Here is a 121,896-nt window from a genome sequence, read left to right as displayed (position 1 = left end):
CCCTGGTTATAAATCCTGCCCTCATATCAGCTTTCACTCGATGCTCCCTCATCTGCCCTCCACCCTTTCTTTCTTTCTGAGTCTCTTCCCATTACTGGAACATTCATCAATATAAAAAATTCCACTGGCTCCACTGTGACCCCACCCTGAGCCAGAGGCTGCCTGCTTACAGCACCAGCAACATTTTAAAAATCCACAGCAGCGTTCTGGGTTTTTTTTTTTTATTTTTTTTTAATTACAGCTCGGCTGCTGGCAGGCTCGGGGGTAGGATTTGCATCTGTTACCTGCTGGGAACACCATGTGCAGAGCTCTGCAAAGGATGCAAAGCTGCCTGTGGCCTCCGCTTCCAGAGGGGCAGGACAGGGGGGGCTCTGCCAGCGCCTCTGACTGACAGCCCAGCTCGGAGGAGCTCCCGGCTCTCGAACCTGACTTAAAGCTCAGGGGTTTTGTTACGTTGTCAGGATCGTGCACTTAAGCTTTCTTCAGCCATTACTAAAGCACCATCTCATCCGCCACACGCTAAAAATCACACCAGGGATTTTAGGACACCAGGACGCTGAAAAAAAAATGTGTTAAAAGGCTTTGGGACGTAATTCAGTCACCAGCCCTTCCCCGGCAGTTTGTTTTCTGTCTTTAGCGTCCACCTGAATCCCATTTGGGGGCTCTTCGCGGGGAACCCGGGCACTGGGAACGCATTCACCACAGCAACCACCGCAAACCCTTGGGTGAGCACCGGGCTCCCGTAGAGAGCCTTTACAAACACGCATCTGGCCTCGCCGAGGCAGCTGTGACCTCCTTTCCCCTCACACCCACGGCTCTCCACGCCGAACCCGTCCCCATCCTCCTTCCCTCCCTCCGGGCCGCTGCCCCTCAGCCCTTCCCGCCCCAAGAACGAGGGCGGAGGAAGCGAGGGAAGAGCCGCCCCCCTCCCTTCCCCTCACTGCGCATGCGCAGCCCGCCGGGCCCTTGCCGAGAGCCCCTCCGGCGCTAGGGGGCGCTGCCGCCTCCCCGCGCGGGGCCGTCCCTGGCGGGCGTGGGGGTGGGGGGGGCGGTTCCCGGATGATGATGGCGGCGGCGGCGGCAGTGGCCGCGGTGGCCGCGGGAGGTGGGGAGCGGAGCAGCACCCGGGACCGGCTCCTGGCGGCGCTGGAGGATCTGGAGCTCTTGGCCAGGTACCGCGTTCCGCCCGCTCCGCACCCCCGCACCCCGGGGAACGGGATGGCAGAGCCTGTGACGGGGTGCGGCGGCAGGAGCGGGTGCCCCCGGGATCGGGGTGAGGGAGGAGCGGCCTGACCGCGTCTCCCGTGCGGCTGCGGGGCGGGAGGAGGGCCCGGACCGAGTGTGGGATTTTTCCTCCTCTGGGGCCGTCCCCATGCCGGCTCCTGTGGGAGAGGGGCCGGAGCTGCGCCCCGGGGCTCGGCCCGGCCCTGCTCGGCAGCTCTCAGCGGGTGGGAGAGCATCGGGGGCACTTGAGCTCCTGTTCCAGAGCAGAAGGAGAGCTTCCTCGTACTCCCACTTGGCGTTTCTTTCTTGGTTGACATCTGCGCTTCTTGTGAAACCTTTTTTTTGGCTTTTTATTATTCGTTAAAAGTCATGCCCAAGTCAGAAAATTTGTCAGTGGTTTCGCATGATTGAAGCTGTTTGGACCATTGCCGGTGTTGGTGTTAAACTCACTCAAAGCCGAATGCAGAGCTTGTCTTGGGAGTGCTCACTCACTCGTGCTCACTTAGTCCATGCTCTTGAGATTGGACCGCAACGGTGGTTCAAGGGTTGGACTCGATGGTCCCTTCCAACCTAGCCAGTTCTATGATTCTATGACTGCTAACCCTCGTCCCTGTTGCCCACCGTGTTCTGGAGGCACAGCTGGCAGTGCAGCTGAACTGGTTCCTAAATATTTTCCTCCTCTAGAGGAGAGCAGGAGCTTAGGAAGACTTTTTCAAAGGAAATAAATAACCCATACTGGTAAGGTGGCTGGCTTGCTCTGTATGATTACTACTGGTAGAACAGGGATAATATGTTGGTCAGTTGCTTTTGTTGTTTCTGGCTAGGTTTTATTCCCATTTTTAGATTTTGTTGGGACATATGGATTGCTGGAGAACATGTGTTTTTGAAAAACAAACAAACAAAAAGAAAACAAAAAGAAAGAAAAGCACTTTTGCTCTTTATCTGAACTAGTATTCTGGCATAATGAATCCAGAGCAACTTTGTTTAGTGAATCTTCCTGTTGATCATCAAAGTGCTGTAGCACTGTGGAATGAGGCCTTTCACAGTCATGGTATAGCTTTGGTGGTAGGGGAAAAACTAAGCAACATGTTTAATCTGTGGCCTTTGTTTGGTCTTCATCTCTGCATTATTCAGCAAACAGAGGACAGAATGACAGACCTCCATGACATCAGTCTTGGTGGTGATAGTTGCCCTACCTAAAGCAACTGCTTTATTTGCAACTGCTCAGTATTGGTCAGGTAGAATGAAGCTTTGATGATAATGACAAGTTTCTTTATTCTCTAATTATTTTAAATTATTCTAGTGTTCAGGAGACATTAAGAGATATAGGTAGAAGTGCTATTTAGAGCTTTGCTGGTGAGAGGCTTTTTCACACATTTTGGAAAGTGCCTGTTCTCATTTTAAGGTTCTGGCTCAGCTGTACCTCCTCCTACTTGAGCTGCTTGCACTGGACTAAGCAGAGGATCAGTACTCTTTTAAGTACAGTCCCTTCAGATAGACAGTTACTCACACATAGTGTTGCACTGCCATCCTTAGCCCTAGAAGCCAAATAAGTTTGCTAAATTTACAGAAAATGCTTCTTTGTATTGTGGTCTTGTTTAGTGAGTCACTGCTGAGGTTTTAGGTGGCTTTTCAGAATGGTGGCAAGGTAGATGAGTACCTAGAAGCATTGATCAATATGTTTATTTGAGAAGGACTTATAACCTAGCACCAGAATATGGGCTTTTTATTATTTTTGTGTGTTATGCAACTAATATACGACTGTGGAAATACATGTTGTTACAGAAATACTGTCGCAAAAAACTCTTCAAGAAAGCATAGATTTAATTGTCCTAAACTCAACGTGAAATGTGCTCTGTTGGAAAAAATGGAGAAGTAGAATAGTGAATGCAACTTTCATGCCTTCTTGCAACAAAGGCAGTAGAAATAGGATGTGAATGCATTTCGTTATGCTGGTTCTTTTTTCAGTTTCTGCTTAGATTTGTGTAGTTCAGTTTGGCAGAAACTTAGCACATTTCATGAGTACAAATACAGATGAGCACTTCATGAGCTCAAAAAAGGAAATGTGCTCCAATTATGAGATTACTCACAGAATTACTCTTCAGGGGAGAAAGCTCTGACAACACTCTACTATAAAATACATGAATACTTCCTTAATAATAACAGTACTCTCACAACTTTGAGATTACTTGGTATGATTTACAAACAATGCCTTAGAAAATTGCACAGAGTTTTTCTTTCAGGGAACTAATTGAAATTTTGGCAATTTCAAGAAACCAGAAGCTTCCACAACCAGGAGAGGAGAGTCAGGTAAGCTGAATTTCTAAACTGTATTTCTTTGGTCAAGCACAATGCTTTACTTCTACTCTTTTCTTTTTTACTTTCCATCTCCCTTTATCCTTGCCTATACTCAGACTTTGGCTCTGCTACAAAGGCATTCTTGGTTTTCATTTTGTTTGTTTGTTCATTTATTGTATGCTGCTTAGGCCGTTTCTACAAACAGAGGAAGAAATAGTTTCATTTTCCATGCAAAATATTCCAGTGGATCTGAGAGGTGTTCTTTGCAGCAGGGTTGAGGGAACATTATTGGGGCTAGTTAAATTAAAAGTCTAACAAAACTCTTGTTCAATAGATCCTGGAACTGCTGATTCAGAGAGATGGAGAGTTTCAAGAGCTAATGAAGCTGGCAGTTGATCAGGGGAAAATCCATCATGAAATGCAGCTTTTAGAAAAGGTAGTAGAAAAGAGGGATAATGATATTCAGCAGCTGCAGAAACAACTAAAAGAAGCAGAGCACATACTGGTAAGTTCATAATGATGTATTTGAGCATTTACTTGTGAAAAAGGTGGTTCTGGATAAACAGATATTTTGTTAGTTTGAGAAGATTTTAATATTTAAAACCTCATAAAACCTCAGTGTGGTTTTGTTTTGTTTTTCTTTTTTTTCTTTTTGGAGTCAAATCCTAGTTACAGTTATTAGTTACAGTATTTAGTTTTGGTTTATAATGCTCATTTTCTTCCAAACCTACTTTATTTCTTTTCATTTCAAAAATGTTCAGTGAAAAGTTTTCTCTCTTAAAATGCAACTAAATGCAGGGTTTTATTCACAGAGATGACTTTATGTCAACATATACAAATTAAAGGTGCGTTGAAGGTTTGGTTTAGCTTATTTGTCATTTTTTTACAACTAGGCAACAGCTGTTTATCAAGCAAAGGAAAAACTGAAATCAATTGAAAAGGCAAGAAAAGGTGAGTATCATCACGATTGTACATACTACATAAACACAGCTCAAGTTAGGATTATTATTTGGTTTTTTTTTAAAGTTCTACCATCACATATTTTGGATGCTTTGGGTGTAAACAAGTATGCATTTCATTATGAACTTACCTATAGCCATTTCTTCAGAATAAAGTTAGGAATTCATTATTTTTTTGTGGCAAGCATAATATTAAATTTAAATTCAAGTATTCAGCACTCTTCTTGAACTGGTATTAGTAGATCTGATTACAAGTGTCAACAAATTGCCTCCTTAGATCTATTGAGGAAAGGGAGAGAATGTCTGTGTGCAAGTGCCTTGTATTTGAATGACTGACTGGTGGTGATACCAGTTTGTATTTGTAGCAATTCATGCTTTTACTCTGTGGCACTTATGAAACTAAACTGAATTATTTTTTTTAAGCATTTTCTTAGTGTTTGTTTTAGTGTCTTTTGTCATTTTGTTGCACTTCCTTAATCAAAATTGAGGAATCTCACTTTCTGTTGGCAGGCACATATTTAGAAGGGCTGCAACGTGTGTGCTCTACAATAAGTAAACAAAAAAATTCTTTACTACAGAAAGTTACATAGTAAAGCAGGTGCTGAGGTTTTCATACAGTTTATGCTGGTCAAGTACACTGCTTAAAAGATTGGTTGTTTTTGTTTCAAGTTGCAGTTCAGTTGAAGAACTGTTGCTGTTGAAAGTGTACCAAGCTCATTCACTTGGAAGCTTGTCCTTGCATCATCTAGGAGTCCTCAAAGCAGTCACTGCATTTAATATTTGACAAAAAGACATTACCAGTCTTTGTAATATTGATGCCCAGTATTCTGAAGTAATTGAGGACTTTCCTCCTTTTCTTTCAGGTGCCATTTCCTCTGAAGAAATAATTAAATATGCCCATAGGATCAGTGCTAGCAATGCTGTTTGTGCCCCTCTGACATGGGTACCAGGTAACTACCATGCTCACATCAATAAACATTTATTTTTTTTAATAGTAAAGCATCATCAGTATCTTATCTTATAATCCTCTTATATAGTGAAAAATGATGTGGTTTATTAGAGTAACATTCTTTTAAGCATCTGTATCTCCTGTTTTCAACAAAAATGGATATCCAGAGTCCTGTTGACTTCAGGTACATCTTCAAAAGGCTATGAAACTGCTTCCATTACTGACTGGCCTCCTTTGCTCTTCTTTGTTTTTCCCCTAAATGTTGGTCCCAGCAATAGGTAAAAACCAAGTATATTTAAGACTTTTCCATGTGCTCAGTCGGATTGCTGTCTGCCCTTTACAATATTCTTTACAGGGGGTGTTAGTAATCAGTGGAGTCAAGCAGGGCTTTCAGCATGTCAGGTTTCAATTATGGAAACTATTCTTCTTGTATAAAATAAGAATTGGGTGTTTTGAAATTCCTGTCCATGCTGATTTGTTGTGAAATAGCAGGGAGAGAAAAAAATACCATCTTCTAAAGATAGTAGGTTTTGTGGTGATGTTTTTTAACATGTTTTTTCTGCCAAGTTTGAATAAACAAAGAAAGCCTAAACAAAAAATACCCTTGAGTTTTAACAAAACAATTGTGATGCTCATTGCTGACCCAAGCAATCACTGTATGGTGGGTTGCTTTTTTTTTTCAAGAAACTGGGCACTGAAAAAAAAGTATTTGCCAGTCAATTGTTTATTTATAAACATTTATGTGTTGTGTTTTTGTTTTTAAAGGGGACCCACGTAGGCCTTATCCTACAGATCTGGAAATGAGGAGTGGTCTCTTGGGTCAGATGAACAACCCCTCCACCAATGGAGTTAATGGACACTTGCCAGGGGATGCACTTGCAGCGGGCAGACTGCCAGGTAAGAGAAACTTGGGTGGTTTTTTTTGCTTTTCTGTATTCCTTTTCATAGCAGTTACACATTTCCCTTAGCAAAGGCAAATCAGAGTTAAATAATGAATATTATGGCTAACATTTGTTGCCTAGTAATGAAGTTCTAGTAAATAAATTTAAAACTAGAAATTGTATAGTAAATCATACTGCAGACACTACAACTGAGCCCATATAAGTAACACTTATTTTGTTACCCTTCACTTGCTGTAAATTGCTGTAAATTAGTGCTGCTGAATCATATTACAAAGAAGCATTTTCAAAGCAAACGTTTTTTAGTGAAGATGACAAATGTATGTAATTGTGAAAGCTGTATTTGGAATAAGTTTGTCAATCCCTACCTTCCTTGGACCCTACACTCTATAGCCAGGCTGTTTGCTTTGAAGTTCTGGATGGATAAGACATTGCAAAGCTGGTAGGGTAGTACCTTGAGTGTAGGAGTTGAGCTTTAATCTCTTAATTGCCTAGTGAAATGGACACTTCCCTTAACTTTAGTGGGATTCATTCATTAATGCTAAATAGAATTTAGCAGTAAATTATCAGAACTCAAATCAAGAATTCAGTGGAGCATTACTCTACTATGATAAGACTAAATTATGTATCCTGAATCTGTTACTGCATGGAGGCATGTCCTGAGAATGCCAATTATGGGATGTAGTCCTTTTAGAGAGTTCTAATTTGGAGAAAACCTTTAACTTGGAATGTTTGTGGTCTACCTTAAGTATTTCTTTATCTAATATTTTCATCTATTTTTTTCATACTGACCAGGGGATGACCATTTTAATTTCTAACAGTAGTTGTGAATGTTAAGTCAGCTCAAACTGTGCTTTGAAGGGAAAAGCTCTGTAGGCATATACAGGGTTTTGAAGTGGAGTGATGAGAGATTACAAGCTACCTACATAAATGTGCCTTTCAGGCAGAGCAGGCTTTTGCAGTGACAGAATGGCTCCATCATGAGATGTTTTCCAGCTGTTACTGGAGGATTTAATCCATCCAAAATTTAGGAAGGATTTTTAAGATCTGTCGTGGTTCAAGGGTTGGACTTGATGATCTCTGAGGTCCCTTCCAACCCAGCCAATTCTATGATTCTATGATCTGTCTTCTTGATTTTATCAATATACAAAGCCAACAGTTGACTGATTATGCCCCTTTTCTCCAGATGTGCTCGCTCCTCAGTATCCTTGGCAGTCCAGTGATATGTCAATGAACATGCTACCTCCTAACCATAGTAATGACTTCCTGTTGGAGCCTCCAGGACACAATAAAGAGAACGAAGATGATGTAGAAGTTATGTCCACAGACTCTTCAAGCAGCAGCAGTGACTCAGACTAGGCTCGAGAGGGAGGGGCAGTATCCTTAGCAAACCTTTCCTGTGGTGAAGGTAGGGTCGATGCTGTTTGCCACAGACTACAATTTTTTGCTCTTCTGGTGGCCTCTGTACAGGTAGGATAACAGCTGGCTTAGAAATAGGGTGACTGATATAAACCCATGGCCTTTAGATATTTTTTTCCATTGTTCAAATAAAGTGACTGGGAGCTTTCTGCTGGAGAAATGTCAAATTTCCAGTGATTATGTATATGTGTGAATGTGTATGTTTGCAAGAGACGTGTGTGTATATATTTACTATACATTAGATGACAAAAGTTCCTGGGAAAAAAGGTGTAAGGGGAATCCCCTTGTTATGTATGTTACTAAACTTACTCTTTTGAGGATAACCTTTTTTTATGGCACAGAAATGAGACATGAAATTTGTAATTTTAATATCTTTTTTGTTACTGCCTAAATCTTATGTTCTTTATCATCTGTGTGCTGAGACAAAAATACAGCAATAAGATGTAAAAAATTGTTTGTAATTATTGTAATATATCGTGAATTATTTGTCATAAATAAACTCAGCTTTGATGTAACTTTGTTTCATTTAGCAAACTTAAGCTACCTGAGTTACTGTGTAATTTTAGTATTCAGTACATTTTATCTTGGTATGGGGTTGAATTCTAATTTAAATTCAGTGAAGTTTGCACTCCAAGTTTCCCTTTGCAGAATTCTAAGTCAGTATTAGAAGTAGCTGAGCAGTCAGGAACTGGGAGTCTGTCCTTCTCAGCTGAGCTTTATCAGGTACATACATAACTAGGCAGACCCTGAGGCAGAAACATGGACTGCCTGTTCACAAGACTTCACCAGTACTTTGGTTAAACTTCACCAGTACTTTGGTTAAGCATCCTGGAATCCTGAAGATGACATGCTTTGGGGTATGCTCCAGGTTCAGCTCCTTTCTGTTCAAAGTGCTCACAGATTCTTTATTCTTGTCATCAGTATTCTTTTCAGTTCTTTGAACCTGGTGATTTGTTCACTTCAGCTGTTGCATTTCCTGCCTCAGATAAAATGTTCTTTCATCTTTCCAAAGGTCTTTTCCTTTTCCTTTTCCTTTTCCTTTTCCTTTTCCTTTTCCTTTTCCTTTTCCTTTCCTTTTCCTTTTCCTTTTCCTTTTCCTTTTCCTTTTCCTTTTCCTTTTCCTTTTCCTTTCCTTTCCCTTTCCCCCTCCCTTTCCCCCTCCCTTTCCCCCCTCCCTTTCCCCCTCCCTTTCCCCCTCCCTTTCCCCCTCCCTTTCCCCCTCCCTTTCCCCCTTCCCTCCTTCCCCTCCCTTTCCCCCTCCCTTTCCCCCTCCCTTTCCCCCTCCCTTTCCCCCTCCCTTTCCCCCTCCCTTTCCCCCTCCCTTTCCCCCTCCCTTTCCCCCTCCCTTTCCCCCTCCCTTTCCCCCTCCCTTTCCCCCTCCCTTTCCCCCTCCCTTTCCCCTCCCTTTCCCCCTCCCTTTCCCCCTCCCTTTCCCCCTCCCTTTCCCCCTCCCTTTCCCCCTCCCTTTCCCCCTCCCTTTCCCCCTCCCTTTCCCCCTCCCTTTCCCCCTCCCTTTCCCCCTCCCTTTCCCCTCCCTTTCCCCTCCCTTTCCCCTCCCTTTCCCCCTCCCTTTCCCCCTCCCTTCCCCTCCCTTTCCCCCTCCCTTTCCCCCTCCCTTTCCCCCCCTTCCCCTCCTTTCCCCCTCCCTTTCCCCCTCCCTTTCCCCCTCCCTTTCCCCTCCCTTTCCCCCTCCCTTTCCCCCTCCCTTTCCTTTCGTTTTTTTTTTTCTTAAGGATTAATTTTATGATAGCTACTCTTCCCTTAAGTTGCCCTCTGATCAAACTAGAAAACTAATGTGATCTGTTGATCACGGCAGTTACAGGTTTCTGCTCTGCAAAGAGGCTTCCTGAAGAACAGATGATTGTTCTCTCCACTTTTCTATTCCGTAGTTTCCTCATAGGAAGTGTCTGATAAATCAGATCCTTCTTCATTTGCTCAATCTTTCAAATAATATTGCTGGCAGTAGCACTGCCACATGTGACCAACATAGACAGAAGTCCCCTAAAGATGTAGAAATGAAAAGGACACATAACACAGGGAAGTGTTTTTTTAAAAGAAATGGGGAATTTGGTTTTGTCTCAGGCGTTTCTTTTGGAAGTATGTTCAGTGTTATTAAAATTTCACCTCTATTTTTCAGTTTCAAGTTACTCATATCCTTACATATTTTAACCATTTTTTTGGTATAATCTTATTTTTCAGTGTTTACCCCAAATCTCTTTATAGACAATTATATTTCCTGTACAACTCAATCCCAATACACCTGCCCAGTCATCCTTGCCTACTCCTGTTCTAGTTCACATTGTTTTTTCTTAAACATATGTGATCAGACTGACACACAGTATCACAAAATGCAGTTTCTTAATGCCTTCTACCATGGGATTAGTATTTTCTTCCCTACATGTGTTTCCCTTAACACGTTATGACACAGCTCACTGGTCTCTTTTGTCTTCTCATTTGTAAGGACATGCTTTTCATAGAATCATAGAATTGGCTGGTTTGGAAGGGACCTCAGAGATCATCAAGTCCAAGCCTTGATCCACTACCGCTGCAGTTACCAGCCCATGGCACTGAGTGCCACATCCAGTCTCTTTTTAAATATCTCCAGGGATGGAGAATCCACTACTTCCCTGGGCAGCCCATTCCAATGTCTGATCACCCTCTCCGTAAAGAAATTCTTTCTAATATCCAACCTAAACCTCCCCTGGCACAGCTTGACACTGTGCCCTCTTGTCTTGCTGAGAGTTGCCTGGGAAAAGAGACCAACCCCCCCCCCGCTACCCCCTCCTTTCAGGGAGTTGTAGAGAGTGATGAGGTCTCCCCTGAGCCTCCTCTTCTCCAGGCTGAACACCCCCAGCTCCCTCAGCCTCACCTCCAGGACTTGTGCTGGATCCCTTCACAGCCTCCTTGCTCTTCTTTGGACCTGCTCCAGCACCTCAATCTCCTTCCTGAACTGAGGGGCCCAGAACTGGACACAGTACTCGAGGTGTGGCCTCACCAGGGCTGAGTACATGGGCAGAATCCCTTCCCTGGACCTGCTGGCCACGCTGTTCCGGATACAGGCCAGGATGCCATTGGCCTTCTTGGCCACCTGGGCACACTGCTGGCTCATGTTCAGCTTCCTGTCAATCCAGACTCCCAGGTCCCTTTCTGCCTGGCTGCTCTCAGCCACTCTGTGCCCAGCCTGTAGCGCTGCTTGGGGTTGTTGTGGCCAAAGTGCAGGACCGAGTACTTTTCTTGGAAGGAAATACAAATGGAAATAATTAAGTGATGGAAAGTGAGATGTACAATCTACCCAAAATTCTTACATAGTTGTATCAGTATTATTAACCAAAATATTATGAAGGTGGGTGATTGTTTCCAGACACATATTGTTCAGAAGCAATGACTGCTTTTTCTGGATTGTTTGGTAGGCTGCTAAAGGGTTAAAGGGGACCAATGTGTTGCATCTAAGAAACAGGTAAGAAGACAGCTCTGCCCACTGTTCAGACTCTGGATATAAGATGCGCCCTAATCAGTGCTCCAAACAATACACTGTTCCTCAGTATCTTTCTGAGTGCTGGAGAACTGTAATGTCCTTTTAGGTGAATTCTGTCTCATACATGCAATTTTGCAACCCACAAAGTTTTAACTGTGTGTTCTGTTATTCAGGGCTTATATGTGTACATAATATTCCTGTTTAGTAAAAGTACTGAAAATCAAAACAAATAACATTTAGTTGAAAGGACTCAGTCTTAGCAGCCAAAAAATAGTGAGAATCAGACTTTTGGGTGGAGAGAGGGAGAAGTACAAATGTGTGACACTTTCAAAACAAGTTAAGTTAGGGATTGCTGACAGCAGATTGCAGTAAATGCACTGTAGTCATTTAATCAATGCACTTAGAAAGGATACTGAAACCCTGACATATGGAGATACTGTTCATGTCCTCATTTCAGTAATGACCTGTCTATTTACAAAAGACAGAATGAATATTACCATTAACAGTAACAAAATATTTATTGCATGACAGATCATTTTACAGGGATGCCCATTTTCCATCAGGAGCTAGATGCCTTTTAAAAGTTAAAATTGTACCAAACTGTTTTAATTTTAAAAAAAATTAATAAAAAAAATTAATTATTGTATGGGGCAGATGGAGAGGACATCTGTCAACTCTTTCTACAGCCTTTTTATTGACAGCTGAACGGAATAATTTTCAGTGTACATAAAGCTGCACTCAGGAAGAAAATCTCCACTTTTGAATAGAAAAAATAAGCTCTCTACAAAGATCTAGTAGTAAAGGAATTTTCAGTGATATTTCCATTGCAAAACTGCTTTACAACATTCTCTTCTTCACTTCAAAGAATATCTGTCCTAAGGAAAGTTGCACAGATAGTACTTCAGATTCTAAGCAGAAGGCTTCTGATGGTCAGTATCACTCTCCTCTGCAAAATACCATTTTCATTTAAGAAAATGTATGTGCAAAGAACTTTAAACCCTTCAAACTATTATAAGAACTGACAAGTCGATTAATAATTTCAGACAATTTTAATCTTTCAATATTGTTTCTGCTTTATTTAAAAGAAATTAAAGGTATTTCAGAACATTTTGAACAATGGGTATGCCCTAACAGGTAAAAGAACCCTGAAGAGAAAAAATGAGCCAATTTGTGATTTTTAAAAAAAGTCTTATCCTAAAATTAATTGCTGGTATCTTAATGACTACAGATGGAACAGAATTAAATTTGGTTAGATTCTAGAAAAATTAAAAGTATAAACTCATTGGTTTTTTATATATCCTTGTATACTGTGATTTCATTTTCTACCAATTCAGTCATCTGATCATATCAAACTGAAAATTTATTATGCTGTCATATCCCAGTAGCCATACAGAATTACACCCATCTTTGCTGTAAACCATTAAGAGTTCAGTAACATGATCAGGAATTGGCATCAGCTGCAGACACCTGAACTGCTTCTGCAGATAAATTCTAATGTAACCGAGGCTGCAAACAGAACTGAAATGAAGGGGGAAGCAAGCAGGAATTTTCATTCCCTACAGGCCCCTGTGACTCTTTCATGTTTATAATCCCCCAATTTTCAAGTATATATTACTGTCTGCAGGAGAACAAGGCCTAATCTGGAAAATGTGACTTTTGTTCATGATAATATCTTTACTGAAGCTAAGAGACAAGGCTAAAAATTGGTCCAAGAGTTACAATGAAAGGAAAGCAGCATGATGTACAAGGTAGTTTTAGATTGGAAGCAGGAAGGGGGCCTAAATAAATCAGTTTCTCTTGGGCCTAATGCAGCAACTGTTTCCAAATGAGTCAGCTTGTAAACTAAACTTCAAAAGGGCTATTTATCCATAAAAAGATTAACCAGACAAAACACTAGGTTTTCTGTAAAAGAAGACATTGTTAACCACTAAAGCCAGAAATAGGTCTGGAAGGAGAGACAACTGTTACATGAGATACAGTGGAAGCACTGAAACATTTGGCATCTTTTTGGCTGTGGGAAGCGTAGCATTTCCACACGGGCAGAATGAGCCTTATGTATCTTGTTCTCTTTTACACCTAAAAGGCATCTCTGTCCTTTGGTGTGTTCCATAATGTACAATTAGTTTTTACCCCAGTTGGTGGCTTCCTGTGTAACCCTTGAGATGATCGAGCTCTTCTGTAAAGGGATTGTAACCCTGCTCTCTTAAACAGCGTAAGGCCCAGAACAGTTGGTCTGCTGGAGGAAATTCATCCCACTTCACCCATTCCCAACCTGCAGGGAGAAAAAAAATGGCAGAGTGTAAAAATAATGATGCCACAATTGTCCCTCTGCAATCCTGGGTGAATTGAGCATAAATTGCCAATGCAGATTCAAAGTATCTTTTGCAGTCATTTGAAATGTATTATTTAATACGTTAAACATTTGAATTTAATGTAAGTATTTAAAATTAATATTCTTATTATTAAGTTTATTATAGTTAAATGTATTATTTGCTTGGATCTCTGAGGTCCCTTCCACCCTTCCAACCGATGCCATTCTATGATTCTCCTCCCCTCAAGTCTTGGCTCTGCTCGAAATTAGCGTTTTAAAATACAATCGGAGAATCTGCCGAGTTGGAAGGGACCTATCAGGACCATCAAGTCCAACTCCTGTCCCTGCGTAGGGCACCCCAAGAACCACCCCATGTGCCTGAGAGCATCATCCAAGCGCGGTGCCGTAACTGCTTCCCTGAGGAGCCCGTTCCACTGCCTTTTCCTCACAACTCTAGAAAAAATGTACCCGTGGCCGCTCCCCGGCCTCATCATGTCAATAAGCGTGAGGCAAGAAAGAGAAATGGGAAATAAATGAAGCTGAAACGCGCTCAGACGCGTATGTTGACGCAGCCGGGGACGAGAACCGCCGTAGCGCAGCTCTCCGTCCCGAGGAACCCGGACCACGGCTCCACTCCCCGTTCCACCCATCCTCGAGTGCCACCCCTCTGGGCAGGGGGTGGCCCTCCTCCTCCCCCCCACCTCCTCCCTCCGCGGACCCTCCTCACCCTCGTTCTTCTCGGGTTCGCAGTTGCGCGGTTCCGCCCCTGGCTCGGCCTCGCCCTTCATGAGGACAGTGACGTAGTGGTACCGCGCCGCGGTGCACACTGAGTTGACGGCGGAGGCGAAGCGCAAGTTGCGCAGCGGCAGCGCCGCCTCCTCCAGCGTCTCCCGCGCGGCGCAGTCCGCCAGGCTCTCCCTGCGGGCGGGGAAAGGGGGGGGCACGGCGCGGCCGCCTCAGCGGAGCAGAGCAGAGCAGCGGGAGGACAGGACCCGGACCGGGCTCCGGTTCCGTGGGTGACGGGAAGGGGGTGGGGGTTTTAGGGATGTTGCTCGGGGCTCCTACCCGAACTCCAGGTGTCCTCCGGGCAGCTGGTAGGTGCCGGCCCCCAGCGCGCCTTTCCTCTTGCCCAGGAGGACGCAGTTGGGGTGCGCGGAGCTGGTGACCACCACCCCCACGCCGATCCCGGGCCGCGGGGGCTTCGCCGCCTCGGCCATGAGAGCTGCCCGGGGAGGTCCCGTTGTGTCAGGAACACAGCGGGCGGAGGCGGCTCCTCCGATAAGACCGAGAGTTGGGTTATGGGGACCGGTACCCGGAGTGGGGACGGGATTTGGGAGGGCGGGAGATGCGCATGCGCGCTGCGGTGGCGGTGGTGATGTCCCGTCGGGGACAGGTGCCTGTCAGGGAATGAGGGGACTTCTCTCGGCTTTTCCCGCCTGTCCCTCCCCGCGGAGCAGCTTAGGGGGAGCCATGGCTCCTCTCCTCACCCGGGTGTGTGCCCACAGGCGGGCCGGGGAGGGAGGCAGGGCTCGGGGTTTGACGGCTCCGGGTGTCACTTGTGAGGGAAGCAGCTTTCCAGGAAGGCTCCCAAGAGGCAGACATCCCGCTTGCAAGGAGAAAGGGCTTTTTCTGCTTCTGTTTGCCTCAATGCAAAGGGCTGCTGAGGACACGGAGAACTGAAAAAGCATTTGTGCAAGTGGAGGGGGCTTGAAAGCACTCGGTTTCTTGGAGGGCAGGGTGCTGGTTGGCCTCTGGCTGTAGATCTGTTCAGAACTTGAAAAGTGGCCCTTCTTTGGGTTAACCTACAGGTCCTGCTGGAGGAAGAGTCTTGACTGAAGTGCCACTCAGAAATCATTAAACTCGTTCTCATTAAAAAATAATTTAAAAATAAACCTTAGCTAAGCATAGATCAAGAGGCAGAATAACAGTCTGGCTGGTGGAGAAGAAATCAGGATTTTTGCTTTGTCACAACAAAGACATGAAGTATTGTTCCTTTATAAAACTTAAAATGAGCTTTCCTAGTAATGTTTTGAAGTTTAATATATTTAATTGTCTCAATTTCTTCACTTTATGTTTGTGGTTATTAAAGACTAATCTGTGAAACTAAAACAGTTTTGTTGACTGAATTATTCTAATCTGTTTCTCTTCAGGATTTATTTTGGCTCTGGGCATGTGCTCAGAGGTTTTGTATAGATCATGAAGTAAATACATGTGGGGTTTTTTTTAATGTGATGGTGACTCCACTGAGAAAAGAGATTACAACAAGCAAAAAGTGACAAACTACAAGTCCGTATTCTACTATGGTTGTATGTTGAAAAGCTTGCAGGTTTATATCCTTGTAAACGTGTTTATTTACATTTCATTTGTCAAAGTTCTGTGAGAGAAACAGCTCAAACAGGACATTTAAACCAACATATGTCTAGGCTGCTATTGGAAGAGAGGCACCTGCTTTTCAGACCCAACCACTTGTTCCTCATGCTTGCCCTGTTACTGGAGTGGCTGTGCAGTGAACTGGATCAGTGAACTGATCTGGCTCAGAAGAAAAATGAAAAATGCCAATGAATTTGTTCTCTAGCATGCTGTGGGCAGTGCAGGGAGGGGATGAGGCAGAGCTAGAGCAGATTAAACACAGCATGAAGCTAAACCTGACTAAGCAAATGGGGAATTATATTTTTTTTTTCAATAGGATGTATTCACTGATGGAATTAACAGCTCAGGTACATGACTGATAAGAGTTGGTACAAGGGAGAAGGGAACAAGAGTGATGGGACTAAACCATGCCAATGACAGGCCAGATTTATGTCAGATTAAAACTACTGCAGACATTCCTCAACAACACACATAGAGAAATGGGGACAGAAAAGCACTGTGTGCAAATGCTGCTTGAAATGCAGCTACACAACCGGAACACATCAGTTTCTCTGAGAACACGGTTCCCTCACTCTGGAATTTACTCCATATTCACATTTGCTTGGCAGAATTATGAACTGGAAGAGGTAAGGATTATGTTTAAGTATTTTACATTGCAAACCTGGCATTCAGAAGCTGGGTGGAACGTGACAGCAGTGCCTGGTACCAAAGCCTTGCCAGCAGGCTGAATGAAGCAGGAGCTTGCAGCTTGTATGGATTTCCCCTCCCTTGAATCCAAGCAGGTGGTTGTTATCCTGAACTCTAATACTGAAATTGTTTACTGTTTCCTCATTTGTGTTTTAGTATAAAGATTTCCATGACACCCTCTGCTTCCACTAAATTGCCATGTCTCATAGCATAAATGATCCCTTGCTGTAATGTTACAGCTGATAGAAATAAGTACATATGTTGTTTTTATGTTCACATGTAAATAAGATCTGATCACAGACATAATAAAATCCTGCAATGCTTTATTTTTTTTATGTAAATCAGTAATGTCCTGCTGCGATTTTAGTTGGCTAGAAAGTGCATTTCTGCCCTTATCTATTACTGTGCAAAGAGCTGAGCCTCACCTAAGAAAGCAGTGCCAGGACTCCCTTGATTTGGGAGCTGCAGTGAATCTCCTGGAGATTGACTTTTACCTGCTTGTGCAGAGCACTGGAGGAGGTTGCTTGGAGAGGCTGTGGAACCCAAATCCCTGGAGAGGCAGGGACTGGACAGAGCTGGAAGTGACCTGCTGGCAGCTGGCCCAGCTTTGAGCAAGGGCTGGCATGAGGAGAGGAGGAGAGGTTGGAGCAGATGGCCCTCAGAAACCCCTTCCAGCCTCAACTATTCTACGATTCTGCTCTGGCAGCAGGTAAGATCTCTTCTGACAAAATTAAGTACTCAGTATTTGCAAAAATACAGAAAATAATCAAAAGGTCTGCATTTTTTGATTTAAATAATGATTTTACTTTTCAATTTCATGGAAGCAAATATCTCCTAGCTCTGATACAAGCAGCTACACTAATTTGAAGTCCATTTATCTCCTTAAAGACAAGAAAGGATGACAGTTTTTAAACCACAGAGGCCTGGATCTGTTGATCCTGGGATGTACAGTGCTACAGAAATAAAAATGTGGAGATGATTTTTTCTTGTGGAGACACCAGATACAGTTGAAGTTGCTTAGTAGTTTCTAATTCCTTGGGTTTAGTAAGTTTACTAACTAAGCCATAAGTATTATCCCATAAATTTATCTTTAAAAAATAGCCAAAACACTTAGGAAGTAATAATTTTCATTTTTATAACTTGTGCAGGTCCTCTGTGATAACATCTTGCACTGATTTTTACCTGCCATTAGACAGTGTACTTAAGCCTGAATAATAAGCTTTTGGACATTTACCCTGAGCTATGTAGCTCTGATCTGATTTCCAAAGCTCGGTTAGGATTCAAACCTAAAGATGCAGTCAGTGCACTGTGATGATAAAGAACAGCTTCATGGTTCAGTGCTGCAGTGTTTATCCAAATTTCACTGAAGGAAAAGAAATGAACTTGATCTGCCTCCCAGAACTCAAAAAGTGGAGGAAAAGAAAGACTTGATGATGTGACAGGGTCACTGGTTAGCTCCCTGGTGGCCTGACTTCCTTTCCAGGCTTTGCATCTAAACTTGGTCTCTTCTCTCTCCACAGCTGTCAGGCAGAGACTAGAGTTTCACTGCTAGAGAAACTTCTTATCAGGAAATCTGTGCCATAAAAATCAGGCAAGGGCTCATTTTATAATCTGTGTGCCACCGGCCCACCTGTCAGGGTAATTACTGATTTGATGGAGTGACCAACAGTAGAGCTATGGAGCAAAGAAAAGAATGAAAGACTGCTCACCTCCAGCTGAAATACTGGAATTTTCACAGAAGAGTGTTCAGCTTAAGAGTTTCCATATAACAGAAGGGAAATTTTGAAGAACTTGGTCTACTTTGCCTGTGCCTGGACATTGGTTTTTATGATAAATTTGTGATCTACATAATTTTCCATAATCCTGGCTTCACATTAAACTCCAAACAATGATTTTTCATTACTTTTTAATATCAGAATTGATGAGACCTAAAAGATTTTCTACATTAAGTAGTTCCTTATCACAGAACAGAAAATCCTTGCTTTTGGTATCACACTTAAGAAAGAGCCTAGATGAAAAAAAAAAAAAGTTTGATTCCTATAACCTTCACTGACTATCATGAACTCCTGTACTTTTTTAAAGCAGCATTTTTTATATATCAGTGATGGAATTTTTATTCATAGCTGGTTCCATTAAGAGTACCTTTTGTCATCAATAGGTACTGTCAGCCTGGAAGTGGTCACTGAGTTCATAATAATTCATAGAGATTCATGGTATGCATATACAAGAGCAAAAGGACAAATGAGAACTGTACTGCCACAAGAGAGTCTTACTGCCTTCATTGCATGTTAATTATTTCTTTGCTCTGCTCTCTAAAGATGAGATTGAGTCATCAGAATGAATGTAGGTGGTGAGACAATTCTGTTTTATTTGTAGCTCTGCCATTAACAATTTAAGTGACCTTGGGCAACCCATATGCTGGCAAAGAGAGACTGTGCTTCATCTTCTAAGAAACTTCTGGTCATATTCAATCCCAGGACAGCCTAAGACAGAAAAATGTAAAGGTGTCCATTAGCTGAGGACAAAAATCCATAAGGACACTACCTGGTGGTCCAGAGTGGGTGCCTGGAGTGTAATAGGCAAGAAATCATGACAGGCCTTTTGACAGCTCTTGAACAGCTATCTGTGGCTCAGTGACTTCTCAAGGCAAAGGTGCCTTCTGTGTATTTCCTAACTCTCTTCTCATTTCTCTTTAAACTTACCAAGACTCCTCTTAAGCCTATGTAAACTTCCACCATTTGCAGCATCTATGGCAAGGTGCTCCACAGCTTAACTACAAACTACATAAAGAATCACTTTTCCAAGCAAAATTCTTGTGCTTACACTGAAGCTTTCACCTACCAGCCTTCTATGATGTTCTCCAGTTCTTGTACTGGGAAAAATGCTGGTGCTACTACTGTACCCTGAAGGAAATAGGGCACCCATCCAGGCCTGAAACTGCATATAAAACCCTGTTGCAAGGACAAGTGAAGATGTCAGAACCCTTGCAGGGACTAACACTGGAGCACCTTCAGGGAATACTCTGGATTGCCTTTTCTGTATGCTGGTCATTGGAAGAAGAGCTGATTATAACCTGATTATTATTGCAGATGGGTGCAGTGGATAATTTCATGTGATTAGATGCCCCTGAAGTTCCACTTAGCAACCTGCAGTTTGTCCAGACTCAATCATGGCAGGAATCCTGCAGACAAGCAAATGCAGAGAATTCACTGCCTGCAGGATATGCTATGTAAAACAATGTAGACACCACTGAAGGATTATTCTCACTTTGCTTCAAGTCAGGGTTTTTTTGGCTCTGATCTTGGCTGGCCTGTCAGCTAAAGCATTTTACTCACTTACCATACTGAAAAAGGGGATTCCTTGCCCCTCTCTTCCACTAAAACTGTTCTGGAAAGCTCAGTGAAATTTTCTAGATTGCTTCTGGGTTGCTTTCTAAGCCCCTGCTAAATATATACATATATATATATATGGCTTTTTATCTTGGGACATTTCTACCCTCTACCTCTAAAGCCTTGGCAGAGGCTTTGGCTTTCACACTCATATGTTTTTGTTGGCAGGACCCTCTGTCCTAATGTTTTTCAACTTACATAGCATTCAGTGGAGCTTACACGGTTTGGGAAGTAAGTCAGATTTTATCATTGTCTGTGGTAAATCCATAATAAAACAAATTCATATCTATTTCATAATGCCCAAGCCTTCTGGGATGCTTTATTTGGCTTCAAACAGCTGCCAGTCTGTTAAAACATCTTTGCTCCTTCTACCTCATTTGCAATGTACCTTTTTTCTCCTTCATAACTTTAAATACAGATTCAGAGGAGGCCTTGATCCTGTGTTAAAAAGTTTATTGTGACATAAACAGGAAATCTCACAACTTCAAATTTCAAGAAGGAAGGAATTTATATAAGTTTCTGGAGATTTAGCAGAAGACCTAAATATCTATAAGAATTCTACAGTGCAATTTCCTTTCCATATATGTCTGGTATTGAATAGGCTGAGCCTACACAAACCTGAGTTACTTTACCCAGGCTCTGCAGGAATTTGCTTCATGGTAGCCAAGATCATTATCTTCTCCTCTTTATCTAAGAAAGCATATAAAATGGAATGTGTAATTTCCAAGAACTGGTGTTTTTAAGGCCTGAGTTTTGTTAACTTTCAACCAGCTTGTTCTGACAGTCTGAGCTGGATGGTGGCTCTGGTGTCAGATAAATTCACATGTTTTTACAATAAAATCTGTTAGAACAGTTCTTACAGCTGAGAAGGAAATCAGACGATGCAACATCAAAATAATTAAATCTCTTCATATAGGTGCTTATCAGACTATTGATGGCAGCAGCAGCTGCCACAGTATTTCTAGAAGTCCTTCAATTTTTCAAGACCATATAACATTTCTTGTTTTGACTTGTACAAGACAAATCTTCTTCATCTTAAAACTGGAAGAAGTCACCCACAGTGTGAAGATGATCCAATAGTATTTGTACTTTGACTATCTTACAGCTCTTGGCAAAGGCAAGAATGATACCTAAACCCAGAGAGATTGGTGTAGTGAAATGAGGCAGCCAGGTGCCACTAATTGCCAGGGAGTGAGCATGAGCTTGTGTCAAGCCCACCTGTGCCTAATTAGGGTGGGCCCCCACTGCGCATGAGCAGGACCAGGGGGCCAATAAAGGCAATTAGTGGCACCTGGTTGCCTCATTTCACTACAGATTGGTCCAACTATCTTGAAGTAGCAATCAACTGAATGAGGATGTAAGCCTGGTTTTCTGACCTGCAGCTTGTACTGGTCTCTGAACAGTAGCTTTGGGCTTTTAAACCTAAGAATTTAAATTTTGCCACGGATTTGTATGTGGAAATGACATACAAGTACTGTCCTGTGATGGACCCACAGGTGGGTCTAGTGACAAGTAAAGCACCACTGTGTGTACAGTGAAGAGGTAACCTGGTAAAGAAAGAGCAAGAAGTTTAAATGTGCTTTTTTTCTTCTCCTTTTTCTTTCCCCTTGTGGCACAGGAAGTCTTTTATCAGCTGTGGTGGAAAATTTGGATGGTCTATCAAAATGTTACAGGTTCAGTGACATGTACTCCTACCTTGCATGTCTGAGTACCATAGGTGCAGGTCTACACATTCTGTTGAGCTTGCTGCATTGTTAACAGGTGACAATAACACTAGGACAGAAAAGAACCAGAAGTAAAATTGTTGAACCATGGCTCCTCTGTCTTCTGCAATACTTGCCCAAGGAGAAGCAATGATAGTGTACTTTCAATTTCAGAGCAAAAAAAATGCACCTTTTCCAGTTATTGGGTAATTCCAGTTATAAAGCTCAAGAATCATAGCTCCAGCATGGCTTTTCTTCAGATCAGATCTAGCTTTGACATCTGGGATGTATGGAAGTAACTGCATATTTTCTTATTATTGGTAGAGGACAATTTGCTTCGTTTTCCCATCCTAATACTCTTTTCCTAATTACAGTTTCCATAGAATCAAAGAATGGTTTGGGTTGGAAGGAATCTTAAAGATGATCTAGTTCCAACCTTCATGTGTGGGCTGGGAAACCCCCCCTCCCCCCCATCTTGTTTAAAGCCCCATCCAACCTGGCCTTGAACACTTCCAGGGAGGGGGCAGCCACAACTTCTCTGGACAACCTGTGCCAGCGTCTCACCACCCTCACTCTAAAGAATTTCTTCCTTATATGTAACCAAAATCTACTATATTTCATCTTGAGACCATTCCCCCCTTGTCCTATCACTACATATCCTTGTGAAGTGTCCCTCCCCAGCCTTCCTGTAGGGTAGTCACCTTCATTAACTGCAAAGCTGCTATAAGGTCTCCCTTGAGCCTGCTCTTCTCCAGGCTGAACAACTTTCTCAGCTTGTCTTCAAAGGAGAGGTGCTCCAGCCCTCTCATCCTCTCCCTGGCCCTCTGGCCTCAGTCCAACAGCTCCATGTCCTTATGTTGAGGGCTTCAGAACTGGCCCCTGTCTTTGAAAGGTGAAGACTTTGCCTCCTTGTGGCTCACAAGGTCTGCCCCCTGTTTTCTGCAGAGACCTCTGTTCCCTTACTGAGGTTTTTTCAGTGATGTGGTTCAAGGTGACCTCAGTGAATGCACAGGCACTGAGGTGTGGAGGTGGAGACACAGCTGCCAGGGGCTGAACCACGGCCTCCATGGTGGGGGAACCCAGAGAGGGGGACTGGAGGTGGGCAGCAAACTGAGTACCTAAAAATAGTGACTCTTCAGTTCACAGAACCATCCAGGTTGGAAAGAACCTCTGAGATAATCAAGCCCAACCCTTGATCCACTACCACTGTGCTTCCCAGACCATGGCACTGAGTGCCACATCCAGTCTCTTTTTAAAAACCTCCAGGGATGGAGAATCCACTACTTTCCTGGGCAGCCCATTCCAATGCCTGATCAACCTCTCGGTCAAGAATTTTTTCCTAATATCCAACCTAAGCCTCCTCTGGCAGAGCTTAAGTCCATGCCCTCTTGTCTCACTGGCAGCTGCCTGGGAGAAGAGACCAACCCCCCCCTGGCTACAGCCTCCTTTCAGGTAGTTGTAGAGAGTGATGAGGTCTCCCCTGAGCCTCCTCTTCTCCAGGCTGAACACCCCCAGCTCCCTCAGCCTCTCCTCATAGGATCTGTGCTCGAGTCCCTTCACCAGCCTGGTTGCCCTCCTTTGGACCTGCTCCAGGACCTCGATATCCTTCCTGAACTGAGGGGCCCAGAACTGGACACAGTACTCGAGGTGTGGCTTCACCAGGGCTGAGTACAGGGGCAGAATCACTTCCTTGGACCTGCTGGCCACACTGTTCCTGAATCAGGCCAGGATGCCATTGGCCTTCTTGGCCACCTGGGCACACTGCTGGCTCATGTTCAGCTTCCTGCCAATCCCGTTCAGTTTGATACTCAGCATGCCTGAGTTATTGCACCAAGGCATTCCTGAAATACAAAAACAAAAAATTCCTCAGACTAAAAATACCAGGAAATTTTCCACTTTGGAGCAGAACCAGGGCAGGGATGGCAGAGCAAAGCTGCGGCTCTCTCCTCCCGAGACGTGTGAGGGATGGTTGTGTGGGTCGGAAAAACAACATTTTATTAAACCAAAGTCGCTGAAAACTCGAGAGCCCGGGGAGGCGGCGACCTCCGCGTCCCCCCCCGCCTCAGTCCTCCCCAGCAGGGGGCAGCACGGCAGATAGGGGGACGGGCAGGGCCCTCGGACACCATAGAGTCGCCCCCGCGGGCCGTTGTCATTGAGGGAGCAGAGTTGCCCGATCGCTTCCGGCTCCGCCCCGTTCCCTCCGCTCCCCCCTCGCCCTGTCTCGGTGGTAGCGCGTGCGCGCTGTGAGGGGGCAGCTGAGGGCGAAGGGGCTCAGCCATGGCCGCCTCCATCATCTGCAGCCGGGTCTCGGCCGGGATGAGGGGCAGCGGTCTCCGTGCCACGCTGGGCACCGCCACGGCGAAGGTAGCGGCCTCTGGGGAGCGCAGACGGGACGGGACGGAGCTGGCATGGGTGGGGCAGGGCAGGGCATGGCTGGGCCGGGGTCTCTCCTTGCGAAGTGCCGGCGGGAGGAGAGCGGCCGTCCCGTCCTGCTCCCGCCGGGCCCTGCTCTGCCCGGTGGCGGCGGCGGCGCTGGCAGTTCTGTGCCCACCTCTGGCGTACGTTCTGCCGCGGTTGCTGTTCCTGGTTGCGGCAGGTCTTCCCGGCCTGCTTCCCTTTTCCTTCCTTTCCAAACTCCCCTTCCCCTAATTTGCTTTCCCTTGCTTTCCTTCCCCCTTTTCCGTCTTCCCTTTTGCATCCTACTCGCAGGAGGGTTTGGGCTGTGCCAGTCAGCTCTACCTCCGGCTCGCATCTCCCAGGTCTTTTGCCCTTGTTACCCGTGTTTTTGGGGTGTAGCCTTGTTCATGGCTGCAGAACCCCTGGGAAGCAGTGCAGGCAAGCCAGCTCTGGCGTCAGAAGTGTGGAACTCTTCCCTGCGACTTTCTTCTCCTTCCACATACGGAGGGAAGGTCGCGTTGAGTTCCCCTCTCGTGTTACACGCAGCCTCCCAGGGCCTGCCCGGCGCCAGAAACAGCAGCAGGCAGCATCTCTCACTTGGGTTTCATGCCAAGGGAAAAGGCCTCCTGTTTGCAGAAGGAATCCTTTGGAGTTTAAATAGATGTTGGCAGTTCTCTAGCATGAAATGCCGTAGTAGTGCTCCTGTGTTGTTCATCTTAAATGAAGCAAAACCCATAAAAATCCCGTCTATTAGAAGCTTCCTGATACAAACTGATTTTTGTGGCACTTATGCCAGTTGTATGTGCTAAAAAAGCAGAAACAAATGCAAAATTTTTGATTGTTTCTAAGTTTGGTTTTGTAATCTCTTGAATTTTTCAGTGCTATTCTCTGTTCATGGTAGGTTTGCTGTTTTGTGTGTGGATATAATTAAGGTCCTGTTTATAGTGAAATATGAAAAGTACAGCAAACATTTTTTACTTGTTAATACATTTTGTTATGAAGTAGTTACTTTACAAGATACCCTTTCAAAATCTATAGTGTCATCAAGTTCATGAGTAGCTGGTTTTTGTTTTTTTTTAAAGGCATTGCTCATGTAGTACCACTTCTATTGTTTTATAATCAAGCCAGGTTTGTCCCTGCATTACTCTATACAAAGTATCTTTTGGAAGCTCTTGGAGTTGTGTACATCACATTTGCTGATTAGATTAAGACTTACTCTACACTGGAACTATTTGGATTGAGCATCAGGCATTTTAGATTTTACTCAGTATTTGAAATATTAAAGTTATTTTGCACTTTTGACAACCCTTTGATTCAGTGTAGGTGTTTGAAATGGGTCATAGCTTTTTTTTTCTGTTTCAGGATAGTCATATGGAGGCTGAGTAGTCTGTTCAGTAGCAAATGAAATTGACCCTGTACAACCACTGAAGATAATGTAACTTTGTTTTTGCTGCTCCTCTACCCAGGGCTTCATTCTTTGTGTGGCAGAGAGAGACAGTCTGCTTATTCTGAATGCTTTGCTCTTTTATGCTTCTAGTATTCCTCAAGGTTATTTTCACTGCAGATCTGTTCCTTAAAAAAAAAAAGTTAGCTAAATACTCAAGAGCGTTTTAACCCTGCTGACCCTTGTCACTGCTAGCAACCTCCCCAGCTTTTTCCTCCTGCTCCAGTAAAACCCCCCAAAACCTGACATGAATGACTGATGTGGAAGGGTGATGTGCAACTACATAGGATTAAGTGTCCAGGTGTTTGCACTGGTGCACTAAACTGAACATGTTTAACATAGAGATTTCTTTTAAAGTCTAAATAAAGAGGCCAGAATTTCAAAACAGTCACATTCTTTGTTCTTTTTTATTCCTTTTTTTTCTGTTTTTTCAGGTACTTGGTGGAAGTTCAGGAATACTCAATAATCATGGATTTCAGGTGCAACAGCAGCAACAGAGGAGGCTGTCACTACATGAATACCTGAGCATGGGACTGTTGAAGGAAGCTGGCATTTCTGTTCCACATGGACTAGTTGCCAAGACACCTGATGAAGCTTACAAAATAGCAAAAGAAATAGGTATAATATTAAAGAGAACCTATACAATATGGGCATGGGATTGATACGAGTTGTAACTACTTCTTCTGTCTTTCCTGGGAAGATATTTATTGGAGTTCTGATTATACCCTCTCTTTAGGGGACAGCATTTCCTGTGAAGCAACTTTCTTGCAGATTTGAGTCTCTACCTTGCAGCTGACATTCTCTTAATTTGAAGTCTTCTAATGCTCAAGATTGCTCAGTGCACAAACATGCAGTGAGATCAGTTAGGTGACCTAGTTTTTTAAAGACACTCTCGGTTGTGTGTTGAAACTTGTTTAAGCTAAACTGTGTCCCTGAAATTCCAGTGGTGAAGGACTTGATCCTGCTTCTGTTGAAGGCTGTGAACATAGTATTTCAGGCATTGTCAGTTCCCTATCCCAAAGTCTGCAGATACTTTTCCTGTAACCTGTGAGTCTTATTTAGAAGGAAGGGGACAGGCATAAATTGTATTAGCCTAGACTAATATAGCCACCTAAACTTCTTTGAGATGAGTAATACACTCTACTTTGTCCAAATCCTGGATTTGTTTTTGCTCTTGAGCAAGGTTAGAGGAAATCTGTTGTGAAGATCTTTAGTGATGGTAGGAGGTAAAGGCTTCTGTTGTCTGAGATCTCATCTCAGAACAGAAGATGCAAAGGGTACTTACTTTTAGGCTGCACAGGAAGAGTGAAATCCAGTCTTCTATGAACATGCTGCTCTGCCAGGATGCAGCTACTTCATGCAGTATGGGGGGACTTTGGTGACTTGTAGTTATATGCTGAGTTCCTGAGTTGTTGGTGAAAAAACATCCAGTATTCTTTGTCTGGTGCTTAAATACTTGTGTTTAGAGTTGAGTTTTGGACAGGACTACGTGTTAATTTGCCAGTTTACCACTTTGTGTCATACTAATTTTTTTTTTTTTGTTTTCGTTTGGATATAATTCAGCTTCTACTGTTTGAGGTGTTACACTAGTTTATTTTTTAATTTTTAAAGCTTTCCCCCTCCCTGGAAAAAATTAACAAGCTAGTCACACCGTTTTGATTAATTGTGTTGCATTCTACTCTCATGCAAATATTTAAATCTCTTTTCACTTCCCAGTAGATGTATTTGTAGTGATTCCTGGGGCTATAGGTTTTGTTAGATTCTTTTCAGTTTCAAGTGTACATTTAATGCAAAATATGAGATTTGAAAAAGAAGAGAATTTTTTTCTGCTTTGTAATGTAGAAAGGAATGAAAAAGTTGCTTTTCCTTCACATCTGATTTGACAGAAATTCAGATATTCTTTGCCTGCCTTCTTTGTCTTGCTCTCCTTAGAGAGTGAAATACACAAAAGTAGAACTTCAGTAAAATCAAAGGTGTTTCAGTACTTCTTGAGAATGGTTTAAAATTCAGACTCTCACCTTCTGCTAAGGGTGAGCATGTAATGTGAATTAAATATCACAGATTGGGCTGTACCCCTTTGCTTATGCTAATAGTTCCGCAGACCTCATGCTACTGGTCAGCGAGAGAATCTTTGCCTGTGGCTTTTTAATAGACAGCAGGAGATCTTGCAGGTCAGGTTTCTTTTGTTTTGTTCCTCTTTTTGAGAGGAGTCCTTTGGCAAAACAGGTGATGTTTGGCAGCTGGTTTGTAGCTTTGTCTCATTCATGTGAACATCATAGGTGTGTCTCGTAGCTGGAATATGTGGCCCTGTGCCATTTATTGGAGGTCAGAAAAATGAAGCTGTGGGTTGTACAAGTTAGCATCCTTTTAGGAAGCTAGAATAAAAGAATTCAGAGCTTCTCACATTCAGCTGTACACTTGGTTTAAATTGGTGCCTGGTGGATATAAGACTTCTCAAAAGGAAAACACTCTTGAGGAGCTTGAGATTTTGAGGCTTTGCCAGACATTGTCCAGAACTTGTTCAGAATGGTGACAGATAATCCTTTTGTATTTCCTTGTTATTGTTGCCATTTCCACCCTAGTTTTCATTTAGTATCTCTAAAAAAACCCCCAAACCCCTCCCCCCAAACAACCCCAAACCAAACACCAAATCTCTAGTAGAGTGAAAAAAAAAATCTCACTGTTTCTGTCCACCTGCTCCTGGTTTATTTTTTGTTGTGTAAGGGCTATTGCCTGTAGATAAGGCATTATCTTCTCGGTTTTAAATGTGTTAAACTGGTTTTACAAACGTTTGTCTAAGCTGTTACAAAGATAGTCAGTAACTCTGCTTGCTTTCTCCTTAGTGTTGGTCCCTATGCTCCTGATAACCTTTAGTCAGAAACTTGCTCTCTCTAGACTTGAGTTTGGCATTGGATTTCTTTCCTTTAGCAGATAACTCACTCAGGTCAGATATGGGTAACTTTTTATCCTAGTGCATAACAGAACCTTCTCATTAAGAGAGGTGATCGTAGTTTAGCTGTGGTTGTAGCCAAATCAGGGTAACCCTGTTGTATGAACAAAGACAAAGTTTACCCATACCAGGGATTATCACTGCAAGATAACTAGTAGAACTATTATTAGTAACTGGTAACTGGTAATCCCTACTAACTAGAAGGGATTATCACTGCAAGATAAATGGTAAAATCAAGCTGGGGAATATGAATGTTGCAGTGTGTCTTAAAGCAGAATTAAAGATTGCAGTAAATATTCCTTAACAAAAATATTTAAATTTGTTAGAATTTCATTCTAAGGTATGCTTATTATGAGTTCTGAAGTTAGATTAAGTAGTCTGGAATCTGGAACGTTTGCTTTCTCTCCAGTCTCCCAGTATTTCTTCTACTAGGTATTTTTTCTGCTTAAGACCAAAGTATCCTAAAGAAAGCAAAGTTTTTACTTGTATGTAATTTTGAAATGCATGTGTATTGAAGTATAATACTTGAGTTAGCATTGTTTTTTTCCTGTAACATTTTTCTAGTATTTTTAAAACAAATTGAGATGAAGTTAGATGCTGTGAGCAACTTTTTAGCAGTGGTGACAGATCACTTATGGTTCAAGTCTCAGGGGAAAAAAACCAAACCAAAACCTGAATTTTTTCTATTTTAAAATACTTTGATTTCTGCTGCAGCTATCAGATTTCTTCTAAGTGCAGTTTTCAACTCAGATTTCTGTTCCAGCTAGATTCTGCAAATGATTATGGATTTGCTTCTATTTAAAAAATATTTTCTGTTGTGTCATGGGAAAGTTTGCCATTGTAATTAATACAGTATTGTTTGGCATACACTTTTTTTTTCCATATTTATCTGGCTGTTGGGAGTCATCATTGGAGTTTGTTACTTATCACAAGAAGATTTTCCCTGTAATGAGCCTTCCATCTCATTTCAAGGCAATTGTTACCACATACTGGTTCATGAAACTATTACTATTTTAAAATAACTCCTACTGAGTAATTCAGTCCCATAGGTTTGGACCTCCTGTAAATGTCACTGCTCACTTAATTTTCCTCCAGTCCTTCACTGTCCCCAATCAGGACCTCCAGATCTTATCTGAAAGAATGTAGCCTGCTCAGAACTGAGAGGACTTTTATCTAATGATGTCTTTAAAGAGTTTACTGATTTAAAAGAAAAATAGAAAGTCATTCCTGGGTTTTGCAATGTCTTTTCATATTAAGGGTTGGACTTGGTGATTTCTGAGGTCCCTTCCAACCCAGCCAATTCTATGATTCTATGATATGTTACATGAAAAACTGGGGCTTTGAAAAAGTGAGCTGAATAAATTCTGTTGCAATGTTAGTAAGAGGTTAGAGTACATTTTGATGATTGCCTCTAAGTTCATGGTTTACTCAGCCTGTGTGCATTCCAGCTAGCACTGTGACCAGTGCTGGTGTAAAAGCTGATATGCACTTGTTACCAAGACCATGACTGATGAGCCTGATGGCTGTTGAAGAACAGGTGCCTTATCAATGTGATAGCAGGCAGCTCAGTAGAGCAGTCTTTGAAATGTAGAGTATTGCTGTTTTATGTTAAGTCAGCACCTATGAGAGTATGTGTATTGCTGTAACCAAAGTTTTGATGCTTCCTGACACCTTCCTCTATTAGCAGTTGGGTGGAAGGGAGTGACATACTATATGCCTGTAGAGAAGTCTGGGGTTTTTTTTATGTAAAGCTTATATTTATTCATGATTATTTGAGAGGGAAGACTTCTGCAGTGATGAAAAATTAGAAGCAGCTTTTGTGTTCTGGTAGTTTTGTGGGTTTTTAAGATTGTGAATTCCACATCTTTATACTCATGGCAGGCTGAAAAGGAAGCTGTACTGAATAGGAGGTGTTGAGAAACTGAGTGCATAATATTTCAACTTTCTACACCAGAGATCTTGAAAGAACACTGAAAGCAATGGAGTCAGCTGCTACGTTTGCCCTTGCAGCTTAAGAGGTGTGGTTGTCTTATCAGGAATGGTCTTTTTTGGTATGCCTTCTCCAGAATGGCTGATGTGATTGGCTTGGCTGTATTCCTGCAGACAGTTCTGTGATAGAGAGTTTATTTTCAGATCTTTGAAGTAGTTATTTTTCTGTCTATTGGTTAAACATACAACCTGTATCTGTTTTTTAAAAAAAGTAATGTATACACTTATTTATTATTTTATTATAAAGAATTTTGTAGATCTGGAGCTTTATTTAGATCAGAAACCAAAGTTTAATACAATGTATGCAACGATTTTCTTAGGTGAAGCACTGGTTTTTTCTTTATTAGCTCTTCAGGAGAATAGGTATGCCAGACACAGTGGCACAAAAGCTGGAGTGATTTTCTCTGTATATGCCAGGCCTTCCTTGGTAGTCTGTGTTAGGTTTTCTAAATTGTTCTATTTTACACTGAAAGCTCACATCTATTTTTTTGTACATAAGGCTTTTTGGTTGTTTTGCTATCATCCGTTTTCACAGTTTGTGAATTAATCTGCTTGACTATTTTAACTGATGTCTTTTAGGTTGTCTGTGAAGTCTGAAGCTGCAGATTGTTTATTCAGATTCTGTAGGATGTGGATGATGAACTGTGATAGCAAATTTGTGCAGAAATCCCCCAGGTGTTAAAAAACTCCATGCTGTAGTGGTCAGTGCTAGGTACTGTTTTTTCCAATTGTGTTCTTTCCTTACCTGGTAAAAATCTCTAGATAACAAGCACTGGTAGTCTAGAAACCCAATATTTACTTGAATTCTGGCAAACACTACATTGTTGGTACTCAAAGCTTATATTTTGCTTCAGCCTTTGCTTTCTGCTTTAGCACCTAATGTCTTTCAAGTTCTAATGTCAAAGTATGTTGTTGATAATTCACTAACTCAAATAACTTGTCTAACTGGCAGATTCAGATTTTGATGGCTGTATTTTAATTGCTTAAGTTAAGCTATTGCCAAAACCAAACCTGTCTCGTGAGCTGATGTAAAACTTGATGCAGTTGGTTAGTGTCAGGAAGTACTTGTGTGAAAAATAGTATTTTGTGATAGGTGTGAAACACTTTGTTCACTCTTCTGGCTGGAACAGTCCTTTTGGTGAAATTATTATTTTGGTGAAATTCCTGGCATGTAATTATTTTGGTAATCATACTTTTGATTTGCATGCAGTGATTCTTGTAACACTCAAAAGTTTAAAATGCTAAAAAGAATGCAAGTTCAAAGTTAAATTCTAAATAACTATAGTTACTAACGAAATACAGGTAATATACTGAGATTTCCCTGCCTGTGTTGTCAGGGTTAGGGTGGGCATAGTCTTTGAGAGTTCTATCAATAATACATTGTTAGTTACAGGACCATTTTTTTCCCTCCATAATTCCAGTATATATAACAATGTGTTTAAAATTAAGAGTTACAGCAAGAAAAAAAGGTAGTTTGCATTACAAATGGAGAAACAGTCTTCTGAAACAAAAAGCTTTTGAGTAACTGAGGCAAGTTATGGGTCTCTGTCTCTCCTGAGGTAGGTTTGCTGTTAAATTATAGTCGAAAACTTCATTGGTGCTTGTGTTATTAACCTGTTACTGCCTTTTCCTGTTGCCTGTTATGTCAGAATGCATGAGACTTGCATAGTTATAAGGAAGGTGTTTGTAATAGGAGTAAAGCAGTATTGCTGCCACAGTCAATACTGGGCATAGAAGTGGTAATTACAGCAATTTGACTAAAGTTAGAATGGAAACTTGTAAAGCACAACATTTTAATAAAGATTGATTACCCTAATTATCAGACTTTCTTCTTACACAGAAAACTTCAGCTACACACTGGAACAAAAAGTCATCCTAACCTCTTAAGAAGCATATCAAGAGATTGTATTTTACATAGATCGATGGATGCATGTAAGGGAAGGAGACCTTTCTCCTGGTTTGAAAGCATAGGTTATGGAATCAGAAATTATTCCTTCCAATCAATAGATACCACTACTGCTAGAAGTGACAATCTCTTTCCTGGCTGTATTACTCTTTCACTGTCTAGTTAATAAACTGTTGTTGAAGCTGAAACCTGTAGTGTCAGTACTGTATAGATCTTTGTTGAAGAGATAGATGCTAAGTCAGCGTTCTGATGATTTCAGGCACCTGTTCTCATTCTACTCCTAACTTTCTAAACATTTCCTGATTCTTTTCAGCCTGTTATACGTACATATGCTTTTAGCTGTAACTGCCACTAATTTGGAAATGCAGTTCTTAACAAGTGCTTGTTCTGAGTTCCGTGTGTTGGTGTGTAGGTTGCTTACCTGAGACAGTAACTGTACTAAAGGTTTGGTTTGTTCTAGTGCCCTGTGTTTATTTACTGCTGCTGAAATCAGGTGCCCTGCTCTCTGACCCCTTAGCTTCAGTGTCCATGTGCATGTCCTTGTTACAAGGTGGACAGGCTTGCAAAAGTACTGCCTGCTGGACTAGATTTTGCCTTCAGAGGAGTTGCTTTTCTGATATGCTTCAAGGCATGATCATCTCACAAATGCACAATAAAAGACATGAGTGAAAAGCTGTGGACAGGAGGCAGGGTAGGTCTGCTGCTGTGGTGTAGTGTTGGCTGGCATAAACTACCCTAAGTTTGTATATGGATACCTGCTCTAGGGCAGAAACTGCTATTTTTTTTCATGGAAACAAAGGTCTAGCTGTACTTGAACACAACGTAAACCAAATAGAAGGGCCAAAGTCTTGATACTGAGTCAGACTGTTGGCTGCTGGTTTCCAAATTTTTTCTTTTCTTGGCTCACAGTGTATCAGCAGTTCTCTGCTGTGTCACATTGTCTGAGAGTACTGCAGATGAGGTGTGCGACCAAACATTTCTCCTTTAGTTTTAGGGTCACTTCAATTAGGAGCTGTAGGGAAAAAATTTATTGAACAAAAAACTTTCTGCATGGGTTAAGGTTTTCCTGAGACATGTTATCTTACATTTTGTTTCAGGTACATCTGTGCAACTTAATTGCTTCTAAACATAGATGGTCAAATAACCCTTGAAGTGTTATGTGTTTCTATGAACAAGCAGCTAGTTTGCTTGCAGTGCTGTAGGAAGACAAAAATCATTAATATCCTGCTCATGTAATGCTCAGTTGTTGCAAAAGGGATAGTCCAGTGACAACTTTCCTGTGGCCAAAACTGATTGCAAAAAGTTGAAAGTTGTTACACATTTTTTTTCTGTCTTGATGTGTTGCCAAAGTGTAATCATGCAAAATCGTTAAATTCTTAAGAAATAACTTATGGGACCAGCAGTGGTGTCTCTGTTCCAGTACTCTGCTTCTCATGGTGGTAGAAGAGCATGCCACTTAGGGAGATTGTTAGCCTTGCTATTTTTTGCAGTCCATACCCCATGTATCCTTCCAACAATCTTAATTGAATTTTGTCTTAAGAACATCAGAGGGAACATCTCTGCCTAGTTTCTTCTAAATCTCCTGTTTTTCCCTCATGCCTCCTGGTTGGCTTTCCTATCTTCTATGTAAATAAGTGCTTTTTTTTCTTGTACCTTTTTAGACCTTCCTTTCCTTTAGTGGCTTGGTTTTGGCTGGTGCAGACAGTATGAATTGCAGTTGTGTCTTGCTCTGTCCTTCCCCAGATATGGCTAAAGACTATAGGTGTGGTCCTGCTTTGTTCTCCTTTGATAGATTTAAAGAAGTACCAACCTCTTTTAGTCATTTAGTCATTTGTAGTGGTCATTCTAGTGACCATTTTTGCATTAGTAATTACTTTTATGATCATCCCTAGAGCTAAACTTAATGTTCCAGATGAGAGATTCTGACTTGCTCAGGCTCTGGTCTTTATTGCTAGGAGGAGTAATTGCTTCTCCTGAAGGTGCCCGTGGGTGAACTTTTTGACTTCTGTGTAGATGCAATTTTTACCTTCTGGACTTAGTGTAGGAAATGAAAAGTAGGGTGGAGAAATAGGATTCTTCTGTCTGAACGTCCTAGGGAATTGTAAGTTAAATTTCTTAGTCTTGGTTACTAAGTATATCTATCTGGTTTAAATCTTTGTCAGATAAAGCTTCTGTAGAAAGCTCAAAACAATAAATTAAATAACACTGAATATTAAAATCTTTAATATTCGAGTCAGTTCAAATCCTTGTAAAGGAGCCCAGGTGGATCCTCTGTGATCAAGGGAGTGAGTGAGTGCGAGTGTGTTGTGGATTATTTTTTTAAGCTCTTCACAGAGAAGAAAGTATTTTCCTCTCTTTTGTAGTGCTAGGAAGTAATCAAGCTACTCCAAATTTTGTATTTGTGTGCATGCGCAAGGTAAAATATGTTCAAATGGATGGAGCTTTATTTTTAAGTTTGCGTGTTGGAGTATATGGTTCATTTATTCATGAAGCAGCTATTTCTAATCTTACTCATACATGAGGCTTAGTGTTTCCTAAAGCAAATTTATACTTAACATAATTGCATAAAGGTTGGTCTCATGAATACAAAAAGTCCAAGTCTTGTTTTGTGTGGCTTCTATAAAGCATGTTAATTTACTTGATTGCTAGTAGCTATAAAAAAAGTTATCTTCAAGAAAATAAGTCTAATATAATATACTATATTAGATCAACATATCCCTGCAAATTTATAATCTTTATGGTTCTTGTGCCAAGGTACTTCATAGTGGTTGTGAATTCAGAGATCTGTTGTTAGCTAGACAGTCAAGAAATTAAATCTATAAGGATTAGCTAGGAATAGTAACTTGAGCATTCTGTTAGCTTATGCCACCCTAGCTTGTGATATTATGCATGTTTAATTTTATCTGTCCAAGCAGCATGCAGATCAAAATAGAAGTCAGCACAATATTTTTGCATGATGTGTTATTTTTCAGTATGCACAGTGACTTGTTTTGCTCAAGTACTGTAATTTTTCATAGGCTTTTCTGTGGCTACCTTTTCACATTGAAGAGAAGTCCTTTCCTTGCTTGGAAAGACCGGAGTGGCTCAGCTAAGTGTGGCATGAGAAAAGGCACCATGTGCTGCACCAGTGTGAATGGGGCAGCACTCACATACTGCTTTCTGCAGTGTGCTCAGTTCTTCCCTAATTGCCTTAAATGACTTGATGGACTTTTTGCTTTGCTTTTTGCCTTTTGATGACTGTTCAGAATATCCCACTTGATTTTGATTATATTCTCATACTTGACACTTTAAACCCAAACACACAGTCTCCCCTATATAGAGAAATATTTTTGAAAGGAATTTTAAGGCAGTTAAAGGCAGCTAAAGGGCTTGGCCTGCCTATTGTGGGGAAAAACGTGGATTTGCTGAGGCCTCTGACTTCTGCAAAGCACTCAGGCTTATGCATCAGTGCTCTGCTGAATGGAAGCCACAGTGGATCTGCAGGTTGACTTGGGTAAGTCATATCATTGCTGAGAAGATAGCTGCTACAGGTAGAGGATATTTGCACTTGATTGGGGAAAATCTTGGCTTATGTTGTGTCAGGTACTCAGTTTTGTGTTGTTAATAGTATGTGAGATGCTAACCTTACATTGATTTGTGATTCAAACATGTTAAAGATGTATCAACACTTCCAGATACTAGCACACCAAAGTTTGTTCACAGAACAGCCTGAAGGTGCTATTTGTGGATGATTTGTGACTTTTGGAATGACCTTTGTGTGTTACAATTGCAGACTGGGATTCACATATTTGTGTTTTGAATGGGGGGTGGTGGTGAAGAATGGGGTGATAAATAGTAACAGCCTTTGTTGTTTTATTTGGGACAATTCATTTTAGTTGTCTTAGATGACAAACTTTGGGTTTTCTTTCATTCTAGGTTCAAAGGACCTTGTGGTAAAAGCACAGGTTTTAGCTGGTGGTAGAGGAAAAGGAACATTTGAAGGTGGCCTCAAAGGAGGAGTGAAAATAGTTTTTTCGTAAGTTCTTTCTAAATTATCCAACCAGGTGGAAAAACTTCAAAGTTTCACATTATGAATTGAACCTCTTGCTTAGTTTAAAATCAATATTTTAATTATTAACCTTAAAATAACAAAAATTAGATGAGATTATTTTTCATGCTACTTCTGTTTTTTCCAGCAGTTTCTTTGTCACATTCTGAGCTTCTTTTATTCTAGTCCAGAAGAAGCAAAAGATATCTCCTCCAAAATGATTGGAAAGAAGTTGTTTACCAAGCAGACAGGAGAAAAGGGCAGAATATGCAATCAAGTATTTATCTGTGAGCGCAGATATCCCAGGAGGGAATACTATTTTGCAATAACAATGGAAAGGTCGTTTCAAGTGAGTAATATTAGAACTAAAAGCAAACTAATTGTTGTAGCTGAGTTTTAAAAAAACCTCAAAACTGTTTACTGTACTGGTTTACTTTGAAACTCAGGAATATACATAAGCTAAATTTTGTTTCCCATGATGCCTGCTATATGATTGCCTTAGTGTTTAAATGCTTTAAAGAATGTAATGCCACAAGTTAAATTTGAGGAATAAGAAATAAACACCAGTAGCCCCACCTGAAATTCAGAGGCATATGGCTGAAAGGGACATGTGTACAATGAGGGGTTTATTTTAATTTTGGTTTTAGTTTGCACTTCTCTACCAGGCAGTCATGCCAGAGTTTAGTTTAAAAATACAGCTCTGTGTGTGCATGTACATGACACACTATTTAAGAATGCTGGGAACTATACAAGTGAAAATACTTTGGAAGAGCCAATGTGGATAAACCAAACATCCTTTTTCTGCAGTCAGTGTGTGAAGGTTTCTAGAGGTGCACAGGTGTGTTCCTCAGTGCTGAGAGTGCAATACTCCTTCAGGAACCAGTAAGAAGATTTGGGCTTAGAGGTGTCTTCAGAGCTTTCAGGAACTTAAAGCATAGTCTCTACTGCTCGTGTTTTCAGTACATGTGGATAAGTAGTTTTTTATTCTAGAATTCAAACCCAGTTACTGAAATGTGTCAGTGTATTTTCTGGCATTACAGAGCACAATTTTCTAAATAACTTTAGCAAAACCAGGGTAAAGCAGATCTTGGACCATTTATTTTCTGAAGTTTAACAAAAGCTGAGTTTGGTCTATCTGGATATTTAGAAGTTTGCAGAGATGTGACTCTTGGTAATTAGAGGAGCATCTTTGGCATGAGTATGAAAGAATTTTCTCTGAAGGAATGAGGAAACCAGTCTTTTTTTTTTTTTTTTTTAATAGCAAGGTTAGGAGTTAAATATTATGTTTTTTCCTTCTTCTCCTGTAGTGTTCTTTCTGTATCATTTGTATTGGATTTTACTACAGTTTTGTGGTCTGGGTACCTGCGTTCTGTTGTACTCTATAATAATGCTGTGAAGATCCAAATGTTATAGTAGACACCCCAGATTTACCACAAGGTGGCATTAAAATACTGTAAATGATTGGATTTTATCATCCTAAAATTTTGTACTATTCAGGCAAGCATCCTTATGAAGCTAAAACTGTAACAGATTTAAGAAGATTAGATAAAGCAAACATTTTTCTAATTTGTTCTTACTCTTGTATAAAAATAAATTTTATTAGTGTATAGCTGTGTGGATTGTTGTCTTCATAGGGATATGCCTTGCTTCTTCTGCTGACTTTAAGTCATGTTTTTAGGTGTGCTTGTAATTTCTGTAATTTTTCTATGATGCTTATGATGAGAAAATGCCTTTCAAAAGAAGGAAGTGTGAATGTTGGAGAGCACACAGAGTGTGTATTCCTGATGTTATTGCAAACCTCTTCCTTTAAGGAGGAAAAAAAAGTTTGTAAAATAGTTAGAAGTGGAACTTGATTCCTTGGATGTTATTCATAGAGAAGGGCAAGAGTTTGTTTTAAGCAAAACTGTTCACTTTGGTCAGTGATGTGTTATTTTTATAATGTGTTTGTAGCTTCTTGACTGTTCAAGATACGAATATCCAGAAACATTAATTGTGTTGAAGCTCCCTATTAGGTGTAGAATAATTTGCCATCTCTTCGTTTTCATTTGGAAGGATAGTGGTGGGAGGGGAGCAGTGTGATTATTGTTCTCTGAACCAGTGTCACACTTTAATTGCTAACAATTATAAGACTTTTTAGTGGTTTAATACTTGTTCTGATATGTACCTGTCATGGTACACCAGCTGTCATCATTCATGCAGGGGTGTTGTGGTAAGGGAAGGTAGCTTGAGGTGGTACAAGGATGTTTTTACTGTAAGCTGGAGGACTGTTGCCATGTGGAGGGGTTTTGAGGTTCCCTGGTAGTGAGTCCTTGATGCTTTTGTTGAAATGTAGTTTGTTTTTTTTTTTAAAAAAATCTCAGCTGCAAATTTTATCAATTCCTACTTCTTAGGTTCTTTTATTATTGAATATTTGAGAGATGTTCTGTCAGAATTCTATGACTTACTTTCAGGGATGTCTATAGTTGTTGAGTTTAGAGATTTTACTGAACAGGAGTAGTTTGTAGTCATTTGTCACTAGGTTCTGCAGACCTAGATTTGGCCTTGGAGCTGGAGCATAGCAGAGGGGCTGTGTATTTGATGTGTGTTTGTGTTGGGGTGAGAGGAGAAAGGGGGAGAAGAGGCAGCTGTTCTTTTTCTGGAACCAACCTAGAACATAAAATGCATACAATTACAAAGTTGAATGTTTATCAAAATTTAAAACTAGCCTGTCTTTGTTAATTGCTGTGTTGCTACATTGCATACAAAGTATATTCCTTGTTAAAAGAACTTTGACCCAACATACACCTTAACATTTGGACAGTATTATTAAAAGGCTTCATATAGTTGAATAGATAGTAACAGTCTCCCCAGAAAAAGCATACAAGTAAAATACCCCCCTCAAAAAAGAAATTTCCAACTAACTAAAGTTTCATTGCTGTAAGGTATCTTATGGAAAGAATTAAGTTTCAATTGTGTGGTCTAAAATTACTTATGCTTTTCTTTTTTTCCTTTTTGTTCCAGGGTCCTGTGTTGATAGGCAGTTCTCAGGGTGGTGTTAATATTGAAGATGTTGCTGCAGAGAATCCTGATGCAATAATTAAGGAGCCCATTGATATAATGGAAGGCATAAAAAAGGAGCAAGCTGTTAGGGTAATTGTTAATGCAGAAAAGTACACATTAGTGCTTCTAAATTTTGTAAAGTGTGTGTGCATTCAACCTTTTGACATTTTGAAACAGATATTAACTAGATATCCAGTTATTTTTAGGTGATAGTCAATGTAAATCAACCTCTGCATAGAAGTGCTTTATCTTTTATGTAGTTTCATAAAGGCATATGATGGTGGCTTTTTACTAGTTCCTTGTTAGAGTAAGTGCAGTGTTTTGTAATAAAAGCAATCTTTTCAAACCCAAGACTTAATTTTTCTCCAGGAAGATGGGAGAGGTTCTAAAACAATTACAATTGACATTGTGAAATAATAGCTAAACTTTTCCCACTTTCCCATTCCCAGATTGATTCAGGTGTTTTTTCATTGTGTGAAAAACATTCCCAAATTGTAACTGAATCAAGCATCAGCTAACTGGTAACCAATTTTTTACTTCCAGCTTGCCCAAAAAATGGGATTTCCTTCTAATCTGGTGGATGAAGCAGCTGACAATATGATGAAACTATATAATCTCTTCATGAAGTATGATGCTACCATGATAGAAATAAATCCTATGGTGGAAGATGCATCAGGAGCTGGTAATGTTTTTTTCATACTCTTCATGTGGCAGGTTTCCATTTCTGTAAATCTGAGTTAGTTGCTTTGCCTTGCTAAAACTTTGGCTGGGTAGAGCAAGAGGACTTAGAATTAACATGGTATATTGAAAAAGGAATTTAATGAAGCATCTGAATTTGAGAATGTAAGCATAACAGATATCTGCTCTTAATTACTGAATAAGATTCTAGGTTTTAAACAGCTTCCTTTTTTTTTAGCTATTTAAAAAGAACACATTTTCCACTCTTGATTGTTTGGCTGCCTGGAGTAAGGCATTTCTGGCAGCTGTCTTTTCAAAATTAGTGAATGGAAACTTGAGCCATCTTTTGTATTCAAAGTTGGTAGTGAAAAGGTTGCCAGAATAGTAGCATCTTTTAGAAGTCTCCTACCTCTAGTGCTTGGGCATCAGAATGACTGATTTGAGTTTGATGTATTGAGAGTATAGGTGTTTAAGTGGTAGCTTGATGTTTGTCAGTGTTTTAGCATATCCAGTGGTAGAATAGCTAATAATCAATCACAGCCAATTCCACTCTCCCCCAAAATTGAATCTCATCTGTAGTGAGGGGTAGAAATGAACTCTTACATTTGTACAGACAGAAACTTAGTTCTAATGTAAAGAATACTCTGTGAAGTTTTCCACATCACCTGATACATCTAAGTGAAATTTATTTTTGTGTGTATTCTTCTGACACCTTTTCTCCCAAGTCAGGTGTTTTTTTATTGTGTTTCTGTGTGCTTATGTGCATGCAGACAGCAGAAAACAGGGATTTAAAAAATCCAAACCAGAGAGCTGTTGGTATTAATTTTGTGCCATTTCCTGAAGTGTAATTTGCCCAGATTTATCAAACAGTTTGGAAGAAAGTGTCTTCAGTTTTAGGGTGTCTCAAAAAATACGGTTGTCCTTGCTTTTTGTGCAGTTAAAGGGACTCAGCTGATTGTGTGGTAAACTGTAGAGAATCTTCCATTTATATGCAGTGCTAAGTGTGTGTTATCAACAAAACTTTTAAGTTTGGACTGCATGAGCTAGCAGCCAAGTTTGACTTAATGTAAATTAACATACATCTCTAGCAGTTTAAGTATTATTCTGGTATTAAATGATTTTTTTTTTCCTTTCAGTGTTGTGTATGGATGCAAAGATAAACTTTGACAGTAATTCAGCCTATCGTCAGAAGAAGATCTTTGATATGCAGGATTGGACACAGGAGGATCAAAGAGACAGGGATGCTGCAAAATCAGATCTCAACTATATAGGATTGGATGGAAACATAGGCTGCTTAGGTGTGTTGTATTTAATGGATTTTTAAATGACCTAATGAATTTATGAATTGAATTCCTAAATGTTATCTTTATTCTCATATAGTCAATGGTGCTGGTTTAGCTATGGCCACAATGGATATAATTAAACTTCATGGTGGAACTCCAGCAAACTTCCTTGATGTTGGTGGTGGTGCTACAGCACAGCAAGTGACAGAAGCCTTCAAGCTTATTACCTCTGATAAGAAGGTGAGGGAGGTGTTGGCATATCAAGGTATTACACAGTGGTAAAACAGGATATAATTTGAAAGACAGTGCTTAGTGCATGTAAAAACATGCTTTTATAAACATAAAATTAAAAAGGGAAGAAAATGGTGGTGTTAGCTTGAGCTTGGTGCAACTGAAGGAGGCCTTAAAATCTGTTGAATTTATTCTCCTTTTTAGAAATAGGCTCTTTGGCTGTATACTCAGTAGGCAGTTTTGTGTCCTCTGGTTGAAGTTAAGCTGCATTTGAATCTTTCCAGCAGCCTTTGAATCAGCAGCTCTCTATGACTGCTGTTTAAACAGAAACCAGTATTCAGATGGGTTTCCATTTTTTTGGGGCCTGGTTTGCAAGCTGAGTCTGTTTTGTGCATAGAGTTGTGGAGATGAATATTAACAGTGCCTTACACAGACAAGTTTCCAAGGTACTAGTTTTATGTAATGTAGGATAAAATAACTTGGCAGTGGGCTTGGAAGGGCATTAATGTTTTATCCTATCTCAAGTTTGTCAGAAGTGCATGAATATTATTAAAATAATATATTGATTGAAACTAGAGGAAGAGATCTATGAGCCCAGAGGGATGAGTTTAGTTCAGGGACTGTTTGGAACAGCCCTCTGAGGTGCTAGTGTAAGCAGCTTCTGCCGTATAGCAGAGACAAGTTTCTTCTCTCCTCCAATGATGTCTTCTACCCATTTCTACTCCTACTTTTTTCCATCTTTTACCATTAACCATGATCTTTTTACCCTTCTGTTCCATCTCTTGTGTAGGACAAGACTTCCCTTTAAGACTTCCCTTCCCTTTAAGGAGGCTTATTCCTCCTGAATAAAATGTATATAAATCATATACTGTATAAAAAGTGCCTTGTTTCAGTTTTGTAAACTTTGGAGTTTTTAGCATGGCTTCCTCAGTACGTTGAGATATTAGTGTGGAGGTACCTCTGCTGTTAGAAATGGAAAACAGCTGACAAATTGGGTTGTAAACTGACTAGTGGAGTTTCATCTGTTTGACCTGCTTGAAGAAAATCAAACAGCTCTTTCTAATCATGCTTGGAGTAATTGAAGTAATGTACAGATTTGGCTTTGTACAGAAGATGAGCGTATGCCTTTAGAAGCAGCTGCACAGAATACACACTGTGAGTAAGAGAAATGACTATTGCTTGCAATTTATGCTGGATTTAGGGACGATGTGGAAGCTTCCTGGGGCAGGCAGCTTTGCAGTAGGGTCTTGGAGTAACTGTTCTGCTATATGCAACTTCAGAGAACTGTACTTCTGTTGCTGATGCTCTCTAGAACAGAAATGGTGCCAAGTCTCTTATTACACAAAAGGAGACTGAATTTTTCTAAGGCTTAAGGGTGAGTGGTGTGCTTACCTAATGTGCCTCTGGCCGTTTTAATGTGACTATTGTGATGTGTTCTGTAGGTACTGGCTATTCTGGTAAATATTTTTGGTGGCATTATGAGATGTGATGTGATAGCACAAGGCATCGTCGCGGCAGTAAAGGATTTGGACCTAAAAATACCTATTGTGGTACGGTTGCAAGGTGAGTGTGCTTAATGTATTTCTGTCCATATTGACAAATGTTCTTGAGCTTATCTGTTGCTTAGCAAGTAGCCTGTAAGCTGAAGACTATGGAAAAATAAGGCAAACCTTGAATTTAGGATTGACATGTTAATAAAAAGAGATTTCCTGTTTTTAAAACTACTGAAGTGTTTATCTTCTGGATTTATTCACTAATTTTCTTTTGGAATAAGCTTCCTAGAACATATGAGAATACTTTGGCTGTAGTAGTCTCCTGTTCACTAAAAAGTGGCATTTTATCTGTTTCTTAAGGTACACGAGTTGATGATGCCAAAGCTTTAATAACATCAAGTGGCCTCAAAATCCTGGCATGTGATGACTTAGATGAAGCTGCAAAAATGGTAAGATATCTGGTTATGAATATCCTTTTCAGAACAAAGCACCTGTTGCAGAATATTAAAAAGCTGAAACTCCACTTAGTCAGCTGGTAGCTTAGGTTAAAGCACAGTACTAGGTACTATCAAGGTCTGAAGCAAATATTTTATGAATGAATAATTACATATTTAGTAAGGAGAAAAACTACTCAGTCAGAAGCTGTTATACCCCAGAAATTTCTGTTTGAAATTTACTTATTTTAACTGGGAAAGAGATTAAGGAATAGGTTTAAAAAAAATAAACCAAACAGGTAAATAACCAGATCAATCACTGGCCTTGGAAGAAAATACTGAGGTATTGAGGTAGCTGAAAAATGCAGTGTAACACTTTTTTTGATTCACCACTATATTTCAGTGGGTGTGATTAAAACCAAGAGTAGTTGAGGATCCTATTACCTCACAAGGTAATAAGAGAATAAGACAGGTTGGTTGTTAATAGCCTCAATTATGCCAATGGAGGTTTAGATTAGATAGATACCAGAAGAAACTTCTTCACAGAAAGGGTAATTAAACACTGGAATAGGCTGCCCAGGGAGGTGGTGGAGTCACTGTCCCTGGAGGTCTTTAAAAGATGCATAGGTGGGGTGCTTGGGAACATGGTTTAGGCTTGGTAAAGTTAGGTTAATGGTTGGTAGAACTAGGTTATGGTTGGACTTAATGATCTTAAAGGTCTTTTCCAACCAGACTGTGTGATTCTGTGAGGTTTTTTTGTGTGTGTTTTGTTTTCTGGGGTTGAAGTTCTAGAAGCAGCTGTGGATTACTTGGAGAATTAACTTGCTTAGCTTGACATGCAAGCCCTCTGTTTTAAGGAATAACATTAAGTCCTGCTAGGCTGGCCAAACTTTGGGTAGGTCAGTGGAAATCTTCCCTAAGAGTATGTATGGGTCTTGAGGCTATTTTGCATCTGATAATGCATTTTCTAGAGTTGCTCCTGAATCTGAAGTTCTCAGCTGAATCATGTAGCCATGCAAATATAATTAAAATTAGTTTTGTAGTCTTAAATTACTTTTATCTGTAGAAGCTCTCTTTGAAAGGGTTATAGTTGGTTTTGTATGCTGCTCATAGGTACTTTCTAAACATGTTTATGTAAGAAGGTACATTATGTAGGATAATCAAATGGATGAGGATAGGTCAGAGTTATTAAGCAGTGAATATCACCAGTGATGTTGAAAGTATTTATTTTCTGCCTAAATAGTTAACAGATGCCTGTAAACTATTCTAGCTTATTAGTATTTTGGGTGCTTTTGAAGTTTGGTATAGAGGGTAGGAAAAACATACTAAAAACATGTAGCAACAATGAAGCTTTTTTTAACAATGAAGATTTTAACTGCAGAAAATCAGAGAGCATCTGGTGGATTTCTGTGTCTCTTCTACTAAAGAATCATTACTCTGTTATAATTGAATCTGAGCAGAAAAAAAAAACCACAGTTTTTGAGTTATGCAAGAGAATTTGAGGCTACATAAGGTAACAAAATTAGATCCAGACATACTTGCAACAAAAACCTGGAGGATAGATAGCTTCTGGATACACATCTCTTGTGAGTGGGTGCCCCAACACCTTCGAATAAAACAAGGTGTGGCACATGAAGTTTGAAACTTCTAGGCTTTTACCAAGGTATTTGGTTGGTAGTGAGAACCAGACATTATATAACTCTGTTTTTTTTTTTAAAAGACTTGGTAATAGATTTTTTTATTTAAAAGCAATTAAGCAGTGAGCTAAGCAGTCCCCTATTTTAAGATCTTGATGATTCCCTGACATTATTTTGTTTAAAAAAATTAGTCCAGCTCACTCAAGTTAGAACTGTTTTGAAATTAAGTCTTTGTTTTCTGTTTTTCAGGTGGTGAAACTCTCTGAAATAGTAACCTTAGCAAAAGAAGCTCAGGTGGATGTTAAATTTCAGTTGCCAATTTGACCTGAGAAGTGTCGTGCCGGTGTCTAACATGTTCTCTGAAATACTGTGTTCTGTGGGATATCATTAATTTTTTTTTTGTGTGGAGGTTTTGATTCTTTGACAGGCGCACAAACTGAAGTACCTGGTCTTTAATGTTAACATTCAGAATGGTCAGAGTTCTTATAAAAGCATGTATTGCTGATATTTAGTCCTTTTTAGTTGTTGTTCTCAAGCCTCCAGCTTCTGCTGCAGAATGTCACTTGCAATATACTTCTGCGTTGTCCAAAGTAAAGCTTCTGATTGAAAAGTAATTATTCTGAATAAATGCTGAAGTTATTTTACTTGTAAATTTGTATTAGCCTGGGTTAACTATGACTAGATGATCTAGTTGTCCACGTGGAGAAATGTATTGAAACGGTATTTTATATTGGAGACAGTTGTACTTAGCAGTATAGTGGACACGAGCAAACCAATCATTATTTATGAACAGGTGCATTTGAACTTGATCAGAAACCTTCTTGGAAGTGCTTCAATGAAGTGGCTGGTAACTCTTCCGGACAAGGTGTTTAATCACTACAAAATATACTGTAGCACTTAGATTTTCAACATTTCCAGTCCTTGCAAAAAAAAAAACCCAAAAAAACCCAAAACCTAAAACATTGTGTAGTTTTATATATGAACAAGAATTTACCAGACTTCAAGGGGACAAAATACATAGAGAATTAAAATGTCTATTGTACATCACTAATAAAATTGTACATTAATAAAATGTCTCCCAAAGCTTGTGCTGTCTTTTTCTGTATATGTCACCATCTTGATAAATTGCATATACTCATGGATTAAACCATAATTTAAGATGTCAAGCTAAAAGCATTTTAGAAGTAACTTTACTATAGCATATAGGGTAATTTTTTCCCCTCCTTAGTCACTGTGTGGTTAAAAACATGTGAACTCACCCTGTGTTAAAAACTTTGGAGATATCATGCATATAACATCTTACTAAAGTGGCCATAACTGATCTCTGCACAAACAAATATGTAGGAAAATACTGCTTTCTGGGGAAATGTTGTTTTTATTAACAAATCCAGTATTAACCATTAATTATTGTCACAATGCTGTTGATTTTGATATTACATAGAACTTGAAATTTAGATAATGATCTATTTGCCACTTTGTTTCCAAATGATGTTAAAACGAGAAATCATATAATCATGAATTAAGGGCTTAAAAGGATCATATGAAATGTGGGGAAACTTATAGTTGATCATACATATGGGGTGATAAATGAAGCAACTTTAATATTGTGTATTTCAGTAGTTTGCTTTTACAGTACTGTAGAAGACCAGCAAAAATTCAACCACTTTAGATTTTAACTGGATTATTTTCAGTCCTAGTTGATCTCTCACAGCTGGCTGCTCTGTGCTGTTGATCCAGCACACTAAACTGGGCTTGTGGGTATGCTTAGAGTTGCTTTTATTCAATGGCCTTGAATGGATTTGCAGAGATAACTGATTAAAATAGTTTTGTTAAGCATTGAATAATCTAGAAGTTACAATTAAGTTCTAGCATGTCAGTTTGCTGCTAGCTTTATTTTTTTACTTGAAAATCTGTCTCAAATGGTAATGTTTAGTTTCATAAGGAGGGTATTTTCTAAAAAACTTTCCCTTTCTAAATCAGAGGGAGGAACAGTAAGACAGAAGGGAGTTGGTGTTGCCAAAAATTTGAAATAGAATCAGTTGTTTAGTACAAACACTGAATTAGAATGGAGGAAAAACTGGATCCTTCTATTAGCCCAGGATTTTCTTGTACCCTATTTGAATGGTTAAATGCAGGTGAGCAGGGGAGAGGGAGCCAAAGCAAAGTAATTTTCATCTTTGAAAGGAATGTAAAATACTGATATCCTCAGTAAGGTGATCACAAGTAGTAGACTTTCCACAGAGCCCTGTTTGCCTTTAGGGTAAATCTGAAGCCCATAGAATTCCTTTAACAAGCAATGAAGTAGAGGTGTGGGATAGGAAGGTGACTGTATACAATTTGCTGACTAGAGTTCAAAATGTACCAAATCACTCAACACTAAAATAACAACCTGTGGAGTGGAAGACAGTTGGTTTAAGTTACTTCAGCAATGCTTATGGCTTTGTAATCCAAATACTTCCTCACTGGGGGAAAAAAAATTCCCTTCAGGAACAGCATGATTGTGGTGTCATGGGTGGTGGGAGGCATGGGAGGAGTGTGCACAGTAACGCAGAATCATAGAATCAGCTGGGTTGGAAGGGACCCCAGAGATCATCAAGTCCAACCCTTGATCCACTACTGCTGCAGTTACCAGCCCATGGCACTGAGTGCCACATCCAGTCTCTTTTTAAATATCTCCAGGGATGGAGAATCCACTACTTCCCTGGGCAGCCCATTCCAATGCCTGATCACCCTCTTGGTAAACAAATTCTTTCTAATGTCCAACCTAAACCTCCCCTGGCACAACTTGAGACCATGCCCTCTTGTCTTGCTGAGAGCTGCCTGGGAAAAGAGACCAACCCCCCCCCCAGCTACACCCTCCTTTCAGGGAGTTGTAGAGAGTGATGAGGTCTCCCCTGAGCCTCCTCCAGGCTGAACAGCCCCAGCTCTCTCAGCCTCTTCTCATAGGATCTGTGCTCAAGTCCCTTCACCAGCCTGGTTACCGTACTTTGGACCTGCTCCAGGACCTGAAGGACATGAAGGATTGTGACCAGGACAGTGTATATAGGTAGCAGACACAATCCCTTTCCAAAGGTGGGGGTCAAAGAACAATTTCTTGTTATTTCACTTGATGAAGAAACAGAGTTATTGACTGACTGACTTGTGTTAAGTATCTTGGAGTCAAGTAGGAGATTGCTTTAATTGACATGGTACTAGACTGCTCTGGGATTTTTAAATTAAGTGTGTGTTTTAATTGTTCTTCAGACTGTTTTGCCTAAATCAAAGTATGTTGCAGCCAGGGAATGTCACTGCATTTGTTGTGTAGTTGATGATTTAAATGCCCAAAGCTAATATAGGAACTATCTGCATCTACTTTAATCCTCCTAGAAAGCCTCCTTACCCATACTGTATTGCAGTATTAATAATCAAAGATATGAAGGATTGGAAATTTGCTAAAATTATACAGCTAAAAGCAAAATTTCTTACAAAGTAAACAATATATGAAAAGCATGTAAACAACTTTTTACAGATAAGAGCTTCAAAGAGGCAAGGATTTTAATGGCAGTGAAAGGAGCTTGTATTTAGATGAGTTTATTACTAGATTTAATTTGAAGTCTTGCTGTTCCAACCAGTTTGCATATAGGCATCTGCAATCTTGGTGTGCACTTGCTGCAAAACTTTTAATATGAACTGTAAATACTACTCAAATGTAGTTATTGCCTTTCTACATGGCACGGATGGTGACTGGATGTGTCAGGTAAAATTTTCAGCTCATAGGGGATCCCTGTAAAAAGGTATTAAATCTGGATAAACAGTAAAGATGCCTTGCAGGTATAATCTCCCAGTCAGCAGTGATTTGGGGTTCAGAGGTGGATACAACTGAGGCAAAACTCAAAACTGGCAGGGGCTGCACCCTGGAGTTGTTAGGCTGCAGGTGAGCTTTAGCACTTTAGGTATATTTACTTTCATTTGAGGCTAATAGCTGAAACATTCTGCACAGTAAACTACATGGGATTTGTTTAGTCAATTGAAATAATTAGTCTTGTAAAATGGTATATGATAATTAAGCAATCCTTAAAATGTAATGAAAGATTTTTCCTCAAGTGTGTGTTAAAGTGCAAGAAACATAATGAAGGGCTTACACACAGATGTTCAACTGCCTGGTTTGCAGTTTTGTTTTGTTTTGTTTTCTCCTCTCATTTACAACCAGTGGCAACATACTCCCATTAGCAGGGAATGAGGAGGCAGTCAGGTAGGTGTTTGTTGCCATGAAGAGCAGGGAGCAGAGGAGTAAAATCACTCGGGTGTCATGGATGGTATGAGGTCAGTAAGTGGTTTTGCTCACAAAAATGAAAACATGAAAGATAACTTGCTGATAAATGATTTCTTGACATGTTCTTTTTTAACCTGACTCCAAATTTTATGTGTTAAAATACCAGAACTCTACAGCGCTCTACAGAGACAGGGGAAATAGATACATGGTGAGTGGGCTGGCTTATTTCTAATACAGAATTGTGGCCTTTTGTGTTTGCAGGGCAGATAATTTCTGGAATGCTTTCTTTTTGTTTCAGAGTTCCTAACTGGTTCCTTGGCTCCAGGAAAGCAGGAACTCAACATGCAGGAAGGTAGCCCAAGGCACTATGCAGTAGATTCTCCACCATTTCTGGTAATTCAGTTCCCTTAAGGGAAATTCACTAAGGTTTTGGTTTGTTTCCCCCATGCCATCTTCAAAACTTGTGTTTTCAAAACTAAAATGACCCTGTTTGGTGTCTCTTTGCACTGAAGTTCAAAAACACTGTGCAAGGCCTTGTCTGTGTTCTGTTTCCTACAGTTTCTGTTGGGAATATTCTGGTTTTATTATTCTATGCCTGTAATTGCACAGCTTCATCAGTACTGTCAGTGTTAGGACAGCTTCTCATATCAGATCTGTTGGTTTCAGCATTTAGGGATTCTCACCAGTTGACATTCCACTGAGGGAGTTAAATCAGCCCAAACCTGCAGGGGCAGTGTGACTTTGTATTCAATGTTGAGGAGTACCTCATAATTACCTCACCCATTAGATTAATACACAGAACTTGTTTTTGAGGCTAATACTTCTTTTCAGAGTTCATTTTCCTCTGCCTTCACTACCTTTTCATGTCCTCTTTTGGTTTGGACCAGTCCATCTTTGATCATTCTGAGGAACTGTACCCATTTCAAGAGGGGCAGGGGATCCAGAGCTCTTTAGTAGGGAGTCAGCCAAATCTGGGGCTTTCTGGCACCGTCGTGTGATACGTCTTGCTCCAAGCATGAGCTAACACCGAGTGTATACCAGGAATTCCTTGGAATAAGTGGAACTGCCTTGCTTTTCATCTGGATGCAGACTGGAAAGTTTTTAATTGTTGCATGGAAACAAGGCTATGGAGAAGAAATTTGGCAGTCTGCACTTGGTAGGAGCTCTGCACCGTTGACCTTTATCTGTTTGCAGCTGGGAAGGTGTCCAGCCTTCTGGGAAGGTGTCTGTCCTGCTGTCCTGCAGGTCCTGCATGCTGAGGTCCCACACCTCCTGTACACCAAGCTCCCCCATGTCCTGCACTCCAGGGTGAAGTGACTGAGCAGAATTGTGGCTGTGTGCCATGTTCATGGGCACCTTCAGGAACTACTTCATCTGGAAGGAGTGTAGTAAGCCATGAAAGGAGTCTCTGGCCCCAGGGCTAGAGCTGAGATGATACCAAGTTACAAAACACAGCACTGCCCAGGTGAATTTTTTATCCTAGTACATATATGTGCTCCAACTGATTGAGACCAGAAGCAATGTGGCCTTCTGTGCATCCTTTGGTCTTGTTCAGATATTTGACACCCTGATTAGTTCAAGACGGAGCTTCTGGTGACATTTCAAAGTAACATTTTTTCTCAGCATCTGGCTTTTTTTGGGTGTAAAATATTTGTCTGGTGCATAGAGACATTCACATGCTGAGCCAATGGACTATCTTAGGGAGCGATAACGGAAATAAACCAAACTCCTCAGGTTCATGCAGCTGCTAGGCAGCCACTGAACAAGCAGGGGCATATTTTGTGTCCTTGTTGCTCTCAACAACTCACTGAAATGAGGCTGTAGGGAGGTGGGTATTGGCCTCTTCTCTCAGGTGAACAAGGATAGGACAAGAGGAAATGGCCTGAAGTTGCACCAGGGGAGGTTTAGACTCGATCTGAGGAAGAATCTTTTTACTGAGAGTGGTGAGGTGCTGGAACAGGAAACTGTAGATGTGGCACATCAGGACATGCTCTAGTGGGCAGGGTGATACAGATAAATATATTTATTGTATTTTAGTGTGGGGGTTGTTCATGGTTGGGTGTAGTGATCTTAGATGTCTCTTCCAACCATGAGAGTCCTGTGATTCTGAGACCATTCTGAGACCAGCAGTATTTAACATCTATGTTAATGACTTGATGACACAAAACTGGGAGAAGCAGCTGATGAATGAGATGGTTGTGCTACCATCCAGGGGGTTCCCTACAGGCTGGACAAATGAGCTTACAGGTACCTTACAGAGGTCAGCAATCCAAAATGTGAAGTTCTACACCTGAGGAGGAGCATCTCTTCTCAGCAGTGTGGGAAGACTGGAAATCAGCTCTGGGGATCCTGCTGGACAACAAATTGACCATGAGTGAGCAATGTGCCCTTGCAGCAAAGACCAAGAGCCTCCTGGGCTGCATTTGGTGGAGCATCACCAGCAGGTCATGGAATCATCTGATCCTTCCTCTCTGTTCAGCACTGGTGAGGCACATCTGGGACTGCTCATCCTGGAGAAGAGAAAGCTCAGGGGATCTGTCTGATCCATGTTGAAAAATGTCTGATGGGAGAAGTAGAGAAGATGGAGCCAGACTCCTCTCATTGGTGTCTACAGACAGGGTGAGAGGCAATGGGCACAAACTGAAACACAGAATCTGCTTAAACCTAAGACTTTTTGACTGTGAGGGTAGTATGTCATTGGCATAGGTTTCCCAGGGAGGTTGTGGAGTCTTTGGCCTTGGAAGTTTTAAAAATCATCTGCCAGGACATGGCCCTGAGCAGTTTCTAGGATTGCTGGATGAAAGGATTCTGTAAAAAAGAGTTACTGACATGCTGGTAAAGTCAGCTTGATATGAAGAATACTCTTCCAATGACACAAACACCCTGCTTTTTGTTTTGCTTTGTTTTTTGTTTATTTGGGATTTTTAGCAGTACTAAGTATTTGTCATACCTTCTTTACAGCTTTTTCCTGCCAAACCAAGAGGGGTTAGTTTGGAGCGTGGGATTCTCACATCATTTATGTCTGTAATGTCACTTTTCACAGGATGAAAGCTTGCAAAATGAGGTAGAAAGGTGACTTGCTATGAAACAATTATTTTAAACGTGCTCTGAGGTTGTTTTCATTTTAATTTTTTCCCTAGTTAGAAACCTACTCCCCTTCTCTAAACTTCCATATTTTTGGATGAGCATTTTTTCCATTTTTATTGTGCTTAAATAGGTGGGAGGGAAAGGCTGTAGCTTGGATGTTAATTGCTCTCCTGGGCTATTTTTTTGATTCATATTCCAACTTCTGAGTAATAAGGAACATTCTGAATTACAGAACAGAGAGGGAGTCCCAGGGGAGGTGTCAGCTCTTCTTCTCCATCAGATGAGGGACTGACTGGAGCACTTGAGGGAGCTATTCACCTTCCCATGGAAGTGGTGAGGAGAAGGAATATCCACCAGCCCCTAGAAAAGCAAACTAAATGGAAGGAATGATTTTTAAAAATGTTACAATAATTTATTAAAATGGAAACCTGTGCTATTATAACTCTGCAAATAGAATTGTTTGAAATAGCCATGCTATGGGTAGATTTTCTCTTGCTTATGCTGGAAGTTAGTACTGGAGTGAGCCTAAATGTTACTGAATTAAAAATATACTCATTAGAGATTCTGACAGTCTGCTTTCAAGATGTGATTTTGTACAAAACTGTAGTGCATAGACCTGCTTATACTTGAAGGTAGGTGCCATACTGGGAGAAGAAAGGGATAAAAACCTAATTTGAGTGGCAGGAGGTCAGTGTCTGCTTTTCTTGATAATCAGAAGGGGGAAACTGAGCTTTATCCAAAGGAGCAGCATCCTCACACTGGTTTTTCCAAAGGTGCCTGAGATCTCCCAAGTCAGGCCCTTGTCCTAAGCCTGTGCTTGGGAAGGGTCTGTCTGGATTGATGATACAAGAGGCCATCAGCATTGGGTTTAGTGAACACCTCACTTTGATTTCAGAACCTCCCAGTGCCTGGCACTTTAATTTGTTAGCTTATTATCCCTAGCAGGCAGGTCTTTTCTGGGTTTCACTGTGAATGCCACACAAGCCCTGAAGAAAAAACTGATGCTTAATGGGAACAGGGAACACCAAATATCAGGAGCAGAGGTGAGCCCTGCAGGTTGTGAAGCTGGGTGGAGGTGTTCATGGGGCTCTTGGGAGGGACCTCAAGGGCTTTGCATGAACTCCCTCAAAATGCCAGCCCCTTTGCTGGTGGAAACTGAATGAAATCTCTCAAAAGCCAAGCCAGGTTCTAGATAAAGCAAATAAAATAGTTAATGGATGTAAAAGGGAGAAGTCTGTCCTACAGGTTTATAAAGATATGTTGTGAAAACAGAAGAAAACTATACTAAGGTCATCTTTCCTTCTTGCTCTGCTCACACTTTGCATTCTTAGACTGATTAAATATGCTGGCATTTGAACCTTTCTTTGAGGCCTTTTGCCACCCTCTTTGGATTTAAATCTTCCACGTGTCTCTCTTTCACCCCCACTTGTGATGGAACTTCAACCCATGTGGAAGGTGATGCTTTCTCCATGTGAGTAGCCCTCATACTGCTGTGGCAGCTCAGTTGTTTTCTTAGGTTATTGATGAGATCATGAACAAATCATTAATCTGCCAAGAGCTGAAAGGTTCTTCAGTCCTTAAGGAGGCGAGGTGAAAATAGCAAAGTGGAACATCCTTAAGCTTCCAACCTTATGTTTCCTATTGCTGTAGAAGCTGTCAGTTGTATCTGGTACAATGAATTAATGTGAGTGGTTTATTATTAGCTTTGGCAGGGAGCAGGCATGTTGTTACCCTCTGGCCTCATGGAAGTAGAAACCATCTGGGATTAAGTGACTTCTTAATATCCCATCTCTGTCTCAGAGGGATATGTGCCATGCCAGAGGGGGACAAGGAGAGGTTTGTGGTGGCTTTTCTCTTTCTCAGTACAGCCCCAATCTTGAGAAGACCTGAGAGACATGGACTCACCAGGTGACTGCAGATGGGAACCAAGGGTCTTTGTGGTGATGCTGGAAGGATGAAGGCTGGGTGTGCATGAGGTTGCTGGAACTGCACTCCACTGGCCTGGAAAACCAGGGCAAAAAGGTTGTTTCTTCAAAGACCTAAATGTACTGTTTTCTAGACAAAAGTAATTTCTCAGCTGTCAGTGACAGCTCCTACTTAGGAGGATTCTGTTTCACAGCTGCAAATGAAAAGAGCCCCTTGGCAGCCAGCCAGCAGCACAGCTACTTAATTTACCAATGAAAACTTTGAGGAAATGGAAAAAGTTTGCTAGAAAGCAGGTTTGCAATGCAGCAGGCTGTGTTTCTCCTTTGTGCAACTGAAAATCTAAGAAAAAAGGTTGAAGCATCACAGAAATATATTTTGTGTTCCCAGATTTACTGAACCATACGAGATTTTGCTGCTAAGAGTAGGGTACTCAGAGAAACTCTGTATTTACCTTGGTCCCACCCATCCTGAGTGCCTTTGTCCACAGCTGGCAGACCTTGGGTTGTCTGCCTAAGGGCAGACTGGTTCTGGCCTCCTATACCTGGAGCCCTGCCAAATAAATATATAGCTAAAAAAGGTAATGATGAATGTTTCCTCCTGGGATGCCTTTCATTGCCTGGAGAGTGAGTGAAAAAGCTCTTCCCTACAGCAGGTCCTTAGTACACAAACACCCCAGTGCCAGCTGCAGGATGAGGGTTGGAGACCTGTGGGCAAAATGTCCAGGAGATGAAACTTCTCAGATCACACCAGAGCCCAGAGGTCACCTCAGCAGCACACTCAACCTCCAAGCAACTGGGCAGAAACTATTTTATTAATGATGGTCCTTGCTGCTGACACAGGTCAGCTTTATGGACTAGGCTCAGAAATGTACATTTTCATGGGGACAACAACCATTACCTGGCTTCAATGACATGCATCTCACTTGGCAACCTTCCTTAAGCAAAGGGACACTCGTGGGACACTGTATATCCCTCCAGTCTACCTCAGTTTAACTCAGCTGGTGGAAGAAAAAAAATTCTGGGTGGTTCTTCCTTGTTTTTCTTTTTATTTTCTCTTCTCTCTCACTTTGAGCATTAAACTTGCTTATTGTTTAATTACTTGTGCTTTTGGAAGACCCAGGTGCTAAAGTTTGTGCTCCAGCCTTCTGCACAGTCACCCATGCTTTCCATCCCCGAGAACTCCAGCTGTTTCCTCTTCACCCACAGCAATCCCCAGCAATTTCTCTAAAACTTCTGTGATGCCCTTTGGCATTTCTCGCCTGAGATTCCACAGCAGAAGGAAAATTAAAATTTAGGGCAGCGTTAAGTTAATTAAACTTCCCATCAGATTAATAACACAAGGAATACTGTGCAGACTGCATTATTCATTTTCATGTTTTATTCAGTAAAACTCCCACTTATAATGCTTTTAGTGTTGCTGGAGGATTTCTATCCTGCTCTGCTAGAGTTGCATGGAAACCCTTGGCACACAGGGTTTCTGGGGTCCTCTCTACCATGTTAATGTAATTTGCACTCAAATGGAAAAAAATTCACAATTAATAAAAGACATGAGAAATCTCTAGTTTATGGGAAAGAAAACAATAGACAAACATGGGGGATCAAATTCCTATGTGGTTAAATGAATTAATTTTAATTATTGCCTTTCCTGTTACTTTATTTCCTAGAACTCCTACGATTGTCCCCACCACCCATTTTCTTCCACTGACAAAGTGCCAGTTCACCTCTTGAAGGTTTTTCTAAAGATCTCAAAGCTGAAGCCTTGCTGCACCATCATGGCACATCTCAGCATGATCTGTACAGCCCTGCTCCTTACCCTAAATAACTGGTTGTTATTTATGTATAGTGCCAAGAAATGCTGCATGGTGTGAGGTTAGGGCTGCAAGACTGTGTGCTCCTTCAGGGTGGTTTTTTCTTTAAGTGAAGCCAAGCAATAGCTGAATAACTTGGTTCAAAGAACTATGGCTCTTTACCATACCAGGGAACTGTGGATTGCAGTCCAAAAGACCTATTGTAAAATGAAATTGTGGGCATGAGGACCCAATGCCTGCTCTGGGGAGAGGCACTGGGAATGAAACTTCCCTTTGAGAAAGAAAGGAAATTAATGAAAACTGAAACCATGGCACAGAGACTGCATTTTTAAGAAGGAAGGCGTAAGGAAGAAATCAGTAGGAAATGTGCAGCTGCTGCTGCAACACAGCACAAGGGAGAGAGACCAAATTAATATATGAGGTTCTTCCTTGCTTAGTTTTTACTTTTATGACAGATTAATTTTGATACAAGAATGGGCAGACCTTCAAGGAAAAGCTGCTGCTGGCTGACGGTGAGGTTCAAAGTTAGTACCTTGCTTGGTGCAGTGTGCAGAGACAAAAATCAAACTGGGAAAATCTTTTTTTTTCTAAATCCACCTGCTCAGAGGAAGAACTGACAAGATAGAGCAGTCTCGGTGGAAAAGTACCCACCCAAACTCCTCAGGATTACTCTATCTTCCTTAGGAATTTCTTGCATGTGAACCTTCATCCATCCCCCTGAGTTTTCCCAGGTATCATCCAGGTTTGACAGCAGGAGGAAAAAAAGCATAAAAAATATCATTCATTTAACAGAGGATGAAATATTCCGATGCTTTACTATTAATGCTGAGTCTCTGGGTCTTCTGAACCTGCTAGGGAAGAGACTGCTGTGGGGGAAAGATCCCCAGCATCAGTGTTGGGTGAAGCAAGGGGAGGTAGGAGAAAGGCTGAATTTCCAGGGGTTGAATGTCCCCTGCACAGCTGCCTCTGCATTTGGGAAGCTGCTGCTTGTATCTGGGCAGCCAAGAAACTGAAGTGGCACCCAAGGACCCTTGGGCACAGTGGAGTCCCCTCCTTACACCCTCTCCAAGCTCTGAGGTGAGAGGTTTTTGCAATTCTGCTCTGCCTTCAATCTACCCTGTCCACTGGGAATAGATCTCTCACACTATGGGCTGTTTGTGTCTGTGGGGAAGTGCAAAGGTTCTGTGGACAGCCCAGTGGGGTTGTGTGGCTTTAGGGGTGAGACTGCATCAAATGTTGGGTTACCAGAGCTGGAGAAAGGCTTTTTTTTTTTTTTTTTTTTTTTTTCCTTCAATGTGTCCATGAGTGCTTATACATAGGGCCTACTGCATCCAGGACAAGAACACATGTTCATCTCTGCTCTTCATCTTTTTCTCTTTCTCTTTTTCTCTTTCTTTCCCCCTCTACCTCCTTCTGCTGCCTGCCCCATTTGGGTTCAGCAAAGTCTTTTCATTTACAACATAATTTTCATGAAAGCTGGAATAATGTCTAAAATCTGCATTAAAGAAAAATACACACCAAGAATCCACTCACTCAGGAGACCTAAGGATATTCTTCTAGACCTTCTTTTTTCCTTATAGAAAAAGAGTATTTTCTAGTTCTCAGCCACTTCATGAATTTTTACCTTCTATACTGGCATCTCTGTAGCATGAAGGTTGGTAGACCTTGCCAACATGCTTCAAGCCAGAAGCCTGGGGAGCATCTTTAGAAAAAAAAAAACCCCAAAACTCTGTTCCTTTGGCTGTTTGAAGAAAGGTGTGAAAAGCAGACTTTTGTGGTGTGATACTTCAAGTGCTGCAGTGCCCAGAAGAGAGCTGCTGTCTCCAAGAGGGGGGATTCACAAGGCTGTGTGACACCTAACCAGAGAAGGAGGGAGACCCTGTTGCCTCAAAGCAGGATTAGAATCCTTCAACACTCTGAGTGGGGAAATGAGAAAAAACTGAAATGATTCCTGAAATAGCTGTCAAACAGCTACCCTGATATTTATACCTGCTCTTTGATAGGCATAAGTTGCAGCCTTCTCCTCTTCTCTTGAGGGTGTGAGAAAAAATTGAATACTTTTTGGGAACTTGGGTTCTTGCTCAACAAACAAGACATATGGTTTTTAAATCCTCTTCAACCTGAAAAGAATTGAACCTATGTTGCCCCTTCTTCATTTTTGTTAAAACCTGCAGAACAATAAAAATCAATGACAGTAAAACAGTTTGTAAAAAGAAATCCACTGAGGCTCCCCATAAACTCCAGGGAAAAGGCTGGCTCCAGAGGCTACATTATGACAATATTTGCAACTATAACGAGGATTTGGGAGAAGAAGATCTGTGATAATAGAAGACAGAAAGTGGCTTCAGGGGATCTCTTTCTGCTGTGTTCTCAATTAAGTTCAGACCTTCCTCAGCATCCACATTCAGGATGTTCAATCCAAAAGCTGAGGGCTCTCAGTACTAAGGGGATGGGGCATAATGACTGGACTACAGAATATGGTACAGAGTTTGGCCAGGAGCTGCTGTGGAACTGTGGCCTCTCATGACTGCAAACTTCCCTTGCACAAAAGGAAGACACTGCTGATAACTGCTTGGAGGCACTGACCCTGGCACAGGTACCTCCTAGGGTCAGGAAGGAGCTGAAGCTGGGACTTTCTCATGCATTTGCAGTCACTGTGCCTTTTGCTGGTTGCTCAGGCATGCAAGGCTCCCAGGTATGGGGCAACACTTGTCTGCCTCCAGCACACATTATCATAGAACTGTCATGGTTGGGAAAGACCTCTAAGATCATCAAGTCGAGCTATCAGCCCAGAAAAACCACTACAGCATGTCCTGAAGTGCCACATCTACGTATTTTTTTTAATACCTCCAGGGAAGGTGACTCTACCACCTCCCTGGGACACCTGTTCCAGCACCTCACCACTCTCAGTAAAAAAATTCTTCCTCAGACCTAGTCTAAACATCCCCTGGTGCAACTTCAGGCCACTTCCTCTGGTCCTGTCATTATTCACTTGAGAGAAGAGGCCAACACCCACCTCCCTACAGCCTCCTTTCAGGCAGTTGTGGAGAGCAATAAGGTCTCCTCACAGCCTCCTCTTCTCCAAACTAAACAATCCCAGTTCCTCAGCCTCATAGGGATTGTTTCTCCAGACTCTTCACCAGCTTGCCTGTCCTTCTGTGAAGCTGTTCCAGCACCTCAGTGTCTTTATTGTAGTGAGGGGCCCAAAACCGAACACAGTGTATGAGGTGCAGCCTCCCCAGTGCTGAGCACAGGATCACCATCCCTTCCCTTCTCCTGCTGCCCACACAATTCCTGACACACACCAGGATGCTGTTGGGCTTCGTGGCCACCAGGGCACTCTGCTGGCTCATATCCATCTGGCTGTCAAGCAGAACCCACCCCCGGGTCCTTTTCTGCCTGGCAGCTTCCCAGCCACTCTTCCTCAAGCCTGTGGCATTGCCTGGGGTTGTTGTGACCAAAGTGCAGGACCCAGCACTTGGCCTTGTCAAACCTCATACAGGTGGCCTTGGTCCACTGATCCAGCCTGTCCAGGTCCCTCTGTAGGGGGCTCCCTCAAGCAGATTAACATCCATCCAACTTGCTGTCACCTACAAACTTACAGAGGAAGCATTCAACCAGTCCCCTCAGCTGCATCACTGATAAAGATACTGAATGAGTACCAAGCTCCATCCAAGCAGAGAGCACCAGCCACATCCTGTGGTAAGAAGATTTGCCCAAAAAGCAGCAGCCTGGCTGATGGTAACACAAAGAAGTGCTGGTACAGCACACGGCCATGCACTAGCCTGCTTTGAGCACTTAGGCAGACAGAAAATTTGCCATTGAAAGGTAATATGAGTTTATCTAATGACACACTAATGTAGTGCCCAGGGCTTCTCAGCATTTTGTGCTTGAAAGCCTTTGCATGCTTGTGCCTTCAAAACAGAAAAGGATTATAAAGGGTTATAAAACTGTGTTTATTTTGCAGCTTGCTGTGTGGGCTCACTGACCCATATACCCAGAGTGGTATTTTTCATTTACTGGCCATATAGCATGGCTTGATTTATAATGTGAACCGTCAGATACCAGTTCTGCTACACAACGCCATCAGTGTGGAGTCACCAGAAAAGACACATTGCAGACCTAGAAAGGTGGAACTTTTTCTTTGGGCACAAGCTCCATGGTGCAGGTGGGTACTGAAGGACCTAAGTACTCTCTGCTTCTGTGTGTTCTTTCCTCAGCAAGGCTCTGTTGGGGGGTGAGGGAGATCTGCACCTTCTGCATCCAGGCTGGAGATGAGGCTCTAGCAATAGTAACTGTTTTCCTTATTGCTTTCTTTTCTTGAGTAGTGTCCTCCAGAGATAATTCCAAATGGAGACTGCTCATGGTCATAATTTCTACAGTTCCCTGCTTTCACATTAGGACTCCACAGCAGTGGTGAAAATCCAAGGCTGACAGTTCAAAGTTCCTCTCCTGGGTATCTTTTGTTGCAACCACAGGAAGAGAGGCGATGTTAGGTGCTCCAACTGGGCTATTTGACTGAATAACTAGATGCTTTTAGATGAAAATTTCTTACAACAGCATTTGAGGATACTATTTAGTAATTAATTCTGTGAATAATAAGGCATTGCTGCATTCAAAAGCCTAAATGGTAACTTGGGATGAGGGCTTTGAAAAAGACATACAGCAGAAATCATACATGTCAGCACCGTTCCAGGGAGGTGGGTGGGGGAGGAATGCCAATTGATAAGCTCTGCTTTTGTTTTTGCAGTGTTTACCTTGTTTGTTTGGGTTGCCTGGCTGAAATTCAAGAATAAATCAGCCAGCTATAATGGATGTGTTTTCAATATGAAATGAGGAGTCTCCAGGGGTTCTTACTATTGTATTATTTACACAAATGGATGAACAAATAAGTGATCCACCAGAGTGTGCAAATCCCAGGGTAACTCCACAACTTAAACCCACACAGAGGTCCAGGCAAAGCCTCCACTGCCCCCCCCAGTTGCCAAGGGATGACAAAAATTTTGGGTCATTGGAGAAGTTTAAACACTTGCCATGTTCCTTTTAACTCATGTGCTGGGAGACTGATGGACATGGAGGTGCCAAATGTCTGTGTGCCCAGAGGCCTTTGAAATGTCTTCAGGATGGACATTAAGGTCTTTTCCATCTCTAACCACTCCAGGGGGTGTGGTCTCACTGTGAGAACTGAGCAGTCATTACTGCTCCTTTCATCCAGATGCTTCCATTTGTCTGCCAAAGGAAGGAAATACAGGAGTTATGCCAAACCCACCTATTTGTTTAACAGTGGTTGAAGCTAATGCTAGATGAGGAAGCCAGGAAGAATTATTCCAAATTCCTGTTTTCCAAATATTCATGTAAGTGTTTTCCATTTTTTTTAAAGTCTGTCCATTAAGTGTTTATTCCACCAAGGAACTTCGTATTTTCATTCATTGAAAGTCAGCTGGGACTGGCTTATTGATATTTTCCAGGATTTCACATATAAAACCTTGAAGACAAAATTTTGGCAATACTTCCTGAAAAACCCAATAAAGACAGGCATTTTGTGGGGGATGCTGGCTGGTGTGCAGTGGGCAAAGCAGGGGGAATGCAGAAACAACCTCAATACCTCCTCAGATTGCCGGACCATGACGCTGTCTCTGCCATAGATGCAACACATGAACATCTTTCATAGAATCATAGAATGGTTTGGGTTGGAAGGGACATTAAAGATCACCTAGTTCCAGTTTCAGCTGAACATTTCCCTGCTCACATGTTCCTTATTTTCTGGGTAACTGAACTGTGACTTAGGGCCTGCATTCAAAAAAATGAAACTTTGGTCAGTGTCAGATGGCAGGCCCTGTGCCAAGCAAGAGTTGCTGCTCTGAGCTGGTTTCAGATGAAATTCCTTCATCCTTGTAGCCTTGTGAGTTGAACAGAGGGATGACTAAGAACTATGCACAGGATCACAGATGATGGAGAACTGAAGGGATTTCAAGAGGTCTTTAGTCCAATCTCCTTCTCAAAGCATGGTCAGCATCAATTTAATCGTCTCAGGCATCGTTTAGCTTTATCTTAGTATTTTATTTCACTGATTGTTCTTCAAAAAGAATTCTTTGGTAGTGCTGAGGCTAACACTAGAGGTTGTCTCCTCTGTGTGGACAAGCATGCAGGGCAGCAAGAGCTGCCACTCAGCAATGCATGGGCCAGATTTACTGCTTGTGACCTGCTGGAGGGTCAGTCTTCTAAACCAAAATGTTAACATCAGAGCTGTAAGAACTATCTTGAGTTGGCCATGAAGAACTGAGACAGCCGTGACAATGTCTTGCTCCCGAAATTTTTGCACATCTCTACAATAAAACTCCTATCTGAGTTTTCCTCAAATGCTGTAGTCTCAATGTTGTCTCCTCAAATGTTGTCTCCTGTATTTCATTTGTTGGACACCCACACAGAGTGTTCAGAGGTGGATAGCAAATGGAGGTACAACCAGGTACAGGTATAGATGGTAACTATTTTGAGAACAGGTAGGTGATTTAATTCTGGATGCTTTCCAAACTGCACATCTAAAGTGAAGAAGTGCTGCAAATCTGATGGTAGGAGGAAGCAGCTTTGATTATACAAAGTGTTCAACAGTGACCAGTAAGAAGAGCAGTTTTGGTGTATTTTGTTTTTTCTAGCAGGCATTCTCTCTCTTATCATAACCATAAGGCATCCCTGTAATGAGGTCATTGTAGAGCATATGACCCTGTCAGTTCTGCAAATAACTGACAAAATCCTATGCACACTTCTGCTATATCTCATTCAGCAGACAGCATTTCTGGCTTGATTAACCCAAGAGGAAAGCACTATTATCTCTAGGAGTATTGTGTTATTCTTTATGAAGGATTTTTCATTACAGGTAATAGATATGAAAAAAAAACAACCCCAACATTATAAGCAAAAGAGAAGAGTTTTCTTTCTTCCTTGTGACTTTTTCAAAGCGCACAATTACCTCACAGACTATACAATTCCTTGCACTGAATCATTGCCAGGAGAGATGTTTCCAAAAGATGTTGCTTTTAGAACAAAGAATGCTTTTAGAAAAGGAGAGCTAGAGGCTCCATGTAAGACAATTCCACACTTTTTTTATCTATTATCTTTGAAAAAGAAAAACCTTCCAACACAGAGTTCACCCTTTTCTCACCACATCTGCTGAGGTTCAGTGATCAAAGTGAAGATGCTTTGCCTGTTTTGATTCAGAGCTGGTTCCATTTCAAGTCCTCACATTCCCTTTGTCATGGGATTTTGTTGGGTTTTCACTGACATGGATCACCTACCAAATTATACCAGAGTGATCTTGTGAGTGGGTGGGTGAATCCTTTCTGCAGCTGACTAGCTGTTGGCTCTGGATGTCACCCTGTGAGTTCCCCTTGCCATGCAGAACAGCTGGGCTGGCATTTAATGGATGTCCCTGTCATGCTGCTCAGGATCTTCCTCCTGGGAAGATGACATGTCAGAACAGTGCTCTTGCAGCAAAGCCATGATGGTCTTATGGCACTTTTTGAAATGCTCAAAATGGCCATTTTAGGGTTTTGGGCAGAGCCATGTGCATGGGTATGAGTTCTCACTGTGAGCCCAGGCAGGTGCAATATCTCTTGTAACACTGGTGAAGTGCATCTGCACTCTGGTATGGTCCCAAGAGAATATAGAAAGCAGCTCTTTGGGCTGTATATGTAAATACTAATGAATCTTTTCCCACATCTGTGTGTTGTACCTGTTTTTATGCCAGTAGATGGCCATGTTGTGTCTCCGAGCCATCTGCCCTGGACACCATACACCAGTTCAAGTGTCCCTTGTTCCACCATCTTTGACCATTTAAGAACTCCTCTCATCGTCTGCTTGTTGCTCAGCCACTTCACCCCTTCCCACAAGAGTCCTTCACCAATTTTCCCTATGGAACTCTGACAGATCCCTTTACCTGACTTGTGCATCCTGCCCTGCTTGCTGCCTAAGGGATAGGTCACAAGACCTCCTCTCTCAGGTGTCCCCAGAGAAGTCCCCTGTCCTCCTCTGGGACCCTCCAGCAGAATCCAGACATTACCTCAGAAAACTCCATCCTGTCTCTGCCTAGAGAGCTCAACAACATTTCCTACAAGTGCATTACTTTCAGTTGCTCTCCTTCATTTAACTGAAGATACATATGAGGCTATTGAGGTTGCATTTTATTATTCTTCTTTATTATTCTTCTTACTGATGCTTTGTGGTATGTAGTTGAGACAATAAGGGTAAAGAATAGAGGAAAGGTCTTGCTGTCAGACCAGTTAGTGCTGGAGTTAGAGAAATGAGAACAGTGTTGAGGGACTGAGGTTACTTTCTTACTTACCAGTCTGGGAAGCCAGAAGACCAGAGCAAGTGGAGAAAGCCAAAAGGATGAAGGAGTAGACACAGTCCTGGTTAATTTTTTACCTTGGTTCAGGCTGGGCTCCTCTGCTCTACCCAATGGAGCCAGACAAAATGAACAGCAGAGATGTGACCTTGTACCATTATATCATAGAATCACAGACTGGTTTGGGTTGGAAAGGACTTAAAAGATCATCCAGTTTCAAACCCCACTGCCATGGGCAGGGACACCTCCCAACAGACCAGGTTGCTCCAAGCCCCATCCAACCTGGCCTTGAACACTGTCAGGGAGGGGGCAGCCACAACTTCCCTGGGCAGCCTGTGTCAGTGTCTCACCACCCTTACAGTAAAGCATTTATTTCCTATTTCTAATATAAATATACCTTCTTTCAGCTTGAAACTGTTCCCCCTTGTCCTATCACTACATATCCTTGTGAAAAGTCTCTCCTCAGCTTTCCTATAGGCCCCTTCAGGTACAGGAAGGCTGCTATAAGGCATCAAACACATACATGTGTTTACACAGTAAATTAATGAGACAAAAAAGCAAATTATCTGCTTTTCTCTTTACACAATAGCACATGGTAAGCACTGCTGAGAGCAAGCATTTTATATTTATGTGAAATTCTTCAGCAGGAAACCTCTGCACAAATTCACAATATTGCCATGGCTGGAGAAGACAGTGTTGCAGAGTTCATCTGCATTGCTAACAGAAGATCTCTGTTAGCTGGTTTAATAAAAGGGACAAGCAGCAAGATTTTGTGCAATTTTCCTACTGATCAATGCATGGGGAAAATGACAGTGGTTGATGTGTTGCAGCAAACTATATTAATCTTCTCCTAAAGTCTTGAGCAGCCAGTCTTTTTCATGCAGAGCTTGCAAGAACATATTTGATTAAGTGATGAAAAAAGGCTCAAGCAACTGTATTAGTTTCTTTTTCATGAACTGTACTGAAGTTCCCTTGCTCAGGGATAAATACAAATAATCCAGCTGTTTTTTGAGAGGCGTGAATGGCTAGAGCCCAACAAGTGATGTCAGGCTACAAAATTAAAACCCAAGTATGAAAAGATGCAATTTATCACACATATTGTAACCAGCCTCCTTGCATAGCTCTTCTTCAGCTTTCATTGTGAAGATTTTTATTCCAACATGTGACCGTCATTTTCCTACATTTAGCCTCCCCTTTCCTTTCCTTTCCTTTCCTTTCCTTGCCTTGCCTTGCCTTGCCTTGCCTTGCCTTGCCTTGCCTTGCCTTGCCTTGCCTTGCCTTGCCTTGCCTTGCCTTGCCTTGCCTTGCCTTTTCCTTTCCTTCCTTTCCCTTTCCCTCCCTTCCCTTCCTTTCCCTTCCCTTCCCCTTCTCTTCTCTTCTCTTCTCTTCTCTTCTCTTCTCTTCTCTTCTCTTCTCTTCTCTTCTCTTCTCTTCTCTTCTCTTCTCTTCTCTTCTCTTCTCTTCTCTTCTCTTCTCTTCTCTCTTCTCTTCTCTTCTCTTCCTCTTCTCTTCTCTTCTCTTCTCTTCTCCTCTTCCTTCTCCTCTCCTCTCCTCTCCTCTCCTCTCCTCTCCTCTCCTCTCCTCTCCTCTCCTCTCCTCTCCTCTCCTCTCCTCTCCTCTCCTCTCCTCTCCTCTCCTCTCCTCTCCTCTCCTCTCCTCTCCTCTCCTCTCCTCTCCTCTCCTCTCCTCTCCTCTCCTCTCCTCTCCTCTCCTCTCCTCTCCTCTCCTCTCCTCTCCTCTCCTCTCCTCTCCTCTCCTCTCTCTCTCCCTCTCCTCTCCTCTCCTCTCCTCTCCTCTCCTCCTCTCTCCTCTCCTCTCCTCTCCTCTCCTCTCCTCTCCTCTCCTCTCCTCTCCTCCCCTCTCCTCTCCTCTCCTCTCTCCTCTCCTCTCCTCTCCTCTCCTCTCCTCTCCTCTCCTCTCCTCTCCTCTCCTCTCCTCTCCTCTCCTCTCCTCTCCTCTCCTCTCCTCTCCTCTCCTCTCCTCTCCTCTCCTCTCCTCTCCTCTCCTCTCCTCTCCTCTCCTCTCCTCTCCTCTCCTCTCCTCTCCTCTCCTCTCCTCTCCTCTCCTCTCCTCTCCTCTCCTCTCCTCTCCTCTCCTCTTCTCTTCTCTTCTCTTCTCTTCTCTTCTCTTCTCTTCTCTTCTCTTCTCTTCTCTTCTCTTCTCTTCTCTTTCTCTTTCTCTTTCTCTTTCCCTGAAAACAGAACACCCAGATTTTCTATTTAAAGGTTTTGCACATTCCTGCCAGTAAGAATCTATTGAAAGTGAACTTTCACTTTTCTGGGAGCGCTCAGGTTTCTGACCTCATCACTTACCTCACATGAATGTTCCCATAGGATTCCTGGCTCCGTTACAGAAGGTGCTGTGTAAAACTGAAGGAGGACAAAGGAGTTTTCCAAGTTTACAACCTAAGAAGCATGAGCAGCTTGTGAAGCACTCTGGCTTTTGGGTACCTGTTGGGGAAACAGTTCAGAAATATACAGGTTGTGAGCAATCCTGACTTACTTCAACTTAGGCTACATTGGGTTAATACTTATTGAGGCCTAGTTAGAGGCCTGAGAATAAGCTAATGGGAAAGAGATAACTAATTGGCAACAGGAGAGGAAAATAATTATGTGAGAAGAAGGTTCCGTGAGAATGGTATGTGTGGTTGGAGTACAAGGCCACCTGCTTGATAAGATGGTGTAAACAAGGCTTCTCTATATAAAGTGAGTGCAAGTTGCTAATAAACGATTTTTCTGCAATCATATTGATGCGTACATGGAATCCTTAAGCCTCCGCAGATTGTTTTCCCACAGGTACCTTGTGCACATGCTGACTTAGTTGTAATACCTTTCCTTCCAACAGGCCCCTGCCTCTCCCCTCCCTGCAGGCAACTCCTGAATTTCCACAGTTCTGAATATTATAAATTCCTGAATTTCCACAACTCCTGAAACTCCACAGTTTCTCAAGGAACACCAGAGGCACGAAAAGCTTCCTTGAGCAGGTCCCTTGTGCAGAGGCACTCTGATCTCTGCATGCCAAATGGGGGTTACACCAAAATACTCTTGCAAAGGGATGAGAAAAGCCCCAAAAGTCAACCGATATTTTAATTTGAGGGATACTGTCAGTGCTGGATAAGATGGATGCAGACAAACACATCTTCCTCTGAAGACCTTTGAGGACTCTTGCTTCATTGCCCATGTTCTAAGAAGGGAGCTCTGGTACTTATTTTAGGGGGCTGGTTCTGGGATTTATGATCTAGATGTGAAGTGGATCCCTCCAATGCTTTTGTTTTTATAGTGAAGGGCAGTAGGAATGACCCAGCTGAGTCCTGTCCTGGAAGTTTGAACTCTGCTTCTACCTGGCAGTCTCACTGCTATTTTGGAGCAGGTCAGATCCTCCTGGAAGCATTCATTTGGCACCAATCATTATTCAGCAAGTGAAGGCTCAAAACCAGCACTGTGATATTTCAAATACTGTGGGGGATTTCGTCTCACGTAAAATATAAAATATAAAGTTATGTAAACAAGCTGATAGTTCTGCAGTCCATTATGTGACTAATTTTTATAAGCCATGTATTATACGAGCCTGTGATTTGATTTAATTTCTATGCCTCATTAAGGATTTCTGACTTCAGTCCTAATAAGAACTGTTTGTTATTCTCTGAAAATTATGTAAGAAAATATTCAGCTCTTGCTGAGGAATTAGGAAAGAAAATGAAACATTTTCCTGTTTTCCTAGTTTGAATAGATATTTAATTAAAGTGACATGCCTTGGGCAAAACCTAATTAATACATCATCTCTCCGTAACTGAAATTAATGGAAAGCTTATGACTGCTGAGCTGTAGAAAGGACTGAAAATGTCTTCCTTGTACTTTTCTCATTTTTCATCTGACCATCCCTCATTATTTTCTTGTTGGAAGAGGGAAGGTTTTTTTCTGATCATTCAATTTTAATATGTACAGATGGATAATTCCCTACTAGCTCTGCTGCTCCACCAACTTTTCCATTTTGATCATTTCCATTAAGACTTGTACCCTGAGCAAGTGCTATGGAAAGGCTTTGCAGTGGAGGCAGTAAAAGCCCAGTTCACCCAATGCTTGGGTTAGTGCAGTGGTGTTTTGGAAGCAGGGGGGACAATTGGGCCAAAATTGGGCCAATAGGTTGCTCAGAGGAGTTGTGGCTGCCCCTTCCCTGGGAGTGTTCAAGGCCAGGTTGGATGGAGCTTGGAGCAACCTGATCTAGTGGGAAGTGTCCCTGCCCATGGCAGGGCTGTTAGAATTAGAGGATCTTTAAGCTTCCTTGCAATCCAAACCATTCTGTAACTTTATGACATCATCAGGAGTTTTATGCCTTCTTTCTGGGATGTGCTTGTAATAAGCAGAGAGAGCAGGGTACATCCTTCTGTCAGACACAGAATTAACATTGACATCTCACAAACCAATATGAACATCTTTATCCCCCCACCCCCAGTCACAAGCCCTTATCTTTTCCCTCTGTGGCACTGGAACCAGTGGCTCCTGGCTAGTAAATAAGATGAGAGAAGGTGTCATATTGTCACTCCTCTGTCTAAGCAAGGCAGTAACCAGTAAGACTTAGAGCTGTACAGGACACAGTGATGTTATGGATGAACCCTGTTTCTCACAGCATAAACCCAGTCTGGACTTTTCTTTGCATGCCTGCTTGAAAGCAGCAATTTTGAGATCTCCACTGCCAAAATGCCTGTCTCTTTCTCCTCCATCCTCTTCCTGTTCCTCCTAACTCCTGCCTATGGTTACCAGTGATACAACCAGCCTTTTGGACATTCTTCACTTGTGTCTGTTTGGAGTGAGCTCATCTGTTTGCAGTGCTAAGAGCATTTTCTTTTCTCAGCTCCTTTGGTGCAATCTACTGCTGTCAGGATGCCTCTGTGTATCAAACCCCACTTATTTATCGAACTGACATGTGCTGTCTTCTGCAGCACTGCTGCTCTGTCCCTCAGATCCTTTGTTTCACCTTCTGCTCCTTGAAGTGGTCTGTAAACACCTCAGGCTGCTGCTGTTTTCTGTCTGATTTAATTTTTATAGTCTGCAGAGAAACAGGAGCTGATGCTATTGATGCAAGCCCAAAGACCTGCCAGGATAAGACCATCCACACAGAGTGGCCAGGTGTTGATGATGGAGATTAATTGTGAACTGGTGCTTTGTAAGGATCCTGCACAAATGCAGGTCTGTAGCACCATGACAGGAATTCTTTGTGTGAGCTGGACTGGGCAGGAAGATGGGAAAAGTAGGACATGAATGAGAGAAAAATGGAGAAGCTGACTTGCCTTGCAGTATGAAGAAGTCAGGCTTGAGGGTGAAGGGGAATAGGTGGAGAGAACACCAGGTCCTGCTGCTGTGCATGAGGAGAGCTGCTGGTTTCAGTGGGATGGCATGAATGTGGGCAAAGCACACAGGAGGCTTGTCCCCAGCCCTAGACTTCATGAAATCACAGAAAACGCTGAATTTCTCTGAACTTCTTCTGATACTCCCCATGTAGGTGTCCTGTTCATTTTGTGTATGAAAAAACCCCAGCTGTGGTGATCAGTTCTGGGATTTCTGAGCATCGGGAACAAGGGCTATGGAGAAACTTCCCTCAGGTCTGACCTCTACACCCTGCACCTCTACCTGTAACTCATTTTTCTTCTCCACATTTCTGCTTTATGAAGGGGAGATGTGAATTCCATAATGCACATGCCCAGACACTGCTCCAAAGAGCCTTGTTCACAATGAAGAGGGGTATTCAAGCCAAGATGCTCAGCTTTCAAAGCAAAAGGATGGAGGTGGGGAGGAGAGAGGCAAGTCTGAGAACACAGAAAACTGGAGACATGTCTGGTGTCAGAAATAAATGCATGTCAGCATGGAAGGAATGGAAGCTGAACATGAGCCAGCAGAGTGCCCAGGTGGCCAAGAAGGCCAAGGGCATCCTGGCCTGTATCAGTAACATTGTGGCCAGCAGGTCCAAGGAAGGGATTCTGCCCCTGTACTCAGCCCTGGTGAGGCCACACCTCGAGTACTGTGTCCAGTTCTGGGCCCCTCAGTTCAGAAAGGATATCGAGGTCCTGGAGCAGGTCCAAAGGAGGGCAACCAGGCTGCTGAAGGGACTCGAGCACAGACCCTATGAGGAGAGGCTGAGGGAGCTGGGGCTGTTCAGCCTGGAGAAGAGGAGGCTCAGAGGAGACCTCATCACTCTCTACAACTCCCTGAAAGGATGGGGTAGCCAGGGGGGGGGTTGGTCTCTTTTGCCAGGCAACTCTCAGCAAGACAAGAGGGCACGGTGTCAAGTTGTGCCAGGGGAGGTTTAGGTTGGACATTAGAAAGAATTTCTTTACTGTGAGGGTGATCAGGCATTGGAATGGGCTGCCCAGGGAAGTAGTGGATTCTCCATCCCTGGAGATATTTAAAAAGAGACTGGATGTGGCACTCAGTGCCATGGGCTGGTAACTGCAACAGTAGTGGTTCAAGGGTTGGACTTGATGATCTCTGAGGTCCCTTCCAACCCAGCCAATTCTATGATTCTATGATTCTATGATTCTATGAAAAAGGGGAAAGAAAGAATAGAGAAAGACTTACAGTCAAAACCAAAATTAAAAAGAGAAAGTAGGCATGTAAGATGTAAGAAAAGTTAAACATAAATATTCTGAGAGCTGTTGTAGCTTTATTATTATTATCACATTTCTATTTCATGCTGACAACAATACTTCATAGTGAATTTGTTGGATTGCTTCCAAACAATAGCTCCTAATCTGATGGCACAGTTTTTATGAAAGCTTGTGCTATTTCTGCCCCTTCAGGGACTGCAATTTGCTCCAGTGAAGATCTGGATCGTCCTATAAAGAACTGCATGCCTTTCCATTAGCTTCCTAATTAAAGAGACTTAAGAAGCCATCTGGGATGAATTTGCACCTTAGAGGTGCTTCTCATTAAAGAATGAAAAAAAGGTTAAAGTTGGCAAATTCCCTGTCTTAGGATTTAGGCTATTTTGTAACTGGAAAGAAGCATCAGTGATGGGCTGGCTCTACAAGAATCAGGTTGAGTGTTTCAGACAGTTTTATTTACTGGATGCTGTAAACTATCATTACATTCTCCTCTGAAAGTGATGTAATTTAAAAATAAATTTAGCCTTGATGCCTCATAGGGCAATTGGGGCCCCTTGTGCAATGCAGGACTTTGGAAAGATGATATTAGTTTCACATTTCCTCCTTGGGTCACACAGCAGTCTTGTGCTCTGGCTTCTGTTGCATTCCAACTTTTCTTGGGTAAAATTTTATATATGTGTAACATTTCTTCATTCCTGGATCCCAGAATGGGTGTGAATTATTCAGCATATGGGGAAGTGGAATTATTAGCACAGCAAAAGTGAGAGAAAGGTTTGTTGCTCTGAAGCTTGCAAGATTTGGCAATGGGTGAAGTTAATACTGATCAACTCCAGGGATGGGTTTCTGCCATCCAGAAGGCTCTAGACACAGGGATGGGGTTGCAGGCATAGCAATTGTCTTTGCTGTCACTCTCATCCTTCTTCCAGGCTCACAGATGTGCTATCCTCACTCATCACAGTGTGGCATGAATTACTTCACACCCCCAGTAATACACAGATCTAGTTTAGGGAGGTGCTAATGAAGAGCTTGTTTCTTCCTACAGGTGTGACCAGGCAGCAAACTAGAAACGGTCTGAGAAAAGCCAACAGCACTGAGGTGGTGAGCATAGTGTGAGAAATAGGAGTGGAAACATGCAGAAAGACAGAGCAGAGAGAGAAGGAAAATGGTGATTTCAGCATCACAGAGAGGATGGAATTTACCTGGCCCTGCAAACTGCATGCAGCCAGAAAAGGAGGAGGATGGGATCCCACAGAGAGAGATGTGCTGCTCTACATTGCAGTGTTGAAGTCCTTATGGGTATGGCTCTGTGGGTCTGACTTCAACACCCTCATTACACAGCCCTGGGTTTATTTAGCAACCTTTGGCATGAGCAGTAGGTGAGGACACTGGGAAAGACCTTTTTTCCAAATATAATATTTGGGTTGCATTGATCAATGGTCATTATACTGTTTTTCCACTAGAGCAACAACCTTTCCCTCTCCCTGATCCACCACACAGCATGAACACATATTTTCCAGTCTGGAAGAGGTTGAGCTCTGTTCCTCAGTATACAGACAGCAATATATTGTATTCCAGGAAGAGGGAAACACACAACTACTTTAAAAACAAGATGCTGCCATTTGTGACAGGCCCTAGACAGGATGCTGTGTTGTGCATTGCAGCAGACACTACTGCTGGAACAACCACCGCTTTTACACAGAGATCTATTGTTGAAAATGGAGGCACAGCTGGCACGTGGCCCCATAGTTACATACTGACCAGTGCACACAGGCAAAGAGTCACCATTTAATGTCACCAGAGCTCTTTACACTGAGTTCTCTCCTCTCTGCTGAGGATGGAGCCTGAGGTGCTCTTCAGCACTGCAGCTGCAAATAAACCCTGGTGTCTGTGTGTGCAGTCATGATCGTGGCTGTGGTCAGACTCAGGTGTTGTGACCTCTGCAAGCTGTGAAGGTTTCCAACATGCAGAAAAGACCCAGTGACCAGTAAGGACAGGAGTCAGCTCATCCAGCTTTACCTGAGAGTCAGACTTTTGCATTCCCACCTGTTCTCTCAGCTTCTTCTGTAATCCATGGCAGAGACAAGCAGTTCCAGGGAGAAGTCATCCCACCTGCCCTGGGACATAAGATGAGGAATTGTTCTCTACATAAGTGTAGATGATTGGTGTAGGCTGAACACCTACTTTCCAGGTGGATAAACATATGGGGAAATGACCTCCCCTGACTTCACTTTCTTGTTGACAAACTGTTCATAGCTGGACTGACCTTTATAAATGCCCTGTTCAGTGTTCATATTTTTTTCTGATTTCCCTGAAAAGATTCCAAATTGTAACTGTTAGCAAAATCTTTCTTCTTTGGAAGACTCCTTTGCAGCCTTCTACTTTATACCATGTTTTGGCTTGCTGAATTGGTTAATACATAAGCAAGTGGAGCAGATGTAATAACAAGCATTAGTTCAGATTAGTTCAGATAAGCTGAAATGAACCACATTTAATGACTGGGCAAGTTTGTACCAGTCCCTGTGTGACTTCTTTATCCAATATAAATGTAACATCTATCCTGCATGTTAGTGCATCCCCCAGGACAAGGAGGTCTGGTTGTGAAGGCTGTTAATGCCTGACACTGCAGCTATTAGAATGAACACTGCTGTGGTGCTGTGCTCTGCCTCCACAGGATTCAGTAGTTTGGGATGGCTCTTCCTTGGCAGACAGGAGGAAACCTGAGCCACTGGAACTGTTCCTACTCTGGATCCCCCTGGCAGCAGTCAGTGTGGTGGAAATCTTGCCAGGGTCTTAGTCATTGAAGGTGCTGCCTAATCTCAAGGGACTGATCTTTTGGATTCAAATGAACAAGGATAATTTCCCCAGTCAATTTAAACAAATAAAGGTAAACTTGGCTGAGTTTTGGTGCTTTTGTCCCCCACTTCCCAGCCTTTTCTGTGCTACAGAGACATCTGTGGTACTGGGATCAAACTCAGTGAGACCAGCTGGTTCCCAGCTCCAGAGCTGTACCCGATACATTTTGGAATGTATTTCCAAAAGCCATCAACAAAACCAAACTAACCAGAAAGAAAACCAACCAAAACCCAACAACAAAAAACCCAAAGAAACCACACAAGAAAGGAATTCTAGAAGTGCTTCTGTTGGGCTCTCAAAGCACCTGTCCTTACTCAGAAGTTCCAATAAGGAAAGGATTTCTCAGTTTTTCATAGCAATTGCAGAGGTAAGGACTCCTTTTACCTATCTGCTCTCTATGGTAGGAAACAATTCTTAATGCTGAGTCAAAACCACATCTCTCTATTTCATAACCAGAGTACAGAAAGAATGCCAAGTGCAGGAGGCTTCAGCCCCAAAGGCTTTGAGCTCTACATGGCTGCAGGCTCCAGCAGCTCAGGAGTCTGCCATTCATGCATAGGGTGAAGGCACCTGACAGACTTCACACAAGAGAGAACCTTTTCCATCTCTTTTTGCTCAGGGCTCACATGATTTTTTTTGATCATCAAGCTGTGCCCTTCAGTGTTATCAGAGAAAGGAGCACTAGAGTAAGTAGGGGTTGCTACACAGCCACAAAAAAGAGGAAGCTTTCGAGATCCTTTTGACGTATGCAGTGCCTTTTCTGTTCAGATTGTCACCAGTCACAGTTTTGCAGGTGTAGCACAGGCTGTGCTATGAAGAGGAATGGGCACAGATGCCTCCTTGTGTTTGGAGATATGCGAGGATGCTGTGTCCCCTTCCTCCCCCCTCCTTGACCTCCAGCTTCTCTGGAAAATCAGTGATATGAAAGGACAAAAGATCAGTTATGAAGGCATGAGACAAACACTACTGAAGACCCTGAAAGCAGTTTTTGAGGCGTTTTCCTTAGATCCCACATCCGTACTTTAATAATCAGTGCTGGAACATTGGCACACACAGTTCTGTGATAGGAAAGGAAATGTCTGGCACCAGTGCCTTGAAACACCAGGAAAAAAAATCTACCTATCCCAAACAGACAGTGCCAGAGTCAGAGGGCACTCTGACACAGAGGAGGCACTCTGTTTGCCATGTTATGTTACTTGATAGACAAGTTAATCTCCTATGTTTATGGCACCAGTACCACCCATCACACAGGCTTCATCTTTTTCTTTAAACCTGTGTTGGAGCTACTTGTGGAAGTGACTACTTGATGGTAAATGGGTATTTTGTCAGCATCTCTGCTAGATTAATGTCCTGGAGAAGCACAGCACTGTCTGGGATATCTCCCCTGCAAACTGATACTTAGTAAATCTATTATGTTCTATACCCCCACACAGCAACCCCTCCACTTGTGTGATGAGACAGTGAGCCATAACAGAGTGGGCTGTGTTTCCATGGGCTGATATGTCTTGAAGAGACTCTTTCTTATCTGCTTTTGCACTGTTAAGAATACAAAGGAAAGTGATACAAAGCCTTCTTCCTTTCAGACACAAGCTTGGTACTTGCTGCTGCCCCAGTACCTTACTCCTAGGCTGACTCAGGGAGAACACTGAGTCATTAAACCTCCAGGGTGGTGGTGTCACAGCTTCCCAGAGAAACCTGCACCCTGGTGTAGCATTGGCTGATGTGAAATCTGGCTGGAAGTTGCACACCTGAGCATCTGGTGTTCACCTCTCTTTTCTCTTGGACGCAAAGCAGGCTCTGATCCCAGAGATCAGAGCCAGGATTCCCAGCCAAGGAACTGTGTGCAGCTCAGCATGGCTCTGTGCAGGCATTGAGCATGGGGGATGTTCCTGTGTGCCCTTCCATGTTTCTTTCCAGCCTGATGCTGGTTTTCATTGCTGACAGTTTCCTTTTTTTTTTTTTTTTCATGAAAAGCGTCTTTTGCTGATAACCCCTTGCTCCTGAAAGTGGGTCTGTATTCCTGCAGAACTCCCAGTAGAGAAATTCTTTCCTGGCTAAGGGTTGTGAATGTTAGTAATGCCTTTCTTTCATCTTCCCACCTTTCTTAGGATTAAGATTAATAAAACAGTGACTTTCAGCAAAGAAGCTTAAATAAAGGATGGCTACTTTTAAGTTCAGCCTTCTATATTGATTAGATGCCTCCATTTATTTCCCTCTGTTCACCAAAATAATTTGAGGCTGCTGCATAGCATAGGCAGCTAACAGGAGCTGTGCTTGAGATGAAGAGTTTTTGACTCAAATGCCATTGAGAATAAATTTAAAGTGTTGCTTTCTAGACATCACAGAATGGAATAAAATCTAGAGTGTAAGCCCTAAAGTAATTCAGACAGATAGCTGCCAGACAGAGAGCAAAGATGGAGGGTTGGCTCTCTAATAAAGCACATCTGGCTTGCGTTCAGCTTAGCCCCATGCCACAACAGACTGAAGCCAGGCAGTCTGAGAGATGGAGAAAAATGCAGATTAAAACCAGAAGTGAGAAGCAGGTACTGATGGCCAGGTGGAAGTAGCTGAACCTCTGACTGGATGAAAAAATGGATTCTGCACAGTAGGAGCTCATAAGGGGCAAATGAGGAAGAGAGGACAGCAGAGAAAATGACCCAACAATATCCAGGGTTGGAAATAGCACAAAGATCTGGTCTCCTGTGAAGTGATGCTTTATTTTATTGGCACGAACAGAGACTTTTTCTTCTGCAGTATAATTTTCAGCGGTAACTTAAAATGGATTTTCACCACCTTACCCGTTTCAATCTTAGGGATATCTATCTTCAGCAGCTGAAGCTGTTCCTCTGCTTCTCTGACCTTTTCTGACTTTCACACTTTTATTTAAAGAGGTTTCCAAGTCTCAGTAGCATCCACATTCAGCAGACTTCAAGTGCACACTATGCAAGATTTATATACAAGCTCTCTATTATCTCATGGCATCGACTCACAAGCAAAACAGCTTAGGCAAAAATGTGCAGATGCAAAGCATGGCTTTAGTCAGAATAATTGTTTAAATGTCTCTTGCTCTCCAGTGTAGTTTAAAGTGATTGTTAAAAACCTGGCACAAAAAGATTTGCTGGCATTTCTGTAAAAGACCATTCTGTGCACCGTGGGGCAGGTAGCATTTTATTCCAAGTTTACTCACCCAATAAATAGTATAAATTGCTCTCTCCTGCCAAGGGTTCATCTTTGAGCACTTTATTTTATAAAAAATCCTAATCTCATGCCATCTTTTTTTGCTGTCTCCAAACCTGTTTTTCAGGTGTACTAAACCCGTAGGTTATTCCTTGGGGACTTGCAAGGGAAAAGCAGAAACACCATAGCACAGTACATACCATAATGAAACCATGCAGAATAGTCTGCAAGCTTCCTCAGGGAGGAGCAGAGGAGTAAAGGAAACATTTCAACACAACAGGATACCCAGGATTTGATACTTTCACCCACAGTTTATGATGATGTCTTGGTGTGAACAATCACATTTGCCTGTTAGTGTGTGCTGGGAAAAATTTCAGATGCAATAGTTGGGTGCTTAAGACCTCTCATAGCATCTTCAGGGATGCAATAAGAACACCCTGGCTTTGCTCAACCTCAGCCTCTAAGAACCACAGAAGTGCAGAGCAAGCAGGTGCTGCAGGAGATGATGTCTGGAGGAAGGAGGGAAAGATTTTGATTACTTTGGAGCCACTGGTTACCATCAGCCTGTATCAATCCCCTGAACTGCTTTTTCAATCACAAAATAATCGTGAGTTCCCTCAGCAGAAGAAAATTCCAAACTGTCAGAGTTAGGAGCAGGTGTGAAGGCTGTGTCACACGCAGAGTTTGCTGACACAAATGGTGGGGGTTGCTGTCAATCTGCTCTCCCCTCTTCCTTGTACCTGCAGCAGGGAGGCAATTTACTGGCTCGCTTCCCATTCGATATTTTGACAGAGCTGCAGGATTAAAAAGAGGCAGAATTGCACTTGAAACTGTTTGCTTCTGAAATCCTGCGTGCCTCTGTGAGCATTTACAGTCAAAGGCACAGCTGAAGGAAGGGAGGAGAGAGGGGCTGATGACTTTTCTTAGTGTCACATCTGGGGTTTCACACACCACAGCACTATTAGCTTAAGGTTGGGAAAGAAACAGCATCCACAGAAGACTCCAGAAGTTGCCAGTTCACTATTTTAGGTGTCTGCAGAAGTGGGAAACTTCCCAAGCTGAGGAAGAGCTGGATGCAGTAGCCATCAGGTGCATGGCCTTGCTAACATGTGCAGCTCCTCAGCTTCCTTCCTGCTGCTGCTTTTTCTAGCTGAGTGACAGCTGATGGCTGAAAGGAGGGGGCTGAGCTGTGTCACATTGCTCTCAGTGCTGCCTGCACGCATAACTAAACACCTCTGTCTTTGCCATGTGATGGTTGTGCCAAAGCATGATGGGCATTGAACTCTCTGAAGATTTAGAGCAGGGATAAAAGTGGAGAAACAGAGAAAATAAAGAAGAGGAGGGAACAGGAGCATCTTAACAGGAAAGTCTGGGCTTTGGAGGGAAATGCAAACCACCAGCTGGCAGAATGGTTCTTTCTACTATAACCCTTGCATTCCAGTAGAGTTATTAAAAATTACTAAGACCAGACATGGATGACAGTATCACCATGGTTACATTATATTGAAAAAATTTGGAGGAAAAGTGTTTTGCTTCTCCAGAAAGTTCATGTCTGTGCTTTATCTCTAATTTTTCCTGAAGACAAAAGAGCACAGCAGGAAAGTGCCATGAATGAATGTAACTATTTTCTAACAAAAAGAATTCAAACGTGTGAGACTAACTGGGTTGGAAAAGATTTCATAACATTTCTGCTTTGGAAATTGCATGTTACCCTTCTTGAAACTGGTCTAGCACAAATAGTTGTAAATTGCTGCAGTTGTTCAACTTTGTCCCAGCTTTTCATAGTACAGACCTGCTAAGAATAAACACCTGTTTTTGTCTCTCTAATCTGTCAGGAAGGCATATTTGAAATATACATACAGTCCTGTCAATGGCTTCAGCAAGCCTAGCAGTGACCCAAAGCTCTGGCATGGCCAGTTCATAAGCAGGACAGTTGTTTGATCCCCAGCTCTGTACAATGTCCTCTGCTCAGCCATCCTTACAAGTATTTTTCTGGCTTGCCTTTCAGCAGCAATGTTGAACTGTTTTCTTGTCCTCCAGAATAAATGCCTTGACTATAACCATCAAAATAAAAATTTTGCCCATTATCCTATTCCAATTTACTGTTTCATCCTATTCTGCAGCGCCTGATCTGTGTCCTTGAATGAATCATGAGCTTCCAGTCTTTGCCATCCTGTGAGCCCCCAGTTCCCAACCCAACAGGCAAAGCCCTTGCTTGTCTTGCTTCCATTGTTGGGAATTTGTGCTCTTGTATCAGCAGGGTCCTGGAGAATATGCAGCCAGTTCTTTCCTCATCTCCTGTAATGCTGTACTGTGACCTCTTCCTGCATTTGTCACCTGGTGACACAGTCCTGCCATCAGCACACAGCTCCTGCAGGTGGGGAACCCATCACTCTTACTCCCAGCCTCAGTATGAGATGCCTGAAATTTTCCTCCCTGGGCAGCAGGCACCCTCAGGATCCTTGAAGATTCCTGAGAATGTCCTAATGATCCCAGAAGTTCCCAGCTCAAGATGATGTTGAAGTTGAGACGTTGAATGAAGAGACTGCTGCACATAGCTCTGCATTGGTTGACCCTCTGTACCACATAAAGTGTCTCTGATACTACTCTGTAACCAGAATGTTGGTCCAAACTTCACAAAAACCTATTCTGTTGCAAAACCACAACTTTTAATCTCATCTAAAACAGTCTCAGGTTATTTAAGGATGTCTTTAAAAAAACAAACAAACACAAACTTACGTTGATTTGCTATAAATATATTTTCTTCATTTTTTCCCCCCTGAATTATTTGAATTTATTACAAACTTTCCTCCCTGCTCAAGACCAATGCCTGTTTGAAAAGCCTGGACTATCTGATTTTCTTTTAGATTCCCTGGCACAGAACAAAGACATCTACTAATCCTCTCTTCCTTTTCTGCGTTATTGTTGACCATGTTATCACTTCACTTATAAACATATTAATGTATCTAGTGATGCTTTTTGATATTCCAGACATTTCACTCATCCTTTCCATTGCCAGTATTACAGAGTAGGTCACACTTATGCCCACAAGGAGGAAAAAATCCATTTCTCAAAATTATGATCTCTAACATTACTGTTCAAACCTTCAACTTTTCTTCAATACCTTGTGTCTTCACCTTGCAACATCTTGACTTTGTACTTGGTGGATGCTTTTTTGGACCCACTCTTCCTTCTGTTTGTAAGAATTCATAGTCCAGAAGATGCCCTCAGCCATCTTGCCCTGCAGAAGACTCATTCCCCTTTTAACAGAAGGGTCTGAGAGTAACTGCGTCACCTCTGCATTGTCACCTGCTCTGCAAATCATTGCAGAGTTCAAACAAACAGAGCTGCAGAATGAAGTCACCTTGGGAAGGATCTGGTCCAATCTCAGGCTCAAAGGAGACCTGTGGTGTAACAGCCAGATGAGAAACAAAGTGCTAGTAAGATTTAAAATAATCCATTGCAGGTTTCAGTTAGGGAGAAAAGCCAGTAATTCTTGGTGGAGGCTGTGTCCATAAATTTTCAAAGGAAAAATGGAAGAGGAAGCACTGCAGAACCGACAGCTGTGTTTGTCTCATTTTCATTTGAATTCATCTTTCTGAGTCTGAAAAGGACTTGGCCTTGCCTTACCTAGGGATCTAGAGGCAGCCTTGACTTGAAGAATGAGACAGTCAAGATAAAGCAGATGAAAAGCCTAAAAGACAGAACAGGTGACTTCTTTCTAGGCAGAAAGAAAACAATGGAAAAGGAGCTATAGGAAAGGTATTAATAAATTCATCTCAATGTAATGCTATGATTTTAGGCATGAGAGTAAAGCTGCCTCCTCCCCTCTCCAAAGAAAAGGTTCAGCAGAAGTCTTAAGCACAGAGGGGAGAGCAAAAACAGTAACACAACCAAACTTTAAAAATTCATGTACTGGTAGGATGTGCATGTCTTATAAGGTTCATAATAATTTTCCTCTATGATAGGCTACTTCTTCAAAGTGTTCTTTTCAGGGAAGATTCCTCTTTAAGGAGAAGTGTGATTCACCCATCTCTCTCGGCAGCAGATAAAGGGCTACAGTGATTTATAACTTTATAAAGGTGAAATAATTTGATATAGAAAGCAGTCAAGTGTGAATACCAGCTCTGTGGGGTAGCCAACAGACCTGGCTTTGACAAACTCATCTGTATGTGAAGGCAGCTGGATTTTTGTTGCTGCAATATAGAACTCGACATGGAAAGTCATGAGTGCTATACATGAGTGCTGGGGGTTTTCTGAGCTCAGATCACAGCTGATGTGAGAGGAACAACAATTCTCACTAGCTGCTGGAAAATTACAGCTTGTAACAAAAGATAAAAAAAATATAGTCTCGAAAAAAGTGGCCCAGTTCACAGGCTTTTGACTGTGAATTCTGTTGACTTTCATTTTTGTTTTTAATGCTATGAAGGGTAAACAGATATTTACACCATTACTTCTTAATGCTCAACAAACTGCTAATCATCCTTTTTATGGGATAGCACTTCAAGCTACAATAAAATGCAGTGTGTCATCCTCATATCAAAATCAATGAATCATTATTTTTATATACTTATACCTATATATTAAAACCTTCTAAAAACATACGCTCTTTTAAAAAAGTATTTTTATATTACACTTAGAAAAATATCCATCAGCATTTCCTATACCTTCAGTGGGTGAGCTCTAGTTCTTTGAGGCACATTGGATATACATACACATATTATTTGAGAGGTCCGTGTATTACTGGCTACTATATTTAGAATCATAGAATCATAGAATTGGCTGGGTTGGAAGGGACCTCAGAGATCATCAAGTCCAACCCTTGATCCACTACTGCTGCAGTTACCAGACCATGGCACTGAGTGCCACATCCAGTCTCTTTTTAAATATCTCCAGGGATGGAGAATCCACTACTTCCCTGGGCAGCCCATTCCAATGTCTGATCACCCTCACCGTAAAGAAATTCTTTCTAATATCCAACCTAAACCTCCCCCAGCACAACTTAAGTCCATGCCCTCTTGTCTTGCTGAGAGTTGCCTGGGAAAAGAGACCAACCCCCCCTGGCTCCAACCTCCTTTCAGGGAGTTGTAGAGAGTGATGAGGTCTCCACTGAGCCTCCTCTTCTCCAGGCTGAACAACCCCAGCTCCCTCAGCCTCTCCTCATAGGGTCTGTGCTCGAGTCCCTTCACCAGCCTGGTTGCCCTCCTTTGGACCTGCTCCAGGACCTCGATATCCTTCCTAAATTGAGGGGCCCAGAACTGGACACAGTACTTGAGGTGCGGCCTCACCAGTGCTGAGTACAGGGGCAGAATCACTTCCTTGGACCTGCTGGCCACGCTGTGACATTGAATATATATGACACCAGAGGCTGTCTTCCCAAAATGGTGTTTGGAGGTGACGAGCAAGTCTCTCAGTGGAAACACACCTGAATCTGAAGACTCCAGTTGTGATGGATTCCTCTGTGTAGACTGAAATACCTACTCTTCCCTGGTATTTTAAATTTACTTACTTATTTTCTAGTAGAAAAAGGATTGTTTTTTTATTGCAACAATTAAGAAATTTCAATCGTACATCACCATGAGTTTATAATACCTTCTAAAGAAGAAACTTAGAGCTTTTATATACTTCAGAAATATAACTAAAGCATAAAATTTTCTCTTCCCTTGCTCCCCTAAATTTTAATTACCACTAAAACCTAATTGCTCGAACACAAGAAGGCATAGAGCAATAATGGATGTTAAAGGAAGAAGTAAACTCTTGTAGAGGCGTGTGTATTGTAAATGCACTTGCCTTTCACTTTGCTGACAGGCACTGGAGCTAAATTTTAGCAAGAGCCTGGTCATTTTCTGAACAATTTGTAGCAATTCCCAGCTGTTTCTCCACTTTGGGAAACAGAGCGGTTTTAAGTGCAGCTGTCTGGTTGAATTGTTTTAATGTCATATTGGAATTACTATCTTTCACTTCACTGAACCAAGGGATATAATTACACACTTTATATCTAGCTGCCCGGCAAGTGAAAATTACAGTAAACATTTGAATATTTGAAGTGATGTTGTCAAGAGCTAGGCCAGTTCAGGTCCATTCCCTACAGTCTGTACCTAGGAGACCCTGTAACTTTATCCAAGGCCAACAAGAAATCTAACAAGGGTGATGGTTGCTATTTTTGATGTGCCCTTTGGCTGTGGTTTCAGACACAATTTTCAGGTGAAAACATTTCCAGTGTAGGGCACTACTTCAACTCCATCCCCACACCAAGCACCATCTGACATTAATATTATATGTCAGGACTCAAGTTTAAACACCCAGGACTTGGTCAGCTTGCTGAAGGCTACTTCCCAGGTTGCTTTTTTTCCCCCTATGAATTATGAAACATCCCTCAAGTGAAAACTTCACCTTTCATACATATTGTAATTGCAGAAGTTGTTCATGGTCTGTAGTGGGTCTGTGTGGTGCAACTACTAATCAAATCCTAAAAACTAAACTAAATCAAAACTTGTGTACTGAAACGATGTCAACCCTGTTTGAAACCAGAACACCTCAAGGGTCTTTACGTTTCTTTGTCTTAAATGTCTAATTACTTTAATGAGGGAAATGCTCAGGGCAGTGCTAATGCAGTAAAGCAATTTTCTATCTTTGTAATTTCCCCAGCCTGCTCTTTGGCAATGTATATTGTTTCAAGTGCTTTGAGAGATAAACAACTTTTTATAGTGAAATACTGCTAGGTACTGCAGAGGGTTTTTGAAGTGGGAATGCAAGAACTTATATGGAGTAGCACAGTTAAAATAAAGAGCCTCCTTGCCTGCATGTTCTTTTTATTGATCAAATAAAATTGCACCATTGTCAGCAGTGTCTGCATGCTTTATGGATTTCTTTTAACCCAACAAAGCCACTGTTGCTTTTCCTATTTAATTGTAAATACCAGTTTACTCACTCCCTTTCATTTCTTGTTTGAAAGAAAGGGCTGATATGAATAACTCCACACTGGCAGACAAGGACAGGTATGGTATAAATGACATCATGACATCATGTTTATTTCTATCTGCCCTTTCTCTTTGTTAAAAACTTGGTCTGTCCACACCTCAGTGCTGGCAGTGTTGGTAGGCTATTGCTGCACATGGGGAGCATCATTCAGCTTTGAGGATCAACAGTACCGGAGCCATCAGCACATGTGGCCATCTCCTGTGTCTGCATGGATGAGGTGACACAACACCTGGGGCTACAAGTGACAAAAAAGGGATGAAAACATAAGAACCGTAAAAATCAAAATTTGTTTACCAAATAAGTAGTCTCTGTGCCTTCCCCTCCTATGTCCCCAAAGACACTTAGAATTTGCCTCAAAAAGACACTTGGACTGCAATAATCCTGCGTGGTAAGTGCCTGTCACAGTACTGGGACACACTGGTCAACCAGCAGGTGAAGACCATGCCTCTTCACCCCATCACTGAACACACCAAGCAGAAAAGCCACTGATTTAAGACACCCCAAAACCAACTTGAGCAACATTTTCTTGCCTGTATCCAAACTCATCTGTCTCTGATGTCCAGACTGCAGTGGCCCTTTGCTGATGGTGCCTGTGGATGCTGCTGAGGCCCCCAAGCCCTTGGGATGATGCTGTGTGTCCAGTCCAGCTACATCTTGGAACAGAGCTGCTCATCTGCTGTGGGAGATCCACAGAAATCTCCCTCTGGTCCAGCTGAGCAGCTCCAGCCTCTGTCCTGGAGATGTAGGTGCAGCAAACACCTCCCAGAACCAAAGGAGACCTTGCACAGAGCTGCTGTAGCTGAATTAATCATTTAAGGTTACTTTAGTGCTGGAACCTGTTTCAGGGGCTGTAGTCCCAGGTGGTTCTCAGGGGGGTGCTGTTACCAGCTGAAGTGAAGTGTGAGCTAAACTTGGAGTAGCCTAATGTGATCCTTTTGAAACAGAAGCAGAATGAGTGCTGTTGACCATACTGTAAATGGCCCTAATTGAGCAGATTTCAAGCCACAAAATCCATTTGCAGCATGTTTGGTAGTTGGCTAACAGCACATGTTTGAGAATAGAAACTTATTAACCTAGTACTCAAGAATTCACCAGGCATTTGAACACAACTTTTCTTTAATTGTTGAGAGGTCTCATTAGCAAGTTTAAATCATCAAGGAAGGCATTCCAGAGACTTGTGTGTGTCTTAGTCACTAATAACACAACTAAAGATAGCAGAAATGGCAAGTAATTTCATTACAAAAGGCAGAGAACCCTTTCTATTTAATGTGCATTTAATCTGATATACAGAATAGCTGCATCCACAGCTGGCCTAGACTCAATCCCCCGGGCACAAGGTCTCAGCAGCCTGCTTGGCATGTCAAATACCTGGGATAGATCTACCCCAGAGCTGTGTGCACATTCAGCTGCTCTTTGTGGCAACAGGTCATAAATTATTGTTCACCATTTACCATGCTTCTAGTTCCTTGAAGTCTGGTGGGGTTGCATTGCCTTCCCAGCCTGTCACATTTCTTGCTTTATCTTTCCATGTATGGCTTCCTCTAAGGTTTTTTGCCCCTTGCTCTGCCCTAAATTACACAAGTGGAGCTCCTTTTCCTATTGCTAATTTCTGGTGGGTGGTCAGTGGTAGATCACTTACACTAAGTGTTACTGGGACCAGTAAAAGGATGGTTTCCTGTTAGAGAAAGACTTCAACTTCCTTCCACCTTGTCCCAAACATAGAATCAGAGTTATCAGCCTTGTGCACATTTCCTAAGCTGTTATTCTTCTGCAGTAGCTGGGGTAGCTTGAACTAGTGAGATGAGAATGCCAGTGGCCCAGTAGATAAGGATCTCAACAGAGGCACAGTCTCAGCTACAGCTCGCTGTCCAGGTGTCTGCTTGGAATTAGCTGCATCATCCTCTTTTTGGTGCTGAGGGGAATGAAGACATCTGGCCCAGAGCAGGTAGCTATAGATAATGGTGGTGGTGGTGAGACACTGGCACAGGTTGCCCAGGGAGGTGGTTGAAGCCCCATCCCTGGAAGTTTTTAAGTCGAGGATGGATGAGGCTTTGAGCAACCTGATCTAGTGGGAGGTGTCCCTGCCCATGGCAGGGGGGGTTGGACATAGGTGATCTTAAAGGTTCCTTCCAACCCAAACCATTCTATGATTCTATGATTCTAAATTAATAGATTTCACTGTGGATCAAACCATCATGGAGAAGAAGGTACAGAAGCAGCCATGCAAGATTTAGTCGAGGTAGAAACAAGTGAGCTACCTCCACTCCAGCCAAAGCTAGAAGAACACCGAGTCTAAGTTCAAGCCAGATCTGCTCCTACTTTTGGTTACATGGCTATAAATAGCTTGGTCTCATTTTCTGAAAGCTCAGTGAGCCATGAAAACAACTTTGCTGTAATCTGTCCAGGATGTAACATTTCAAGAAGCAGTCTAAATTTCTGCACTGACTGAAGTGTTGCCCTGTACTGAATGTCATTGGGCTCCATCAAGGGTAAGGCCTTCCAAGGCTGATGAGCACTGTAAACCAACTTCTGACCTTTCATGTTAAGAAACTGACATCCAAAGTCTTAGGCCATTAACTAGGAGACAAAATGGACCTAAATAACCCTTGTTTTGAGACAATTAGATGCAGTTACAGCATTTATGTGTATTTCTGATTTCTGCCAAACAAGAGAATGCATTTACATAAAAACAAAGAAACTGGTTAAAGAGGAAGGCATCATTTTCAGATAGCACTCCAAGCTTGTCTTAAAATGTGTGTCTTTTGCATGGCTCACCTTGCTTACTGGTATTCTTGGGGTGTTTTCCTTTTTTTTTTTTTTTTTTTTTTTTTTTTTTTTTTTTTTTTCCTTTTTTTTTCTTTTCTTTTTTCCCCACACTGGCCGTAGGTCTAAATCTTCTTTAACACAGAAGGTTTTTCAGAGGCAGATTTTGATAATTTTTGCCCCCAGGCAAATAAAAGACATTTCAAACTCTGGAGTGGGCACTGGCTCTAAACCTAACTAAGCTTGAAGAGAAGGAGGTATGTTTTATACAAGCCTGCTTTGCTTTACCTCTCCTGTTAGGCCCCTCAATCCATCATAGTGGGATGCAATTGTCAGATGTCTGAGCTTTGGCCACAAATGTCACAGGCTTTGTGGTACAGGAGTTCTAGAAGCTCAAATAATGTTGAAGGTGGCACAAAAAGTGCAGTATCTGAATCAGTTTATTTGGGCAGCCCGGATTTTGGAGGAGCAGCTTGTTTTCATGTGCAGAAGTAGTTTTGGTAGCTTCAGATCTGGGAGCTTAAAAAAATGCCAGGGTAGATTAGACTAGAGCTAAACAATGATTGATCTACTAGTGTAGGAGGAATTACTCTATGGACATATCTGATCTGCCAGGACTTTCATTCAGTAAAAGGTATGTAACCATATGCCTAACTTTAGGTCAATGAAAAGGTAATATCAGTCAAGTTGCTTCTTTGAAGCTAATAGCTCCAGATTAGCCATACCTGCTCAAATACCTTGCTTAAGTGGAGTCCATGATCTCTTATCCTGCCCAAGATCTAGGTGAAAGGATTTTATTAACAATGAAGTAAAAATTACATATTTCAAGTTCATTATCTCACCAGGGAGCATTTATATCATTAATTAGTGAAGCAGTTATCTCAAATATGCTTTAACAGTGCTTGAGAATTTTGCAAGTATTGCAGTATAACTAACAAAAAGAGATCGACTCTGTTAGTACAGATAAACCTTCAGAATTCATATATTAGATCATAGGGAAATTAATCTAACATTCTCTAAAGAGTTTCATGGGCCTTTTTCTGCAAGATATTTTCCACTATCCTTCTATTTTAGAGCTGTGATTTTGCTTTTCTATTCTAGCTAGTTCATTTTTATCCTTAAAGGCACACTGTATTTTTAAATTTCTGATTCTTTCCCACAGTGTCACTTCCAAAAATATAGTAAAAACCCATTTTGGAACAATAGGTTATTTATCATGTATTTGTCAGAAGGAGTTATTACTGCATTATGGTGTTCTAAGTAATGCCCGCAGGTCTGTCAGACCCTCTACTGGAGAACCAGCCTGATTTTCAACACACTGTATAGGGAAGAAAGCCACCTAAACTTTGGGTTTTCCTTCTCAGACCTTGAGAACTCACATGCCTCTGGAAGCACAGGGACAATTAGTGCTATTCAGGAAGCCCTGTGCAAAGTGAAGTTGCTGTTGTAGGAAGCTGTTTGCAAGTTTGTCTTGGTTTAAGTTTCAGACTATTTGATCAAGTTGTGCTGGTTGTCCAGGTCACACAGGGCCAGACTCAAAGGCTCTGATTTGTAGGTTATGGACTCTAAATTACAGGTTGTGATTTTTAATTAGGAGAGTGGATTTGAAAAAGGAGAAGCAGCTAACAGGGCAAATGTAAGATTTTTTCCAGACGCTTTTGTTGGATGTCTCAACATGACCTTTCTAGTCACAAATTGTTAGTTGAGAACAGTTTAGATTTGGACTAGAAAGTGAATAAGCAGCATGTATGTTGGCTTTGGTGAGCAATGAACTTTGCTCTTCACATTTGCAGGTGCCCTGCTTTTTCTCTGTTGTTTTTTTTCTCTGTTGGTACCGTTTCACTTGGTGTCTGTCCACATAACAGTCTGCTGTCTCACCCCATCTGACACCTTTGATACCTCCAATCTCTTGGCTTCTTCAATGGTTTTGATATTTAGCCTTTTCACAGCTATTCCTCTGTGGAACAGCTTAAGAATTCCCAAGGAGATGCTCTCAAAAAACCCTTGGCCTGTGAGCAGGGCTTTCAAGCTCTCCTTGTGTGTCCTGAAATGTTGCCTAATAGTTGGTTTCATAGGGACAGTGTTAGGTATGGAGCATGCTGGTACCTACTGCTTTCCTCTTGGAAGTCTGTGGGTTTCTGACCAAGTCCCTTCCTCTGTGTGTCTTTGAAATTCCAGGTGGGTGAAACAAACCCTGCTCCCTGCATTGCTTCCCTTAAAAAAAAAACAACAAACTGTAGATTAAGGCCTTTGGGTTAGAAATTTTTGCATCCCTGGAGTGCATTTGTAGTGTAGATGTACTACATAAAAATCAGAGAGCAAAAAGTTGTACCTATTTTGAACCTATTGGGAAGTGAGAGAAATGTAGCACACCACATGGCAGATTCTTGATCAGCTATAAAGAAAAAAAAAATCTCATACAATACTGACTGTCTGAATGATGTTTTCCCAGAACAGAATTAATTTTTGCTGTGCAGCTGAATTGATTGATGATGGGATAGCAAATAGACAATATGGTGTTGGCTGTCAGCAATATGGCAATAAACCATGGGAATAAAACACAGCAATAAGGGACAGGGACAGAAGTCAGACAGCTGAGCCACATTTGTAAAGGTAATTCTACAACTTTGCCCTTGCTGAAATCATGTGCTCTGATGTGCTAAAATAGCATGTAAGCTCAAAGTCAAAGGTTGAAAATAGTTTTGCAGAACAGTCTTATGCTTATAGTCTTCAGACCCAACAAAACAAAGTCATATTCTTAGTCCTGCTTATGGGACAATTTCATGAAGAGAAGCACAGATTTAGGAACACCTTGTCATACTGAACCAGAAGGATTTCTCATAATAATCTCTAATATCTGATCATGAGATGATATTAGGGAGGCTTTGGGGAGATTTTCCATTCTTATCAAAGCATTAAAGTCCTCATTTCTCAGTGAGGAGCCCTCCCATCCTGTACTTGTGGAGGAGCTGGTGCCCACAAACAGGATCATTCCTCCTCCCATGTGTGATCTGCAGGCAGAGCCACACCATTAGTTAATCTTTTACCATTTCTCTTTCAGTGGCAAGTGGCACAGTTCAGAGTTCAAACTGTTCTCCTGTAGACAGAGGATCTGAAGATCTTTCCTGCCTGACCACTGGACTGAAATTGAAGTCCAGTTTTCATTTCACTTTTAGTTCTAAGAAATGGATGTTTAGCAGGGTCAGTTCTTGCCTTGAACATTGCTCAGGCCACAGTTCAAGATCCATTGGCATCTGCTCACGCAAGGAGCTCTTTCAGAATGCCCTCCCCATAGAGAAGACAAGACAGGAGCTGCAATCCTTGCTTTTATTTTCCTTCTGTACAACTCGAGTTCTTCTTTCTGAAAGATCACTAAGGTGATGAAAAATAACAAATGGTGGCTGTTGTCTTCTTACAGGACTGGCAGTCCTGCTGGCTGAACTCCTCCTGCTGCCTGCCCAACCAGAGGTGCCTGGGAAACTCCTCTCCCTTCCTCCCTGCCCCTTCTCCCCTCCCACCAGCAGGACACCTTTTGTCTCCCTAAGAGTTCCTCCCTGGATTTCAGGGCTGGTTGGAGCCTGTCCTGCTGAAAATCCCCCCAGGAAACATCAGGCCTTGCCAAACCCGCTCACTGATGCCTTCTTCCTTTCTTCCTCCCCCAGCATTTTACAAAATACAGTGCTGCAAAGGGAAGAAAAGGGCTGATGCTGGATGTGAGTCCTCTGGGAAACAAACCCCACCTTGCTCTCCTGTTCCTGCCCTACAGAACTTGGCTTTGGACACTCTCAGTTCACAGTCCTGTACAGCTCAGGTGTGAGCCTGGTGTTGCCCAAGGAGGTGCCATGTGCTCAGCTCCTGCTCCTTCTCCCCAGACCATACCCAGGGGTGGGGAGAGAGGGTGTTCAGCACCACAGCCTCCTCCTTGGGATGAATGCTGGAGCACCAGGGACACTGGATGAGGACCTGGCCTATGATGGCTGTAGGCTGGCCAGGCTCTCTGTAGCAGCCCAAGGATGGGGACAGAGGGACATGGCAGGGCTGGGAGGGGAGAAGTTAGGGGGCCCTGAGGCAAGAAGCTGCCAGATACAGCTGAGTGTGGAGGAAGGAGAGAGAAGAGATGGATGAGGAACCAGGAGAGGAAGGGTCAGAGAAGCAGCCCTGGTGTTTGTTGCTCGTCATGGCATGACCTGATCATAGCAGTGGAAGTCACTCTGGATGCTGACACCATTCACCCCAGACTGGAAATCTCTGGCAATGGGAAGAGTGTGAGAGACACTGATGCCATCAAGTATTTGCCCAGCAATGAAAAGAGATTTTATTCCTACACTTTTGTGTTGGCAAAGGAAGGATACACATCTGGGAGATGCAACTGGGAAGCGGATGTTGGCAAGAGAAGAAGCTGGGCCATGGGTGTAGCCCAGGAAGTTGTGACACGCACAGAGACATTGGATCTGCCCCTAAGAATGGTTTCTGGGTCACAGGGTCTCCAGATAGGTGAGAGTATTGGGCCTCCTCAGAGCCTTGGACATGTCTGAGTGTGCATGGGAAGCTGCAAAAGATTGGAGTCTTCCTGGACATCTCAGCCATGTAACTGTTGTTTTATGACATCTAGAAGAAAGCAGCTCTCTACACTTTGACTTTGGAAGGTGACAACAGCCATGAAGGGAAGTTCGTGCCCTTCTTCTCCACAGGTTCTGCTCTTGGAAATCCTGACACTGAACCTCTGGAAATAGTGCAGGACTTTGATAAGGATGAATAGTTTCCTCTCCACTGTGAAGATCTAGAAGCTACAGGCAGGGATCAACCCCTGGTTTTACCTGGCTGCTGCCTCGTTGGTGTCTCCTGAACAAAGTTGAGTGAGGAGAGGATGGATCTGGCAGAGTGGCTGGCTCTGTAATTTTAAAACCTGTGCACCAGAATGAAAAAGTTTCTCAGGGAAATTCTAGGTGACCAAGATAAACAAATGTTCTTTTGTGGTATGATGGAATTAAAATGTGGAAGGTGAGTTGTCCTCAACACTTACTGTCCTCTCCCTGATAGTCTTGTGACTTGACATCTTGTTGAGGAGGGGAAGACACACAGCAGCTTGGTGGCATCTCTCAGCCAGCCAATGTCAACCTACCACACATATCCAGGTGGCATCTGGAGATCTCCACGGACAGAGAATCAATAACTTGTCTGGGAAACTGGTCCCAGAATAGAATTGAATCAGTATAGGTTGGGGACTGAGATGTCGGAGAGCTAGTGGACAGAAAGATGACCATGAGCCAGCAATGCAGCCCTTGTGGCCAAGAAAGCCAGTGGCATCCTGGGGTGTATTAGAAGGAGTATGGTCAGTAGGTTGAGAGAGGTTCTCCTCCTTTTCTACTTTGCCCTGGTGAAGCTGTATCTGGAGTGTTGTGTCCAGTTCTGGCCCCTCAGTTCCAGGACAGGGAACTGCTTGAGAGTCCAGCACAGAGCAAGCAAGATGAGTAAGGGAGTGGAACATCTCCCTTATGAGGAAAGGCTGAGGGAGCTGGGGCTCTTCAGCTTGGAGGAGAATGAGGGGTGATCTCATATGTGTTTACAAATATATAAAGGGTGAGTGTCAGGATGAAGCCAGGCTCTTCTCATTGATGACCAATAATAGGACAAGGGGTAATGGATGCAAGTTGGAGCATAGGAGGTTCTGTGTAAATATAAGCAAAAGCTTTTTCACTGTGAGGGTGACAGAGCACTGGAACAGGCTGTCCAGGGAGGTTGTGGAGTCTCTTTCTCTGAAGACATTCAAAACCTGGACATGTTCCTGTGTGACCTACACTAAATGGTCTTGCTCTGGCAGGGGAGTTGGACTCAATGATCACTTGAAGTCCCTCCCAACCCCTAACACTGCTATTTCTGTGGATTTTTTTGTGCAGTTGAGTTGATTGATGATGGGATAGGGAAGATATAATGCAGTGTTGGCTGTCACCAACATGGCAATAAAACACAGCAATAAGGGACAGGGCCAGAAGTCAGACAGCTGAGCCACAGTTGTAAAGGTAATTCTACAGCCTTGCCCTTGCTGAAATCATGTGCTAAATTTGCATGTAAGCTCAAAGCCAATGATTCAAAATAGTCAGCATTGCAAAACAGTCTTATGGTATTTAAGAAATGGAAATATCAAAGGAATAGTAAGAGCATAAATGGAACAGAACAGACCGTTTCTGAGAAGAAACTGTACCTAATGATGGCATTTTTCAGGGCCTTGTGTCACGAAGACAAATTCAGAGAGGGTAAGTGTTCTCTGTCATCCCACAAAAAGATGTCAGATTCTGAAGAAAGACTCAGACTTGCCATGCAGCAGCTCAGCTCAGCAGCCACAGCACTGTAGCCAGAGGCAGACTGCCACATCTGCTTGCAACCCTGCACAAGTGCTCAGCAGCTCGTGTGTGCTCTGGGCAGGCAGCTGCTAAGGGTAAACACCTGCCTGATGGTGTTTAGCCATGTCCAGGAAAGCCACTTTGCTTTGTCATTTAAGTTGTGTTTATCTCAGCCCATGAGTTTTTGCACTTTTATTCTTTATGGGGAACTTTCTCCCTCATCTCACCAGGGCAGAGTGAGTGAGTGGATGTTTCAATATGCTCCAAAGACCTTGTGGAAGAATTGGGAATTGTTAGCAAAGTCTGCCTGTAAAGACTTGCTCCTGTACTTGAATCCTTGTGTGCTGCCTGCTTTCTTCCAGAATAACAGAACAGCTTGGATTAGAACAGTCTTTAAGGATCAGCTGGTCCAAGAAGTCCATGATCATCTAGCCCAAGGAGTAATGATTCAGCCCATGGAGTGATGATTCAGCCTTACTTTGGTGGAGCTGAGGGCACGTGTGTTATGAACAACTTGGGCAAGCCACTTGACTGGGAAAGTCTGAACCTCTGAACCCAGTGCTAGTGATTCATTAGCATCTGGCAGCCAGCACCATAGCTGCATTGCTGTAGGACTGAAAAAAACCCTGGTACCCAGCACAGGTTGTTTAAGTAATTGTCAGACTCTCACACAAATATGGTGAAATATTTTCATGCTAAAATATTATTTTCCATAATTGCATATTTTATCTTTAACAGCTCAGTGTGTTTGTTACCTGACTGATTTTTTATTCAGACTTTAACTGTAACAGCTTATTTAAAACTGCAGTTATTATTTTTCCAACGCAGGCTGCATATATGAGTGTCAATAGTAGCAGCATGGAAATGAATCAATTTGCAATTGCAATAGCATTAAATTTATTTTGCTAGTCCCTAAACGGAAAACATTTCAGATGAAAAATTAATTCCACCCACTTGAAACAGGAAATCAGAAGTCGTGCTTTAATCTTTGCCCTTTAAAAATAGCTACCAGTCAGCTTTTTAAATTTCTTTTATATTTATATATATTTCAGCATTTCTGTGAAATTGAAAGCCACTGTTCTGTCTTTGAAATGGGATTATTTAAAGAAACAAGAATGAGGTCTGTATTGGGAATGTTTAATACCACACTTCAGTAAAATTTGTCTTAAACTACAAAGCACTAGCAAATAAGTTTATTAGGTAAATATACCTGAAAAGAATTTCTCAAAAAAACCAAATGGCAATTGTAGTAGTCATAAGGTATTTTGTGCTGTTGCCCAAACCTCATGACTTCTGCACATCTTCCTGCTTCTTGTACAAGACAGGTAATTGCAGATGCAAATTGTTTTTTGAGTGCCTGAGGGTCCAGCTCTGCATCAAGCGTGAGGGAAGAAGCATCTGCAGATGTTTGTGTGTTCATACACAGCTGCCAGTGAGAACAGCTGCCTGCTGAAAAAACCTGTGGACTTGGAAACTGTAATACCAGAATCCCTAAAAATAAATGGGGGAAATGACTTAATGATAACATTTTTAATATCATATCTATCTCAACTTAATTAGCAAGTCATTTGTTTTCTGTAGTGTTCAGTGGGAGATAAATGTTTCAGATATTACAATTTATATGTACCATAGTTTCTTAAGCATAATATGAGTAGGGAAAATAATACCTTGAAAGTAAAAGTCATTACAAAAATGCAAATAAAAACATTAGAAAGAAGGACAAGAGCCCAAGAACAAGGCAGTGGTGCAGACAGGGTAACACCTTGTTTCTCACAGCTTGCCTCTTCAACCTACTTTCAGACAACCGAGTTCCACAAGGGTGGAAAGCAGAAGAGAGAGAGTAGTCAAAGCCACTTTGACATATGGGAAAGAGAATACATCCATCTCTTTGGCTGCATTCTGGTCCTGGCAGCCATTTAGCAACAGCAAATGTGATGCTGGGAAGAGCCTGCAGGAACATAGCCATGAGGTGGGCTGGGGAATATATTTGCTTAGTAAATTACTTGGGATGCAAAATGATTTAATAAATACTTCATTGTTAAATGAAGTCTAGAGAGCCACTTTCTATTTTAGGCACTTAAAATTGTAATTCCATTTCCTAATGTGAAATTATGGGTTTAACAGTTATCCTATTAAAATAAATTAGTGTTTTTCCTTTATCTACAAATCTGGACTTGGTGTCATGCAAACTGTCACAGCTTAGCAGTCTGGGCAGACCAAAAACCAAAGGACTGAATTATTATTCTCTACTAACCCCCCTGGAATGGGAAGAGAAAAGGGGAATAAAGGCTAGAGATTTGAAACTGGAAATGAAAACAACTGTAAACAGATTTACTAGCAGAGGGGAAAGGCAATAACATAAGGGATAAAGAACAAAATACAACTATATATAAATGTTTTTATACAACCCCAACTCTGTGGCAGGAGGGATGGGTGTCTGAGGGCCCCTTGTGGCAGGGCTGACTCAGGAGGGGCTCCAGAGCTCTTCCCAGCATCCAAGATATGGATTCTGAAGAGCAGGTGGTGAGCTGGGGGTAAAGGAGTGCAGGGAACCTCAGCAAAGCAAGGAGTGACCAAACGAGAGGAGGGGCTGAAGTTTCCCTGAGCTTTATAGAGTATGTGCAGGGAATGGGAGGGAATAGACCCCTCTGTGTTAGGGCCCCTCTCAGAATCTGCAAGCCCTCCTTTAGTTCCCCATACTCAAAGTATAACACAAACATAGCGTACTCCACTCCTTTGTGAGTTGCAAACCCAGTGTAAATCCATCTCTGTGTAATTTTCTGCAGAGCTCTTCTCTTCATTTGTGGATGATGACCCTGCCCTCTTTGCAAGGAGGAAAAGATGGTTGAAGATGGAATCTAGTTAAAAGAAATCATAGAATCATATAATCATAGAATTGGCTGGGTTGGAAGGGACCTCAGAGATCATCAAGTCCAACCCTTGATCCACTACCGCTGCAGTTACCAGACCATGGCACTGAGTGCCACATCCAGTCTCTTTTTAAATATCTCCAGGGATGGAGAATCCACTACTTCCCTGGGCAGCCCATTCCAATGTCTGATCACTCTCTCCATAAAGAAATTCTTTCTAATATCCAACCTAAACTTCCCCTGGCACAACTTAAATCCGTGCCCTCTTGTCTTGTTGAAAGTTGCCTGGGAAAAGAGACCAACCCCCCCCTGGCTACCCCCTCCTTTCAGGGAGTTGTAGAGAGTGATGAGGTCTCCCCTGAGCCTCCTCTTCTCCAGGCTGAACAGCCCCAGCTCCCTCAGCCTCTCCTCATAGGGATAATAAAAAAGCAGGATAATAATATCATAACATAAAATTAATTTATTTTAATTTAAGAACTAAAATGGCTTTAATAATTAATTGTCCTAGGTGTGTGAAGATGGATTCTGACTCAGCAGAAATGAAAGAAAACTGATTTTGTTTCCTGAAATTGCCAGCTGAAAACAAGGATCTTCTGAGGATCAACTTCCAAAGTCAGTTTTTGTTGTCATTGTTAAAATTGCAGTAGCATGTGACACAAGGACACAATGCAGGTATTGGAAATGAGATGCTACTGATCAGCTGATGACATTGAAACTTTGGAGTCCATTAACATATTTTTCATATATTTCCACTGAAATTCTATCTGAGGCAGTCCCATTGAAAAGTAGGACAGAACCAGATTGTTCCTTTTGCAGGAGTTTTCAAGATATCAAAAGTTTGTTTTAAACTAAACAAGTAAGTTTTTGACACATTAAGAAATATTTGGAAGTCTGCTTGAATTTTTCACTTCAGTGGTAACAAAAGTAGGCTTTGAGTAACTTTTGCTTTTTAATGCCATGCCACTGGAAAATCAAAAGTCATTTCAAGCTGAAAACTCAACCATTGCGTTTAGAAAAGGATTGAAAGAGCTGGATTGGCAGAATGTCCAGGGAGAACTCAATTTTTTTCTCTGTCTTTTTTGTTTTTCCAAAATGGATTTTCTCTGGAAGCAACATGCACCTACAGGAAGGTTTCATTTTGTCAAAGGACTTTTTTTCTGTAGAAAAAATATTCTGTAGGAAAATGTTTGACTGGTGCAAGTCCTCAAGACTTGTTGATCAGCAAAACTTTAGGTGCTTAAGACTTATATAACCATTGCATAATGCATAATTTAAAGAAGATAAGATTTTACATGTTTTTTTTTTTTAAGACTTACAGAATGAACTGCAGGGATAATAAGCTTAGCCTGAAAATGCTAATATATGCCAGTAATGTCTTTCCTTTGCTGTTAGAGATGCATATTTCTGTCCAAGCAGGAGGAATGGCTCTATTGTTACCCTTTCTGCTACCTTCTGCTATGGGGTAATTTTTCAGAAAGGAGCCTTAGTGACTCCTCTTGTTCTGCATTTTGGGCATTTTGTGCTTCAGTTGTGCTTTGACATCTCTCTTAGCCCAGCTTCAGCTTCAGCAGGCTGCATCCAGATGACTGCTGAGAGGAACACACTGTGTGTTTGGATGGCTGCAGAACACAGCAAAGGTATTTCAAAACAGCAGATGTTGAAGAGAAGAAAGTTTGCATGAATGCCTGTTTGAGATCCAGCTAATATGTCCATTTTCTTACCCAGATATTGATTGCTATTCCCTGCTTAGTTATTTGGCTCAGGTAACATACAGAGGGAGAAAGAAAACAAGCTGTAAAAAAATGCATTCTAGCTGGTGAGGCTTGTGAAAGGCATTGAGAACAGGCTGTGTGAAGGCAGAAGAAGGAAAGAGACAAGCACAGCAGGTGACACATGGTAGGCTAATGCCTTCAGTTCCTTTTATTTTATTTTATTTTTCCATTAGTTTCTTTGAAAAGGTTAACTGTGAGTGGATACTTAATGTAATGAGTTATAGCATAGGCATACAAGTTTACACCAGAAAGAAGAAAGGTCATGATAAAGAACATTTACATTCAAATAAATGGGAGGCATTTCAGCTGGCAGGTCCCACAGGAGCCCTCCCACGGGTGTGCAGGGAGGAACTGCAGCAGCCTTTGATCCACTTGAAAGCAGAGAACCTGGCAAAGGGGGTCCAGAGGGCAAGTGAAGGACATTGTACATGCCACCAAGAAGGAAAAAAAAGGAGGACCTGGTCAATAAAGCAGCTTAAAGGCCCATACAGAGAATAATTTGGTGATATATGCCAATTAATATGGATTAGTCAAGAGGAAGTGGTGATAAAGCACCTGACTTATTAAGGGGAAATAAAAGGTGTGACCTGAGCAGGACTTTTTGTGCTGTCTTGCCTAAGCAGGGTAGAGAAATGTGATCCAGATGATGCTAATGAGTTGTGTGAACAATTGTATTAAAATTGGTCCAGAATCTGTTAAGGATGATTCCATCTTAAATTAGCAGCACATTTTAAGTGGTGTCCTGCAGAGTTCTGTCTGTTTTACTCAGTATAGACATTAATGACTTAGAGGATGGAACATAACAAATGTTTAAAAGCTTTTCAAACGAAACAAAATTGTTAAGAATTGAAAGCACTTTGATGGGCAGGTTTTTAATTCAAAATAATCAAGATTTATTAGAGAAGTGATCCCAAAACAACAAGATATATTTCAACCAAGGAAATAGCAAAGAACTGTAGTAGGGAAGAAAAATGTAAAAGGCAGCAATAAAATGAGGACTATCTGCCAGTGCATCTGTACTGTGAAAGAAGCATTTGAGAGCTGGAGTGGAGTACAAGCTGGATCCTTTCTGGGGATGTATTAGCAAAAACATATTGTGCAAGGCACATGAATGTGTGTTTCTCCACAGTGCTGGTGAGACCTCAGCTGGGGTACTGGTACCAATCTGTAAGGTGAAATGAGAATATGTAGGAGACATGCATAAAATAGGAACAAGAACAATAAAAACTTCAGATTGCTTAAAAAAAGCCTGAAGGAGTTTTCGTTTGTTTTTTTTTTTCCAGACAAGGAAGTCAGTGAGCAGACACAAGAATTGTTTTTGGTGTTTGGCTGATGGGTACAACTAGAGCTGTGATCATTATTGCCAAATAAGTGGTAGGATAGGAATTAATCAGCTTAACTAACAAAAAATAGGTTGTCAACTTGAAGAGACTACTTTGGGAATTTGTTGGGACATTTGCTTTGGACAATGTTACAGAAAGTTCAGGACAGTGCCTGTTAGAGAGGTTTTCCTGGTGATTGGTTATACCCGTGAGGGATCAGAGAAAGCTGTTGAGTAATATCATAGAATCATAGAATCATAGAATTGGCTGGGTTGGAAGGGACCTCAGAGATCATCGAGTCCAACCCTTGATCCTCTACTGCTGCAGTTACCAGACCATGGCACTGAGTGCCACATCCAGTCTCTTCTTAAATATCTCCAGGGATGGAGAATCCACTACTTCCCTGGGCAGCCCATTCCAATGTCTGATCACCCTCTCTGTAAAGAAATTCTTTCTAATATCCAACCTAAATCTCCCCTGGCACAACTTAAGACCATGCCCTCTTGTCTTGCTGAGAGTTGCCTGGGAAAAGAGACCAACCCCCCCCTGGCTACCCCCTCCTTTCAGGGAGTTGTAGAGAGTGATGAGGTCTCCCCTGAGCCTCCTCTTCTCCAGGATGAACACCCCCAACTCCCTCAGCCTCTCCTCATGTGATCTGTGCTCCTCTTTTGGACCTGCTCCAGCACCTCAATCTCCTTCCTGAACTGAGGGGCCCAGAACTGGACACAGTACTCCAGGTGTGGCCTCACCAGCACTGAGTACAGGGGCAGAATCCCTTCCTTGGACCTGCTGGCCACGCTGTTCCTGATATATGACCTAGAAAACCTCACCCAGCCCCATTTTTGAACAGTTGTGTTTATTAGGATTGCCTCATGGTGAGACTCTCTTGGAAGGAGATTTTTAAAGGTATGATAACAGACTTTTTATTCCACAGGGGCTGATGGACTGAGGAGGAGAAAGTACTGGTAAATGAAGACCTTGGTGCATAATGTCCCATGGTACCTGGTGTCTGGAATGTCTGGCTGCACAAAGGTATCAGTGTGCACTGTTCTTGTCTGTCTCAAGGCTGTCACAGTCTCTGAGAAGAAAGCAATAGCTTTGTCTATGGAAATTTTATATTTTAACTGAGACAGTGTTCTTGCTCAGGTTTTAAATTAAGGGACTGGAATTGGGCTGTGTGGAAAGAATGTTTTATCATCTTGTGAACGTCCTCAGCTATAGATACTAGGATTAAAATAAAAAGTTTCATCCACTGACCACTGGCACTGTCTGTTGCTGGCAGGAATGGATGCAAATTGAAATATATTCTTTACCTGGCATTTGTTTACATCCTGTCCTGAACTGCATCACCTCCTACCTTTTGTCTTTATGCAAATGTAGAGCAAGTTTCCGTATCCTTTGAAGAGGCTTCATTACCAGATATGTAGTGCCAGATACCTGGGGATACCCCAGATACCTAATAATCAGGAAAGTAACCAACAATTCACAGGTGGTAGTGGCAGGCAGTTGATTTTAAGGTTGTCAAAGCCTTTAAGGTTGTCAAAGCCTATATGAGGCTATTATTTGATGGTGATGACTGCAGTCCTGCCTTGCATTAACCCTGGTGCAGTCGTCCTTGCTGCTGCCTGGGAGTCTGACAAATTCTTGTTCAAAATGATGCCAGAACCTGGGGTCATTAAGATTGAGACCACGCCAAAGTTCAGTCCCCTGGGGTGTAACAGCCTGGGTCAGGGGTGACTTGTGAACCTTGTTGACAGGCAGCAGGGAAAATCAGTTTTGGGGCTGAAGTGATGCATGTTCATAAATCTGAGGTGTCTTAACATCATTGTCTGCAATATAGAAGTGGATAGAAGTGAGTTCTCTTACAATTCCTTTTCTTCGAGGTGGTCTGTGAATAGCCATAAAATCTCTTAGCATGTGTTCTAGATTTTTGTGTGTAAAATATGAACTTGTTTCATTTTAGCTTCTACTGTATATTTCATTTGAGAGCAGGAGAACATTTGGCCAGCCAAGTCACTGGATATTCTCTTTCAATCCTTATGATTGTAGGGTACTTTCTCTGTGCCCTTTTCTGGTATGTAGGACTAGGACTGAGTGGCTGAATGTTGGCTTGGTACATTTAAATCAATAGATGAGTTTTGGTGGAAAGGTCTGTATAAACCTTACAGTCAAAAGTCTTAAAATAGTCACAGGGCTAGACCTGCTCTTCTTCCCACTGGCCATAGGTTTTTCTGCAGACCAAGAAATTATGAGTTCAGTTCAGTGTCCACTGATGACAGAATAGCTTTACCAATATGGAGACTTTGGCTTGGTTCCTTGACAGGTGTCCTGGTTTGGGCCAGGATAAAGGTGGTTTTCTGTTTCTGTACTTTTGCTTTTAGCTAAGTCCCTTGTAAGTAGTTGCATTTGCTGAAATTAACAGCAAGTTTCTCAGACAGTGTATGTGCTTCTAGGACTGATAACACTTGATGTTTATAGTTACTGCTAGAGACTGGTATGCAGGGCCAAGGACACTGCTTTCCTCAGCTCTGAGGAAAATATTTTACCGTCCAGGAGGACACAGAGGCCCCACCTGAGCCCTCCTTTGGGGAGGAACAGACAAGATAGATGCCAGAATTGACCAAACAGAGTATTCCATCCCATATACGTCACACTCAGTATAAATTTGAGGCATCACGGGGACCAAGCCAGATCTTTTCCTGATTTCCTGCTTCCCCTCCTTCACCCGGCATCCTAGAAGGATCCTGTCCGTTCCTCTGCCTGTGGTCCTGATCCGTGCCAGCCCATATCTGTGTGTTCCTGCCTCCGGTTCCCGACTGCTGCCGACTCCAGGAGTCCAGCCTGGACTTTCCCAGGGCTGCCCTACAGCCTCGGTGGTGACGTGAGAGTTATTGGGGGAGAGGGGGGAGGAATGTGGTTTCCATTTTCCTGTATATTTGTATATATTTAGTAATTTTTCCTATTTATCATTACTGTTTCATTAAAGTTGTGTAGTTTAGTTTCCAACTCATAAGTCTCTCTCCCTTATTCTCTCTCCTTTCTTCATCGAGGGGAGAGAGAGATTAAAGAGAGCGTCTGTTATTCGGTTTAATTGCCGGGCCAGTGTTAAACCGTGACAACAGGGAATTTTTAAATATTATCACTTGCAATGAAATTATCACTTGATTATTTATTATTTTCTGTATTGTGAATCAATTTGATGGACAAATGTCTATGTGAATACATATTACAATAATATCAAATATAAGTGAGCTCAGACAGTATGACATAAAGTAAGACTTCAAGGCTTACCGAAAAAAAGCATTTCTTCTTACTTTAATCTAGATTTTTATGGGTTTGTGTTGACTAAGATAGTTACATATATCCCAAACTCCAGTCAGTGTTTCATTTAGATGTGTCAAAATCACCAGCCAAAGAAAGCATCGGATAAAAATACTTTTCCAAGGTTTAGCTTAAAATTTTCTGTACTATTTATTCTGCTTGATACTTTGACTTCAAACAATTTTTTTTAGTTTGTGAGGACACACAAGTTTACTATAATTTTTTTCAGCTTCTGCTGAATGGGAAATCTTGCCATCCCATCAAAAAAACCATGTGCAGCAGACTCTGTGAGATTGTCTTGAATTTCTTGCTTGCACTTGCATTAAGGTCAAAGAGATTTATTGAAATAAGAAGATTGCACACAGGGAAACTCTTCAGAATATGCAGAAACATATCACTACGGAGGAGAGTACTGAAGTGTGTATGTGTACTGAAAATGTGTGTGTACTAAAATGGATGAGCAAGATATAAACACCAGGAAGCATGTGGCAGCAGTAGGAAATTATCCCCCAGAGAAATAATATGGAATGTCTTAATTAAACTGTTAAAACTGACAAGTGAGAAAGAGAATAAACCTGAAAGCAATTAATTAAACAGCGAGTTGCTGTATTTTTAGAAACTAAAGATTAGGAATGCTAATGAAAATATTGGCCTCTTAAGTGCATCTTTGACATTAATGAAAACATTTTAGCATGCAAAACAGCTTGTATTTTAAAAAGCTCTTACAGATGTTTTTCAAATGTTGCATTGTCCTCCTTTACCTTCACCCCCTTGTCTTTCCTTCCTAAGTTATTTGATGTAATTTGGGTCATTTTTCTTTCTTGTTTCTTCCTCTATGTCCCTGTGATTGGGTGTCCCACAGGACAGATGTGCTCATGCTCCCCTGTGCAAGGAAAGCAGAGCTTAGGAGGACAAACAACCTGGAAAGTAGGCTTAGAGTTGGTTTAGTGTTTGAGCTTTCATTGCTGTAGATTTTGGTTTGTACAATGGTGCTTTGGGACATCTACTACTGAGTTTCAAAGTAGAACCATTTTCCTAGATAAACTTTCTCAGCTCCAGTGTTAAGGATGTTTCTTTAAAGGTTCAAGAGTTACTGACATTGTTGTCTGGGCTGTCAGGAACTGGAGAAACCATTCTGTAAACTGTTTTTTCTATTTTTCGCAGTCTCAGTTGGAATATTAGTAATTTCCAAGAACCTTTAGCAAGTATTTTCTCAGCATCTCTTCAGTTTATTTGCATGGTTGTAAATGCCTGTATTTCCATTTTCAGTGTTTCATCTCCCTCTCTACCTCATCTTCAAACAATCTGCCCAGGAAGCAGCAACTTTGAAATATATCCTTTAAAATATATTTGGAATGTTTTACTTTCAGTTTTATCTTCATTCTCTTTTCTAGGTGTTTTCCATCCTTTTAAAAAATAATAATTTCCCTTCTCTTCCAGCTTGCTGATTGATTCGCTTGTCTTCAGAAACTGTCTGTATAATGAAGCTGAACTGATTTAGTTTCCAAAGGACCATTCTCACTTTCTTTTGGAATCTTATGATTGTTGTGTTCTTCTTCTTCTAAAACATCTGAATCTAAGATGGAAAGAGGTTTCCAAACAGTAATTCATAGAAATGTGTCCTGCTCTACAGTTCCTGTGTTCGTGTTTGTCTCTGCCTCATATACACAAGGGACAACTGGGTAATATAACTGGAAGCAGAAGACAGATTTTTTTCTTCACAAGAATTTACTATTGTACCCAACACATTCAGTATTTTCTGTAACAGCAAAATTAACATTTAATTTAAATTATGCAGAACCCAGTGAAATCTAGAAGCAGCCCCCCTGCACTTGCTAAACCAATGACAATGCAAGTTATTTCTTAGTGCTGGTGAGGCAATAAAAGCAATGATGGATTATATTGCAGTGCTTTGCAGATACACAGCATGCATGAAGAATTACAACTATTGATTTTACTGTTGTTCTGAGAACAGATAACATGTTGTCACTCCTCTTAGCATCCCGCTTGCTTTAAAAGAGAAAAGTATTTGTGGACAACTTTAATCATTGTGAAACACACACGGAAAGAGTTCATCCTCCCCCAGCTTTGAATCTGTTTCTGAATCTGTAGATCAAGGAAAAATGCTGAGTTTCAAAATGTGGTGGGAAAAGAATTTATGAAGGTGAAAAGGTCACTTTTTGCACATGAACTCTTTTTTCATTGTCTTCTGATTTCAGATGTAGCTCTGAAGTCTAAAGACTTTCTTTTAAATCAGCAATTCGAACATTCTCCCAATGATGAGTGTAAGTGACATAGTTTCCTAGGAGAGATTTTCACTGTTCAGAACAGCCTCTTCAGCAGCTACCAAGCTGGAATCTCTCTGTCAAAACCAAATTTTCAAGCCTGCTACAGCTCCCAGTGGAAAGGAAAGGGGCAGGATAAATTTATCAGACCCGTCATGGGATTTGCAAATAAAGACCTTTAAAGTGATTTAACTTATTAGCCAAGGCAGTGGAGACTATGAAGTGAATCTTTAATTTATTACTTTGATATTATCTCTTGCTGAGCAGGAATATATATCTATGTCATATAAATTTCAGCAAGGTCTTCATCAAGCATCCACTGGGAGCCTTTCAGTATTGTAATTTGAATGCAGTTTGCTTTGTCCTTGCCTTTTACTAATCCTCTGGTTTATCAGAAGTGTCAGAGATTATTGTGTGTTGTTCCTGGCAGTTCAGTTTAGAGGAGAGCAGAATGATTACCTAATATCCCATAACACTTCCTCTTTTTAAGACAGCAGAAACAAGTTTGGTGCTTGTCATTCAGGTTCCATCTCTGCATGAGTTGGAGAGGATCTGGGCACCTGTGGTTTTATCCTTGCTCTTCCTTTCATAGAATCATAGAATCATAGAATCATAGAATTGTCTGGGTTGGAAGGGACCTCAGAGATCATCAAGTCCAACCCTTGAACTACTACTGCTGCAGTTACCAGACCATGGCACTGAGTGCCACATTCAGTCTCTTAAAAACCTCCAGGAACAGAGAATCCACCATCTCCCCATCTCCCTGGGCAGCCCATTCCAATGCCTGATCACCCTCTCCATAAAGAAATTCTTTCTAACATCCAACCTAAACCTCCCCTGGCACAATTTGAGACCATGCCCTCTTTTCTTGCTGAGAGTTTCCTGGGAAAAGAGACCAACCCCCCCTGGCTACCCCCTCCTTTCAGGGAGTTGTAGAGAGTGATGAAGTCTCCTCTGAGCCTCCTCTTCTCCAGGCTGAACAGCCCCAGCTCCCTCAGCCTCTCCTCATAGGATCTGTGCTGGGGTCCCTTCACCAGCCTGGTTGCCCTCCTTTGGACCTGCTCCAGCACCTCGATATCCTTCCTGAACTGAGGGGCCCAGAACTGGAAACAGCACTCGAGGTGTGGCCTCACCAGGGCTGAGCACAGGGGCAGAATCACTTCCTTGGACCTGCTGGCCACACTCTTCCTGATACAGGCCAGGATGCCATTGGTCTTCTTGGCTACCTGGGCACACTGCTGGCTCATGTTCAGCTTCCTGTCAATCCAGACTCCCAGGTCCCTTTCTGCCTGGCTGCTCTCCAACCACTCTGTCCCCAGCCTGTAGCGCTGCTTGGGGTTGTTGTGGCCAAAGTGCAGGACCTGGCACTTGGCCTTGTTGAACCTCATCCCATTGGAATCAGCCCAACTCTCCAGTCTGTCCAGGTCCCTCTGCAAAAAATATGGAACACTTCACGAATTTGTGTGTCATCCTTGCGCATTTACTTGGCTTTACTCAACCAGTGAACTATGGGAGATACTACATAGGGTACTGAGTTCAAGAGATGGAGCTTTGGGTGTTCACCACACAGGTCTTCATCATCAGCCCCTCACCCAGCTGGTGCCCACGTATGTGAGGTAGGAGTGATGATAGCCCTGAGCTTTGTGGGATTGCCTCCAAATCCATGCTTAAAAGATATGAATCAGTATCTGCTTCCTTCCCTTTAAGATCACTAGGGAAGCAAAGAAGAGGGTCAGCTAAATGAAACTTGGCCTTATCCTTCCAGGCAGATCAGCCAGCTCAGTAGACAGCAATGCAGGCTGCTGGCAGCTCTGGTGGTGTTCAGTATGACAAGTTCAGGTTTAGCTGAAACCTGGAAAGCAGTTTATTCAAAGCAGTTTCTTCTTATTGAAGAGACACTGTCTGCCCTGATGTTCACACTCTGTTGAACAGGGACTGAGTCTGAGCTGAGGACAAGCCCAGAGAGTGCTGGGAAAGGGCAGCTCATCCCCACTCCCACAAAAAGCATCTCCAGGGGACATCATTGTCAGTTTGTACAGAGGAGGGAGGTCCTTCAGAGGGCATTGCTCCAAGATCTTCTGCACCAGCCAAGGGCATTCATCCTACCTGCCCAGCAAGGTAAAATGGTGAGGACTCAGAGGAGAGCCCAGGCTGGGGGTTCTGCACCACATCCCCCTGATGATGACTGATGCCTCCAACCAGATGGAGCTTTTGATGGGAGAGAGCTGTGGGAAGTGCCTAAACTTCTTGCATAGGTGGCAAAACTTTCCACAAAAGGAGTGCCCAGGTGGAGGCCTTCCTGCAGCAGGTGGCTGAGCTGCAGGAAACAGTGAAAAGGTTGTGTGGCATCGAGGAAGAAGAAAAGGAGATGATAGAATTATAGAGTGTTAGAGGTGGGAAGGTGATCTAGAGATCACCTAGCCCCCTATCCACGCAGGATCCCCTCCTTGAACACAAGGGCAGGTTGGGTGGGGATTTGAGAAACCTGGTCCTGTCCAAGCTGGAGGGTTGGAACTAGGTGATCTTTAAGATCCCTTCCAACCCAAACCATTGCATGATGTTATGATCACAACTTTACATCTGTTTTTTCCAAAATATCCTGGTGGGCATCTGCCTTCCATACTTTCCCACAAGAAAAAGTCACAGGGCAACCTTCCTGATAATTTTGGAACAAATAAACATATAAATCCATCTGTCAGCAACTTGGACCAGCACAACAGAATGGAAAGAACAGCATGAAGTGGAAGCAGCATGGCCAAAATAAGTGTTAGTATGAAGGGTATGAGTGCTAGGTACATCCCCATAGAAACATTTTCACATCACTTGCCATCTGAAGCAAGTGTGTTTTTTCTAAAAGCCAGCTGATATTTTGCAAATCAGAGTGGTCATGATGTGAATTCCCACACACAGTTTAGGTCTATCCATTGGCTAAAATAGAATGAATGACAAGGCAGTCTGCACTAGCCATTTTTTAACATATTTTGCTGTAAATAGGATACAGAGGTTCCAAAGTCAGATACGTGGCTCAGCCAGGTCTGAAAAATATTCAGCAGAATATTGGTAGCCATGGAAATGGAGTAAAGAGAAGCTTGCATGCCTTGTGGAAAAGCATTCAGAGACCATTCAGGGGTGAGTGTCAGGGAGATGGAGTTAGGCTTTTCTCAGTGGTGACCAGTGATAGGACAAGGGGTAATGGGTGTAAATTGGAGCATAGGAGGTTCAAGTTGAATATTTGAAAAAATTTTTTTACTGTAAGGGTGACAGAGCCCTGGAACAGGCTGCCCAGGGGGGTCGTGGAGTCTCCTTCACTGGAGACATTCAAAACCCGCCTGGACACGTTCCTATGCGAAGTGCTCTAGGTGGCCCTGCTCTGGCAGGGGGGGTTGGACTAGATGATCTTTTGAGGTCCCTTCCAACCCCAAGGATTCTGTGATTCTATGATTCTATGATGACCAGGGTAGCAGCCAGGAGGTCTTCAAAGTCTACCAAAGGACTAACAAAATCCTATCCAAGCTTTTGTGGTTTGCACATTACAATTGTGCAGCAAGAAAACACACTGGGAAATGTTGAAACATGACATTCAAATATGTTTTGCATGAACTAGGATGTATGCTTGGGATTGCTGGTGCCAGAGACATGACAAAAGGTGATAACTCACGGGAAAATGCATGACTGTTATACCCTATGGGTTATCAGCTCCTTTCTAAAGAGCTTATCAGAGAACACACAAAGGGAAGCTCTGGCTTGGGTATTTCAGAATCAGGCAGCTGGATCCTGCTGGGACTTCTTTGTTGCCAACATGTGATGGTGTCCTGTGCCATGCTCTGTGATCCTGACACCCTGTTGGAATAGAGGACAGTAAATAGCAGAGCCTGTATTAAAGGAACACCTTGAAAATAGTGGAGCGAGCTGGCATGGAGGGAGAGGCAGAGTCTGGATATTACTGTGAATATTCATCCTTTGATGGAGAAGGACCTGGCAGTGATCCCTGTAGAGCAGGCAATAGCCTCCAAAAAAATTCATGTGCTCGAAAGAGAAAGCAGACAGCAGCTAATTTAAGGCATTGACTCCTGTAGTTTCCCCAGTGGAAGGATTCTGGACAGCAGGGTATCCTTCCTTAGTCTGACAATATTGATAAACTGTCAAAGCTGGATCCCAGCAGAGTCCCCAGCATGGTGCTGATAACCCCTTGACGTGAACAGATCTGCTGTAGTCTGGGAATCCCCAGGACCTCCAGAAACTCAGATGTAGGACTCCAACTGTGAATTTCAAAACACAGCGAATTAAATGAAAAATAAATGGTAACAGCTTTATGACTATAAACAAATGTCTTCTCTGTTTTGTTGTACCAGGTAGCCATGGCTGCGACCCAAGGTAACACCAGTAAATCAACTCTGAGGCAAGTCTGCAGCACCCAAGGCTTCTGCTATTTTATTTAAACTTTTGCTCTTAACCTGGCTTAGATTCTGCAAAGCACCAGCCTGACAGAAGGGTTGTGCTGGAGCTGTGCCATGGAGGGGCACGAGAGGAAGCTGAGGTAGCTCCAGAGATGATGCAAAGTTCTGGGAAACCAAGTTTCACCAACTGTGCTGGGAATGAAGCTGCTGTGGTTCTTAAACTTGCTGTTGGCTACATTGGAGAAGGAAATCTCATGTTTTCTGGCTCAGGAGTGACTCCTCTGCTTAGAACAAAAAGACTGCAGAGTTTTCAGAGAAAAATGTGAGAGCTTCTGAGGACGCAAAACACTCTCTGGTTTTCTCCCAGATGCAAAAGCAAACGGTGTTTGTCCCTTAACATCAACATGGATGGACACAGAAAAGAGTTAAATATGTTGCATTTCCTTTTTTCAATGAAAAAACACAGAGATCATGTAATCTACCCATTTCTGCAGAATCAAAGTGTGATACATTGTCCCGAAAGGAGAGGGCCAGTCCCAAGGACACTCTCCTTGTGAGCCCTGAATGTGCTGCAGGGCTGGTGTGTGGTCTGAACCTCTCAGAGCCCTTTGTGAAGAAAGGGGTGAAGTTATGTTTGGATTCATTGGAGGTTTCAGTACAGCCACTGCTCTCCCAGGCTGCCTTAGTCTATTTAGAAGAAATTGTGAAGGGGAAGAAGGTTTCATGAAACTACCTGGCTTAAAGATTTCCTGGTCCTCTCTGGAAATATTTGGACTACTTTGACAATTAGGAATACCACCTTCTTTTTCTCCTCAGTGGCTCTGTCTGTACAAACAGCTCAATCAAGAAGTAGTTATTTACTACTGCCAAACAATTTTCAACTCACACTTGGGATTAGGTCTGACATTGGTTGTACTCAACACTTGTTTGAAACCAGAGGAAGGGCAGATTTGGCCTGTTACTTTTCTACCATGTAAGACAAATATCAAAGGGTGTCTTTCGTTAGTGGAGCTGATGGGTTTAGAGCTCATGGCACAGAGCAACTTGTGACTGGAAAGATAATGGCCAAAGGAAGTGCTGCAAAGGAAGGGCATAAATGGACAGCCAGTGTGAGGTCAGGTCCTGCCAGAGGAGAAAAGAGGGTCTGCATATAGGACCTATACATAAAGCCTAGAGACACATAGCCTTGATTAGCTGAGGTGAGAGTCAGATAGTCAAATTTTTCCTTGGCAGAAGGGATGGGAATGTGGTAAGAATCTTATAATCAGTCGTATTTCAACCTCTGGGTTGGAAGGGACCCTAAAGATCATCTACTTCCAACCTTCTTTCATGGGCAGGACCACCTCTCACTAAACCAGGATGCTCCAACCTCCATCCAACTTGGCCTTGAACACTTCCAGGGATGGGGCATCCACAGCTTCCCTGGACAACCCGTGCCAGTGTTTCACCAGCCTCGCAGTAAAGAATTTCTTCCTAATCTAAATCTCCCCTCTTTCAGTTTGAAACTGTTCCCCCTTGCCCTATCACTACACATCCTTGCAAAAAGTCCCTCCCCAACTTTCTTGGTGCTAGAAGGCTGATACAAGGTCTCTCTGGAACCTGAAAACAGTGAATGTGGTCAGTGGCACTGGGTGGACATGGAGTCTGAAATGAGCTTTAATTGAATGTAATTTAATATTGTTCTTAAAATATCCTAACTTTTCTCCTGGCTACTTCCTTTTATTTCTCCAATCTCCTTCATGCTTTACTTGTGTGTGTATGTTAGGTGTGTGTTAGGCTACATGCATGATCTGTGGGCAGCTCAAGTGGACTAAGAAAAACACCACTTGGGTATGTATGGCTTAAATAAAAACAAAAGACATCTAACATCCTTCATTGATAACTTGCACTATCAACCCCCAATATTCAGTGGTGTAACTCCAGATGTTCCTGTTATCCATGTGTAACTTTCCTGCTTGTCTACTTCTGATCAGACTTATCTATGTCAGGTCCAGAAAAAGCAGCAAGATTCTTCAAGTGCTGTCCTTTTTTTCTCCCCTTAATTCCATAGCTTGGGAGTTACAAGACTCACAGGGGGAGGTCCATCTCCTCCTCTGCCCCAAGGAGTTCTGAGCTCTCTCTGCTCCCTCTGCATGAGCCCCATGACAAGCATCAAGCTTGGTGGGACACCTCAGAGCCTTTGGGGTCTGCACAGAGAGTCAGAAGGGGACAGGACCCTTGGGTCTAACTAGGGAGGACGGATCCTTGATGTGCCCTTTCTTATTCCACAGGCACCTAATTTCAAAAAATACAAAAAAACCCCCCAATTTACTGGCAAAGAGAGTGCAGCCCAGATTTCACCTCGTCATATTCAAGCCAAGCCAATGAATCTCTGCTCCCTGGTGGAAACTTGAATGATTCCAGCCAAAGTGCTTCATAATTTAATTACAATAAGTGAGTAAACTCATGAACTGCTGGGTTCAACAAGGCCACTTAATGTTATCCTCAGGGTTTAAGGTAGGAAGAGCAAGTGTAGATGAACTTGGCTGTGAATATGATGCAAATCCTGAATTGTGAAAACTGCAGCTGATGAAAGCTGTTCCATAAAAACCTGGAAAGCTTAATGGCCTGGGTTAGGCTTGAAATCCACATCAGCACTGGGATAAGCAGGGAACATCAAGGTTTTTTCCTCAGATTTATGTCAGTCTGAAGATTTCTAGAAGACTGTTCAGATCACAATTTCAATATTTTTACCATTAAACAATTTATAATGTTTAAAGATAGTCCTGGCATTCGTAGAGCAAACCAGTACTTAGTTCTGTCAGTGTCTTTTCCTTGCTTGGAAGAATTCCCAAAAAATTATGAAAACAGATACAGATTTACATTTTAGGGGATGAAGTCTAAGGCAAGTCTGTCCTGAACTTCTACATCTGAAGTTTATGGATTGTTTAGCAGTGCCTGGGGTAAGACTGCACCTTGTGATGTGATAAATGTGAAATACATAAAACTAAGGGACGTTGAGCCCTGCAGCATAACACAAGCACTCAGTTCAATGAAACAGTTCTATAATTTCTGGATGAACCACAGCAAACCTTTTAGAGTACAAAAATTGCTACATAATGTTTATGTCTACTTTTATGTATTCCTGGGACTGCATTAAAAAAAAAAAATAAATGGTAAAAGAGATTTTTTTCCCTTCCATGCAGAAATCTTCAGGACAAATGTTACATTTGCCAGGCTAAATCTTTCTGGTAATTGTATTTTTTTTTGAAAATTTTTGTCCATGCATTGCCAGTTTTCATAATCCTATTTCTTTCAGTAGCAGAAAACACGATTAAAATGAATTAAATGAAAGAGTTTCTACATTCAGGTCAATAGTATTTTACAACCTTTAAAAAGACAGTTGTTAAGAGTAAAATAATTTAAATTTAACAAAATATATTCAAATGGGCTGGTGCCTGTGAACTTTTCAATCTTCATGCTGGTTTAAATATCACATATAATAGTTACAAACAAGAGAATGCTGCACATTAATATTTGAACATCCTTTCTAATATTTGCATTTGCTTTATTTATAGACCTTGAAGTTTTAAGGACATTCACTACCTCTTATCTCTACATTTTCACATTTTCCACTTCTGTGTTACAGATGAGGGACTCAGCCTAAAAAGCCTCTATCCTGGAGACACACTGTTGCATTGAATTTCTAACCTCCACAAACCACCAGGAAAATCATTACCCCCTATGAATAAATAAAATGCTACAATCCATACTGGATTTTCTTCTAAGACAGGTGATTGCAATTAGGATTCTAACTGCTTATTTTAATCCCCAAATAAATCATTGTCCTGGTTTTGCCTGGGATGGTTTCAGCTGGGATAGAGCTAATGTTCTAGTAGCTACCATAGAGCATTTTGGCTTTAGTGTGGGATTTGGTATAAGAATCTTGGCAATACACTGATGTTTTACTCTCTTGCTCAAGAACCCCAAGTTTTGCTGACGTGTGGGTGCAGAAGAAGCTGGGAGGATGCACACCAGGACACCCCACTCACCACATGGTGTCATGTTCAGCATAGAAAGCTGGGGGAAGAAGAAGGACAGAGGGAGATGTTCAGAGTGATAGGATTTGACTTCTTAAGTAACCATTACATGTGGTTTTCCTGGGCTTTCCTGGGCATGGCTGGGCACCTGCCTGCTGATGGGGAGTAGGAAATGAATTCCTTGGTTTGCTTTGCTTATGCCTGGCTTTTGCTTTACCTACTGAAGTGTCTTTATCCCATGAATTTTCTCACTTTTATTCTTCCAGTGCTCTCCCCCATCCCACTGGCTGTGTCAGCTCTGTGTGATGTTTATCTGCTGGCTGGGGTTAAGCCACCAACATTCATCCAGATTTTGGGAGCAGATATGGGCACCTATTGACATAACCAAACAAACCCTGTGGAAATAACCAGGGTGGTTCTCCAGGGTATGCTGGTGCTCAGTGGAAAGCAGGACATCATCCAGGTGTTCCTCAGAGACCTGTACAACTGCAGTGCAAGGCCAAATGTGCCAGCAGCCTCCTTGGTGGCTTTTTGGTGCTCCCTGTAGTTGTTTTTTGGCAAGAGTTACAGAGTCAGGGTCTTGCTCACACCTACCATCTTTGTGCAAGTGCTTCAAAAATGGTGACTCCGAAACAGGAACTGCACTTCCTTAATTTTTTAGGAGTATCCTGAAACACTCATCTGACTCAGATGATCTTAAATGAGATTGGGCTGATCTCCGTCATAAAAGAATTCGACATGGCAAATGGAAGAAAACTGAGTTCAAAAGCATGAAAATTTCTCTTAAATAGAATCTACCTTGTAATTTCTCTCTATTCCCAAAGGAGAGAGGTAAGCTCTCCCCAGGTGAGCTATCTTATCCTCAGCTTTGTATGTGAGAGAAGATGTATGAATTGGGACATACATAACCATACATACCTTGGCATGAGGTGGCTCAGTCTTATGGAGATGCCTATTTTTTGCCATCACTTCCAGGGAGCCAAGTACCATAGAATCATAGAATCATAGAATGGGTTGGAAGGGACCTTAAAGATCACCTGGTTCCAACCCCCCTGCATGGGCAGGGACACCTCCCACCAGACCAGGTTGCTCAAAGCCCCATCCAACCTGGCCTTGAACACTTCCAGGGAGGGGGCAGCCACAGCTTCCTTGGGCAACCTGTGCCAGTGTCTCACCACCTGCAAATTATAGAATTTCTTGCTAATGTCCAACCTAAATCTCCCCTTTTCAAGTTTGAAACCATTTCCCCTTGTCCTTTCACTACACATCTGTGCAAAAACCCCTACCCCAGCTTTCTTTTAGGCCCCCTTTGGCTATTGGAAGGTTGCTATAAGGTCACCTCAGAGCCTCCTTTTCTCCAGGCTGAACAACCCCACCTTCTTTAGCCTGTCTTCATAAGGGAGGTTCTCCAGCCCTCTGTTTATTTTACTGGCTCTCCTCTGGACACATTCCAGGAACTACATGTCCTTCTTATACTGGGAACTCCAGAAGTGGACACAGTACTCCAGGTGGGATGATTAGTTGAGATTAAAATATCTTATTTTTAGCTATCAAAATCTAGATGAGGAGTACTTTAATGTTTTTTTTTTCCTTCTCACAGATAAAAGGGAGCTTACAATAAAATTCTCTTCTTTGCTGCACATTCAGATCAAATATGTAGCCACTATATGCCATGCAGTCCTTTTATTAAACTTATTATTAGAATTGATCTTATATTTTTAGCATGAAAAAAAATATTTCCCTCATAAAAAGTCTTCAAGTGAAACACAAAATGCTGTAGAGTTCAGTGATAAGTTTTGTTTACCATTCCCCTTGACATGATATTGATAAAACTTGGGTAAAAATACCTCAGAACAGGAAATGCCACAGGAGAATTGTAAATGTTGCAGAATGGGAAATGAATCTGCCTTGAGTAACAGAAACAGCTTTGAGCAAGGCAGAGATGCAATGATTTTGCATGCAATTTCCCCTCCCAGCTCTTCTGGTATGGTCTTAGAGATGCCTGAGCATGTGAGCACAGCAACAGTTCTTTCCTCCCTGGTTTCTGTTCACCTCATTTGTTCATGTCATCAAGGTGTTCTGTAGACATGCAAACACTTATGATTCAAGCATAGCCCTCACTGCAATTACAATAAGAAAAAGAGATATGTGAACATTTCCCTTCACAAAGTCATAGGGGATGTGAAACAGCCTTGCTGTAAGAATTTTAGGGGCATCCTTGCCCTGCTGTGTGAATGCTCACTGGCAGAGGGGTGGCAGTTCAGTGAATCACTTAAATGCACACTTGGCTTAAAGCACCTGAAGGTCCCATCCAAAATACTGACACTATATAGGTCTAATAACATAGAATCATAGAATCATAGAATCGGCTGGGTTGGAAGGGACCTGAGAGATCATCAAGTCCAACCCTTGACCCACTACTGCTGCAAGAACATGCATGTTACTGCATGAACCCAAGTTCATGGCTCAGTGTACTGTGTCTGGGCTTCTCTGCTGCTATAAATAAGGGATAAATCCATTGCTTCACTGAGTTATGTTGAGAAGCACCACTGGGACAGGGAACACTTGTGGGGAGTTTGGATGTTGAGGTCTGTGGGAACTGAAAAAAAACAGCAAACTATTTGGGAAAGAAAGGGCTTGACTTGCACTTCCACATGGGGATGGAGTGAGCTATTTGTGGGGGATGCATAAATCACTTTGCCCTTACCTATTCACTTTGTTGTGCAACTTTAATCTTATCTTTATGGCCCAAAGCTGTCTATTCTGATTGATTACCTCAGAAACCTGAAAGCTTTTTCCAAGTCTGCTTTCTGTGCTCATATTGCCTCTAGTCAGAGCCTCAAGGTATTGATCAGTGAGAGTTTGCTAAAGCAAATGAAAATCGTAGTTGCTGTGAAGAGGGGGCAAACAGTACCCCTTGGAGGTCCAACCTGGGGACCTCCTTGTCTGCAACTTCTCAGTTTTGGGAAAAAAAATGACAAAATTTTAGCTTCACCTATGGGCCCTTGGAAACTTCAGTCTGGTTTGAGGACAGAGGTGAAGGGGAGGTGTTTTATACACTGAAAGTCCCTCCATGGTGTGTCAGGAGAGGCCATGTGAGCTGGATCAAAGGTCTCTGCTGTGGGTTGCTCTCTGTAACCAAGTTCCTATAGGCAGTGGGTTTCCAGGGAAGCCCAGGGATGGAGCTTTGACATAAGGTGGTGAAATATGTATGTGTGGTTTCTACTACAGTTTACTCCCCGCAAACACACGTTAACAATATTCTGGCTTTTGAGCTAGATAAACATGTGGTGGGAAAATGAACTGTGCTAGGCATGGTGGGATTCTCGGTTGTCCACTAAAGGAAACCTCGGAGATAGAATCGGCCTGCTGTGCAGCACAGATTATAAAAAAAAAAAAACAACCCCACACGACATAACCACATCAAATGGGATGTGTATATGGGATGTGTATATATAGGGATGTGTATATGTATATATATATATGTATATATATATCATATATAGAAAAAATTACTGACCCAAGAGCCACGGGGTGAAATGTGGTATACATGTGGAACTGAAAATATAAAATATGTCTCTTGTATCAGTTTTTTTTCCCTTTTTGTTCACCCGGCTTGTAATTACCATATGTTTATCTCAAGGAATGCCTGACAGACACCTGGAAGATAAAAGGTTACTTATCAGGTCGCCCAAACCTAGCAGGGTTCCAGGAAACAAAGATAAGAAATGACTCATCCCAGGAAGCCTGGAGATTTGTATGTATAAGGGCCATCTTGAATGAAGTGACCTGCCTTTTTGGGGGATAAATAACCCTAGGAAAAGACGGAAAAGGGGGCTTCTTCGTCTTGATGCCTCCTCAGCTCGTCACCTCGACTTCCAGCTACGAAAAGACAGAGCAGCGGCTCGAACGGCGAAAAACCAGGAGCAGCCCCAGCCCGAGGAACGAGGAGCAGCCCCCAGCCCGAGGCCTGGCCTTGCGCGGAAGGTGATATTTTCTCTCTATTGTTTCTCCCTTTGTTACTCTTAACGACCATCGATTAAGGTGATTACTTTATACAAAAGGCCTTGTTGCTAGTAAACCGGCTTTCCCAGTTTAGAAATAAACTCTTGTAACTAATTTTAAATCCAACAGTCTAGTTACTTGTTAATTCAAGCGTCATCTCTGAAGCAGTGGCTGAATTTTCCTCGTAATTAATATATAAAATAATACGCGGATCGCGAGAAGCTTCCAAAGACAAAAGGAATGGGATAACTTTGTGTCTGAAAGTAGTATGCAGAAAAATCCCTCCTGCTGCAGCACCAGAAGCCTTTTGAAGAGGTGTGTTAATAGTGTCATAACTCAGTCACAGAGTTTTGGTGTTTAAAAATAAAGAATTTCCAGAATGTAAATTTTGGAAGTTTCTTTTCCAAATCTCCCGGAGAGAATTTCCTCACAAAACATTACTTTTTAATTTTATTCTTTTTTTAGTATTGAGCCTCATGTCCTTTTGAACAAGTTCTACCAATTTCCTCACACTAAAATGAGGAGAAAAATAAAAAATTGACTGAGAACAAGTATTTTGTTATATTTTTGTCTTCTACTCAAGAGGCATCTTTGAACAAATTATAATATTAATAGGTCTATTCCTTGTAAGTCTGGATGAATGTGTGTTCAAACACCTTTCACCCTTTAGCAGCTTCTAGACTAATTATGACTCCCAAAGCAAGACTGCCAATAGGTTTAGGGGAAACTTGTCCTCAGTGAAGTAACTGTTTTCATAGAGAATATAGTTATCATATATTTTTATGACTGAGTTTAGAACTATCTTCTATATCTGAAAAAAAAGAGCATTTCTGGAGGTGCAGAGGAATTCATACAAACTGTCTTGAAGATCAGTCACACAGGTATGTGAATATGACAACAGTTAACACATTTTTTTGTTTAACAAACTCATTTTCTTTGCTTTGGAGTGACTCCTTATCTCTTCATCCTTTAAAAAATACATGACTTGCTTAACAGTTAATACAGGTATTTTGCCAAAAATTAAATATTAGTTTTATAATCCTAGGAAGACCAAAATAATAAAATACAGATATAAGAAACATGCAGGTTTATAGAAAAACAGACCAAGCAAGACTCACTTCCTGCAGCTTCTTGAAAAGACACATCTTCCCTTATCGACCCACTGAAATGACTGTACTGAGTGAATTCCTATTTTCTCTCTGAAAGTTATCATGCTTTTGATTCATTGAGGTGCCTGAACTTCAGATGTAAAATTTTGGACACTGGCCAGGGTCTCAGCCACTGTATGGTAGCATAGATCATGCTAGGAGACAGCAGGGAAAAGATGCTTCAGAGGTGACAAAATGTGTTTAAGAAAAGGAGGACAGGGAACTTCATGGGGAATATTTATTTGAAATCCAGAGGCAAAGTATCTGTGGGCAAACACCTCTGTTGAAATGCTCATTAGCTGTGCCTCATTTTCATCCATTTTCTTTATAGGGTAAATGCTCACTCCTGCAGGCTAAGATTGATCAGCTGAAATGGTAAACGTGATGAAAATGCACAGAAATATGCCTGGGGTGAAAAAAAAATACATGATGGATAATTTCATTTGCTTACTCTCTTTCTACCCTACCAGAAGGAGAAAGTCCTGAATCTTGAAGGTGATAGGTCCTTTAAAGGCAGAAATATACCAGCCAATAAAGAGTGATTTGGACTGTAAAGTTTCAAAATCAGCAATGAAATGACAGCCTGAGGTTCAAGGCATGTTCCATTAGATATATAAAAAATTGAGAGTCTGAGGGAATCAGAGATTTTAATGCCATTTGTGGGTGAAAGAGGCAGCAATGATGCTACAAGGAGTAGACTGACCAGCCTGGGGTGATGTATTGTGCAGGGTTTGTTGAGAACTCCTGCAACATGACTGGTTAATCTGGGTCAGACCCAGTATCCTATTTTGGACATAAGACAAAAGCAATTGCTTAGAGGAAGCCGTATGGACAGTGCACCATGTCTGGCCCCCCCTGAGTGCCTTCCCAGCCTCCAATCATTTTTAATTTAAAATGTGTCCCTAAATCAGCACAGGTCTTCATGGAATGGTCCCACAAGCAGGACTAAGAATATGTCTGTGTTGTGTGGGTCTGAAGACTACAAAGCATAAGTATCAAAACATACCTGTGAAAAAAATCTGCATTTCATGTTATTTATAGCAAGATTTCCCCTTATTCTTTTAGGCTTGTAAGTAGTCCTCTGCTGGCAGGCATTTACACATGCATATGAGACAACAAGTGAGAAATATACAATAAATGGTTGAACCTGATGACACAGTGGTCTAGAGAGTTTTGGGTTTTTCTTTGGTGGAGAAGACTCAGCTTCAATGTCCTTCCACAACCTGGCCATCCTCTAGAGAGAACTGTATATCATTAGGTACCACTTAGTCTCATCCACAAGGCATCTATTCCATGCATTCTGAGGCTGCTGTCTGATGAGACTTACTTTAAAACAACTTCCTGCTCCCAAATGAAATAAAGAGCTGTTTTTTGCTTATGTTCCAAACAAGTTCTATCATCTGTAGCACTAGAAAAGCTGCCTGGCATCCAATATGATGTTCTGCATACACTAATCAAATCCAAATATGATGTTATCATAAATAATATCAACTTGCTTTGAGTGTTATGAAGGATTCATAAAATAATCAAATACAGTTTTGGCTCTTCTCTTCTGTTCTTCCCTTTCTGGGTCATTATATTTCATGAAAGTTATAGATGTTAGGTATTCTGAGGTAGAATATGCAAAAATCAAAGGATATATCCAAGCTGAAGCTCAGAAATTTCAGTTTTGTCAATGACAGCAATGTACTTAGAAACATCACCAATATTGAGTGAAAATCTTTTAAGGACATACTCTTCATCTGGGAAAAGAGAGAATCTGAGAAAATCTGCTGATCTCACCCGAAATGAAAGGACAGCTTTTTTTATCTTGAAATTTTTAAAGATTGTTTAGCTTCAGTCTTGACTGAACATTTAAAATTGCTTTAAATTTCTTCTGTCTGTCCTGAAAAGTTTCCAAGCTTCTACTGCCCTTGGCTTCTAGCATGTATTCAGTCTGGTCTGCAAGGTTTCAGGATAGAGAGATTTGGATTTACAAGATGTTGAACTCACAACAACCAGCAGCCAAAGATCCCACAAAATCATGTCAGGGCTGGTTGAAGTCTCCTCTAAGACACAGGCATCCCCAAATTTCATAATTGTCAGACAAAAATTACTTCTGGTTGGTAGCTCTTCCCTCCTTACACAAGCAGCAGCAGTAAAACCCCTTTTTTTTCTTTTTTTTTGCGGGGGGGGGAGATTTGGCAGCATCACTTCAAGGATTTTGCCACCCCTGGGAGCCTGCAAGCCTCAGCTGCACAAACCTGCAGCATGAAACTTAACAAAGCTCCCAGAGTTTCTTTCAGGATGGAAAGACAGTTTTGGAAAGAACAATAATTTTGTGAGATACAATGAAAAAAGGTGATTTTAGAAAAGGTGATTAACTGTTCCAAGAAACCGGGCTAGCAGGAGAGAATTATGGCTGTGCTTTTGTGTGCATCCATTCTCACTTGACTCAGTCGTAAACATCTCCTCATTAAAAAGTAAATTCCAATTAAAAAAAACCCCAAGAAAGTCAAATAGCACAGCAAGAATATTAATCTACTGCTTCCAAACTGCTGCTGTGTATCTACCAGCACTAAATTTTGTCTACAATGGCTATTTAAAGGGCTGCTCATTAATGTGTTAAAAGATTCTTTAAGAAAAACTCATCTGTTCTAGATGAGACTGGATTTGCTTTTTCGGAGGGAGCAGTGTTTGGAACAGGTGAATGGATGGTGGTTTTGGCCTTAATTCAGTGGAAAGAGGATCAGCCATACTGGTTTTACTGGGAGCTGGCAAGAAGAGGTCGGCTTACTCCCTGCCCTGAGTTGGGGGGGGAACAAGCAACACATGAGAAGGAACCTTTCTTGTTAGACCATGTCTTGCATGTGAGTTAGGAAATTTATTCTACTGAGATTTTTATAGGTATTGCCACTTAGTATCTGAATGTCTTTCAACAGCACTTGATGCAATACAAACAACATCTCTCATGTGCTGTTTGTTCTGTCTTCCTTCCCACACTGGGGGAATGGAAATGAATGCAGTGACATGTCTTGTTCCAAAAGTAATTTTAAAATAAAAATAAGCATATATTTACATGTGTTTATATGCATAGAGATGACAAGAGTCAAAGCAAACTGCTTTTTCTGGAAGGAGCATGTGCCAGGGTTGCAATGGTCATTATCTACTGGGGCACTTTGCTTCATGATCTTACTCAGCACCAAAAGACACTTTCTTTTCTGCATAGAAAAACTGAATCCCTTTTCTAGATAATTGTATTGCCTGCTTGAATATAATAGCCAAGCACATCCTTCGTCCTGAGAATTTTGGAAAGCATTTTTTAAGACCATTGAAGCCTCAGCAGAGATACCAAAAGCACCACTGTGAGTGAACAGAAATTGATTTGCTTATCAGTGGAATGTGCAGTCAGTCTTGATGTATTATTCCTTCAATTAAGTCTCCCTTTTGAGGAAAAAATA

General features: G+C 42.0%; 3 protein-coding genes across 4 annotated transcripts; 2 read left to right on the top strand and 1 right to left on the bottom strand.

Moving 5' to 3' along the window:
- The first annotated feature begins 1,050 nt into the window (after positions 1–1,050).
- Positions 1,051–8,257, top strand: MED4 (mediator complex subunit 4). 2 transcript variants are annotated; one of them, XM_030452761.1, is made up of 7 exons: positions 1,051–1,172; positions 3,468–3,534; positions 3,857–4,027; positions 4,416–4,473; positions 5,345–5,431; positions 6,196–6,327; positions 7,516–8,257. In XM_030452761.1, the coding sequence occupies exons 1-7, from the start codon at positions 1,060–1,062 to the stop codon at positions 7,686–7,688; spliced, it is 801 nt and encodes a 266-aa protein (XP_030308621.1). In that variant the 5' UTR covers positions 1,051–1,059; the 3' UTR covers positions 7,689–8,257. The 2 variants fall into 2 exon arrangements, with proteins under 2 accessions (XP_030308621.1, XP_030308632.1); XM_030452772.1 differs by having other exon boundaries at positions 1,058–1,172; positions 3,454–3,534; positions 7,516–8,242.
- A 3,506-nt stretch (positions 8,258–11,763) lies between these two features.
- NUDT15 (nudix hydrolase 15) lies at positions 11,764–15,145 on the bottom strand. The gene is made up of 3 exons (XM_030469365.1): positions 14,600–15,145; positions 14,262–14,452; positions 11,764–13,495 (listed from the first exon to the last, which is right to left on the bottom strand). The coding sequence occupies exons 1-3, from the start codon at positions 14,749–14,751 to the stop codon at positions 13,350–13,352; spliced, it is 489 nt and encodes a 162-aa protein (XP_030325225.1). The 5' UTR covers positions 14,752–15,145; the 3' UTR covers positions 11,764–13,349.
- An 8,672-nt stretch (positions 15,146–23,817) lies between these two features.
- On the top strand, positions 23,818–46,274 carry SUCLA2 (succinate-CoA ligase ADP-forming beta subunit). The gene is made up of 11 exons (XM_008492784.2): positions 23,818–24,047; positions 25,959–26,142; positions 36,285–36,384; positions 36,583–36,745; positions 39,397–39,525; positions 39,979–40,117; positions 41,250–41,411; positions 41,494–41,636; positions 43,070–43,190; positions 43,481–43,569; positions 45,441–46,274. Exons 1-11 carry the CDS (start codon positions 23,961–23,963, stop codon positions 45,513–45,515), a joined length of 1,392 nt encoding a protein of 463 aa, XP_008491006.1. The 5' UTR covers positions 23,818–23,960; the 3' UTR covers positions 45,516–46,274.
- The last annotated feature ends 75,622 nt before the right edge of the window (positions 46,275–121,896 follow it).

This window comes from Calypte anna, chromosome 1 (assembly GCF_003957555.1).
Source record: "Calypte anna isolate BGI_N300 chromosome 1, bCalAnn1_v1.p, whole genome shotgun sequence".
NCBI lineage: Eukaryota > Metazoa > Chordata > Aves > Apodiformes > Trochilidae > Calypte > Calypte anna.
This window is presented reverse-complemented; position numbering and strand designations above follow the sequence as displayed.

What these genes read in the sequence shown, in the direction of transcription:
- MED4 (XM_030452761.1), top strand. Translation starts at nt 1,060, where the DNA reads ATGATGATGGCGGCGGCGGCGGCAGTGGCCGCGGTGGCCGCGGGAGGT. An exon ending in GATCTGGAGCTCTTGGCCAG is followed by an intron (nt 1,173 to 3,467) that starts GTACCGCGTTCC and finishes TTTTTCTTTCAG; the next exon opens with GGAACTAATTGAAATTTTGG. An exon ending in AATTGAAAAGGCAAGAAAAG is followed by an intron (nt 4,474 to 5,344) that starts GTGAGTATCATC and finishes CTTTTCTTTCAG; the next exon opens with GTGCCATTTCCTCTGAAGAA.
- NUDT15 (XM_030469365.1), bottom strand. Translation starts at nt 14,751, where the DNA reads ATGGCCGAGGCGGCGAAGCCCCCGCGGCCCGGGATCGGCGTGGGGGTG. An exon ending in GGAGGACACCTGGAGTTCGG is followed by an intron (nt 14,453 to 14,599) that starts GTAGGAGCCCCG and finishes CCCCGCCCGCAG; the next exon opens with GGAGAGCCTGGCGGACTGCG. An exon ending in CGAACCCGAGAAGAACGAGG is followed by an intron (nt 13,496 to 14,261) that starts GTGAGGAGGGTC and finishes TTCTCCCTGCAG; the next exon opens with GTTGGGAATGGGTGAAGTGG.
- SUCLA2 (XM_008492784.2), top strand. Translation starts at nt 23,961, where the DNA reads ATGGCCGCCTCCATCATCTGCAGCCGGGTCTCGGCCGGGATGAGGGGC. An exon ending in TTATTACCTCTGATAAGAAG is followed by an intron (nt 41,637 to 43,069) that starts GTGAGGGAGGTG and finishes TGTGTTCTGTAG; the next exon opens with GTACTGGCTATTCTGGTAAA. An exon ending in TATTGTGGTACGGTTGCAAG is followed by an intron (nt 43,191 to 43,480) that starts GTGAGTGTGCTT and finishes CTGTTTCTTAAG; the next exon opens with GTACACGAGTTGATGATGCC.